This window comes from Stegodyphus dumicola, chromosome 4 (assembly GCF_044657685.1).
Source record: "Stegodyphus dumicola isolate Sdum_Otavi_A_Nest chromosome 4, ASM4465768v1".
Lineage (NCBI taxonomy): Eukaryota > Metazoa > Arthropoda > Arachnida > Araneae > Eresidae > Stegodyphus > Stegodyphus dumicola.
In genome coordinates, this window is record NC_140771.1 from 249,565,722 (window position 1) to 249,668,719 (window position 102,998).

The 102,998-nt window shown below is 32.0% G+C and overlaps 1 protein-coding gene across 5 annotated transcripts; it reads left to right on the forward strand.

The window, feature by feature from the left end:
- The first annotated feature begins 12,992 nt into the window (after window positions 1–12,992).
- Window positions 12,993–102,761, forward strand: LOC118193293 (ubiquitin-associated protein 2-like). 5 transcript variants are annotated; one of them, XM_035364350.2, is made up of 25 exons: window positions 12,993–13,120; window positions 24,741–24,914; window positions 27,467–27,553; window positions 33,185–33,295; window positions 35,986–36,196; window positions 41,662–41,748; window positions 42,917–43,069; window positions 46,240–46,298; window positions 47,890–47,984; window positions 48,103–48,322; window positions 51,769–52,107; window positions 52,525–52,848; window positions 53,914–54,019; window positions 55,558–55,911; window positions 58,632–58,837; window positions 62,214–62,397; window positions 62,653–62,738; window positions 67,261–67,326; window positions 67,639–67,704; window positions 80,333–80,411; window positions 85,507–85,703; window positions 88,089–88,176; window positions 92,513–92,596; window positions 95,004–95,068; window positions 100,318–102,761. In XM_035364350.2, exons 2-25 carry the CDS (start codon window positions 24,780–24,782, stop codon window positions 100,600–100,602), a joined length of 3,687 nt encoding a protein of 1,228 aa, XP_035220241.1. In that variant the 5' UTR covers window positions 12,993–13,120; window positions 24,741–24,779; the 3' UTR covers window positions 100,603–102,761. The 5 variants fall into 5 exon arrangements, with proteins under 5 accessions (XP_035220241.1, XP_035220243.1, XP_035220242.1 ...); XM_035364352.2 differs by having other exon boundaries at window positions 62,656–62,738; XM_035364351.2 differs by having other exon boundaries at window positions 48,106–48,322.
- The last annotated feature ends 237 nt before the right edge of the window (window positions 102,762–102,998 follow it).

Sequence of the window (102,998 nt, forward strand, 5' to 3'; positions counted from 1 at the left end):
GACTTTTGGACAATGCCAAATTCTTCATGAATGATGTTATATGAAAGATATTACTGGCGTAACGGTCGTAACGAGTAGGTGGCGTCATCTAGCAGCAAAAATATTAACGAAATTCAAAATTTAAGTTAATAGAATTTTTAAAGCGTTAGGAAGAACTGAATTGGACCTAAGTCATTAACTAAACAAGGTAAATCTTTGTGAATCTGAAAATCCTCAAGAAAATCCAATTCAGCAATTGAAAGAAGCTTTTTAAATGATTTTTTGGAGACACAAAAGTGAAATGTATGATTAAATTTCCAACAGTAATTAGCTATCGAAGATTTCTTAATTCCACGTTTTCGGACATTTTCTCTTCTGCTTTCATATTAATTTTTCATTTTTTAAAATTCCAACCAAACATCTATTTTCTTCATCTCTCTATTCAGCTTACGTGACACTGAATTCTTTCGCAGTATGGTATTATTGCAGAAGCTAAAAGCATGTATATAACTGTTTTTGAAACGTTCATAAATTTATAACCAACACTTTTTTAAATTATGTGCCGCTTAGTGCTTAATGTTTTGGATCTTGTAAAATATTCAGACTTTGAAAATAGTGTTATTTGGCAGGAGGGGAAGAATTTATATTACTTAAATCACACACATTTAAATCTAGCTTTTTCAGTTTTGATATTCAATAACTTTAAAAAAAATCTCTTGTATGTCGGAAATGAATTATTTAACAGATTTAGAAGTGACAATTTGTCAAATGTAGAATATTTATCAAAGCGTTCTTTAAATAAGTAATTGCTGAAAGAAGAAATAATTTAAAGTCACGTGATCTCTTGAGATTCTGCATTATCTATTTTTATTTCCTTGTACGAAGTAAAAAGGAAGTATTGTAATCGCGAAAAGTTTCAGGCAACATATTTCAACGAAAATATCCATTTTGACCGCTATCGAATGCAATTTAACAACGTTTTTGCGTGATATCTGTACGTAAGGACAGAATAAAAGACTCTTTTCCTTCAAAAAAATTTTGAAACTGCTTTAAAATGAATTCTGAAGAGAATTTTTCGTGGCGTCTCTACGAACGTATGTACGTTCGTGCGTACGTTCGTATCTCGCACAACTCAAAAACGAGTACCCTCAGAACGTTGAAATTTTGTATCTAGGGACTGCTATAACTTGTAGATTGCACCTCGTGTTTTGGTTGCAATCCGCCGCACCAAACGTATATAAATATATTTATATATATAATCCACTCTGTTACCCGTCTCAGTGATCTCAGTTTCTTTACTCTTATATGTTTGTAAATTGTACATTTTTTGCTTTAAAAATGATTGAATTATGTTGTTTTTATCTTCCGGTTAAGGTTTTTATGCCTTTCGTAATTCTGGAAGCAATATTTGTACAATTATCAACAATTTAAAAGCTGTTTAAGTGCGGTTAAGTTTTAAATAACATGGCGGACATATTTGTTTACATTTGAAACAGCAGAATTGTAGATTTGTTACCAATCTAGAGAGACTAAGCTTCGCAACATAAAAATAACGCTTTCATTTATTATTGCCAATTAAATCATGCTTAATCCTTTCTGGAATAATTTCGATGAAATAAGTGTTTAAGATTTACTTCGTAATTTTTAATGCAGATATTTTGAGTTTTTATGTATTTTTGCCTTGTCTCGAAGTGAGAACTGAGTTAATTGAATGAGAAGTACTAAATCGTCTGTGAAAAACTGTTTCTTTTCTGCTTTGTTTGCTTAATTCTTTCATACATCGTTTTAGCTTTATTATAGTATTTGAATAGAACATGTCGCAACGATAATTCTTCAAATGATATAAATTTTGTGCATTCAGAGTGTCGTTATTGTAAACAAATATAGTGAATTTTAAAGAGTGCATTTATTCTATTGTGGTTTATGCGCTGTCGACGAAGTAGATTTAATTCAATTCAATCAATTTAAATGAAATTCAAGAAAAAAATGCGTATAATTTAATATGCCGTACAAGGAAGTCATGTGGTGTACACATCATATTTTTTTTCCAAATGTTCATGAACATGAAAGCCAAAAATTTCATTGTCATGTCGAGATTTAAGTTTACCTCTTAAGTTGATCAAAACATTAAACACAACTCTACTAGACGTTTCATTCTACAGCTAAAATGAATACCATCATTAAATGTTGCGAGAACAGTAAATATTAACAAAGGAACAACTTTGTATTTGGGGTTCATTTAATCATGATCTCAATCGATTTCTAGGGCAAACAAGTACAGGTCCCTCTCAGTGGCGTAGCTAGGGTGGGGAAGACATCTGTTCCCGGGGCGCAGCATCCAAGGAGCGCCAAATTGATGACATAAATTTTAGAATGAAATGTTTTCCATTCTTGAAACACAAAAAGAGGCGCAAAATCTTTAGTTGTTTCCCGGGCGCTTAAAACTTTACCTACGCCTTTGGTCCCACTTCATCAGGAGCAAAGATTGGATTGTTCAATCATGGCAAAGCACATGAGGGCTATCTGCCTAAAGGGAGGGATGCCTACGTGGAGGACTTACTAAGAGAAACTGGCTCGTATACACGTTACACATGGGGAAAACCACGAAAACGCCCATGCAGCCAACCCGTTCGCGTGATTCGAACCTCTACCCGAACTACCAGTGTTCAGCGTCTTTACCTCTCGGCCGCTGGTGGGCTCTCAGGAGCAAAGAAATCTGCAAGACTGGAAAGCAACATGCGCAACGGTTGTATTGATACCTTAGGGCAGCAAAGCGAGCGAGAAGATAGCGCCGTCTGTCGGCAAAAATAGCAACGAAATTGAAAAATTTATTGAATAAAATTTTAAAAGGAAAGAAAGACTCGATTGGACTTAAAGTCATAAACTAAACAAGATAAATTATTGTGAATGCGTAAAGAACTTCAAGAAAATCCAATTTACCAATTGAAGAAGCTTTTTGAATATTTTTTTTTTTTTCACTTCAGCTTTCTTCTCTTTTGTTATAACAATAAATATCTTTTAATTATTGCTGTAATTTCTATAGAAACATCATCAGGTAAAACCAATTTAAATAAATGTTTGAAATAATTATTTGGTCTGATTAAGAAATAAGAACTTAAGAACTTTCCACGAAATTAAAAATTCTTTCAATGTAGGGCTTCAAAAAAAAAAAAAAAAAAAAAAAAAAAAAAACTATAGTAGACACATATTTAAGAATTTGAAAGAATTTTGTTTCTACAAATAAAGGAAATGCCTTTAGTGTTTCATATTTCTTTTCTGACTCGGAAAAATAGCCATAGACTTTTAAGACGATAATTTTATGTCCACATTTAAGTTTCACACAGTGCATTGCTGTTTTCTTTTTATGTGATTATGGAAAAGCTTCAAGGATTATCTGCCTAAGGGAATGGATGCCTTCGTGAAGGACTTTTTAAGGCAAACTGGCTTATATGCACGTTGCACATGGGGGAAACCACGAAAACACTCATCCAGCCAGCCCGTTCACGGGATTCAAACCTCGGACAGAACTACCAGTTTTCAGCGACTTTACCGCTTGGCCGCTGGTGGGCCTCACATTGTTGTATTATGTATAATGTGAGCACTGCAATTAGCTTTAACATCACCTTCATTTAATTAATGTAAGGCTGTCACTATAAAAGGAATGCCTTATTCCAAAATTACACTTTGTATTTATACTAAAACAAGAAATTAACTTTTATTCTAAGAGCAAACTTTTCACAATTTATTTGCCCATCAGTGGACGAGCGGTAAAGTCCCGGAACATGAGTAGTTCGGTGCGACGTTCGAATCCCGCGAACGGGCTGGCTTCATGGACATTTTCGTGTTTTCCTCATGTGTAACTTGTATATGAGCCTGTTTCCCTAAAAAAGGAAGCACCGAGTGGTTATTATTATTATTATTATTTATGTGTTGCGCGATAAGCACTACACGGAAGGGAGGGATATCTTTGTAGAGGACTTTCTAAGGGAAACACATTACACATTGGAAAAACCACGAAACCGCCCATGCAACCAGCCCGTTCGAATCTCGGATCGAACTACTAGTTGTCAGGAAATTTACCATTAGTCCGCTAGTGGACCTGGCAGAGTGGTTAAAACCGCTGAATATTGATAGTCCGACCTGGCTTTGGATTGATCCCAGGCGAACGGGCTGGCTGCATGGTTGGTTTTCGTGGTTTTTTCCATGTGTAATGTGAATACGAGCCAATTTCCATTAGAAAGTCTTCCACGAAAGCATCCCTCCTCTTAAGCAGACAGCCCTCGTGTCTTTGACATATTCAAATAACCTAATCCTCCCTTAAAACATTCTCCACGAAGACATTCCACCCCTTAGACAGATAGCCTTTTGAGTGCTTAGCCATAATCAAATTAACCAAACCTCACAATATTTTTAAACATAGGAATATTCTATCTGCGCTTTCATTTGGATACTCAAAACTGTCAATTATATATAATTTACTGAACAACCGAATTCCATATTAAAATAGCAAAGACACACTGGGAATATTTTCATTTTTGTTTGTTTGTTTGTTTGTTTGTTTGTTTTTGTTTACTTGAAGCCTCAATTTGAAGACAAAAATAGTGGATAATAATTTTTCAATGTGATCAAAACTATTTTTAACGCCTTTTTACCAATCACGTTTGTAAACCAGTGCCTTAAATTGTAATCTACCGCTTGACATTTTCTCGCTACTTTGGAATCTTAGTAAACTAGTTTAATTTCATTTCAAACTACAATCAAATGAGTTTATAGGAATGATTGTACTTAACTACATGGTATGTCGAGCTATGTCCGCATTATCTATTATATCTTCTTCTTTAGAATTTGCTTTTAAGATAAACTTATCTATTAAAGAACTGGACGACGATGAAATGCTTTTATTTTTATGATAATAAAAATGTTTGTGCTATTTTATTGCTGAAACCCTCCTATATCTACTTTTAAAAAACACTCTAGTACACAAATAGTACTCTTTACTTCTTGTAGTAAACTTCTTGTGCTGCTGCTAACCGTTCATAATCTTTTTCTCAATTTTGTTATACGGACATAATGGCTTCGTCTTCTTTTTTGTCAGTTTCTATTTATGGGAATAAAATAACTTAATGGGATATGATGAACACTGTGAAGTATATAACATAATATATATTAAAGGAATACGAATATATATGAAGAAACATTGGCAATTTTCTTCATTTCTTCATATACGAATACTAAATTGTCCCGCTATTGCTACACTGAAAAGTAATCAAAAAATCAAAACCCTTTACCTTTCTCGTGCTTCTAAATACAGAACTGATGGGTTGTGGTTTTCTGGATTGAAGAAACTAGAAGATATATTCTTGACTTCCCTCTATCCCTTTACCGTCACTCGCATTTGGTACCAGCTACTGTGAGTTATCACCAATAGATCAAGTATGCCTTCGGCCTTTCCCCGTTTGTATCAAAAATAAGATGTACTATTGGTACATCTAATCACCCAGAGGCGTAGAATGCATTCAAAAACTCTAAGGTTTGGAGTAATCTGGTCGTGGGGAAGCAAAAGTTTCCATATATCTTAAGTTCTGTGGAATCTGCAATCTTTACAAATGGTTGCATTCAGTCTCTGCTAGATATTAATTCGGAGTTATTTAAGGAGAAGCATTCTGAATTGAGAGCACTTTGTCACAAGATAGGAAAACAGTTTAAGTCTGCGTTCAATTATTCAGTAATGTCCTTAACATGCACCGAAACTTCAAAGTTCAATCAGACTTTGGTCAAAAACACAAAGTTCATAAAAATTAATTCTTGACAGCAGAAATTAACTCTCTTTTATTTACGCGCAGTTATGCACAATATTCGAATCGTCTGTTTTTAGCCGCTGCCAAAACCCCAGCTGCTCGAAATTTTGTTTTTCCGTTCATCTTTAGGTGGCGCTGTTTAGGGATGGAAAATACGGCAGTTTTTTTACCGTTTATTATTCTCTTGACTTTTTCCTACTTTTTTGGAGGGAATGGGCAACTGTTTCAATACTAAAAATTTTTAAAGCTACAGTTTTGATAAGTTTGATATTGTAACATTCTTTTAAGAAAATAAAATTCATAAATGTAGTATTAATTGAAGCCTAAATTTATGTAAACATAAAATAAAAGCTTTATGTAAATATGAAATATACAAAACTGCACTGGATTGTGTAAGCAGTGAGCTTGGAACAGAATTAAAATAAGAGCATGTTGGATCAATTTCTCAAGATGTTTACAATAAAAATCGGATCTAAGTTGTTGAAAGTTCAGTTTATGGGATCAAAAAAATAAAAATTATATAAAGCAGGCATTATTCTCTAGATTAAATGACGATGATAGTTACTGAAAGATAAGTTGCTGGGCAAAACATTAAATTAATATAATCGTCTGCTACAAATTAGATGGCGTCATACATTTATAAATGTCGGTTCACTTTTCAGATCGTTGCCACCAAATATTAGAGCCTTGTATTATGAGTAAAAAAATTAAATAATGAAGAATCTGCATAAATATATGTATGCTTCTCGCATTGTGGTAAAACAAGGGTACCTAGAGCCATCAAATTTTGAATAACGTACGTTTCTACCCGAATGTAGGCATCTGAAAGCCCAAATTCGGAATTTGTTTTATTATCTATTTCATACTTTGTAAAACTTTAACGAATTTTACATTAACAAACTCAATTATTTCAAAGCGAGCAATGGCAATACTGTACGGGGCAGGGGAATTTATCTTCTGCGCGCGAGCCTGTGTATCAGAAATTCTAAAGATGTGCTCATTTTAAAATTATTTTGCGGTATTGCTGTTGAACTGAATTTTATGGTTTAAATGGGAGGAACACCATATTTAATAAATAAAGGTAACACACAAATTGGTTTAAAAAAAACACTCTTTTGAACGTAATTTAAAATCTGAAACTTTCAGATTTTTTTATCTTTTTTTAATCTCTTAATATTAATTTTATCTTGCTTTAGCATTAAGTGAGATAACCCAGGCTTCACTAATAATGGCTAGCACAATTTTCCTAGTATTGCAATACTATAGTTTCTTCTTGAGTGAAAAAGTGATAATCCTACTGTTTCTGCATATATTGCCATTATCCATGAATTCCTGTGTTGTTCTGTATCATGTTATTTGGTTCTATGACATTAAAGAGAACCCCTTTTACAGTAATTTTGCTTTCCGCCGTACCTTTCATTAACCCTGTATACCTCGGATTTTATTCATAATCAAAAAAGTATTTATATGAAGTGAAATCAGCAAATATTAAATGTGAATTGAAATCAGCAAATAATAATCTCTAAATAAAATACCAATGAATTCGCTGGTTTTCAATGATTTTATTACCATGCAAAGCATAAATGATTTTATTACCATGCTAACTTTTGAATTACAAAGGCACAGGTCGCGAATTAAGGTTGCCAACCCTTAAGAAGATGAAATATCTGAGTTTCTGGAACAGTTTTAGATTTATGCTCAAGAGAAATGCAATCAAGTATCGAAGAATTAAAGATAAATAATTTTGAATTCATATGTATGTATGTCTAATCTAATAATTCTTATCGTTAAGTACTGGATTAGATTTTTAATAAAAATGTACATATTTATTTGTGGAAAACATTTATGTGTAGATCTTTAAATTAAAAGAGCTAAAGGAAAGAAAAGAGGAGGGATAAATGAACAGAAAGAAAAAATAAAATAATTTTTTTTTTTTAAAACCTGAAAGCTTTCAGATATTAACGTTTTGTGTGTTACATTTATTTATTAAATATCATGTTCTTCGCACTTAAACCATAAAATTCAGTTCAAGAGCAATATCGCAAAATAATTTTAAAATGAGCCTATCTTTAGAATTTTCGATACGCAGTCTCTCGCGCTGGAGATAAAAATGATTCCCCCTCCCTCTCCGTACAGTGTTGCCATTGCTCGTTTTGAAATCGTTGAGTTTCTTAATCAAAAACTCACAAATGCTTTACAAAATATGAAATAGATAATAAAACAAATTCCAAATTCGGGCTTCTAGATGCCCATATTCGGGTGGAACGTTATTCAAAACTGGATAGCTCTAGGTACCGTTGTTTTACCACAATGTAAGAAATATTCATACATTTATGCAGATTCTTCATTATTTAATTTCCTTAAATATAATACAGGGCGATAATATTTGGTGGCAACAATTTAAAAAGTGATTCGCTGTTTATACTGAATTAACGCAAAACGCCAACATGAAATTAATAGTCCTTCTGTGTAAATTGTCCCTTTGGGCTAAACATGTATTAGAATTTCATAATGTTGTTACAAAAGCATAAAATGTTTAAAATTCCCCGTATGTACGCTAGAACAATAGACAAATGGCGCTGTGTATCTCCGATGTTCTACGATAATTCTATTTGAGACAAGCAGCATCTAAAACTCTACAAGTAGTGGTTCAGTGATAAATATATGTTCAAAATACCCAATCTAGTTTAAAAACCGAATTTATTTGAATATCAAAAATTCTAATATCTTATCTAATACCTCATCAGCAGCATTCAAGCTGCGTCAAAACAAACTGAAAATCGATATTTCAAGTTCGGACTGTTGCCATTCCGAGGCAGAGAAAAGTTTCTATTCGAACCGGAACACTGTATAAGAGTTTAAATGTGGAATTCTATTTTAAAAAAAATTGTGTGAGGAGTTTACACATAAAATTTTTGCAATTTTATTTGAGCATGTAAAACTCCTCTGTACTTCGATGCTTTGCAACAATGCTACACAGAATGATTAGCCACCGCGTGTGGAAACTTCTAGGAAGGTTACGTTAGTCAAAGACGAATCCGTATCAGAGAGTAATGCAGCATCGGAAATGCAATCGTTAACGCGATAAATTGAGCTAGTGGGGAACCGGCAAAATGTCCACACAGGAGAACCTCCGTTGAATAAGCACCCGCCGAGAAGGAAGGATGAAAATTTTTCCAAGTGCAAAATTAAAATGAACTGCTGATTATAACTGCTTATGAAACTGTGCTCCTGTATGTGTGTGTGTGTGTGTGAGTATGGCAAAGCCTTGAGGGCTATCTGCTAAGAGGAGGGATGCCTTCGTGGAGGACTTTCTAAGGGAAACTGGCTCGTATACACGTTACACATGGGGAAAACCACGAAAACGCCCATGCAGCCAGCCCGTTCGCGGGATTCGAACCTCGGACCGAACTACCAGTGTTCAGCGACTTTACCGCTCGGCCGCTGGTGGGCTGTGCTCCTGTATGGGTGAGTCATTGTGCTCCTATGAGGGAAGCGTTATCCGATGGTCTTAAACCCCCGGTCGCTTGCATAGCTGCGTAAATTCCTCCGATATGGACGTGTCTTAAATCGGAGATGAACGCCACGGAGTCCACGTGCTTCATCATGGAGCAGGCACTCTCTAGTACACGAGCAACTGCTATTAGCTTCGGTCTTTTCTAAACGACCGTTTGGAAGATCCTGAACTCGAACCATTAGGATATATATTATATTTATATACAGCATCGTTCTAGCATTTTCACACAAAACCGGACTTTTTCTGAAATAACATACCCTTTTTTTTTTTTTTTTTCATATTTCGATTCTATGACTCAAATTATGCCCAATTGCCATGTTTTATAAAAATCGAAAAAGTAGTTTTTATTTTTTTTTTTAAATTAGCTCTCAAAATTTTAGCTCTTCCATGTTATTTGAATTTGGTATATATTTATTAATATCTCTTTTTTTATTAAACTTACTTGATTCTTCCTTTCACCTTTCGAAATTTAGGTTAATTCCAAATAAATTTCGCCCATTTTATATTATTTATTTTTTAAATTTGTGTTTTTAAATAATTTTTATAAATTTTTCGAAAATCTTGTTGAATATTCTATAAAATTTTTACCATCATCTTAATGTACATGTACTTCTAAGCATGCCTGAAAAAAAATCGAGTTTTTATTCAAAGATTTCAAAGATATACTAAAATTTCTATATTGGCGCGTTTTGAAATTTGTCATATCTTTATATACATAAGGCGGCTAAAGTGTGTGTCGCCGACAGTTTATTATTGCCATTCGGAAAAATGAGCGCGGAAATTACCGTTTCAGCAGTTTCTAATTAATATCTCGGCCGAGTAAAGTCGTACGAAGATGAGAACGGTATCGATGGATTCGGAGAATTTTTTAGAATCCGAGAATACGTGTCTCGAATTTCAACTCGGCGCCGTTCCGTAGATATTCGAGAAAAAAGAATTTGGCAGGTAGCCAAATCACTGTAATAGGGAAAACCCAAGAAAGAAAGTGGAAAATGTAGGGAAAAACGTAGGGGAAAATTAGTTTTTAATTAATATCTCGACTAATTAAAGTCTCAAGAAGACGCGAATGGTCAAAATGGTGTGCCACGGACCAGCGGAATCCAACGGTGTGCTTCGCTAAGCCCGTGAGCCAGTCGTTTCGGAGGAGATAATGTTAATTCACCCCATATATATATATATATATATATATATATGCGGCTTAAGTCTCTGTTTGTCGCCGATAGTTTATTTTTGCTTGCGTAACTGTACTAGCGAATGGGGTGAAGTTGCCACAGCACAGGGTTGTCGTTTCAATTGAGACGTAGACAATTTCCTGTAAAACTTGCCTTTGCTATGACTATCCATAAATTTCAGGGCCAAACGCTTAAGCGTGTTGGCATTTTTTTGCCTGAGCCTGCATTTGGACTCGGTCAACTTTATGTTGTCTGTTCAAGAATTCGTGAAAGAACGGACGTAAAATTAAAAATAATGGATGGTCCTCTGCAAGGCGAGCTTACAAGTGATGGAAAGATCTACACCAGAAATGTTGTGTGCAAAGAGATATTTGACATGTGAATTAAATTAACATTTCATTATTTAAATCACCTTTCTTGATTGAGCTAGCAGTGGGCTCTTAAGAAATGTACCGCCAGTGGTTTCCTTCATTTCACTCTACTTTAAGCAATTAAGCAAGTAGAAGGGGGGACCCCGTGGGACAGTAACCAAAGAGTCGTCCTCGCCGCCTGCCCTGGGTAATTCAGTTTAAATTAGCAGACACCTTTGCACAAATCATTTTAATTGCAATTCATAATATCTAGAACAGCGGTCATTTCGTATGAACTACAAGTTCTGCAGATGAATGAAACAACTATTTATTCAGTAAAAATGCAGCCTTAAATTAGCATTGCTAAAATCAACAGCATCAAAATAAGCCGAGAACATTGAGTTCTAAACATAAAAATTGCATCAAAACGAAAGCATATTTCACAATAACAATAATAATTGTTGCCATTCAGCAAAAAAGAAAAGTAATAGCAAAAACATAAGTTGGATACGTGAATTAGTAGTTAAGTTTAAATAACGATATTAATTATTGTACAATCTTTAACACTTGGTTTCAGTTCTGCACGTATCTGAAGTTTTATTTTCGTTAGCATTGATGACATAAACAACATCAAAAAAGGCTGAGAACAGCATTCTAAACATTATGTAAAAAAGAAAAAAAAAATTTTTTTTGTTAATAACAAATATACAGGCAATCCGACCCATAATTCTATATGCCGCTCCGGCGTGGGCAGCTACTGCACGTTCAAACCGAGCAAGGCTTCAAAGTTTTCAGAGTAAAACTCTCAGATTCCTCTCGAACTCTCCGTGGTTCGTTAGGAACACTGTCATCCATAATTCTTTAAAGATTTTACCATTAGATGCTGAATTACTAAAGATTACATTCAAATTCTACGAAAAATGTGATTCCTCCACTCACGAAGTTATTAAAAACATAGGGGAGTACGACTATCTAATCGAACAGCCGCATAAACGGCCCAGAACTATACATCATAATGTTAGATGGTAATTCTTGTATATATTTTATTATTTTCAACTATTTAATCTAGATTTTGTTTCATCTTTATCATCCTTTTCATCTTACTAATGTACGATACTGTGTCAAATATACGATAATGTGTAAAAGATATGCCAAAATTTAGTTGCTATTATAGCTTATCCAACGAAGACTTCATCTGTGGCCGATATAAGTCGCCACCCCTGATCAACTTCTTCACTACTCAAGACTTTGCACTTTTATTACAAGTGCACAGGACTTTTCCAGTTTATGGAATTTAACGAACTTTTACAGGTCCTTAGGGGATTGATAAACATGTAGTGGTAAAGGCCCTCGGGTCGAACACCACTTAACGAATGATGATCTCCGATCTCTCCGAATAACAAATAATAATCGTTGCCGTTCAATAATAAGAAAAGTAATAACAAAAACATAAGTTGAAAATCATAGGTGAAGTAGTAGTTAAGTTTAAATAACGATATTAATTACTGTACAGTATTTAACAAGTATACATGGCATTTTACGATGCTCTGACCGAATAGTAATGGAGCGAATCGCCCGGCATATGCTGTTCTCCCTCTATTACTATTAATCAATTTCTTAAATCACTATATTTAATGGCACGTAGCTTTTTCCAAAGAGGAAATGGAAATATGCGTCCTGGCTACGTCCCCGCTCTTTGACACTTTTTGTTCACTATATGCCATTTGAAAACTTTCTGAAGAACATAAATGCCAAATCAATAAAATATAACTTTTCTTTTTAATTTGCTTAAAGCATACAATTTTACTAGTGTTTTCTTTAAGAATTTGAAAGTAATACCAAAAGGAAAACCCAATTTACAATTTTAATTTTTCTAAAACTAAAACATGCCGCTCTAATTTAATCATTAATAATTATAACTTCTGGAGCCTCTATTTTATGTTACTTTTGTGGAATTTTTATGGTTTCTTTTTTTGTGTGTGGTTAGTATAGCGTATATCTTCGGAGCGAAAGTTTGATGATCCATACTCTTACAAGATTTTCTAGTTAAGAAATATTCAGAATCAATTGTATTGATATTTTTTCTTTTGTTGTCTACATGAATTTTCTGCACATAATTATATTTAAAAAATTGCTTTGAGAAAATTTATAAAATGATGGTCTTTCTTACTTCACTTAATTTCTTTTTATTTAGAAATCGTTTATTTGCTTTATGTGAATTCCGTGTGTAACCGCGATGTTGTAAGCGTTCAGATAAGCAAGGCTTTGTTAGTGACCTGCGGAAATTTGTAGGCTTAAGTGAGCGTAAGTCTGATTTTTGTTTTGTTTGATTTTTTAATTGCCGTTAAAAGATATATGTGCACTGTTTTTGTATTTAATGTTTTTTTGTTTTATAATTTGCATAATATGATGCCACTAAATGGCTAATATCAAGTAAATTGTCGCATGCGATGTGCATCAAACATACTGGCCGCCAACCACACGCTAACTAAGTATTGAGAAAACGTTATAGATATTAGATGAGAATTTATAGTGAATGACTTCATATTTCTTCCGATTACGCATTAGATAATTGCATGTATAAAGGAAAGCATGTATATTTTGTGTTTTTAGAAGCAGCATCCATTGTTTGGGTTTTTATAAATCTAAACATTCATATATATATGTGATCATTCTCACAGGAATGGATGAAAAGAAAAGTCATGTATTGCGTTGGGAAATGCAGCAATGTATCATTATTTGCAAAATTTTAATCTTTTGAAGAGTTAAGTTATTATTATTTGGGAATTGCGTTGGAAATTTATTACCTGAAAACTGCTGCAGTGTTTCATCATACGTTTATCAAGCGCAAATACACAAATGTTTCTTTTTTTTAAAAATTAATTGCTGTTTTATAGTTTTTAACTTTAAATATTGTACTAAATATTACATAGTTATGATTTACAAAATCTGAAATTTAATTAGTGTTTGCTTAGGAAGAAAATATGTTTCTGTTGACAAACGATGTCAAGGTTCCTAAAAAACATTAAATTTGATTCTAAAGCATGTTAATGTTTCTGTCATATTTTAAGGCGTTAAATATTTCTAAAACTCCCGAACTGCTTTTAATTCAACTTAATCATTATAATAACGTTTTTTTCTTGTATGTTGCTTGTTTGAAGCTTATGAAGAAAACAATACTAGTCTTCTAATAATATAAAAATTTTGACATAATGACATCAATCATTTTTACTTACTCATTTTATATGTAGTATCTAGTAGGAACTAAATTCTATATAAAAATTAAGTACATGTATAAAATGCAGATGTGTGAAAAGTATTAGAGTAAATGCAAATAACAATGATTAACATAGATTTGTTTTTATATTTTACAAAAATTAAAAGTTTAATATTTAGTAGCCTTGTTTTTACTCTTAATGAGTATATATATGCAATTTAACATATTTTCAATTATGTGTTTTATATTTATTTCTTTATTTCACTTTCACAATACCCAATTTCAGTGAGTTGCGTGTTAAAGTTCTATTTTTTGCTTCAGTTTTCTGTGGACAGTTTGTTATAAGTTCTCGATCTGCTTAATATCAAATCACTTTTGTAGCCTATTCATGTGTTTTGATATTGTTTTCATTCAAAAATTGAGTGATAAATTTTGCTTTGAGGTAAGGAGCTTTGTCATGCGTAAAAACTCAGTTGTTAGCAGGAAACTACAATAAATTGTGTCATTAAGCTGTATTTTGGGACTTTTTGTATTAATTTTAGTTCGTTATTCACTCTACAACATCAAGGTTCCCTGCAACTTCATGCATACTACTTTGCTTTGTAACTTTGTTGGATGCTTGAGCCACATATTGAGGTGAAATTTCAGTAATTTTATATGTATTGATTTTTTTATCTTTTGTACACACAAAATATTTATTTTACAAATGTTTGGGTTTTGGCACTCAAGCTGTTCCATCTTGCTTCAGCGTACTACATTACTGAATTAGAAGCATTAAGAGAAGAGCATGTTTACTTAAGAGGATGTCAAGCAGAAAAGAAAGTCCAGTAGTAATCAGTTTTCAAATGATACTCAGACTTTGATATTAGATTATTCTAAAAAAATTTCAAGTTTCTTATTTTGCTTTCCTGTTATTCTGTAAAAGTTAATAGACTTGTTTCCACTTTGGGGGGTGATTTTGCTTTCACACTTTCCAGTGCAGTTGAACAGTATAATATCTGTTATATTTCAAAAATAAATTCTCACTGATTTTTGAGATAATTTTTATCTATCTGTAATTTCTGGTTTGTGTGTACCTTTTTTTACTGCAATAGGCATTTAGAATGTATATTTTTTCTTTGAGAGATTCGCTTGTTTTATTTATGAATGTGAAAACAAATATAAAAAGTTAATAAAATGCCCGATTATTTACAAAGAAGTAAAAAACAAGTTTTAAATATCAAGATAGTTAATAAAGAACTAATGTAATGTGGAATTGTGGTTAGAAAGAAAACAGTTGAATGATTTATTTATTACGCATTTTAACCAGGAAGAATTTTTTTTTTCTTTTTTTTCTTGGCATTTTTATCTTACTAAATAAGATTTAGATTAATGATTTGAATAAAATAATTGGAATGTTTAAAAGGCTAAAGTGCAGAATCGCCCACTTCTTTATTTAACGCTTTTTGCAAGAGTAAGAAGAATTGGATTTTGTCAATTTTCTTTGACTTTTTAATTGAAAATAGGTCGATGTATACATGGATAAAGTTAAGGGAGTGTACAATGCCATTTTTGTGCAATTCTGGGATGATTTTTTTAAAGTGAAAATTGGTCGATGAGCACATGGATACCGAGTTAGTGCAATTATTCTTAGAAACGCGCCAAACAGTGGGCGATGCTGCACTTTCCCCATTTAAAATTAATTTTTAAAATAGTTAAAGTTTATTTATTTGTTTGATTTTCTCGTATCTCTTTTTCCTTAATTCATTTTTGAAGAATTTGTATAGTTATTTGATTATAACTAATGTTTGAGGTAAGCAGTGTTCTGTCATTAAGAAATATTTTTTGGTACTTTCTGTTCATTTTGGCACCAGGTTTTTAAACGCAGTATATATATATGTTTCATGTATACTTTACCAAGTTCATGTTTACTTTTCACATGCATTTTGTGGTTGCCATTTTTCCACGATTGCTTATAATATGGCATTTGAAGAATTTTCTTGTCCCCTAAGACTTTTGCCATAGGAACTATGCAGGGCTCACATTAATGGCATGTATTCGTGATATTTATAATGATGAGGAATTTGATTTAAATCATATCAAAGACGGAGTACATCAAAATGAAATACTACATTTAGTAAGGAATTATAAGCCAAATAAAATAAAAACATCTGCCCTGAAGATAAGGATAGTGCCGAAAGATCAACTTCCAGTTCATAGCGCAGCGCGGTGTTTCCCTCCTCCCCCCACAGAGCAGCGTGAAATTGATAAACAGATTTCGGAATGGTTAGAAAAACAAAGGATATGTATGCCTTTATACATTTTCTGCAGCAATTCCACTTTTTGTTTGATGGACATCGAAACATGATTTCGCTTTGTAGATAGATCCTTTGGCAGCTCCTTCAGAACGGAAATTCTAATTGACATAATCGAAAGTTCAAGCTTACTTTTATAAAATTGCTCTAACACTCTACAAAAAATAATAAGCCGGATCTAATTCGAAGATTAAGGAACAACGCAATCTGCAACATTAACTGAAATAGATAATTAGATAATTTTAGCTTAGCTTATACCGTCCGTTATACATTAAACACGCATGCACAGAAAGTTTGTAGCTTTGAGATCCGGATTAAAGACTTTTGACTGTATAACTTCGTGTATCCAGAAACCGGGGTTCATACGCAGATCATAGAAAGGCTGTGGTGATCCGCGAAATAAGAAGCATAGAGGAACTGCAAGACATCACTTGGACTCGTCTTTTGCAGAATTTACGTGGCGGAGTGTAGATGATAGTGATAAATTTGAAATTTTATTGCCAGTAACCTAGTTATCACCGTTATAAATTTGGATGAAACAATTATTTTTTTTTTATAAGTAATGTTCAACTCTACTGTAATTTTAATTTTTGGTAAGAATTTACAATTGGGTGCCTCTTGTTTTTTTTTTTTTTTTTTTTTTGTTTTGTGATTTTTTTTTGAAGCCAAGATCGGCGGCAGGAAGGCAGATTTTCAAGATGGCCACTACACAAAACCAAAATAAGAAGTGAAAGAATTGCACAACTTGGTGTTCATGTACACATCGATCTATTTTTAACTTAAAAAATCAGAGAATTGCACAAACTAGGCATTGTGCACTGCCTTAACTTTGTCCATTTACAAATCGATCTATTTTCACTTGAAAAAATTCAGAAAGCTAAAACAAAGTTAACTATCATGGTAACCAGAAATGGGGTTTAATCGCCAAAACTGAACAAACTATGTCGTTAATTGAAGGGCACCCAACTCTACACTAGAACTTAATTTTTATTACAAAGTTTGTATCGAATTTCTGTTATTCATTGTAACAGATGTAACAGATCACAATACTTTTGATTTTGTTAAGTAAAGCTTAAACCCATTACAATTCAAATATGTTTTTAATGAATTAAATGTATGATTTCATCATATTGGATATCGCCTATGTTCATGTTGACGATTACTTGGAAAAGCCGTTACCAACACATGGTCCTTATAACCGATAAGTGCAGTGGAGTGCCACAGCATTTCAGAATTTTGTGTAAGAGCAACTATTGTTGAATCAACAAAATGAAATTTATGGTTCACAGTAAAATGTCTCTAACTTGCTTTTTCTACTTCTTCCTGTTCTATTTTATATGCTTACCAATAACCTGAAGATTGATTTCTCTGATGATTTTTGCCATGAGTTATGTTTCCTCTTCATTGGGAACCTAAGCATGTCTAAGTTTTTTTGGTATTCTGTTAAGTACCTAGTATTGTCGAAAAACATTCCTGACTTTGTTTTTCCCTAAACTGAGTAGATTTTCATTAATGAGTTAATTTCGTTAATGTACCATAATTTTTTCAGGGTTCTATTTTTTTCATATTGGGTTCTCAGATTAGATTTAGAGAATACTCTTCTCATTAAACAAATATTATTCGATAGTTTTATTTTTGTGAATGCTGAGTTACTTATTCCATCACTTAATCAGCTTCAGTTCCTCTGTCCAACAGTAAATAAATTGCTCTTACAAACTGTGTATTCTAAATCAGATGTCAAAATGTATGCTTTTCCTTCACTTGTAATTTTCACTTTGCACGTTTAAGTTGCTCATTGATATGTAATTATATTATTGATATTAAAATTCAGTGGTATGTAGTTTTATTTAATGGTCATTTTCGCATATTCAAATGCAAGGTAAAATATGTCTTTCATGGAAAAAATTATAGTAGTATCCTAAAGCACTTCTAAAGTAAAAACATTTTGCGGTTGATCTTTACATTATGGTAACTTGACGATTTTTTGGCAAAAATTTGGTAACCAACTCTCCTACAGCAACCCTCTATTTTTTTTTCCCCGCCGCCATTTTGTCTTCACGAAGTAAAGACGTTTCTTTTCTTTTTATCTACTGAACACTTCTTCCAACAATCTACTAGCCGAATTACACTTACGCTAGAAATTTTATCTAACAAAACTGCTTAATCATGACAAATATTCACTGCAAAATTGGGAAAAAGTGCACAATACCATACTCCTTACGCGTTTTTCAAAATAACACATACACATAAACCATGTACACGCCAACTTATTTTTACTTAAAAAAACATCCCAGAATTGCACAAAAATGGCATTGCGCCACACTCTTCACTATATCCATGTACACTACTTTTTTCTCATAAATTAGAAAAATTTCACGAAAATACATGACAATTTTCTCAATCTTTAAACCTTGTAAAAAGAACATACATGAAATTACCTGATCGCGAAAAAGTATTTACCCTTTACAAATATGAACATTTCCACATATAAAATAAATAAAATATCCAAAAACTTTTACCTCTAAATCATTATACACGTCACCAATATTATAAATTACATTATACACGTCACCAACGAATTCATACCGCAAGCATTACAAATACTTAGTATCAAATATTTAAATTATTTTCCATGCATGTTTACTTCAACTTAAACGTATACCAAATTCCTACAAACATAAAATTCACAAAATGACTATCATTTAATTAAAATATCACTAAACCATGTACACATCGACTTATTTTTACTTAAAAAAACATCCCAGAATTGCACAAAAATGGCATTGCGCACACTCTTCACTATATCCATGTACACTGCTTTTTTCTCATAAATTAGAAAAATTTCACGAAAATACATGACAATTTTCTCAATCTTTAAACCCGGTAAAAAGAACATATATGAAATTACCTGATCGCAAAAAAGTATTTACCCTTTCCAAATATGAACATTTCCACATATAAAATAAATAAAATATCCAAAAACTTTTACCTCTTAAATCATCTATTATATTATAAACGTCACCAACGAATTCATACCGCAAGCATTACAAATACTTAGTGTCAGATATTTAAATTATTTCCATGCACGTTTACTTCAACTAAAACGTATACCAAATTCCTACAAACATAAAATTCACAAAATAACTATCATTTCATTAAAATATAATTAAATTCAAAAACACTACTTAAAATATAAATGAGCACATACATTAAATTAATAAAAATTACCTTACAATCCTAATTACTTTAAACTAAATCATTGCTAATAACAATTTTCCCAATAATACCAAATTCCTTTCCACCTTACATTTAGAACAATGCATAAAAATAAGATCCTCAAATAATTAAAAATACTAACGTACCTAATCTTCTTCAGAATCTTCATTACGTGGCGGATACACTTTTCTAATTCATTCAATAAAATTATTGAAAGATTTTTTCTGCGAATTTTTCCTCCATACTTCCTCTGCTAAATAAAAAGCAAACTTCTCTTTATCACAATACCTAAATACCCATTTCGAATTCACTTTAGTTAGGGCCATGGGATCCAAAAATTAACCAACACTGTTTCACACAACACAGAATAAAGCTAAATACAAAATTTCCAGATTTTTTCCCCAATTTCCCCCCTCTTCCGATTAAAGAACCATAATTCGTCCATTAATATCACATGACATATCCCATGATCTCTCATTTCCCTCACGCAAAATAATGCGTAATCGGAACTGAGTACTGCTCACATTATTAGTAAAGTCCCAGGTAGTAACCTTTATCGCCTCCAAAATGTCGCCAAACTACCAGTTACCATATTGTAAAGATCAACCCATTTTGCATATTTTTTTTTTAAAAGAAAGTACATTAACATGTGCAATACTTGGAGATGTTCTCGTAACAAGAGAATTATAAGTTATTGTAAATTTTGAACATTTAGTATATAGAAAAAAGAAAATATGATAACGTGTTTTACTTAGAGCTCTTTTCGTCATGAAATGATCGTTGTTAGGTCTTCCAAACATTTGAAGATGGTTTGCGTTGCTGATTTATTGATAATCTGATTCCAATTGCAAAATGAGGGCAAACCCACCTTCAGCTGAGTGGTAAAGTTACTGAACACTGATAGTTTGACCTGGGTTGTATTCAAAGCAAATGGGCTGACTGCATGGACTCATGGCTTGTCTCATGTAACATGGATAGGAGCCAGTCATCCCTTTCTTAGAGAGTTCTCGAATGCTTTGCCATAATCATATAAACCAAACTGGCCAAAATGAAGCATATAATAATAGGGAAGTTTATTTCTCCCTCCCCCCTTTTTTAACGGAATGGGAAACCTTAAATTTTCAGAGAATTTCCTCTTGAATTGGTAAAATACCATCTTGCATAATTCTATTAATGAAATCTTAATATCATTATATATATTCTTGTGATTATTTGCTGTTAGAAATGCAGTGTTGCTACTTAGGCATTGCGTTCTTATTATATTAGATATTAGATTATTATGTATATTTAGATTGGTGTTTGTGTGCTTTTGCACATATCTTCAGAGTATACTTGTGCATTAGATATGTAGCTTTTATCTGTGTATCAAAAGTTAATTTTGAAAAATGCTATATTAGAACGATTCAAGGATCTAAAGCAGTTGTAAACTATAACATGTTTCAAAACAAGATGTTAGAAAATTATTTCTTCAGTTTACACCGGTTATTTAAGTTTGCTGTTCTTTTTTAATTGTACTGTGTAGTTTTAATTCTGTATTATGTACAAATTGTAGGTAAGGAGATAATTTTTGATAGGTCACAAAATGTTTTGAAATGTCCCTCGTTTATTATATGCATTTGTAGGTCCTGTAGCGAAACAAAATTTGTAATTAATTAAATAGTTGTGCTTAATTTTGGATTACTTGTTTTCTGTGGTTTTCTTTTTATGTGCGATAAACTGCAGCTGTATTCATTTGAGTCATGACGGTGAAAAGTTTAGGAAACGCTACAGTAGCAGATAATTATATTTCTTCTATAAATTTGTGTTGCTATATATAGTCTGTAATACAGTCAAAAGTCGTTAATCCGGACTCGTTGGGACTTCGGTGATTAGGGATTATCGATTTTTACGAATTATCGATTTTTACGAATTATAGATCATCACTTTAAATCTGGTAAGATGGCATGCAGAAATTATAAAATTAAAAATATGAAACCGTAATTTATGAAATAAAGAACAATTATGATCTAAAGGGTATCAAAATTTACAAAAAAAAAAGCTTAATATTTATTTGTTTACTTTATTAAACATTTCTTTCAATGTAAGTTGTTTAAGTTGCTTCGTTTTATGTGATAATACTTTCTCTTTAATTCTATAAACAGACATACTTTCTTCTTCATTTACAAAGTTCTGTTGTTCAAGTCCTATAATTGCTGTGTCGAGAATACCGACTAATTTGTCAATCGAAATTTTTTCGTTTTCAGTCACCTCTGTGTCACTTTCTTCACTATCGGAAGCGAATTGTAATGACGAGGAATTTGATTTAAGTCATATCAAAGATGGAGTACATCGAGATGAAGTACTACATTTAGAGCACATTAAGGCAGTGATTTCTTATTTCTGTTTTGGGACGAACTTGTGAACAATTATGAGTAGATGATTAAGACGTCTGATGGTCTTAGATTCTAGGTTTAACCAGTACTAGAGTGACTTCACCTTACACATATCCAAATTTTGTTTGAGACTAGTCAAAAGGGTATATCCAGTAGATTTTTAAATTGATAAGTTTCTTGTGCTATGTGACATAAAAATCATGCCTTATCTGTTTTATCTAAAATGTCGGAAGCACTTCCGCAGAGAACCCGGTAAATGTAAACATCGCCAACTTTGGCGATAATAGTTCAAACCTGGTAACCCAGCAGATTTGTCCTATTCGAAGTTTGCAACCATTCCTCTTGCGTTCATTTTGTTGAATTATCACTGTCGTCGTTCGCATTTGCAGATTTATATTATTCTTCTCTTATTTATTATTTTTTCTGAATTTTTTAACAACGAATAGATAGAAATATTTTCGTAGATAGATGCCGGTTCTCGGTTCGGGATGAAAGGAAGAAAATACGGCGTGTGGAGTGAATAATAATTTGTAACACGGCTCTAAGAACCATGAGGTTTCCAACCTCTAAAATAATTTGTTTCCGTAGCCCTCTCAAAAATATGCATGTGCATTTTAAATAATTAAGTAATGCTTTTATTTTTATTATTGGTTATTGTCATCTAAAATTATGAGAATAAATCAATTTTTATGGTGTAAAATTTTAACAAGGTAATACATTGTTAATGCTTTTCTAACAATAGCCTTTCAGAGGATGGCAGGTGTGACATAAATAGATGATTAAATTGAAATAAAAAATATTATTGATTATCTAAGATGACAGAATAGTTTGATGCACCGCCATAGTCATCAAAATTAGCAAACCACTGCTGGTGTAAGGAATATAGGTACTTTTCCGTTTCGCCGGCGCAAATCCCGCCAAGCAGACTTTATTGGCGACAACATACATAAAAAATATTTTAAAAAAATGTTAGTTCTAAGAATTCCTTTTTTGAAGGCATAAACATTTTAATATCGCTTAAAATTTTATAAAAAGCCAATAAATAAAGACAATAAATTTGTAAAAAGACATTAATTTAAGAATTTACTATGCTTTCATGGTTCAACATCCTGATTCGCCGGTTCATATCACGAGACACCAAGCGATCTCATCTCACGTAAACTACTCTACAAAAATCTAATGCTCTCAGTAATTATCTACATTAATTTCAAATTAAATCTTAATTTGGAACACAAGTTTAAATGCAAGAAATATTTCAATTCGTACGAATAGCTTACTCAGAAATTATGTAAAACTGCAGTGCTTTACTTCGCTAATGCATTCTCGTTAGAATTGATGAATTTAACCCTTGACTTTACCTTTTCTATATTTTCGGCTTCGGGTTAAGCGCTGTGATTGCATCCTGATTGACTTAATTACCGAAAATGGCCTTAGACATAAAACTGAAATATCTGATAAAAATTCTATGTAATTATATGCCAGTATTGAAAGAAACAATCAATCTGATAAGAAAAAGCTGCGACTTGTTTTGAAAATGAGGCTTAAAAGTTTACCAGCGAGAATATTCCGTTTGGCATCGGTTGTACCATTATTGGCGACTTTATCGCTTGCACCGGCAAAACGGAAAAGTACCGGAGTATATTGTTTTCTGTGTTAAATGGAATTTAAGACAAATTTTTTTCTTTTATCACATTTAACCGGTTAATTTCAGTATATTAATACTAATTTATACTTTTTTAATGAATTTTGATTTCCGTTATAAATGCTTATATATTGTCTTATATTCTTTTCTCTGCTAACTTGAATTTAATACAAATTTATTTTCGTACATCACGTTTAACCGGTTAGTTTTACATCTACATGCTTATTATCTGTGAATTTTTACTACCATATGCTTAATATATTGTTTTGCCTGCTAACTTGAATTTACATGCACTAAAAATCACGTTTACAAAATATAACGTTTACGGCTCGGCTCATCGTCGCTGAACCGCGAGCTTGGCGAGTAAAAATGCAACGGGTTCTTTCCCGAAGCGCCAACGGGTTCTCTGCGGATGAAAACCCAAAATGTCTTATCTGATAATGGAATTCAGACCTGTAAGTACAGTAGCTGCTAAAATCCATATATTAATAATCAGCAACTGTGGAATGCTCTATTATTAAAGCATGTTACATAGCTAGTTATATTTGAACTCCAGAGAAATATTTCATGCTTCATTGTGGGGGGGGATCCAGTAGCTATATTATGTAATTAATTAACCATGAATAAATCCTTTAAAATTTTAATTTTATATTTTAATAATTGCTAGAATTTTAGCTATCCACCTTATATTAAATAGCAATAACTATATGATTAAGGGCCTTTAATAACAGGTTTAGTAATCTTTTTTAATGAAGGAATTGATATACAGTACAAAGTCTGTAATCCGGAGGTACATTATCCGGACCTCAAAGCCACAAACTTTACACATGCACGTAGAGAGTGCTTTACTCATGCGCGCGTTGAAAGTAAACAAATAAATATTAAGCTTTTTTTTTTGGTAAAATTTGATACCCTTTAGATCATAATTGCTCTTTATTTCATAAATTACAGTTTCATATTTTTAATTGTATAATTTCTGCATGCCATCTTACCAGATTTAAATTGAAGATCTATAATCCGGAATCGTCGAAGTCCCGACGAGTCCGGATTGCGGACTTTGTACTGTAGTACTCTTTTTTGGTATCCAAAAGTTATTCTTCTTTGGAATTCTCAAAGGAAAACTGTTCTGTATCTTTGTTTGAATGTCTCTTATTACTGATATCGGTTTCTTTCTCTTTTCTAGTTATTTTGTAAATACCCTATTTTGTATATAGTACTGTACATGATGAGTTCCGCCACATCACAGAGAGCAGGTAGAGCACCGAAAGATAAAAATAAACCACAACCATCCCATTCAACTACAAAAAGCACTTCTGAAGGGTCAAAGGCACCCGATGGCATTGTTTCAAAAATACAGGTAATTTCCCTATTATTGTCAGTTATTCTCATCATTATAATCTAAACAGCATTTTTAAGTAAGGAAGCTTATTTAGTAAATAACATTCTTCTTTGGTATTTTTGTTTTAAAAAATGAAATTAGATGTTATTTAGAATTAGATTGCAAATTTTCCTTTCTTTATAAATTTTTCATAATTTTAACCGAAACTGACGTTAACCTGAATGATCTATGGGATTTTGCATAATCCACTATAAATGGCAAATCGCTTTTGAAATTGTTGCCACTAAATACTGGAGCCCTGTATTATTTTTAAAGAAATTAAATAATGAAGTATGCATGTGTGTACGCATGTTCCTGGCACTGTGTAAAAACGACAGTACCTAGACCATCCAATTTTGAATACTGTTGTTCTGCTCTCAAACATGTGCACCTGTTTGAAATTTAAATTTCATATTTTGTAAAACTTTGATGAAATCTTGACTAACAACTCAATGATTTGAAAGCAAGCAGTGGCAACACTGTATAAAATAAAACATGTTTATCCTTAGTGTGTGAGACTGTCTGACTGTCTGTTTTTTAATATTTTATGATTTTCCTATTAAACTGAATTTTATATGATGTAAGTGTGAAGAACGTGATATGTAAAGGTTAATAATAAAAAGCAAGAAGAGTTTTGCACTAAGAAAACTGAATCTTTGATGTGATGAACTGAGGAAAGACTGAAAAAAAAAATGTATGTCAACACTTAACACTACATCGGGAATTCTAAACTTGTACTGTTGAATTGTATATGTCGTAAGTGCAAAGAAAATGATGCCTGATAATAAAGCTAAAAAGACAAAAAAAAGGGGTTAGCAGAAGTGAGTGCAACAGCAGACTGGTAGACTACAAACTTAGCGAGAGCTTAAAAAAAACCTTATTAAACCCTTTTGGCCTGCTGTTAAAATCTAAAACACTTCAAATTTTCCTATTTTTTGAATGATACTATTTTAGTTTTCTTGATTTTACTTGAAAAATTTAATTTTGTCAAGTTTTGCAATTTTTTTTAAAGGCACCAAAATTTGCTGCATTGGTAAAATGTCTTCAAACTTATATTTAAAGGGCATTTGACAGGCATTTAAATTCATCCTGTTTATTTAATTAAAACTTTCTTTTTTGAAATATGAATTTTATTTTACATCTACAAACATTTGAACACTTTCTCAACATTTTGGAAATTTCTTGATTCTGAAAGAAAATAAACGATAAATGTTTTTTTTAGCAAAAACAAAAAGATATATAATTATGATTGATGTATATGAAGTCACCAATGTTTACTTTTTAAATTGCTACAGTGTTTACAGTTTAAAAAAGTAAAAGAAAGCATTTGAAAATTTGCAACGAGAATACAAATTCTAAAGATGTAACGGTTGTTTTTGTTTTTATTATTTTTTATTTACTATGGAGTTGAAAATTTGGGATTTGGCTAATGATGAAACATCTTGCATACAATTTCCTCATGACATTTTTCAGTTTCTTCAAGGAGTCTTTCACTCTGGAAGAAACTGCACAAAAAACCATAAAATTAAAAAAGAAAATAAATGAGTGTTAATAATTATACTTACAAATTTAAATAAAGCTGATACTGTTCTGATATTGGGACTGGAGTTGTTGCCAGATGTTCTTCTAAACTCACCAAGAGATTGATTTATATGAAGTCACCAATGTTTACTTTTAAAATTGCTACGGTGTTTATATTTTAAAAAAGTAAAAGAATGCATTTGAAAATTTGCAACGAGAATACAAATTCTAAAGATGTAATGGTCGTTTTTATTTTTATTATTATTTTACTTTCTATGGAGTTGAAAATTTGGAACTTGGCTAATGACTAAACATCTTCCATACAATTTCCTGAGAACATTTTAAAAATTTCTTCAAGTAATCTTTCACTCTGGAAGAAACTGCACAAAAAGCCATAAAATAAAGTTCTGTTTCAGTTCGAAAGAACACTGGAATGGAGATCCAGATTTGAACATTTCTGCGTTAACTATAATTTTTTCGATCCCTGATACTAGTTATCGTATTCAAACTTTTAAAAGTATGGGACAGTGCAAAACAGACTTCAATGCGGCACTGGCGTAACTAATTAGATTCTTATTTAAGTTAATTTGGCGGCAGCAGCGTCTTAAAACGCAAATCTTTTATCACATTTTAAGTGATATTCGCAGTTTTATGCCTGCGCATTAATCTTAATTTGCTAAATGCTCTAACTGATTTCCCACCTTTGCTTCTAATTTCCTTAATTTACATTAAAGATTTCTAATTGTATGAATATCTGTTATGTTATTTTTTCCCTTGGATTTTTCTTCAACTATGTATCTTAAATATTTTGGTGATTATTTTTATGCTTGGAAAATTTTGCCAGGTTGTCAGCTTTTCGCAGTATCTGAATCCGATCCTGATAACAGAACAGTACCTAAAGCTTTTTATGTAATATTAAATTTTAAAATTGCTTTTTTTTAATGACCTTTTTTGCATAAAAACTGATTTAAATGTCATTTATTCTTTTTTGCTTTCATTTCATTTTAAAGCCTACTGCTGAACAGTTGCGAATAGCACAGATTATCAATGATGCCAACAAATCTGATTACCCGGATCTGAAAGATAAAGTGGAAAAAGTAAGTGTTAATCATGTTATTAATTTTTTTTGTGTGATATATCAGCTTTTAATTACATGTAATTTCAGACTGCACTGGTATAAGAAGTTGAAAAACTAATCTTGTAGGAAAGAAACTGAGAAACAGATACTTACTTTTTGTTTGCCCATAATTTGTAATATATCAGTCTAATTTAGTTTTGTGATGGATTTGGAATGTTTCTAGTTTTCTGCATATCATTATTATGTATTTGCATTATTTTCGACATCAGGTTTTTGCTAATGAAAATATTTAAGCTGTTCATTATTCTTGCATTATTAGAGAGTAAATACAGAGGCTTTTTGCACATTTTTTAAACAATTTTGGTAAGCGTTAATAAAAAATCGTTTACTGCAAAAGAAGTAATTGCAATTGTACTATGTTTTTAAAAGTCAAAATTGTCATCTGTGGCTTGAAAGTTTTGTTTTTATTTAAAATGGCGAATTTAACAAAGCAGTGATTCGAAGGCTACATTTACGCTCTTTCCGAAGAGAAATATGCATACTCCGTTATCCAAAACCAATGTGAGAGTCATGGTTTTGTGACATCTAAAGCGTCGATAGGTAATATCATCAACAAGAAAGGAAAAAATCAAATTGGAGCCTCAAGCGGGACAAAAATTCCAAGCAAGTATCTAAGGAAAAAACGGACATCTTCGACTATTGCAAAGGTACATTGTTTAATGTAAAAGAAAATCCCCCCAGTCAGAGGACAGTTGCAAAATCATTAAAATGCACGGTGTCCACTGTAAACAAAATGATAAACGTTGATTTAAATCTTAAGAAAGCGAAAAAACGCAATGTGCATCGTCTTCTTCCAAAGCATATCGCTCAACGCAGGACACACTGCAGAATTCTATATGAGAAACACTTATCCAAAGAAAAATGGAAAACGATTGTCACAATAGATGAAGCATGGGTGTATTTAAATGATTGTAAAAAAAAAGAGCCATTTATTATCATAAAAGGGAAGAAAAAAATTTAAGTACGTGGTTCAAAGAATCGAAAGAAAGTTTTTCTAAGAGATTCGTGATTGTTGCTGGTTTTTCTTATACTGGCAAGTTAAAAATAAAGAGAGTGCAAAAAAATGTCAAGATTAACTCCAAATATTATCAGGAACATATTTTATCGCCAATTTTTCTGAATGAAATACCATCGCTTTAACCACAGTGCCATCAATCTGTGAGACTCCATCAGGACAAAGCTAGCACTCACACATCAAAATTCACTGTAAATTTCCTAAAAGAAATGGAACAAAAAACTGGTATCAAGGCCATAACCTTCACTGATATCCCTACTAAATCTTCTGTTGTGTCACCTATGGATTTTTGTGCTTTCGGACTTTTAAAAACTGCATTATACAAACGTTGTCCCAAAATCCTAACAGGACTCCGGAAAGCTGTTTGAGAGGAATGGGATAGAATACCTCTGCCACTTCAAAAGGCATTATTATCCTGGAAATTGTGATGTTGAAAGATAGTTCATAATAAGGGATGTCAAATAGAGCATTTAAAACACAAGAATTTTAAGTAATTTAGTTTTGTAAATACAATATACATCATCTAAAAAATGTGTGAACAGCCTCTGTATAAGTGAAAATGCAAAGTTTAAAAGAGTCTGCATTTTAATCCCTCAGTGTTATGGACGGAAAATTCAGTACAGAAGGATGGTTTTTCATTTCACAACAAAAATTTGTGGCAGATTTTAATGTATTCAGTTTCGGGTTAGATGTACATTAGAAGAAAAGGGATCAAGGTACAAAGTGAGAAAGTCATTTTTTAATTATAATCAAGACAGTACCATTTATTCATGACATTGTGAGGAACTTTGAAATTTCGGAGCTAAACTCAAAATGCTGGGAGGGTTAAAAAACTCTTTGATTTTCAATAATTTTCTGGCTTCTTTTCGCAAGGGATTTTGCAAACAAAGGTAATCTGTTACTTTTTAAATACTCTTCTGCCATATATATCCTGAGGAATGTTTTTAAGTATTTCTTGAAAGCCTTGCAATACCTGGATTCAACTGCTGATTAAATTTTTATTCTAGAAGTAATTTTTGGGTGCTTCTTGCATACCATCTTTCATTTTACTATGATGCATGGTAGGGAATTAGTTTCTCAGATGTTTTAATCTTAGCATTTATATATAATGCTTCAATAAATTTTTTAAATTATATGAAAAGGAGGATTTTTTTTTTTCTTAATCTAAAGACATTTGGTGCGACAAGTAGAGGAAAATTTGGTTAACGTTTGTCTCTTATATTACTTTACAGACTCTCAAATCTGGCATAAATGGACATGCAGAGCATCAGATAAGCAAATGTGTTGTATAATAGGGAAGTGTTAAGAAAAAGTCTATTTAAACATCAAAATGCGGTGTAGTTTTACACACTGTTGTCCTAATAATTGTGTTTTACAACAAAACAGGAAAAATTAAGTGAAAATGTGAACTTACAGTCACAGAATTGACTGAAGTTAAATAAGTATGTACAGTAATTCAAAATTTCTGTCCTGTGATAATTGAAAGAAAGTTTTGTTCCTAGGTTGCTTTCTTTACAAATGTTGGTTTTTCACTGCCATTTCTTGCTGTCTGTATAGCATCATTATGTTGATTCCTGTTGCTTCTTGTTGCTCAGTATCTTTAATTGCAGTTTCTAGACCCTTAACTGTATTGTGAAATTCTACAAGGATTAATAGTTGGATCTTGATCTTCAGTTTTGTTTTTATCGTAGTTGATAAGAGTGATAATTTCACCTTTAGTTTTTTTTTTATACTGATCATCATCTTTCATTCAGTTTTTGGTTTCTTGCAAAGATCTAGTGATACTTTGCGTTAAAGGTACAGTGGTTTTATCAGTTTCATCTATGTTTTCCGTTCTTGTATTTTTATCATCGCCTAGCGGCTTCTTCAATTATTAAGCATTTGTAGGCCTCCATGTAACCCAATGAGCGACATCCTTTACATTGCTACTTTTCAATTTTTTATCACATCTTCTCCTTCACTTTCTTCATTCTCTGTGGATAGTAACTTCCTGCAATACTTCCTTTTTATTTTTTCCAAAACATTCTTATCCATATGTTGGCATATAGCAGAAACATCACCTTTTACGAATACGTCTTGGAACTTCTCTGCATCAGAATATTTTATAGCATTATGTAGCAACAAAACAACTTTATGGGTAAATTAATGTATTAGCGTATGTGCTGGGCAAGTGGTCAGCTTGTTGCAGGACCTCCTGTGTTTAGTCCCCAAGCAAACTTGGTACTCATTTTATCGACCTATTCAAAGGGTGAAAGGTTCAACGTTGCCCGGGATCGAACCCCGAACCTGTGGTGCAGTTGTGCGATGCGCTAGCCACTTTGCCACTGGGTGAGCTTTATTGTAAAATAGGCTCTGACATAAGGACACCCTCTATCTCTGAACTGTGTAAACCAAATATGCTAAGATTCACTAACTTTTTTATAATTTTTCTTTGCTTTAATACAGTCTGTAACTCTTGATGCACACCATTTTTCTATTTGTGTTCGTTTTACTGTTACCTGCTCAATGCCAAAGTTGTCTGCAGTTTCTCTCGTCTTTCATTATCTTGATTGCCTTAAATTTTTGTTCCATCAGTATAACTTTGTTTCTTTTCATCATCATTCTTATGCTACTTATGCAAATTTCAGCTTTTAAACACTTCAACAATGTTTGTCAAATCATACACTTGACACACAGATGCATGAACAGTATCAGACGATAAACCATTTCGCATACAATGATAGCTGCACTGCACTGAATGACATAAGATTGGATGATCAAGACATGCGATAGAGTCAGGAGCAACGAAACAAAAAATACTACATTCCACAATTTGCAGATCTTATTGCCATTTGATGCCTGTTTTATTTTTTGGTGGTATGTCAGATAATACAGAATGTCATATAAGCCAGAGTCTGTTATTGATTTCAAGTGGCTGAACAAATCTGATAAAAGTGTAAGAATTTATTGTATACGCTATTTGTAATATGTTAGAAGTTTTCATGAAATATGATTGACAAGTTTTTTAGAGGTTTAAAATTGACAAGTGTTTTTACTTCCTTGTACGAAGTAAAAAGGAAGTATTGTAATCGCAAAAAGTTTCAGGCAGCATATTTCAACGAAAATATCCATTTTGACCGCCATCGAATGCAATTTAACTATGTTTTTGCGTGATATCTGTACGTAAGGACAGAATAAAATACTCTTTTCCTTCCCTCCAAAAAATATATATATATAAAAATGCTTTAAAATTAATTCTGAAGAGAATTTTTCATGGCGTACGTACGTATCTCGCATAACTCAAAAACGAGTAGCCTCAGAACATTGAAATTTTGTATACAGGACTGCTATAACATGTAGATGTGCACCTCGTATTTTGGTTGCAATCGGCCGCACCATACGTATGTAAAAATATATATATATATATCCACTCTATTACCCGGCTCAGTGATCTCAGTTTCTTTACTCTTATATGTTTGTAAATCATACATTTTTTGCTTTAAAAATGATTGAATTACGTTGTTTTTATCTTCTGGTTAAGGATTTTATGCCTTTAGTAAATCTGTGTGCAATATTTTTAGAATTATCAGCAATTTTAAAGTTGTTTAATTGCCGCTAAGCCTGTTTTTAATGGCGGCCATTGATGTTTACATTTGAAACAGGAGACTAGTGGATTTGTTGCCAATCCAGAGAAATTTAGCTTCGCAACAACAAAGATAACACATTCATTTATTATTGCCAATTAAATCATGCTTAATTCTTTCTGGAATTTTTTCGAGGAAATAAGCGTTTGAGATTTACTTCGTAATTTTTAATATAGATATTTTGAGTTTTTATGTATTTTTGCCTTCTCGCGAAGTGAGAACTGAATTAATTAAATAAGAAATACTCAATTGTCTGTGAAAAACTGTTTCTTTTGTTTGCTTAATCTCTTTCATACATAGTTCTAGCTTTATTATAGTATTTGAATAGAACATGTGGCAACGATTAGATAATTTTTTAAATGATATACATTTTGTGCATTCTGAGTTATAATATGAACGAAATATAATACTGTTAAGTAAACCTAGCGCCAGAGTGTCGCTACGGTAAACAAAGTGAATTTTAAAGAATGCATTTATTCTATTGTGGTTTATGCGCTGTCGACGAAGTAGGTTTAATTCTATCTAATAAGTTTAAATAAAATGCAAGAAAAAATGCGTATAATTTAATATTCCTTACAAGGAAGTCGTGGTGTACACATCAGATTTTTTTACTTTTAGGTTTAAAATCATTTTGTATGTTTCATTAGACTATTTTGTTTTTGAAATTATATTCAGTGTTATGTCACATGTAATTATTTCATTATAATAAATGTATTTATTTGTGTCTTAGTTATACTCATTGTTTCATTGTGTCTTAGTTATACTCATGAGATTTTTGCTTGAAGGGTATTCTTGAAGCAAATTCAGTTTTAAATAGTGTATTTGTAGCTCATTTTATTGTTTTAACAACTTAAGTGCTGTGTAATTTTATATTTATTGATTTCATTTGCCATCTAATAATTTTATTATATATTTGGAAATGTTGAAATTAAAGTTAAAACTATATTTTTAGATAATAGAAATAACAGGAAGGACATCTGATGCAGCCCTTGTAGCTCTTCATGACTGTGACAATGACTCCAATAGAGCTGCAATTATGTTGTTAGAAGGGAATCAAGATGAGGTAATTTTAAATATCTAAAGCAAATTTCTTAGATGTGTACCATGTGTATTTAATTAATTACATTCATTTATAACAAAATTGTGTGGGATTTCGTGTTCATAATTATTCTTATATTTCTTTTACTTTCTGGTCTTTTGCCTAGCAAAAATAAGATATAAAATCTGCTAATTTTACTGTTTTTTTTAAATTGTATATTTTTAATATTTTGATACAGCTGTGTGCTTCATAGCACTTTAATGGCGTGTATATGGAACCGTTGTGGTCTTGAAGTAATGACAGATAGGCCAGAAAAGCCATATTTTAAACACCTTTTCTTTAAGAATGCACAATTTGGTTACATATATGTTAACACAACCGCCTTAATGCGATCTGGTGTTTTTTGTTGCTGATGAAAAGCTGCAAATTACTTAATGCAAGTTGATAATTTTCAAAACTTTTTTTAAAAACAGTCCCAGCTATCAATATTTATCGTAAGTCAGCAAACATTATCATCATATCAAAAGAAAACACACTTTAAAAATACAAAATGTTATTGTTAAATAAAGATTATATGATACATCAGAAAAATAAAGCATATTCTTCATGAAATCCTTTTGTAATTTTTTGGCACTGCTCTTCACCCCATGTACAAAGTGAAAGTGATCTGTTTTCACTTATAAAAGAATATCGGAGATTCACACAAACTTGGTATTTCACAGCAGTTATTTACCGAACGCATCACATCATTGTTCCCTTTCGTGATTTAGTGGCAAAATACTACATTCCCAGAAATTTTACCATACTTTCTGCTGTTTGCTAGCAGATTTCTCAAGCAATATTTTAAAATTGAGTTTCAGCAAAAAAAAAAAAAAAAAAAAAAAAAAACATAATGCCTTAATCTATAAAAACCAGTGTAACTTGGAATTAAAAAAAAAGAATAGCGTACGAAAATGACAGTGTTACTTGACTGTTATGAGCGTAGCTGCCCAAAGAATGGTTATCACATTCTGAAAAATCTGGCAACGTCCATTAAGGTGTTTGCGATCAAAATTTGTTTTGTAGATTGGTGTCTTTTATAAAGTTACGGAAAATAAGTCTTTTTAAGTATTCATTTTTGCCTCGCATTTTTGATGTGATTTCTTCAAAAATAGTTTTTAAGGAGTTTATTTCAGCTAAATGTGTGAAAATAATTTAAAATATGATCAAATCTATGTCCCCCCCCCCAAAAAAATATATTTGTAGCTTAAAAACATACTTAGAAATTAGCTTGCCTTGAAAATTGCTTTACAGTTCCTAACATGCAATCGTTTGAGGGGTAATTCCCCCCCCTAGTAATGGGATTCTGAATCATGAGTATATTAAAATGAAATATTTGCTTTCTGCCTTTGTAGTTATAAGAGCTATTTATTGTTTGAACTTACTTTCAGTTTACTGAATACTATATTGGAAAGTGTATTTTTTTATTATTATTATTTTGCAGTAAATAAATTAAGATAGAATAGTAGGTATCTCATAGCAGGTGACCTATTCTGTATTTGCCTTTAAATCACATGATTCGCTAACAGCAGTAATCACTGGACAAATTTTGTTGATCTGGTATGCTGCCAACATTCGGACAGTAGAGTGTCTCTGGGGTCATCTTAAACAAATAATTATATGGAATATAAGAAAACAACATCTGCAGTGCTGCTCCATTAGCATGATGAGAGACATCAGGACAGTATTTGCATGAATGAAAAATAGGCATAGCTATTAGTGTTGTTTTTATATCTAATTAATAGTGGTAATGGCACATGTGAAATAGGACTGCCAAATAAGAAAGCTTGTATTTCATTTTTTAATGCGTTTGAAGTACATTGACGGACATCAAGGAATGTGATAGGTCCTCTTCAAGATCATATCATTGCATTTTTCTGGTAATATAATAGACATAAGCATGTATAATTCCTTTGTATTTACATATGTAGTGCTGCTTTTTGTATCGTTTATAAAAAGGCAGTGTTATCAGTTTCTTTGGTTTTAGTCATGGTTCACAGGCAGTAGGTAATCTGTTTCGAGAAAACCAAATAGTTTTTTTACCTCAGAATTTAAGTTCTTTAATTTCATATCTTTTGAGCAAACTGTGCATTTGAGATTTTTAAATTATTTGAAATGTAACCGAAAAGCACATGTTTAAACTTTGTGTTGCAAATCTAGAATATTGTAAATTATTGAACGCTTTGCATACTTAAGCTGTAAGTTCCTAAGATTTCACTGTCTTACGTTTAACACATTTGCTTTCTTTTTTATATAAATGAACTTCTAAGAGGTCAATTTCTTTCTTATTAAAGGTATTTTTGTGATGATTTTGAACAAAGGAATTTAAAAGTTATCAGACAAATTTTAAAACTATAAAAATAGCCCCAAATAAATTAAAGATTTTAAAATATTGTTGATGACTGTTTAGTACAATGCTTGTTAAAAATAATTAGGTAAAAACCAGCAAATAAAAATTATTTGTTTTTCCCGTATAAAATAATTTAACATTCCATTGAAATCAAAATGTTTGTAAGATTTCAGTATTACAATATATTACGTAAGAAAGTTGGACTGCAGAAAGCATATAATTAATTTTTATGGTTTTAATCTGTGAACTGCATAATGATACGAAACTTGCATTAAAATTTTTTTATGCAAAGTATTTCTAAGATTTTTGTTATTTTGTTTATTAGGGTAAGTGGGAAACATCTGGAAAAAAGAAGAAAAACAGGCAAGCACAAAAGAAAGCACCTGAAGTGAATGGCCATGAACCAGCTTCTGCTGAGAAAGAAGAGAAAGAACCCGTTGAAAATACCAACAGGAGAAGAGAACCTAAACAGAGAGAAGGCTACCGATACCGCGGTCCTCCTCGTATGAATCGTGGAGGCAATCAAGGACGTAACTGTAAGTCAGTTTTCATAATTTATTTCATTTATTTATAGTTACCTAGCACTGGTTGCATTAGCAGATGCAGTTGAAATGAATTGCATTTGAAGAAAATGCTTTAACTATGATGAAAACAGGGTTCGTAGCGGTCCTTACAAGTGCTTATAAGTCCTTATATTTGAAAATAAAATATAAAGGCCCTTATAGGTGCTTACTTTTTCTTTAAAGCCCTTTTTTTTTATTTTTAGTGCTTTTTTTTAATGAATGCGCATTTTTTCCCTGTACCAAAACCGAAACTATACAAACAACTTTTATTCCTTATATGCAGTGTCAGATGGTGAATCATACTCCCGGAAATTGCTTTCCCCCCTTTCTCTGCATTAACGTAACCTATGGTGTGCGCAAGAGTACAGACAGGTGCACGTTGTTCTATTGATCAAAGAATTGCGAAAACGGTAGAAAATTCCAGTACATTCGGTATTCTTTTCCTCCCACCCAAATACTACACACGTTTGAATTTCTATCAAGATTTTAATAATTTGCATTCTCGTTCCGCGTGGTCAGTTCATATTCGTGTTTATTATGATCGTTATGCTTATATTATGAGCATATGAATGAATATTTATAATAATATACACTCTTGTCCATAAATTAAGGATAATGCAAAATCAGGCAAAGGAAGAGTTAGAAGTAAAACAAATTTGACTTATTTGTAAAGCTTATTTATTAAACAAAAGGTAAAGAGCAAAAAAAGATGCTATATGTTTGATATTATTAAAAAAATTAGCGATTTCTTCTCCCTGGAGCAAATTACAAAAAAAAAAAAACCTATTTACAAAAAACCAATATTACATGGTTGGTATGATTGTTAATACAGTGTATGTCTCCCAGACGATGCAATACAGTCTGTACAACGCCTACGCGTGCTGAGTATCAAATTATCGATCTGATCTTCGGGGACATTACACCACTGGAAAAGTAATGCTCTCCGAAGTTCCGGTAGACATGTAAGAAGAGGTTGACGGGCTGCAACTCGTCGGCCAAGCATGTCCCACACGTGCTCTACTGGATTCAAGTCCGGTGAGAATGCTGGCCAGTCCATACGGGTGATATTCTCCGATTGAAATCATTCGCTTACGATGTTTGCACAGTGAGGACGGGCGTTGTCATCCATAAACACAAGTTGTGTGTCCGTGGCGCCCCGAAACAAATTTACATGTTGTTCCAGAATGACGTCCCAAAACAAATGTACATGTTGTTCCAGAATGACGTCCCGATAGATTTGGCTTGTCATGGTTCCACTTTGAACATGCAGGTCAGTTCTGGAACCCAGAATAATTCCACCCCAAACGAGCACTTCTGCACCACCGTAACGGTGTTGTTCAATGATGTTTTCTTGGTGGTAACAGGTACCTGGAAGCTCTCCACATGAAAGTCCTGCGAGAATCAGACTGCAAGCTAAACCTGGACTCGTCGGAAAACATCACACAAGTCCACTGTTGTGGTGTCCACAATGCATGCTCTCTACTCCAGGCTAACCGCAGACGATAGTGAGTTGCAGTAAGTGGAATGCATCTGACAGTTCTACGAGCATATAGACCAGTCTGCCCTAAGCGTCTGTACACGGTCTGCCTTGAAATTGTCGTACCAGTGGCTGAAGAGAGCTGACAAGACTGGTCTGAGGCTGTGCTCCACCTGTTTCCTTTGGCAGTAACTGCCAAACACCAGTCCTCTTTCGGCATTGTAGGCCCACCAGTGGCCGAGCGGTAAAGTCGCTGAATGCTGGTAGTTCGGTCCGAGGTTCGAATCCTGCGAACGGGCTGGCTGCATGGGTGTTTTCGTGGTTTTCCCCATGTGTAACGTGTATACAAGCCAGTTTCCCTTAGAAAGTCCTCCACGAAGGCATTCCTCCCTTTAGGCAAATAGCCCTAGTGTGCTTTGCCATAATTAAAATACACCATTCGGCGTTGTAACTCTGGGGTGACCTGTGCTGTAACGTCTACTCACATTACCATCATCTTGGAATCATTGCCAAAGCCTGGAGATGAAACTCTGGGTAATTCTAAGTTCGTTTGATACTTCCAATTGGGTATGCCCACATTCCAGACGGCCGATAATTCTACCACGTAAAAAATCATCCAAATGCGTTGTTTGTGTCATAACTATTCGGTTGTTGCACTGAAATGCTTATAAAGCGCCTGCGAACAATTTTACTTCTTTGCCTGTATTCCTTATATATCATTCTCTTATACTCTCATCATTAAGACGTACCATCGGTGTCATCTGGTTACTTCCTGAAATTTGCATATGATTTTTAAAGATGTGTATAGTGATTTTACAGGTGATATAATTATTTTAGAGTTTGATTTCCGCGTGAGTCCGAATTATTCTTAATTTATGGACATGAGTGTAGTTGCAGTAACTGAAGTATAGATAAAACATCTGCAGTGTGCCAAAAATGGGTGTGTTTTTACACAGATTAGCTTTCTAAGGAATAATATTCGGAATGGCTTAAATAAAAGGAAAGTAATCGAATAGTCAAAATAATATTTTTTTTTTTTTTTTTTTTTTTTTTTGGGCCAATACATTGGTACAGTACGGAGGTTGGGAGGTTCTCCCCTTTCTCCGCTAAATGTCTAATATTGAAACAGCGATCTTTTTTTTTTTTTTTTTTTTTTTTTTTTGTCACTGTCCAATCTGGATTGAATAGGACTAAAAGTTTTTGCAGTCTATCCAGCCTAAGTGAAGATTCATTCTATTCTGGAAATTTACCACAGTCTGTTGAAAATTAGAATCAGAAACACCCCAGATTAGCAAGTCTCTTTCTTTTCCTTTATTTAGTTCTTTATTCTCCGAATACTGGCAGCTGTTGATTCCGATTGCGTAATATCGCATGTGGAAGAATTACACCACACGTATTGCGCAATAACGTTTGCAGTATTTTGCAGAGATAATTAATTTTGATGTTGAGTCCGAGATTTGTTTATGAACACTTAAAAGAGTTTTACTGTGCTTTCTAAGCCGAATATTTCTCAGTTCCGTCGGTCTATTTTTATATGATGCACATATCGAAATGTCAAAATCATTTATTTAGCCGAGAAATCTAAAGAACGGCTACAATCTCCCCCCACTCCTCTTTTTCCAGTTACTATCCGGAACATTCGGCAATTTCCGAGTATGCGGGTTAGTTAAGCTTTTACTGTTAAAGGATGACAGCATGAAGCAATTTCCTGTCTTCTGATTTCAGAAATGTCCTCTTTTTTACTTAATTTACTTTGCTTGGAATATATGTTAAGGGAAAACTGTTATGCAATGAAAATTTATAAAATTTTCAGAATTTTGATTTAAGTTAAATTATTTAAATATTAATATGAGTGGGAAAATAAGTTGTATTTATTATTAGGTGCCAAATGAATATAATTAATATGGCTTATTATTATTTATTTTCTATATTTTGAACTGAAATTCAGTGTTCATTCTCTTAATAAATATTGCACTCCTCATATTTTAAATTACAAGTCTAATTTTTTATGCAGTTATATATAATGTAATTAGACAGGTGCTTATTTTTTCCTTAAAATGTGCTTGAAAAGTGCTTATTTTTTTAACTAAACTGTGGCTACGAACCCTGTGAAAATTTGATGCCATGCCACCTGGAAAAGCGGGAAATGTCAGGGAATTCAAAAACTAGACCAAAAATGTCAAGGAATTTTAGTCAGAGAATTTCATACTGCAATCCCCCAAAAAGTTATTTTTGCGCAAATGTTGGAAGGCACATTCTTGGCAAATTATGTATTGCGTGAGCATCATTTGGGCAGGTGGCATAGAGCCAATTTTTGCACTCCAATTAGATTGTTTTTTAGAAAGGAAAAACCAGTTTCGAGCCATTGGTTTCCATTAACTTTAAGAACCTAGAGGCTCATGTGTGCATGTTGAGTGAAAGAAAATACCTTCCCATTCTCCTATAAACAAAATCGGTTTCAACCTAGTTTACTGTGCACATGTGATTTGGAGGCGTTATGATGAGCAGTAAATGGTTATGATGAGCAGTAATATCATCTTGGTGTTGGTGACAATTTTCAAAATCGTTCCAAGGCCTTACCATATACTAGGATTTTTACCACAAAATATTTTAAACTTTTTTTTTTCTTTTTAATAAATCTCTTATAAATCTTTTGCAGTAAAATAAAAAAAATATTAATTAGTCATCTAGGCTAACTATTTAATATAACTATATTTGCCAAAATATCATCGATTATTGCAATTCAATTTTTAATCTTTAAGTAATTAACTTAATTTTAATGTTATTCGTATCATTTAATGTGACTTCTTCCTTCTAAGTTTATTTATTATTAGTTAATGATACATTCAGATATCAGGCAATTTTCTTTTGCATACTCTTGAAACTAATTCTAGCAGTATGATGACATACCATCACGAAATATTATGCGCATATTTTTTGCTTATGTATGCTGCTAAATAAATAAAATACCTGAATTTATTTAAAAATATCATTATATAGATTTCTTTCTTATGTTTCTTTTGTTTACTGCAAAATGTCTGAAAAAAAATAATCCAGATTGTGCAGATTCTAATCTCAATCTTCTGTGGAGAAAACAACTCCTATTATAGTTATAATAGTATTGTTTTGGGGATTATATATATATGTATACGGCAAATTTTTGTGTTTTCAAATAGTACTATAATTAATTTGCCTCTCTGCACAGCCAGCATGTAATACTCAGATAGACTGGAATTTCCTTAAAACATACCTAGGAAACCTGGAAAAGTCTTTTCTCTTAGTATAATTATCTTAGTACATGTGTATATATATATATATATATATATATATATATATATATATATACCTATAATAAATTAGAAGTGCATTATGTAAACTTTCCAAATGAAGTTTTGTTTTCAACTAGTTTTTCATTCATTTTAAAAAGAAAAAATTTATTACTAAATGGATTATACTTTCTGCTTATATCTCATGCTACTGTTAAACTGAATTATGAACATTTATAGATACTGTTTCATTTAATGCTTTTCATTTCATTCTGTTTATAAAATTAACCTCTTAGTGCACTCAGCCAAATTACCTTGGGTACACCCAACTAAATTATTTCTGTGCACTCAAGTTAATCATTTCAAGAATTTTTTCCTGATACGAATATAACAAAATATATTTGCTACTGTTTTGAGTTAAAAAATAAAATAACTGGTAGTAAAGAAGGGGCATTAAGATGTTAATTACAAAGCATGATTAACCTGTCATTACCACATATAGTGATATTAACTTATACTATGCATTTATAATTCATTCTCAAGTATGAGGGTAAGAAATCAATTATATGTCAGGTATAAGGCAGTGAAAAATGTATTATGCTTATACTACTGAGTAAAAATAATTATTTTTATCCATTTAATATCTTAACAAAAAGTAAACTTCATTAGCTTTATTTCGATATCTTTCATTTTAGGGCGTAACAAAGAAAATGAGAAAAATGAAAGAAATCTGCAAGAAGGTCGAAGAGAAAGAAATAACGAGGGAAGATCGAGAGGTCCTCGTAAGTAGTTTTATGATTTATTAAATGTAAGCCTAATCTGAAAGAAGTCTGAAATCTGTATGTATTATTTCAGACATTATAATGGAATTCTTTTCTATGTATATATAGTATGAAATCATCATCATAAATGCAGGACTGAAGCTAATATTATATATCTTATATGTATTTTAATAAGTAATTCAATTTTAAAGAAAAGCAAATAATAACCAGATAGAACATAAGGAGACGAACTTTTCTATACTGTAAAAGTAATTGGAGTTATGAAAGTCAAGTTCAACAATTGCTGTTGTGCTGTATGTTTTCCAAATAAAATTTAAAACCTGCGCTACATACCTGAATGATAAAGCCCACAGTGTGTTAAATGGTTAAACTATGAAAAGCTTTGATAGGTGCAAGTAAAATATTTTGGCACTGAAAAATAAGTCTTTTTGTCAATTTGAGTATAATAAATGACTATTTTTTATTAGTGTATATTTGTTTTGGTTCCTGAAAATATGAACATAATAATAACCTGTGAGTTAAATAAGTGGCAGGTCATTGTCAGAACTGTCAGAGTCTTATCTTGCAGAGCTTGTGTGGGAAAAGTGCTAGGAACGAGAAAAAGTTTCTGATGCCATAATAAAAGCAATTGTAGGAACAAAGGAGCTATGGTAACTTCAACTTGGAATTTCAAAAACGAGAGCTAAATGGAATATTAGCCTCTGAAAGTTATCATGAGTGCTGCTAGCAATGATTTAAAACTTAAAAAAAATAAGCGGTATTTTATTAGCTGCTAATTTTTATTGTTTTATTGCATTTATTATGTTTTTTAAACTTAATTTATGATGCGTGCTCTAATGAAGTCTGGGAGAATAAATGTTATTTTCCTATTATCTTATTTAAATCACTATTATTCTCATAAAATGTTTTCTCTAAGTAATGTGACGTACCTGTTTCTAAGTTGTGAAATTCATGAAGATGAGTAGTTTGACTCATCTTCATGAATTAAAGTCCTGGTGAAGAGTTTGGCTACATCACAGTTTTCATGATTTTTGTCACGTTTAATGTGAATGCAAGCCAGTCTCCCTTAAAAATTTCCTCCGTGAAACTATTTTTCCCATTAGGCAGATAGCCATCACGTGCTTTGCCATAATCCTAATCCACCCTTTAAGTAATACAAATATTTCAGGCCGCGGTAGAGGAAGAGGAGGTCGAAGCAGGACTTTTCAGAACAGAGGACTGCAGAATAATGATGGTTTTCCAGAATCTATTGATACCTGGACAAATAGTACAGCAGAGAAGGTTAATATGTCAAATACAGCAGATGCTACTATGACTGTAGGTAAGAAAAATCTCTGTCTATATTGTAACTTTCCGAGTTACTCAATTTGATATTTAGCTTAAACATTTCTTTTCTAGTGGATAGAATCTATAATCATTGATTTATTTCTTGTTCAAATTGGTGGCGGTTTGGTGGGTGAATGGTTTTGTTTCTAACTTTTCCCATTTATTTGACATTATACAGTGGCTTTTTTATTCCCCCCCCATTTAAAGGCATATGTACATATACTTTTATTGTTTTTAGATATATAGGTAAGAGAGATATTATTGAATGTTTCCATGGAACTTTATTTTATTGTGTTCCGAATGTAAAATGTGCATTATTTTGGAGCACGATTTGCATGCATGTTACACTTTGTATTCTGTGGATAAAACAAACAAATTTAAATTCAGCTAATAATATGTCCAATTAATTTATAAGCTGTTAAGTATTATTCATTTCTTAATGGTATTTGTGCTAATAACTAAAGTGTGTTTTCCTGTATGTGCAGGGTTTTGGGTATTTTTTTAAAATTATATTTGTACTGTTATTTTAGAAAATAAATAAATAAAAAAATTCTTGTAACAAGTTAAAAAAAACAAACAATTGATAATATTAAATATGCAACTTATTAACAGGTTTGGAATGAGATATGCAATTTTTATATTTTTATCATCTATGGTATCAGAACTTCTTTGATTGATTCTAAGAGCTACGGAAATTCTTTTTGGTAATGATTCTTAGAAAGAAAAAATTTTTTTTAAGATGGTGAGCTTAACAAAACATGTTTATGGAACTAAATTGATTGATTCTGCATTTCTACAACTTACCCTTTTTACTGCCAGCAATTCCTCTGAATGTTAAATTGAGTGGTGGAGATTATTTATTTGATTTTATCCATCTACAAAGGAACCAAAATGTTAGAGGAAATGTTCAAAATTTGAAATTATCTTGTAATTTAGAAATAGGAACCACTATCAAAAGATGAATGAAAAACGGAATTTAAAAAAAAAAAAAAAAAAAAAAAATTGTTGCCCAGACTATGCAATACATTTTGCACCAGACTAGGCCAGCGGTTCTGAATTGGTGGTATGCAAGAGAAAAATAGGTAGTACGCAAAGAAGCAAAGTATTTTTAACTACTAAGTTAAAAAATCTCTTTAAAAAAAAGAATTGATAGAAAATTCCTGTGATTGAACTGTAACTGAATATTTCGAAAATGGCACACTTGTTAACTTTTGGCTGAACCAAAAAAAGAACTTAAACACATTTCAAATAAAGTTATCAAATTTGAAATGCCTTTTTGCACAACCTGTTTGTGTGAACAAGGAATTTTTTCTATGTTATATTTGAAATATAAATACGGACCAAAATTAAAAGTGGATCCTAATTTACTGTTAAATCTGAATGAAATGAGACCAGACATAAAGAAATTGATCTGTCTTAAACAGGCGCAAATTTCACATTAAATTTTAGAAATAAAGTATTATAACTGAAATTTTGAAAATTAAAATAACCAATTTTTAATCTAATAGTTTTTTATATGTACATATTTAATACAAAGAGCAAATAGGTTGTTCAAATGGCAATATATATATATATATATATATATATATATATATATATATTAATATTTCTATTGAGAAATTGAAAAATAATCATTGTAAGATGTAGTGGTGGTACTAAAGTTTTCAGTATTTGTTTAGATGGTACGCAGTAGTGAAAATATTGAGAACCGCTCGAGTATGCAATGTAATAATTAATCTTTGAAAATAAAAGAAGGTATTAATTTTTTGAAAAGAAAGATGATGTGTGCAAGTAAAAAATTGTAACTTTTTTTTTTTTTTTTTTTTTTTTTAAAGCCCAAAGTGTTGTTAGACTCAAACAGCTGTTAATCTCAAAATGGCATTTTATGTTGTTTTGTTTTCTGCATTTGTTCACTTTTCAAATTGTTGCCACTAAATATTAATGCCATGTATTATATTTAAAGAAACTGAATGATAAAGAATTTACTTGAATGTATATATGTTTCCTGGAATGTGAGAAAAGAACAGTACCTACAGTTATCAGATTTTGAATAACTTAGTCCTCCACCTAAACATGGGCACCTGGAAGTCCAAATTTGAAATTTTGAATTTGTTTTATTGTGTATTTTAGATTTTTTAAAACTTTAATAAACTTCATGATTTAAAAGCAAGCAGTGGCAACACTGAACGGAAAAAATATTTTTATCTCCAGCGTGCAAGATTGTCTTCTAAAGATATGCTGTTTTTAAATATTTTGTGATATTGCTATTGAATTGAATTTTATATAGTTTAAGTGCGAAGAACATGATATTTAATAAATGAAGGCAAGCACAAAATATTTAAAAAAATGTCCTTTTGGATGTAATATAAAACCTGAAAGTTTTAAGATTGACTTTTCTTTTCTCCCCCCCCCCAGTATCTCTGTAAAATGGGTTCCACAGCACATTAAAAAACCTAACTAACTATAAAGGAAAATATCATTATTTCATTCTAAATAAAAATTTGCTTTAATTATTCAAATTTCTGCAGCATAAAAATTCTAATTATGTAATTGAAAATAAGGAGAAACTGCCATAAAAAATTGACATTTAAAGCTGTCTTTAGAAGGAAGAAAATCAAAAACGGAACACTTATGTAGTTAATGTACAGAAAATATTCAGTAGTTTCTTCAAATGTGAGCTGTCACTTATCCTGATTAGAATTAAAAACTATTTATAAGTTACAAAGAAAAAAGTCAACTTCCTCTTCCAGAAGGGTTAAAGCTATAAAAGAATGCTCTATCAGAGTAAGTTATCTGGTAAGCAAATCTGCTCTGGCAAAATATTTTTATTGTTATGAAGTAGGTTTTCTAAGTAGGTCTTACAGTGTTTTTTCACATCTTTTCTTTTCAATGGGAGTAGTTTTGCTAACTTAAAGGGAGAGATGTAATGTTTTTAACAATGTTCAAATATATTATATAAAAGTTTGCCATCTTTTACTTAAACTTAAGCAGATATTTAGTAGTATAATTTTTATTCTTTAAATTGTGAGAGCAGTTTCTAAAAAACTCTGTATTTTATTTCACATTGTGCCAATTGAGTGAAAAATATTATTAAAAAAAAAGAAAGATAACCATTTGCTTTCATTTATTTATATATTTAAAATTTTTAATATATATTTTAAATAGGAAATTGGTCAGATGTTGCTGTGACTGAAGAATGGAGTGAGGAAGATTGGACTGAAAATGTAAGCATTCATAAAACAGATTATTGCATATTTGATTAAATCAATGAATTGTGCAGCCTAAAATAAATTTTTTGTATTGATTTAAATGCCTAATAAATGCTTTATTTTCTGTATTTTTAACCTAGTGCAGAACTTTCCTTAGGATATAAGCTTTGATTAAGCAACCCTTAAGAAAATCGTGGCGAGTTTTCCGTAAACTTACCTTCCATCCAGTATTGTGAGGTTTATGTGCATCACATCACCTAAACTAGGACGTGTAATTTCCTTGTACAAAGTAAAGGAAGTTATTGTATTTACGAAAAGTTCTGGGTATCATATTTCGATGAAAATATCCACTTTGACCCACTATCAAGCACAATTAGATGATGTTATTGCATGACATCTATCTCCTTTTCCCCAAACGGATTATAAAATTGATTTAAAATGGATTCAGAAGAGATTTCCTCGTGACGTATGTACGTATCTCGCTTAACTCAAAAACGAGTAGCCTAAGAACGTTGAAATTTTGTATATAGGACTGCTGTAAATGTAGTTGTGCAGCTTCTTTTTTGGTTGCAATCAGCCACACCAAAAGTATATATACCCCCACTCTGTTACTCGGCTCGGTAAGCTCAGTTTTTTAAAAAAAATCTTATAGGTTGGTAAATGTTTTGCTTTAAAAATGATTGAATTATGTTATCTTCAGATAAGGATGTTAAGGTTTTCATGCCATTAGTTAATCTGCGTGTAATAGTTGTAGAATTATCAACAATTACCATAGAAGCCATATTTGTGTACATTTGAAACTTGGCAGAATAGTGAATTAAGTCAGTTTCTGCACCTCCAGTGTTTTTTTTTTTTTTTCCTGAGTGGGACCAAAAGTAAACTTTATTAAATAAAGTAAGTCTGTCCTTCATTAAATGATAATTTTAATCAGTTGGTCAATGTTTGTTAATTGAAAGTTTGACTATATTTTTTAATAAAATTTCATTAAACTAATGGGTAGATAGATGATTAGAGAGTAAACACATAATTAAATTCTTTATGAAAAAATTTAAATCTGTGCAGATTTTATAAAAATGAATTGCTTATGTATGCTTATTTACTTAAATTTAATTGTGGAAGATAATAATTTCATTGAAAATATGAAAATTATGAAATCTGTAGCCCGTTGATTAATCTATAAAATTCTGTGTATAGTTTTTGAAAGCTGCTTAATAGTCGTTTCTTTGTACCTTTTAACCAAGATTTGAAATTTTTGTTTGATTTTTGAGAATTAATCCTTTTAAAGAAGTAAAATTTAGCGGAGAATGTATGGGAACGTGGGTGATTATAACGAGGACTAGGATGTGTGTAGTTAAATGAATTTCAAAAAAGCTTTGTTTTGGCAAATTAAATGCTTTCATTTTTTATATTAAACTAAATCAGATATATACCTGATTATGTGATGCCTGCAATTACTTTTGATGTAACCTGTTAATTATTTCTCCTAAAAAAGTTGTCTTTAAGAAGCTAGTGTGTAATATTTCTGGTAAGTAGCAGTATACGTTTATTTGATGTAAATGTATGAAAATTAATGCTGTTATTTAAAATTAACTAATTTTACTTTTAGCTCACTGAAACTAAAGTATTTACTCCCAGTGCTGGCACTCAGTCATCAGCTGTATCTGGGCTTGACATTCCTACTGCAACTGCTCTTGGACAAAAGTATGGATACTTTTTTCATCAGTGTTTTATTTGTATTGGCTGTTTTGTATATTTTTGTGACAGCTAATTTGTTAATACCAAGTTAATGAGTTAAAGTTTTTTTCCCCTTCTGTTCCAGCAGTCTTGATTTGGCAAGTTTTCTACAAAAAGCCACAAATTCAGAGCAAGGTGCAAACTCTATTCCGGGAAATAGTGTTAATCAACAAGGCCAGTCATCTTTAATGTCCCAACAGATGGTGCCTCAAATACAACAGAATGTCACACCTCAGTCCCAGTCTCATTTTGATTTCAATCAGTTTGCCAAGCAAGCTGCTGAGAGTATCAAAGCAGCAGTTGGTGTAAGTGTTTTACAGTTTGTTATGTTCCAAAATTTCAATAATTAAACGTAACAAAATATCCCTTAGCTGTATCTTTTATTTAAGGATTTTACTGTCTTGGCATCCTAAATTATTTTCTCCATACTGTAAGAAAATCGTAAAAATTGGTCTTTTACACATTTTCACGTTTGTCTCAAGTGATACAGATTTTTTTTTCTTTTTTAAGCACAGAATTATGATTAAAGAACTCTGTTTCTTTTCTTTTTATAGTTATTACTAAAATAATATATAAATATAAATTCTTAATTTATAGTTATTACTAAAGTAATTTTTGTGAAATTTTGTTGATGTATTTTTTTGGCAGTAAGACTTTCCAGTATTCATTGCTATTTGTATTAACATACCTCATCCTTATTAAGTTAAATCCCAGAATGCTAGCAGTTAAGAATTATCAGTTTACACATGCAGAGTTGTTATGAAAAAACTTCCCTGCCTATCGACGCAAACAATCAAAATTAAATTTCAGGGGTTGTTATTTGATGCTATGTGCTTGAGATTTTGTTGATTTAAAACAGTAGATTTCTCACTGTTACATTTCAATTTAAAAAAATTTGGTTTTCCTATAGCATTTACCCACTTTTTTCCTGTGCAAATTGATTAATGCATTGAATAACCATAAATGTCAATGGAATGATGCTTGTATGATGAAAGTTGCCTGCGTGAAAAATTTGCAAAGAAAAGTATTGTAATTGATGGATGAGGTGCATTTTTTTTTTGTAACTGAGAATGTAAACTCATCACAGGGCTAATGAAAATCCACACGATGTGGAACATTTACACGAAGTGACTGTGTGATCTGGCATCACAAGTACATTCATTCTCGGTCATTACCTCTTTGAAGAAGTCAGTTCCATAGGTATGAAAACATGCTCCATCACAAGTATAGAACAATGTTATAGAATTGCAAATTACAAAATGTTGCTGATGACATTATATGAATGCAAGATGACACGGCTCCACACGTTACCACGTTTGTTTGGCAAGTGCTGCAATAGCGCTTTGGAGATAGTCTTCCATAACTTTGCAGTTTCATGGCCACCGTAGTCCATGACCTCAGTCTGATGGGTTTCTGATTCTGGGGTTACCTTGGCACTAACTGAAATTTTTGTTAGAAAATAAGTGAATATCATTAAAATTAGTATTGGAAAAATTGAACTAGGCTTCTTTCTCTGTGTTGGGAAAAAAAGATGACTGTTTAAAATTGTTAACATTTTGTTATATTAATTTTTTTAAACTGTTCATTCAATAATATAAAGAGATTTTATTATGAATGTATGTATCTACGAGGGCCATCCAGGAAGTAGATTACGTTTCCGTCTGTGTCCGCTAGGGGCGGGGCTAGCGCGGCCATCTTGGGGTCAGAGCGTTGCGCAGCTCAGTCTGCATCTAGCCGTGCTAGTGAGAGGTTCGTGCTGTGCTCCGTTCAGATACTGTGACGGTTTGAAATGTCTGCGTTAATTGAAAATCCTGCGAGGTGCGCTCAGTAATAAGGTTTCTGACTGCAAAAAACTGTAAACCGATAGAAATCTATCGGCAGCTTCGTGAAGTGTATGGGGACAACATTATCACTGAAGGTGGAGTGCGTCAGTGGGTCATAAGATTTCAAAATGGCCGAACCAATGTTCACGACGAAGATCGAAGTGGGAGACCCAGCATAGTGACCGCCGAACTTCTTGAAAAAGTCGATGCTAAAGTCCGTGAAAATCGAAATTTCACAATAACGGAACTTTCTTTGAGTTTTTCACAAATTTCGCGAAGTTTGTTGCACGAAATCATCAGCGAAAAGTTTTGATGACGACGCACAGCTGCAAGAAGAGGTAACGAAGTGGTTGAAGGCACATGCGGCCGAATTTTTCGACGAAGGAATTTCCAAGCTCGTACATCGCTACGATAAATGCCTTAATTTGTATGGTGACTATGTAGAAAAGTAGTATTTGAGTGTGGCTTTCATCTGTATATAATAAAATTTGTTTCCTATACTTTGTTTATTTTTTTATTCCAAAACGTAATCTACTTTCTAGATAGCCCTCGTATATGTGTTTGTGTGTGTACAGTAAACAGTCATTGCATTATAAACCACCTGTGTAATATGATGTAGGATCACCTTTCATCCTCAAAAACTGCCTAATCCATTGAGACATTGACTCGACAGTATGCTGATAGGTAGTCTGAGATATCTGCTACTAGGCATTCGCCAGCTGGTTCCACATTGCACATTGTGAAGTAGTAGCGTGGAAGCACAAGTTTGGTTTTCCAGGTGGAACCACAACTGCTTGATTGGATTCATGTCAAGGAAATTTGGAGGCCAAGACATGACTTGAAATTCAATGGTGTGTTCCTTGAACCATTCTCTAGTGATTCAGCCCTTATAACATGGTGCATTTATCTTGTTGGTAAATGCCATCACCCACCGAGAACACTGTTGCCATGAAAGGGTACATCTGATCTGCAATGATGTTTACAAAGCGCACAGATGTCAAAGATTGTTCTATGGTAATGATTGGTCCTAATGTGCCTTATGAAATCATCACCCACAATACTACCGTACCGCCTTGTGTCTGGCTAACTACGCCAGGGCACCAGGTTTTGTGGAAATCAGTGCATTAACATTCACCCATCTATGCGACTGACCAAGAAACATGATTCATCAGACCAGGTGACGTTTTGTGGTCCATTGCTTATGTTTCTAGGCTCACTGTAGTCACTGTTGGTGTTGACGTGCCATCAGCGGAAGGGTACGATTTGGATATGCAGCAGCGTACGCTACACTGTATGTTGAGGCACACCGTATGGGTCATTTCTGTTGTAGCTGGTGGTGATTTCAGATGTGTTACGCACAGTTCGGTCATGGCGAACACTGCATAATAGTTTTTTGTTTCCTCTAGAATTAGTATGCTGTGGCTGACAAACAGCTGTCTGGTATGTGTTGTGTCCTGAACCATGCACCACTTTCGGTAAGTACTCATACAGTGGCTGCATGTGGGCTGTCCACCAAATGCACCATTTCTGAAATCAACTTTTCCATGTGCCGAGCCTAAATGATTTGCCCTTTATCAAAATCTGATAAATCAGTTGTTTTTCCATTATGTTGCTAAACATTCTGCGTGTGGGGAAAAAGTGCATGAACACTTCATGTACTCCAGCATCAGCCATGTGTATGCTGCGATATTGCCTCCTGGCGAGCTGATTGCTCTGGGTGAGAGGTGGTTATAATGTAATGGCTCTATATAATATTATATCAGTGTACAATGTATTAAATATTCTCTACATGATAATAATTATACAATGATTAATTTAGCTGTGTATGTATTAAAAGTTTTACTTCAGTCAAGTTTTTAAGTATTTTAAAATTATAAAGTAAAGTTTCTGATTGTCTTATATTATTCATTTTTAATATGATCAAATAGGTTGTAACTGTTCAAAATACCCCATCCGCTCCTTCCATGAATGCCAGTTCATTTCAGTCAAATAGTGGGACCTATCAATCTAATTACAGTGTAAGCAACAACAATAACCAGCACCATGTCCAAATTCCTCACGAACTGCAGCAAGTCATTGTGTCTCAGTCCAGTTTCTCATCAGGGTCTCCATCTGGAGTCCATATGTCCAGAGATTTGCATTCACCTGTAGTTTCACAGCAGTCTGCGAGTGTTTCTACAGCTAAAACGACCACAACTTCACAACACCAAGCACCTCTGCCTCAAAGGGTAAAGCCTCCAAAAGCACGATTGCCTCCTCCTTCAAAAGTAAGTTGTGAGAAATAAATTTGTTTTTTAGCTATCATATTTCTAATATGATATATGCATATATGGAAGCAAAAAATATTTCATTATTTCATTTAATATATCTTACTATTGTACTTAATTCTTGGTCTCTTTTAACATATTAAATGAATGAAACATTTTTGTCTCCAGCATGCGAGACTGAGTATCGGAATTCCAAAGATTTGCTGTTGTTAAATAGTTTGTAATAATGCTGTAATAAGCTTTCAGATTTCTTTTTTCATTTTCTCTCTCTTTTTTTTTATATATATAATTATTTTTGAGCAAAGTTATAAGTGTGAAATTTTTAGATTTCAAAAACAAGTCTTATATTTTAAGATATAACTTTATGTCTTGTATGTGCGTCTGTTGCTTCTTATAATTTGGACTAAATTTTTACAGATACCAGAGTCAGCAGTTGTAATGCCAGATGATGCTGTCACTTCTCTAGATGTCCAGTTTGGTGCTCTTCAGTTTGGTGCTGATTCGTCTCCCTTTGATTTTGCTGCTGGTGATAATGGTAATAATTACCAAGATCTGGGACAGAATTCAAGTGCATCCAGCCACGTCAATAATCAAGCACTGCCGTCAAGCATTGCTTCGCAATCCTATTCGAATGCTTTGCCATCTCCTGTGACTATGAGCAAAGAATCTACATATAATATTGGTTCTCATACGAACTCAAACCAGAGTACAATTTCTAATGATCTTAGTCAGTCACAGAAGGTAATTAATTCCGTTAAATAATTATATGATTTAAGCTGGGAGACTCCTGTGTTTCATCAGGTCTCCTGTTAAAACATTGAATCTTCCATCTTTTGTGTTTCCCAGCAATAAGTGAAATCGAGCTAATGAAATTTAATTGGTATAAATTCCTATCCCCACCCTCTAATGATTTCCAGTATAATTTTTCTCATTTTATTTGATCTGAATTATTCTAATGTACTGAAAACATTTGGAGAACTTCTTATGAAGATTCAGTTAAATGTTCATTCACTTTCTATTTAATTTTGTTTTATGTCTGTGTATGGATGGGTACATGACTAAATTTTATGCAGTAGTATGTACATTAATTATTAATTTTATATCCATCATATTTAAAAGTACGTTGATAAATAAAAGCTTTTCTAAAGAAATTTAAAAATGAAATAAGCCAAATGAGTATGAAACTTTATATATCTAATGTTAATATATTTTATGTAAGAATGGCATTATAGATGGTTCAAGAATCTGAATCTTGTATTAGAAAGTGAATGTTAATCAGTTTGCAGTTCTTTTAAAATATTAATGAAACTCCAGATTTTGCGATGAGAATCTTTGTTTTTAATATTTACAAGATTGATAGTTATGTAATGATGATTAGCTGTTTTTATGGCTTTAGATAATCATAACCTTCTTAACTGTTTAAAAGTTATCTGTTTTTATTCTTTAAAATGATTGAAACTGTACATATTAATGATGGCTTGTATTTTTAAGACATGACCAAAATTTTTCTAACATTTATGTTTGCATTATATGAGCCAGTTTATTAGCTTTTGTATTTGCTTATTGTTACTAGAGTATACACTCATGGTTTTCTAAATATTTCCATTCTTTTAAATAAAATGAATTTTAGGAGTGAAATTTAAATGTTTTGAACTAAGCACTTATTGTATCATTATGTTATAAATTATTTCTAGTTTGCCTCCTTTTGTGTGTGTGGGAGAGACTTTAAGAGTATGATTTTTGTGTAGAGCATTGTCCAGGATCTGTTAATATGTAAAGTGAATAATATAACTTTTCTTGTTGCAGGTTGCAAGCCAAGATGGAATGCTTCTTTCCCAGAATGAGCACAAAAATGTGGAAAATGTTTCTTCCTATGTAAATCATCGAACAAATCAACCTGGAAGTTTAGATGGTAATATTATACTTTTAATCTTTATCTGTTTTAATAACTGAATAGTTAAGTAACCCATAAAAGAGAGAAAATGTCTCCGAGAGTTCTGAATTTGTCAGTTTTTAAAAATTAATCTGTGGCCTTTTTTTTCAAGAGGGGGGGGGATATCAGTTTTATGAAAATGTTTATCGTCAATTCCAGATCTTTTGTCTGATCAAATTGTAACATACTAAACTATTTTATCATAAAATTGAATTGCAGGGCATTTGAAACTATTGCCTTGGGAACATCTGATTGACTTTCTTATTCTTATTACTCTGCATTACTAGTGCAAATTTACATTCGTCATCAAACAATGATTATAAGTTACTAGCAGGCTGCAGCCAAATTTATAAGTTCTATGTGCCTCTGAAAAGCAAATGTATAAAATATTTCAATATGAATGAAATCAGTTCATTCTTTCCAAGCAACAACCAATTTGTGAATAATTTTTTAGTGCCAAACCAGGAAACAAAAACTTTTGACACCTCAGGTTAATACGTATGATGTCATGACTGAAATTTAGTGTAATGTAACATTTTCTCAATATTAATAAAAGAACTAACATGGCAATAATATAATTATGTCAATTATCCTAATCTGAACCAAAAATGTTGCCATCAGCAGGTATTTATTTAAAATGCTGAAACTAACAAACAATTTTCGACATACAGTGACGTCACATGCAATTGCGAGCTTTCGTCAATGTCAGAATATGATCTTATATAATAATAATGTGCTTGAAGTTTGGCAATGCTATTTTTATTTCATATTTTTTAAAACTTACAAATTTTTTATTAATAAACTCTACGATTTGAAAGCAAGCAGCAGTGGCAGCACTTTTGAAAATAATGTAGATTTTTATCTCCAGTGTGTGAGATTGTTGCCATTCGAAAAAATGAGGGCCAAAATTGGCTGATTTTTTTTTCTGAGTTTTTAATTAATATCTCTGCTGATTTAAAGTCGTTCGAAGATAATAATGGGCGAAATGGCTTTCCAGGAATTTTTAGTACTGGGAATAATATATTTAATGTTTGACAATGCTACTTTTATTTCATATTTTGTAAAACTTCGAAATTTTTTATTAAGAAACTCTACAATTTGAAAGAGAGCAGTGGCAACACTTTTCGAAATAAAGCAGATTTTTATCTCCAGCATGTAAGACTGTTGCCACTTGGAAAAATGAGGGCAAAAATTAACATTTTCAGAGTTTTTAATTAATATCTTCTCTAATTAAAGTCGTACAAAGATGGGAATGGTCGAAATTGCTTCCCATGAATTTCTGGAATCTGGGTGTACCTCTCTCAAAGCTCAACTCTCCGTTGTTCTGGAAGAGATAATGCCACAAACAGACAGACAGATGCACACAGATTTTAATAGTACAGACCAGCAAATTTCATTTATGATGTGTTTAAAAATTTCAAAATAATTGATTATGGATTTTATAAAATGTAAGTAATTTTTTTTTAATTTGGCATTTTTTTTTTTAAAGTAACATTAATGAACATATTTTTAAATAGGCTCCATGATGAGCAACAAATCAGACCAGAGTGCAATGAACTCATTTAGCAGTTCCTCTCATGATACTGGATCAGCTTATTCAAGTAGCCCTTACTCCAGTCAGAAGTCTGCCTTGAACTCGTCCAATCTTGTGCCATCTACTGTTAGCTATACCCATACGTCTGCATCCTTAAATAATGGTTCTAACGATTTAACAGCCAGCCAGCCACAACAGCCAAAATATCAGAGTCAAGTGGTATCACAGAGCCAGAATACGCCATCTTATGTATCTGGTTCATCGTCTTACAGCTTGCAAGCAACACAATATTCTGGATCTGTTACAACTAGTGGAAGTACCTATCCTTCCCAAACTGGTGAGTAATCTAAATAAATGTGCTTTAAATTATAAAATATTTACTGTATGAAGCACTGAATGCATTAGGCTTATTTTTGCCGAAATCTGTAATTTTGCCATTCATTTTAGGTGTTTTTAATCTGTTGTCTGGCCCTTCTTCTTCTTCTTCTTTTTTTTTTTTTTAAGTGCTGAAGGTGCTAATGGTTTCAAACCCCACTTTATTGTCCATGTCACTTTTCAAATATCGTCAGTATTTCAAATATTGTCAAATATTGGTATTACGTATATTATTTTTAAAGTAATATTGCCAGTTTAAAAAAAGTATGGCAACACAAAAAAAATTGCCACTAAATGTTAATGCCATATATTTATTTTAAAGAAATAATACAGACTGGAAATTGAAAAGATATTTGATAAAAAAATATTTTAACCTTCCACGCACATAATTTTGTTGCCATTAGATGAAGTGTAAGAGATTTATTTTCCCTTTTAAATGTAATCTACTTGTTATTGATTAAACCACAATAAATGCAGTTCTTTATTTCTTTAATTAATTACTAGCTGGACCCATGAAATTACACTAGCTGAATTTCTTAAAGGCATTTCATACTTCTTTTTCTTTCTCTCTCTTTTTTTTAAAAAATACTAACTATTTTAAGTGGCTGGTTATTAAGAATTCTAAAGATTTGCTGTTTTTTTAAAAAAATTACTGTGCAGTTGAATTTTATGTGGCATAAATGTTAAGAAAGTGATGTTTAATAATAAAGTTATAAAAAAAGTGGTGAAAGCAGAGATTCCAAGAGCAAGATAAACTGCAAGCTCAACTAGAATATAAAAAGCTTTTGACAAAATCTTCTGTTGCGAAGTTGAAATCTGAATTCTTTCAGATTTTTCTTTCTTTTTTGCCCCCAAAAATTTATGTGCATTTTTTTTTTTTTAAATTATTATTTAGTCTTATTTTTAGTAAGTTATTCTCTTAAAATCCTGTGGAGTAACGTCATCCTTCAACCGAACATGTGGGCACTTGGAAGCCTGAATTTTGAATTTGTTTTATTATCTATTTAAAGTTTCGTAAAACTTTAACGAGTTTGTAATTGACAAACTCAACGATTTCAAAGTGAGCAATCCAGCACTATATGGGAAAAACATTTCTATCTTGGGCATGCAAGACTGTTTGTCGGAAATTCTGAAGATGTGCTGCTTTTAAATATTTTGTGATATTGATGTTGAATTGAATTTTATGTATTGTAAATGCAAAGAACATGATATTTAATCAATAAAGATAACACACAAAAAGTTTAAAAACATCGTTTTGGGTGTAATATATGTACTTTTTAAAATGTTTACGTATTCATTTTGTTTTTCATATGAACTGAAATTTAGTTTTAGGATTGTAAGTTAATGGATATGAAAGCAGATCTTATAGGATGAATGCAAATATATATATTACCCCCAAAAATTATTACTGCAAGTATTTAAATTAGTTTAATAATATAAAAAATTTAAAAATTTAAATCATTAATACAATAGTGTGACATATGAATAAAATATAATAATCTAAATAAATCTGTGTTAAGCCTTAACTATAGTTTCTTCTGTTTTGTTTGCCAATTTTTTCTATGGTTTTTCCCACTGTGGAAGTCTTAGCAAACCTGATGGCAGTTGACATCTTGTACCCAGTAACATCCGAATATTTTTTGTGGCAAAATGCTGTTGATCTGTTGAGATTTGTTGCTTGTGTTAGTTCTTCAGCTTTGGTAAATGATGTCAAAATCACTAAGATATAGGTTTATTGAATGTGGTTGCTATCTGAATGGGAATGAGTAACTAATTGTTCTAGCATCGGGAAAGTTATTGAAGTAGCAGCTGTGCCATTTCTTGACCAACATGGGTTGTATTCTATCTTGTATGAATGCGATTGTGATTGCATCGAGACATAATGCATCTGTGGATTTAAAATAATGCTTTCTAGATGCTGTAACAAACTGATTACCATATAGGTTATCTCTGAATTTATGTTTTTCAAAATAAGACTGTTGTAGAAGCTAATAAAATTCTATGCAGACTATTATTTTTTATGACATTTGGGGACTACATAGGCAAGATGACAGGGTAGTTTTTAGTAGTTTCAAGATACTACAGTTATGTTTCTCTATGCAGGAAAACGTACACCTCATTTCTGTGACCTTTTCTCGTCCATCTGTTAGAAATGATTTGTTGGTTTGGAGAATCAGTTTTTAAATCAATTAATTTGAGATAGAAATTAAAACATTGTATAACTTGTAACTGTTAAAATGTCTGTAAAGGATAATGTGTGAGAATTATATATCTTAAAACTAGTACCCAAATATTTACAAAACCTAAAGTATTATTATCTGGTTAATTGAATGATTGCTGTTATAGCTTATTCACTATAATTTCGATTTGTTGAATAGATATTGGTTAAACAATTAGGGTGTGTATATCTTGAAAACAATAGACAATATGTTGCTGTAACTTGAATTCTCTGATGCCACTTCAAAAATTTTTTTAGTATCAAATTCTTTAGCTCATTGGTGGGTTTTTATTTAAATAAAGAAATTTAAATTCAGAGTGATATTAAATTTTTTGAGACTGTAGCTTTGAATAATGAATTTAGAAAAGTGCTATTGAGGGCAGATCATTAAAATTTTAAATAAGCAGTAAATTGTATTTTACAGTTTTTATGAGCTATAATTATGTATATGTAATGTTTTCTAGGTTACAATTCGCATGCGTCTGGGTCTTATGGAGCTAATAACAGTGGTTACAGCAGTCAGCAAAGTGTGTATAGTGGATCTGTTGCAACCACTACACAATCAGGAACAATGATGTCAACATCAGTTTCAAGCTCAAAGCTCACCAATTCCCTTTCTCATGGAGTAAAGGATTCTTCGCTTTTAGAACCACAACACAATTCATCACAAGTAAGCAATTTTACTATGTGTTCTTTTCTCCAGTGCGATTTCTTATAATTTTTTTTTTCATGTAAGTAGAGCGAGTTTTAGGTATTAATCATTGAAAATTTATTAAAGTATTATTTATTATTTATTAAAGCCTTTGGAGTGTTGATACAAGTCAAGAAGGTAGTTTAAAATTTTTATTGTTGAAACTTGAATTCAGAAGTATTAAACTGCATGTGTTATTTTACAAAATAAAAAATTCTGCAACTTCTCCAAAGTCTGTATGCCCACTAGTGGCTGAGTGGTTATATTGTTGATTGCTGATAGTTTGACCTCTGTTCAAATTATAGCAGACACTTGGCTGCACAGGTTTTATGGTTTTTCTCTGTGTGTGGCACGAATATGACTATATGAATCATGGCACAAATCTGAATTTCTTTTAGAAAGCCATCCATAAAAATATTCCTCCTTTTAGAGAATATCCGAGTGTGCTGTGTCGTAATCCTATTCGGTTCAATCAAAAGTTGCTGTTAGCATTTTTGTACTGTTATCTACACACATTTATTAATATAATATACTTACTGAGTATTGGTTAGGAACAGTACTCTTAACACTTTATTGCAGAATATTACCCCTTCACTATGCGTACAGAATTCATAAAAATGGAGAATTTGATTCTAATTAAATTATAAAGGAAATCATAAATTGCTGAATACCACATTAATGTACTACAAGATCTAAGTGCCGATGTGATAAGAACATGCCAGAATAATTCAAGATAAATGGTGTTGCATTATGCAAATGATCCTTCTGTCTGAGGGTTAAAAAATGAAGGCAAACAGTACTCTGAAATCAGTTGCAGAAGTCCTTTTTGTAGGCAAATTATAATTGGAATCTATAGCTTAGTGATTAGCTGTTGTTTAATAAACAGAAGTTGAAAATTTTTGTTGATTTTATTTTTTGGGGGGACTAAGTTTTTAAGTAGATATTATTTGATAATACTTATTAGAAGACAACACATCTAAATGAATAGGACTGAGTATTTTCTTAATATTGCTGTTGGAATAAATAGTCACTTGGCAATAAACTAGAAAATATGATGAAATTCAACGTAGATAAATGAATGTAGGAAGATAATCAGTGATTTTGATATCTGTTTAGAGGAGAAAGATAAGTGCAAGAAAAGTTGATTTTCAAATAACTGCTTTTACTCATTTAGGTAATTAGTAACTGAAACCCTTATAATGTTGTATAGGCATGATATTATAGAAAATATTAAATTTTTAATAGGTTTGAGGTGATGAATCTTGCCAGCTTCTCAATTTTGTCCGCCATATATATTTTTGGCAAGTTGCGAGTGTAACTTATATAGTGCAACCTGCAAATTTTAGAAATGCTGCTGTGATCATTAACATAGACATTAAATAAATAGGAATTGGTTGCTGTTTCTTTTGCTAAACAAACTACAATTGTTCATGATTAAGTATGGAATTATCAAATCATACATTCATGTGCATCTTTAAAAAATTCTGCTGCAAAAATATTTTTTAGGTAATCCAGGATTGTGAGCAGTGAAAATATGCTCTTTTAACACCTCTAAATGAAGTCATTGAATAACTAGTGATTGTAAACATTGATTCATTTCAGTTATCAATGAAGGAACATTTTGATGAGATTGTACTTATCTGAATGCCAATCTGTAGTTATCTAAATACATACTGTAGTGTAAAATATGAAAGCCTATCAAAGATCTAATTCTTGTAACATTCCGTCAGAATGAGGAATTTTTCCTATAGAGATATCTAGGTTATTATCTTCAGTTAGTAGTTTAATCATGTAAGCAGCCAAATCATATATATATATACATAAAAGAATATTAGTCCTGGTGTTTGTAAGTACACAGACTCGCATCTTGAAATAATTCCAGACAATTAAATATATGTATAGGAGGAAAAAGAGTCGAGGGACAAATTGGGAAAGTTATTTTGTAATTATAATCAAGAAAATGTGTTTAACTCATAGTCTTTTTTGGAAATTAAATTTGGTGCCCAAACCTTGGTTGTTTGGGTTAAGTCCACCTAATAGGGACCTGTATTATTGTTTTAGTAATGGAAGATGTCGTATCATCCTGTATTGAATGGATAGGCCGTCTACTATTATAATGGTTAATGATGCTAGCTGACATACCAATGGGCCCAGCTTCGAATCCTGGAGAAAGCATGAATGTTTGTGTGTACTGTCTGTGCAGCAAGGGGCACTCTAATTAAATACGCAGTAACCTGAAAGTCTTCGCGAAAGGTTGATGGTAGGGGAAGATGGGTGGAAGAATCCCAGAGTGCCCTCTGGGGTATTCTCCCTCAAAATTAAGGCAGAACTGAGTAGTTAGTGCGGCAGTACTCTACTTGTATAGCAAATGGTGAACTTCTGACGTCACACTCAATTCTACCTGTGTCTGTAGTGAATGTATAAGCAATATTTTGAGTCTCAAATTCCATTCAGTCAATTAAATTATTCTAGGAAAGTGTTGATAATGCTTCATTCATCCTTTGGTGTGTTAAGGCTTTGAGGTAAATTAAAGAGAAATAACCCCATCAGCCTATCCCATATCATTGTAAAATGACCACTTAACATTTTTTCGTAAAAAGGCATGTGTCATTAATTTTACCCGTGAAAGAAGATGGAAGAGATTAACTTGGTTCGAGGGATGCGTTGTGTATGCTTAGTTAATGCTTGCGAGTTTTACATATTTAATTATTGAATTTATGATGTTTTCACCTTGCCACTTAAATAAACAGTTGGTTTCATCAGTAAGATGTCAAGTAAGGAACAAAATTATTTCTATGAGAAGGGATGATCATAATTTTTATCTTATATCCTAGCCTTATTGATTTTTGCATTACAAATGTAAACATGTAAAGTAGAACTTTGGCTTCTCCATGAGAAGTTTTATTCTCTAAGAGTTTTACCCTTTAATGTATAGATGAGGTAATGCACAGAAGGAAATAGCAATTTGGTGGGGGGAAGCAAGTAAAACAGTCAAGCAAATGCAGCAATGTAAATGTTTTAATTAATAATTAACAAAGTGTAGCAATACAAATTGTATTTGATTGATGCAAATAGTAAATATTTGTCAGAAGTTAATTTTAAACTAGAGAAGCTCCAGAAACAGCCATTTACTTTTGAAAATTCTATGTTGGATTATCTATCCATTATCGCATGTGCCTTATATTTTGGTCTGCTTTTATTTCAAGAAGGTAGAAATTAAGATTGGTTTCTTTTGTTATGAAACAGACACCTGTCTTTGGTAGTATTTTAATTTTAAAGTGAATTTAAAGGTTTTTTTCTTTTATAAATGATAATATGAAAATCTTTTTCTTTAATATATGTTAATTTCTTTCAGCACACTTATGAAGTAGCGAGTACAACTAGTAGTTCAAGTGTCTTAACTGCCAGTAGTTTGGCACCGACATCATCAGTTAATCATTCAGCACAAAATTCTTCAAATATGAACTCTGTATTAGGTCTTGTATCTACTTCATCTTCAACTACTACTACTTCTGTGCTCAAAAACTCCCTTTCTGCAAGTAAGTAATTGTCGATTATTACAAATAAGTCTCATTTTTTAAAATGTTGAGTTTTTATTATATACTAAAACAACATTCCTAACATGAGCAATGTAAGGAAATTTAAAGGTATAGTATTTTGTATCGTTACATTAATTTAATAGTAGACTTTTTCCATTAATCGAACAACAGTATGTAAAACTCAATTTTTGAAATTTCCCAAACTGCATGATGCAGTGAAAATTTTATAATTTTGACTGAGTGGTGTTTTCTTAGCAGGTAAAGCAGTACCAAATATCCCACAAAATATGCCTATGTTGAGTCATCAATATATCATGGGACAAGCAAGTTTGCCATTTTATGTAAGTTGAAGACATTTATTTTATATGCATTATTTATCTTGATATTTTTATATTCACTTAGAAAACAGTTCAGATTGATATGATTTTGTAAATAAATAATTGCAGACCGAAAGAGCTTACTATATTGCAAATGTTAAGCTTAACTTACTTCTAATGTTCAAATTTATTATTTGAAAAGTTTTCTTTTTAATTAGATATTTTTAATTAAATTTCATATTTTCATTACCTTATAAGATAAAATAAAATTTTACTTAAAAAAAAAAATATGGTGTTAGTCCTTTCTGTTAAAGGAGGAAGTTTTCATTTCTCTCTTATTATCCAAGAATGTCTTTTATATATACAGTGGATGGACAAAAATATGGAAACACCTTGTGAAATGCATGTTTGAAAAGAAAGATTGATTTTAATGAAATATGTAGGTGGCGCTGGCATTTTTGACTACTGACGCCACCTATACAACTTCGTAAATGTGCTAAACAGTTCAGTTGTTGTCGGAGTACTGTTATGTGATGTTGTCATTGCATTATGTCAGTTAACAGACTTCGAACGTGCGCAAATTGTTGGAGCACGTATGGTAGGTGCTTCTGTAAGCAAGGTAGCCGAGGTGTTTAGTGTTTCAAGAGGTACTGTATCGAAGATTTATTCCGCATATTTGAAAAGCGAAAAAACGTCATCCGCTAAATCACAGCGCGGATGAAAGTGTGTCCTCAGTGATCGTGACAGACGATCATTAAGGGCAATTGTGACGAAAAATAAGAAGACCACAGCTGCAAAAGTTACTACTGAAATGAATGTTGTGTTACCGAACCCTGTGAGTACCAAAACAATTAGAAGGGAGCTTCATAAACAGGGAATTGCTGGCCGTGCTGCAATTGAGAAGCCACTCATCAGTGATGCTAATGCCAGTAACAGGAAAAGGTGGTGTTTAAGTCATAAAGCCTGGACTATAGAGCAGTGGAAGCGAGTAATATGGTCTGACGAGTCTTCTTTCACATTGTTTCCCACTTCTGGCCGAGTTTACGTCTGGAGAACGCCATCTCAAGCCTATGATACAGACTGCTTGTTGCCAAGAGTGAAACATGGCGGGGGTTCTGTTATGGTTTGGGCAGCCATATCGTGGTTCTCTGCTAGCCCCATGATAACTGTGTCAAGGCACATGACTGCCAAGACTTATGTGAACATTTTGGCCGATCAAGTTCATCCCATGGTACAAACTTTGTTCCCCGATGGTGACGGTGTCTTCCAAGACGACAAAGCCCCTGTTCACACAGCTTACATTGTCCAGGACTGGTTTTCTGAGCACGAGGATGAGTTGTCCCATCTCCCCTGGCCACCACAGTCACCAGACCTGAATATTATCGAACCTTTGTGGTCTACATTATAACGGAAAGTGCGTTCTCGTTATCCACCGCCAACATCGTTATTTGAACTTGCCACCGTTTTGCAGGAAGAATGGTATAATATTCCCTTGGCAAACATACAGGAACTGTATTTATCAATTCCGAGAAGACTGCAAGCTGTTTTGGATGTCAACGGGTTTCCTACACCATATTAAGCAAAAAAACATGTTTTTTAAAGGTGTTTCCATATTTTTGTCCAACCCCTGTATATAAACAATAAATATCTGATATATATATATATGTCAGTAGGTCACTCTGAATCATATTGAATGTACAGTTGGACACTGTAAAGGCAAAACTAAATAGGGCCGGAGAGGATTTATTTATTTAAGTGTTTGTGTAGTCTTTAACTTCAGCGAAAGCTTACAATTTAATTTAGCTCATCTGACATTTCTGCCCCCCTGACTGTCAGTTTGAGTGTGAATTAAAATTTTAGACAAATATGGTCATTTTTAAGTGAAAGCATTTAAATTGCATGGAATTTAAACTTGGTGGCTGGGCCCACCAGTGATTGAACGGTTAAGCATATTATATTGCTATTAATAGGTTCCTAGAGCTAGGGAAAAAGTGAATAACAGTTTCCTTTTTAGCTAATATTTCTTAAAACTGTGTGCACAAAGTCACTGAACGCTGGTAGTTCGACTTGGAATCTAATCCCAGCGATTAGGGCTGGCTGCATGGTTGATTTTTATGGTTTTCCCCATGTGTAATGTTTATACAAGCTAGTTTCCCTTAAAAATTCTCTTATGAAAGCATCCCTTCCTTATAGGCCTTGAGTTGCTTTGCCTTAACCAGTTAATTTAACCAAAATATGTGGCTAATATGGAGCCATTGTTATGTGGCTATTCTTATTTTATTCCACTCAAGTTTCATTCGTCTCTGTTTAGCTAAAATTTAAATTTCAGCACTTCACCTTTTCCTAAGAGAAAGACTCATCGATTTCAAAATTACCGTCCGGAATCAAAATTTTGCTCAACTGTTAGGGGTTAAATGTGGCATGTTAGCCCCCAAAAGACGCCCCTTGCTTCATGCTTTCCAAAATCCTAGAATTCAACAAAAATGAAAAGAGGTGATTGACAACTGATTTGTCATTCCGGAGTCACGCCTTCTACCCTTTGTGTGGTGTGATAATATCACAAAGAGAAAATTCACCTAAGAGTACAGGAAATGGAAGTGCACTTAAGGTCCATCTCTTAGTGTAATCACAAAAACTGCTGAATTGAAAGCATACTTTTATTTTTACGGTCTTTGTTAATTTCAGACGAAAGATTAGGGCACTTTTTGAAATAAATATAACTGTTGGTGAAAGGAAGGAAAATATTTCTAAGGCCCTTTTAGATGCAAACTAGAATTTATCCAAAAGTTTGAAAGGAGCCCATAGGAAGCCAAAGGGGTTGAAAATCGAAATAAGAGCTTTGAGGTGTATCAGATAATAAAATTGTATAATAGTGTTTCTTCCTGGACAAAAAGATATATTACAGCCTATATTTACAAAAAATAAAAAAAGGGGGCCCTTATGGTCCTCGATAATATAAAGTGTAGGTACGTGGGGGGGATTGTTGGTATAGCATAGCATGAAATATGTTTTTTTTACGAGTACATATTATTTAAAGCATAAAATAGAACTTCAAAAATACAAAATACTTTCTCATCTGAGCATTACATTTTACAGTTTTTTTAATTCGCCTGAGTTATATCTCCTTGTAATATTATATTAGTTCAGTTACAGCATGATACGGTTTATGCATGCAGTGTTATATTTGCTACATTTTTTTTTATAAAATAATAATATTGAATTTAAATCAAGTTCAAAAGCTTTTTAATCATATTTTACATTAGTGTGTTCAGGTGGTGCATCATCAAAGTGCATAAATTTTAAAAGTTTTTGTCTTCAGACTTAATAACTATATTCAAGCACCCATCTCTACAGATGCACATCAAAAGTATTCAAAATTAATTTTAAAAACAAAAATTAACAATTTGCAGCAACCTGTAAAAAAATGTCTTAGAGGGGCGCCGGTAAAAAATATATAGCAGCTCCCGAAATTTAGGATTTCGCTGTAGATTTTTTTCAAGTCTTAATTTTGTGTCCTTAGGGTCTGTAAGTTATATTTCATGCAGAATTTTACTACAATTTAAATTATTTCGTATACTGCCCCTCAAAGGGTTAACTCAAAAACCAGTAGCCTCAGAATGTTGAAATTTTGTATATAGGAGTGCTGCAACGTTTAGTTTTACATCTCCCATTTTGGTCGCAAATGGCCGTACCAAAGTATATTTTAAATATATAGATATTTATAATATACTTTGGTACCCACTTTGTTACCTGGCTCGGTGAGCTCAGTTTATTTAAAAAAATTCTTATATGTTGGTAAATTGTGCATTTTTTCCTTTCAAAATGATTGAATTATGTTTTTCTTACATTCCAGTTAAGGTTTTTTGGTCTTTAATTGATCTGCATGCAATAGTTGTAGAATTATCAATAATTTAAATGTTGTTTAAGTGCAGGTAAATCTAACTTAGCACCTGTATTTGTTAGCAGAATAATGAATTAAGTCAATTTCTGCACCTTCATTGTCTTTTTGCAGATTAGGACCAAAAGGAAACTTTCAGTTTTGTGCACCGAAAAATTTGCCTTCTTGCGTGCTTGCCGAATTGCATGTTTTTGCATAGAAACTCTAATTTTAATTTAAAAATTGTTTTAACTGTATTTAATGTTTTATGTTTTTCTATATTTTTCACTTTTTAATTTTTATCTTGCTGCAAAGTAAGAACTGGCTTAATTGAATGAGAAGTGTATCTCTAATCAAATTTGGCAAATAAGTTTGATGAAATGCATATAATTTAATAGGCCATGCAAAGAAGTCATGGTGTCCGCATCAGATTTTTAAAAAATAAATTTTTTTATGTATACTTTGTTCTACTCCGTGTGCACACAGTTTTAAGAAATATTAGCTAAAAAGGATAATGTTATTTACTTGTTTCCTAGCTATAGGAACCTATTAATAACAATATAATATGCTTGACACAGTTGGAATTTATATTTCTGAATTAAATGCATTTTAATTTATTAGTAATATGAAGGGAAATAAAATTTTTCTTGTAATTTTCTATTTTTCCAGGGTTTACAGCAACCTGTTTATAGTTATGAAGATATGCAAGTGTTACAGTCTAAGCTTTCTACCATGGTGAGTATTCGTCTCTGTATTTATAATATCCTAATCAATCTTTTGCATTAAATTAATAGTGGGATTTGGGTCTTTAATGTGCTATAATGCTAATTGATTTTACTGTGGCTGACCTTTGTCTGCTCTATAAGTAGGTTCCTTCTACATTTTGGCTTAGTGCTTCTGATCTCCCTATTCTGTCTCAAATGCTTTTGGGATTTTTCACAACTGCCAAATACAGATAGTTTAGTGAGAAAGCAACCATAGAAGTGAATATGAGTTGTTATTTATCCCTGTTTACAGCCATGCTTTATGTTTTATTTCTTTTTGAAGGGATTACAGTCTCCTGTATATAGTTACGAAGACATGCAGATGTTGCAGTCGAAGCTGTCTACTTTGGTATGTGAAACGTAGTCTGTTTATGTTTGTTTCTGGATTTTTTTTGGCTTCCCATCATTTGCTATCACCAACATCTTTTTTTAGCCACTTTTCACTGAAGGCTCACTCCCATTTTGTTCTGTCGCTTCTGAAACTTTGTCTTGAAGTAACATGTTTGAATTTTTAAAAAGAAGATTGCCATGCCTTGCATTTTAAATCATCTGTGTTATTGTGTGGCATATAATTTTTAAAATTAGAATTTTTCTTTGCTTATTTATCATCTGCACCACCATCACATTTGCTTTGGGAATGATTGTTTAAGTGATTATTTCTTGATGTGTGGTGTGCTTTATATGTATATATTGTGTGTATGGATTTTAATTTTAACTTCAGGTTGGGAAATGAAGTGTTTGTATATGATTGAATTAATGCTATTTTCTACAGTGAATTTCTTTTTGTGTACATATTAATATAATTTTCATGTGAATCTAATCATTTACCGCCTCATTTTCGCATGGCTAATTATTAAATTGAATAAATACAAAGGTGCTGCATTTTAATGTGTTTAAAATATTGTAACTGTCTGTTTAAATTTTGATTTTTCGTTCAAATCAAAACCCAAAATATGATAAAAGGATTACTATTAACAGTTTTGTTTATTATACCAGTGCATTCTCTGATTTGTTTCTTAATTGTATGAAGCAGATTTTCAAATTAAATGCCTAATTATCTGACTTTACTAAATAATGTTGTAAAAGTCTATATATAATTTAAAATAAAATATGAACAGATGTTCTAGAAGGATAGTTGTATGGGCACTTATCAGTTGATTAAAAGTTGTTAAAATAATGGTGTAAAATATGTATCTATAAACTAATAGGTATAAGAAGTGCCTAAATTGAAGAAAAATACTGCAATGAGGAAAATATAAATTTTGACATTCAAAAGAGTGTCTGCCTTCAGAATTAAAGATGAATTTTCAGTTGATATAACCTCTCTTGAATTTGTATGTCAAAGTAAATGACAACTGCTATTCATATGGCAGAGGAGGATTTAATATTCCTATTTACCGTTCTTCAAGGGAAAAAAGTTGACAACCTATATTTGATCTCCTTTTTTTATAGCACTGCGATCCAAATTAATTGCTGTTTTTATCTTATCGATTGTTTCATGCATTTTCTTATTTTTCACCAGCACTGATAAACACTTAATCTTTTACATAGTTAAATTACATTTGTGCAGTTCCTTTGGAATTTTAATACTGTCAGCTGTTGTAAATCACTGCGATGAATGATTTCAGAGGCATTGAAAGTGATAATTTCATTTTTAAGTTAGAAATAGTAGTAGTTCTTTTCGAAAAGCATGCAAGCATAATTTAGCTTCCTTGGAAATATTTCGAAAAGCATGCAAGCATAATTTAACTTCCTTGGAAATATTCATTAATTGATCTCATTTTTGGTAAATTTAACCTAATTGTGATATCATTAGATATCTTACTATTGAATATTTTTATGTTGATCAAAATTTAAGAAAAGATTTTATTCCTGAGAGTTTAATCAGTGTGGATCTTCTTTGCTTTTTTAGTATCATGTCTGCTGTAGCTCTTTTATTATTAGCTTTTTATTAACTTGAAACTTTTATTAATTCTTTGTCCTTAGAAATATGTGAATGTTGCAATGTGTTCGAATATGGTGTATTTGGTAAGTTCTTTTAGGCTAAATTAATAATGACATGAGTTGGCATAGTTCAACTATAATAAGTGATTAAAATAATTCTTTATTGCTGACAGTTCTGATATTTGCTTTCTTTTGTAGTATAATTATTTTATCTATTTTCCTGATAACTAACAACTTGATTCTGTCATGTGTGAGCATAAATTTTGTGTGTTCTAAAATGCATCATAATCAAAAGATTATTTTTGAAGGTGTTAAATTGGTTGGTTACATTTTAGTTTGATGTTTAAAGCTCTTTGTAGTATATTTTCTGAATTCTCAGTCGAATCCACATTAGAGATTATTTAAATTAATAACTATCACTTTCAGTATTAATATTCTGTAGGGAAAATGCCACGTTCGATGGTAGCCACCAGTCTGTCTGCCTCAGTAGATGCCGCTTAATAAAATTATGGTTAATATTATCATTTGACTGTTGTTATCAATTTACCGAAGTCCTGACAGTTTATATATGAAAATATGGAAGACATATTGCTTATGATAATCAAAAATTTGATTAATATGGTCAAACTATTATAGAATAATTTTTTTTAAACTAATATTGTCAAATAAAAGGTGAACTTGCCAAGTGGAAAAGGGGTTAAATCGTCAAATTGTATATGGTTAACTGAAATTGCGTGTTGATTTCAGTTAACCATGTACAATTAAACAAAGCAATAACTTAGTTTCAGTAGACTTTGGACAGCTGTGTCGATTTTGATGATGATAGACATAGATTTTTCATCAGAAGCCCCCGCCTCGAAAAAAAAAAAAAAAACTGCAGATTCCCCCTCCTCCCAAGGAAAAAAAAAAAAAAAAATTTCAACAATAATAAAACATCATAACTAAACAGCAAACTAATGTTGCTAATTTGAAATTCTATGTTGATCTATTATTTTCCAATGAGAGATGCCTTCTGAATATTAAGATTAAGGGTACAGCATCCATTAAATAATTTCTAGAAATATTATGAACAATTTGTTAATGCATTTTTATGTTTAAGACGTTAGGAACAGTTCATAAACAAACCTTTTGCATTTTCCTGTTTAAAATGGTGGGAAAATACCTGTTTATATGTTTCTTCATATTTTCTTATTTTTGCTGTTTTGAAGGGTATTTTTTTCCATCATTTAGTGTTTATCATTTCATTCATGTGATCAAAATAACGGTACACAAATGTGATCACATTAAACAGTGCCTGCTATATGAATTTATAAATTGCAGGTCAGTAATAACTTCAGTGTACTAATATGGAAAGTAAAACTTTTTATTTGTCATATTAATTTTTCTGATTCATTGTATGTGGAAAAAAAAGTGCTATAAAATTAAAAAGATTGAAGATTTTTTCCTTCAAGGGGAAAAGAGAGAATTGTTTATCTAAAACTTTAATTCTGCATGGCTATGCTCAAAAGTTTTTTAATTGCTTTTATTTGAGATTTGACTGTGTGCTGCTTAATTTAAAAAATACTTATAGTTTTGCCCATACGTAATCGTCCTCAATGACGAATTCCAATTCAGTCTAACCACTGGTTCTCAAAGTACCTTTTTCTGGAGAGAAGCAAAGACGCACTATTTATTTTACATCTGAGAAGGGACCAACGTGGCAGCTGCAGGGTTGTATAGGTAGATGCAGAGATCTTTGTGTCTTTCATGGAGGCTCTGTGATTACTGTGAGTTATAGGGAAAAGACGTTAGAGCTGTCTGTCCACCTTTCTAAGGATGCAGTTGAACCTCTGGTAATTTTTTTTTAGGGACAGTAATGCTCATTGACATGCGACTAAGCTGGTGTATGATTTCTTGCAAAGTGATAGGTTAGATTATTTAATTACAGTAAAGCCTCGGGGGATATCTGTCTAAGGGGAGGGATGCCTTTGTGGAGGACTTTGTAAGGAAACTGGCTCGTATACACATTACATATGGAAAACCATGAAAACACCCATGCAGCCAGCCCGTTCGCAGGCCTGCAAAGTGATAATCCAGAGAATTGAAAGCAGTGTTGCTGCAGGAATGTGAACAAGTGCCACAGGGTTTTGTAAACTCTGATTTTTTCAGTGTATAGTCATGTTGCTGGAGCTGTGTGACTGCTAAAAGGGACCACACACCCACTGTAGGCCTCTCTCTTTTTTTTTTTTTTTCAATCTTGCAAACTTTCCTACTTCCATGATCCTACAATTATACCTTGATTGCTGTATAGTAAATTTATATTGTGTCCATTCCATATTTTATTAAAATTGGTTTATCAAGTCTTAAGATAAATCAACCAAACATAAAAATTTCTCTTAATTTTGAAAACCAATATGTATTGTGAGAAAGCTTGAACATAATCATGAAAATTTTATACTGTTTATGTTTTTAATATTAGCAGTGTTCCTACTGTTTGCAAGGGGGCAAATACATTAAGTGTTAGTCCATATACTAATTCAGTATTACAGTACAAAGTCTGAAATCAGGAATTGTCAGGACTTCTGGTCTGCAAGTTCTAGTTTTTAAATTACCAGTTTAAATCTAGTATGATGAATTGTAGACATGACAACACTCGGGCTTCACTTATCAGATCGAAACAAATGGCTGTCTATACACTCAAAGTGGATGCCAGAGTAGATGCAACCAGTTCAATTGCACCGGGTGTCAGAATTTAGGGGCAGCAAAAATTTTAAAACTGAGGAGAGTCACTGGACAGTAAAAATAAAGGGCGGCAAAATTTTTGGAATTCAGGGAGCTGCTGGGCAGCAGAATTTAGGGCTTCCTGAGATTGACTTGTTGGAGCATATGATATCATTTTTGATTGAGGAGTGGAGTTTTTAAGTGGATCTTCATTCAACAGGAAGAGGCCCTTTTAAGCACATTTCAAGGCAGAAAGAATGATGCAAACTATTTTTTTATGTATTTGTAATCTGTTTTTAGTTATGCTACACTGGACAATAATCTAAAAATTATTCGGTACAACAGTTATAGTTGAAAAAAATAAAGTCGGCTGATCCTAAAGCGAATTAGAATAATATTTTTCTAAAATCTGCTTTTGAATGTTTCTACTTTTTAGCTTGACATGAAATATTCAATGTTTTATGCTTTTAATGGATTTTTAAAATAAATAAGCTTTTGATTTTTGTTCTTGAAAGAATTTTGAATTCCATAATTAAAATGTTTATCTGCTTTAACTCGGCTTGTTTTAAAAAATTTTGGAAAATGCAAATGTTTAATGTGATCACATTTGAACTGTTAGCTCAAGTATTTATTTATAAATTCTGTTAAAGAAATGAATTTCTAGATTTTAAAATTAAATAATATCTAAATAAATATAATTATGTTTGAAAAACTACTTTTTGCATAACCTATATTGGAGATTAAAAAAAAAAAATTTTTTTTTAACATGTTATTTCTTTTTTTACTTTTTTCAAATTATTATTTATAATGTTTATTTACATTCTTACCCTTTGGATGCCATTTAAAGTACATTTAACTGGCTAATTTAAAATTTTTAGTTATATACTATTAACATACTGCTTATATAATTGCTTTGCTGATTTAACATGATTATTCTAGGAAGGCAATAATCTTGCACACTTGTTAATTAATAAAACTGGTATAAATGGCCAAATAGAGTAAGAAAAATGGCTAGGGAGTGTTAATAGTTTGGAGAGGGAAAAAATAAACTGGAATTTATTACTAAATGAATACTTTATATGGTAATTCACCAAGGTTTTAATCTTTTTACGTTACAGTTAAAGCATTTTGTTTGTGTTTCTTATTTTGAATTTTGAAATTATGTATACGTTTAAAAGTTTTTATTGTATGAGAGAAAGTTATGTTTGATTGTGTAGCAGCAGGTTTTTTTTTAATGCATAAGAATACCTTTCATCTTCATCTTTATTTGTTTGTGTCTAATATTAAAATTTATTGCATGATAAATTAACTTTTGCATGTTCAAAATGAAAACTTACTAAATTTTTTTTTTAAAAAATGCTGCTTAAAAATTTATTTTGTTTAATAACAAACTGCTTTTGGATATATTTCTTTGTAAACCACATTCATATATGTTCTTGAAAATTGAGATAGTTGATGTGTTTAAATATTATTTGTATAGGAATTATATAATATGCATCTCAGGCAAAGATAAAGTTGGAATTCTGAGTTCTGTGTTCTTTCCCTAAATAATATAATCCAATTACATATGCCTTAAGATTAAATAATTTACTGTACCCTAAAATAAACAGTATTTCAGTGTAAAATGCATAAATAACAGTATTTCTAAAAGATGTATATTTTATTTAAAAGGTTCAGTGTTCAAAAGCACTCATATGTCATTCTTTTAATCCCTTAAAAATATTTAATGTTTTGAACATTTTGTGCAAAACTAAAGCATTTCTTATGTCTAAAATATAAGATTTATTTATTTCTCATCTTTATTTGGTGTTATTTGCGTAATTGGAAGCTTAATTTTTTTTTATTGGCTATACATGGAAAGAATAATAAAACTGAGAAGAACAGGAAAATTAGTGTCACACAAATAAAAATTTAATTTTGACATTATTTGTGTTGAATTTAAATATATGATTTAATTTTCATATTGTACATATGCTATTATTAGAAGTAGGGTTTCTCAGCTGAAAATATTTTTGAGGGTCAGTGTAAAGTTAATATATCCATATTCTAATCAGTAGCATATAATTTGTATCTCATGACCCAAAGGACATTTCGAAAATTGGTTTCCATGGCTGCAGTTATCTGCTGTTTTCTATTTTTGAAAGTCTTTTTTCAGTGTATTTTTACATAAAGCTCTTGCCTATAAGTATTATGTTTTGAAAAGTTTTTCCTTCTCTTTCTTTCTTTTTTTGAACTCCCCTCAAAAAAAAAAAAAAAAAAAAAAAAAAAAAAAAAAAAAAATGGATATTTTTTCAGATATATTGTATAGTTTTACTTACATATGTTTTATCATCTAAAATGGAATTTGTGAAGTCAATTCTTCAAGAGATAATAGTTTAATTACTTGAATCAGGTAAGCTGATCACAAATAGACTATGCATTCACTCTTTTTGAATCGAATCAGAATTTTTCAAAAGTTCAGAATTAAAATTTGGCATACATCAGCTTATTCGATATGTTGTTTCTAACGAACGTAACTTCATTCAGGATGCTCTGCCAATGTATAACAACAATTTATTTTTCTTATTTCTGTGTTTCTTGTTTTTCTGGAAGTTCCAAAATTGACTTCCTTTTGTGCTGTGAACTATGACATATTTGTATTCTTCTTGCCTTTAATCAAACTTGCCGTCGTTCTCTTGCACTGACCAATACTGCGTTTTATTGTTACCTACATGAAACCTTTATGTTCTTTACTTAGCAAACCTAAGTTTTAAGAAAATAAAAAACAGTAAATGAATCTTCAGGCTTATTGAACAGTTTATATTCTCTCTGAAGCGTATCATACATAATATGGTTGCAATTTTCCTGTTTTCTATTCTCCAGGAAATTTTGACTAAATTTCTGAATGCAAGCCAAGTTTATGTCTCGTTTTCCCATTGTCTATTTTTGTCTAAGAGGTGGTCGTAAATAAGGCTTTCATTTAATCCTCAACTAAAACTGGGATGGTTTTAGTTAACTGGTGAGATAGCGAATGCACAAGGCAAAAGCTTTAACTGATTCCATGACGGGCTCTAATTCCATGTGCTATGAGTAAGGTTGGGATCTTTAACTCTTTGACTACTAACAGGGCATATATGCCCCATTAAAAGTTTAAAAATTAATGCTGCATTGGAATGTTGGGGGTCATCTTCCACTAATTGGAAAATCCAGACGCTGCCATGCTTGTTGTACAGAAATGAACACAGAAAAAAGAATAAATATGAGTTGTCCTGTAATGTAGGGTTACGCAAAGAATGCTTTACCCTGTACCATACAATGTAAAATCTATTAGCTACAATAAAGTTTTCCAGAATAATAGGGGTGTGCTTATAGTAAGTCGATTGCTACGTGTGGGACGTACGTATTGCACCATTAACTATGCCTGGGAGATGTGTCCCAGCCTTTGGCTTGGAAACTGTTTGTCAAAGAAATCTCAAATGCTAAATTTACCTTATTTATGACATATTTTGTTCACTTGGATAGAAAACGGGGTAAATTTTTTTAAATTCGTAGTCAAAGGGTTAAATGAGACTGACTAGTTAGTCGGCTTTGTCACTAAATTCTTCAACTGTAGTACAAAAGACTTTTTCAACAGTAAAGAAATTTTAAACTTGGTGGAATTAATTCAGGGTTCGTAGTGGTCTTTATAAGTGCTTATAAGTCCTTATATTTGAAAATAAAATATAAAGGCCCTTATAGGTGCTTACTTTTTCTTTAAAGCCCTTATTTTTTCGTTTTTAGTGCTTATTTTTTCCTTTTAGTGCTTTTTTTTTTAAATGAACACGCTATTTTTCGGCGTACTAAAGCCGAAACTAAATAAACAACTTTTCTTCCTAATATGAAATGTCAGACGGTGAATCATACTCCCGGCCCGGAAATAGCTTTTCCCCCTTTCTCTGCATTAACATAACCTTTGGCATTCACGAAGAGTACAGACAGGTGCCCATCGTTCCATTGGTCAAAGAATTGCGAAAGCAGTAGAAAATTCCGGTTCATTCGGCATTCTTTTACTTCCACCCGAATACTACACACGTTTGAATTTCTATCAAGATCTTAATAATTTGCATTCTCGTTCCGCTTGGTCAGTTCATATTCATGTTTATTATGATCATTATGCTTATATTATGAGCATATGTATGAATGTTTATAATAACATAGTTGCAGTAACTGCTGAAGTATAGTAAACTTCCAAATATCGTTGTGTTTTGACACAGATTAGCTTTCTAAGGAATAATATTTGGAATGGCTTAAATAAAGGGAAAGTAATCGAATAGTCAAAATGATTTCATTTTTTTGGCCAATACATTATACAGTACAAAGATTGGGAGGTTCTCCCCTTTATCTGCAAAATCTCGAATATTAAAACTCTTTACAGTTCGCTGCAAAACAAGCAACAGACTTTTTTTTTTTTTTTTTTTTTTGGTCATTTTCCAATCTGGATTGAATAGGACTAAAAGTTCTGCGATCTACCAACCCAAGCGAAGAATGGTTCTATTCCGGAAATTTAATGCCACCTGTTGAAAATTAGAATGAAAAACACCCCAGTTATTTATTCTCCCAATACCGGCAGCTATTGATTCCGATTGCGTAATATCACGTAAGGAAGAATTACGGCACACATATTGCACAATAACATTCGCGATATTTTGCAGAGATAATTAATTTTTATGTTTTGTCCGAGATTTGTTTATGAACACTTAAAAGAGTTTTACTGTGCTTGCTAAGCAGAATATTTTTCAGTTCCATTAATTAATTTTTATATGATGCACATATCGAAATGTCAAAAGCATTTATTTAGCGGAACACTTTAAAGAGCAGCAACTGCCTACACCCCTTCCGCTCCTCTTTTTCAAGTTACGATCGACTGTCCGAATATTCGCCAATTTCCAAGTATGCATGTTAGTTAAGCTTTTACTGTTAAAGGATGACTGCATTAAGCAAATTTCTGTCTTCTGATTTCAGAAATGTTCCTCTTTTTTACCTAAATTACTTTGCTTGCAATATTTGTTAAGGGAAAACTGATATACAATGAAAATTTAGAAAATGTTCAGAATTTAGATTTAAATTATTTAAATATCAATATGAGTAGAAAAATAAATACAATTTATTATTAAGTTCCAAGCGAATACAATAAATATGCTTTATTATTATTTATTTTCTTTATTTTGAACTGAAATTTCATCATCAAATCTTGTGTTAGTTCTGCATAGTTTTTTTTTCTCTCATTGTAAACTAGTTCTGTAAATTGAACTTTTATTTAAAATTAAAAAAAAGTAATTATTTTCCATGGTTGAGATTTATTCTCTGTTAATAAATACTGCATTTCTCATATTTTAAATTACAAGTCTAATTTTTAAGGTTACGCAGTTGTGTATAATGTAATTATACAGGTGCTTATTTTTTTCTTAAAATGTGCTTGAAAAGTGCTTATAAGTGCTTATTTTTTTAACTAAAATGTGGCTATGAACCCCGTAATTGTAAATGTTCACATACTTATTTTTATGAACATGTGAAATTCAATTAAGAGTTTCCAAAGAAAGTCTTAGATAATCAAAGGTATGCAATAGTGGTACAAAAACAAGAATCCCAGCCTTCCTCATCAGTTCCAGAACATAAATAAATGCTGCAAAAAATGTGCAATCTACTTTTGAATACTTTGTTGTGAACTCTATATACTTTCCTTTTAATTCGTGTATATCAGTTTTTCTTTGTTGTACAGGCTTGTGTAACATGCATATAGTAAGCTATCTAATCACCGAAGTCAGTTTTTCAAGTTTCCTGGGCATGAGCATTTTTTACTGCTTTCCATTGGGCTTTCATGTGTCATCCATCAGTAAACACACATGGTGTGGGGTTCTCATTCTTAAAATACTGTAACCCTGAATAAGAGGACAATGTAATCTTTGCTATGTGTTGTGAGAGATATTTTTTAAACTTTTGGTCATTTGTGTAGAAGTTACAACCGGTACTGAGAGATGTCTGTTGTTATGAAGAAGTAGAGCCTTCAAAAATCTGTTATGTGAAGCTACTGTAACCTCTATTCGTATGTGGAATCATCATTGGATATAATTTTCTTTATGAGATTACTTAACATCATTACAATAAACTGACTCTTTCTAAAATGGAAAGTATTTATTTTACAAATGCCAAACATTAGCGCTTAGGGTTCACAGGCTCTTCAGTTCTTTTTAACAATATCCTCATACTGCAAAAGTGTAATACAGTTATTTAAATGTTAAAAAATCATAGACTGATTGGAGTCCCACAAAATAAGTCCAGTGAATCCACCTCTTCAGTTCTGTAGATGCGGTCTCGCAAACGGTCATGTCCGGTCAGACATCGCTGTCTTTCCTAGAAAACTGGGAATGAAAGTTGTCTCCTCCCCCAAAATATTCTATCTCTTATCCATAGCACGTTGAATCATATCCTGCTTAAGAAGGTTAACAAACAGTTTAGTGATATGGAGGGGAAAAAAAAAAAAAAAAAGTTGATTAATGCATTATCAAAAGTTTCTTTTTTAGCCAGTGTATCAGGCTTTTTCGTTTCACATAATTCCACATGGGCTGGTATCCATTGGAAATAATAAGGTTCTTTGGGAAGTATTTTGATTATTCAGTAGAGCTTGAAGTGCACTTTTGAAATCTGACAGTATGCCTTTACAAAAGAGTAGCTACGAATTGATAATTGTTGAATAGCCACAGCTCGAAGACAGTAGTAGTAAGAGGGCCAATTTTTAAATGGAAAGTATGGAATTAATTTCTGCTCATAACTGTTGTTGCTTATGCTCACGTGTCTGACATATTCAGCCCAAGCTCATGAAATTCCTCATGACAAGGAGCGCTAGATTACGCCTGTCATTAGCATCAGCCTTGAGCACTTAACAGGTGACAGTGCGATTCTAGCTCGGTTCCATCCCCAATTTTGATGGAGAGCACCCTGGGGGGACGAATTTTCCACCAAACCATACAAGAAGACTTTCAGCTCACCATATATTTAAGTGCAGTGGTGCCCTGCTGCACCGACTATACATTTACAAACACCGACGCTAACCACTATACTGGTTGGCTGGCTCTGCTCATAACTGATAATGTTAAATATTGTCTAAACATTTCAAAGCTGGTTTCAAAAGATCACCTGTCATCAAATTGGTTAATTTTGTTTGTGTAAATAACTGGCTTCCCCCTTCTCTTTTGTAATAAAGCCTGTATAATGGGCTCTAACATATCAAGATCATAATGTTCAACAGATTTTATTGTATATTAAGATAATTGAAAACTTTTGTTCTCTTATTGTGTATCTAATTTCATTGTAATGAATATGATAAATGGAAAGTATTTATTTTGCAAATGCCAAACATTAGCGCTTAGGGTTCACAGGCTCTTCAGTTCTTTTTAACAATATCCTCATACTGCAAAAGTGGAATAAAATTTTTATGGTCTTCTGTTTCTCACCATACTAGAGATATTCCAAAAAGCATAGTTTTTTTTTTTTTTTTTTTTTTTTTTTTTTAACAGGCATCCTTTTCAGAATACTTAGAGCAAATACCTTTCCACTTAGCCTAACTGTTAACTAAGCATATAATAACTCATCTTTCACAAATGTTATTGCTTAAAACACGTGATTATGGTCATTCTAACTCTATAAACCCTTGTCATATCTAAAGTTTTTCTAACCCTTTTGGATCATGGGCATGTAGTCCAACAAGTGATATTGTTAAATGCTATGAAACCTTCACTAATTGAGTAAGTGAAACATTTCTTGCCTACATTTGGTGTGATTCATCCTGATGCCATCTGGTATGAATTACATCTTGGAAAATATTAAATTTTTGACATCGTAAGTTACTCTGGAAGCTGTGCAGTGACAAGACATCTTAGCATTGAGTATTTAAATTAACATATGATCTTAAAAGGGGTTGAAGAAGGAAAGCAGAATTCCCACCATTTATATGTGATTATGATTTATAAAAATTATTTTTTAATTGTTTAAGTAAATAAATACCATTAAGAAAATGTTAGCATTTCCAAAACAATAGAATTTCTGTAGGACAGTATAATTTGACCTTCTGTTTCATTATGATAGCACTCAAATGTAACCAGTAAAAGTGCATAAATATTTAGTGTATCTATATTTCAGCTTCGTTAGTACTGGGATATCAATCAGTACTTAACATATCATAGTTCTCAAATACCAATAATAAGTGTACCAAAACTATAAGTTAGCTATTTTAGGTTGTTTTATTATGGTTTCTTTTCCAAATGCACTTGGAAAGAGCAATGCCAATTGGAGATTTATTGCTCGTAATTTTTTTATAGGGATACTATGATATGCAATTCCAAGCTCCTACTAGCATGACTGGTCGGGACCCAGGCATGGGAAGTGTAGCTTATACTAGTAAGTATTGCTTTATTAGATGTATTTGATTTATTTATATGTTTAAAGTACCAGTTTTGTCAAATATTAAGAGAAGATGGGACTTCTGTCCTTATTATGATTAAGTAATGGGAGAAGAATACTGTGCTCATGGAACTGTTAACAGCTAAGGTCTGTTCAGGGAGTCAGATGTTTATAAGCCTTTGTGTGCAACAATAGAGGTTCTTCTTGCTGTTGTATGTGAGGCCAAAGAGAACCTGAAAATTCAGATTTCGTGCACATAAGTCCACAATGAAGAACTTCTTGGCCATCCGTCCTTTGTTGCAGATGAATTTATTTCAGTGTGATGTGTATGAAGTCATGCTTTGTAGTTAATATTCAGAAACTCCTTGTACGAATTTCAAATGGAGCATTAGCCAAATTCTGTTTATCAGGAAACCAGACCTTCCTGTGTCATTGAAACTATAAGGATTTTGTGTAAATTCTAACTGTTTAACCAAATGCCAGTGTGGTATCTGACTAGTAAGCAAAAGACTTAGACAGCAGAAAGTGACATTCGGTTGAAATCTTCGCGAATGAGCTGCAGTTTCACATATGTGCAACTTTATTGGTTTCTAAATCTTTTTACACAGTGGAAGCAGAGTCATACACCTTAGGACTATGACAGTTGGACCATTGCATTAATGCTTCCTTCAAATTGGATTGTTCAGATGACACCATTACGTGGGCTTAGTTTGCATCCATACTCGAATAAAAATAATTGTACTAGATGGCTGATCTAAAGTTCATAAGCATTTATTAGATCATCTATTGCATTTATAATTAGCAGAAAATCTCTTTTGGCCTTTTGTTTTATGCTTCTAAACATTCCAGTCCATTTGGATCATGCCTCCTGTATCTTTAGTATTTAGTTAAAAATTTTGACAACTAAAATTTCATGCTCAGAATCAAATTAATAGTTGTACTCACCATGTTCCCCCTTTCTTTGTTGTTTGCTGCTGGACGGTTGTTGCCTTGAGTTGTTCCAATTGCTTTCATTTCAAGCTTTTTCAAATAATCTAGGAAGTTGAAATTCATAAAGGAGTTATCAAAATACAATTTGTGATCTGTCAAGGATTGGGATAATACTTATTAATTCGTTCTGACTAGTAAGTATTGTTTTATTAGATGCATTTGATATATGTATACTTTTTAATTAGCAGTTTAGTCGAATATTAAGAGAATATATGATGATTCTTCTGCCTAGGATAGAGGTTTTATCTCTTGTACACAATCATTTGAAACCAGAGCTTTATTGGAAATGGAAATGAAGCTTTATTGGAAATGAAGTCCATTGTTTAAATCCAAATCTGACCAGCTTTTCACTTATAACTTTTTTTTTGGAGGTAATAATGAGTGTAATAATGGATCATTTGATCATTGATATTAAATTGTTTTGAAAATACACTGTGCTATTCCTAAAGATTAATGCTTGCTGTGCTCTCCACTTGCAAGGAAAATGTTGCTGAAATCGCTTACACCAGAGAATGCTGATGACTTTATCAGTGTGGTGACCAGGCTATGGCTCCAAAGTTCACAAGTTCTGCCCTCAGTTAAAAGGAACAGCAACCTGCACAGGTTCCTCTATTGCATATTCTTCTCCTCTGCCATTAAAAAAATAGTTAGTGGCCAAGGATGATTGGTTCACAGTACCAATTACAAATGATTCTGTAAGATCTGCAAGGTCTTGGCAGTGACGAGACCAACCAGACTTTTGGTGAGGAGGCAAGCTGATTGTCTGCAGAAATCTCTGTTTCTAGGAATATGTAAGGATTTGTATGTTTCCTTATGTCTCCATCTTTGTTTTTTCCTGTGGCATAGAATGGTGCCTATTAATAATTACCAGGGAATATTTTTAGTCGCATTAGCACAAATTGTCACATGTAGCTCTTTGGCTGATTGAAGAATTCTTCAAATCATTGAACTGCAATGTTTAGTCAATTAAATTTTATTATTTATAAAACTTGAGTTGCAGTACATAAAAGAAAAGTTTGCATCCATCTTTTGCTGCCTTTAACCTTCTAGCATTTGCGTATGCACAAAATTTACAACTTCAGTTTTTAATGCACTACATATCGAAACAGATGTCTGAATGTCATTTCTATTCCACCTTTCTACCCTTCACCACATCATGGAATGTGCCAACAGAAAGTAATTTTTTTTTTTTTTTTTGTGAAAGTTACAACATGCGCATGGTCATGGGTGAAAATTAGGAAAATATTTTTTCTGTCGAATATTTTGTAATTTTGTCTTATTAATTGCCATGTATTATTTTAATTTGAAAACATTTGGCTCTGTAAATTTTATATCGGTTTTCATGGCAAAAAATATGTGCAACCAGCTAATTTTCCTCGCATTCTTGAAGAATTATCTGATGAAGAAAAGGAAGACAAGGAAACCTTTCGATGGGAGAAGAATAGTGATTTCCATTCCTTATTTTCTTTTATTTCTGTTTTTTTAGAAATAAATAATATTAAAGTTAGTTTAAAGTGCATTTTTATAACCATTAAGAAGTAACTTTCCTTGCAGAAGTAAGTAATGCTAAACTTACTTTTTTTCGTATTAAGGCGTTTTCCTTTTTTATTTGTCTATACTTGCCTTTGATGAATATTAAAATTAGCTTCGATTTTAAAATGTAATTATTAAATAATAAATTTAAAATTTTCTGTAATGAAATACATTATTGCATTTCTATCTAACTAACATAAGAACTTAAAAATAATTATATTTGAATGTGATATCAGTCGTATTTTGCAATAATAAGATTAATATTTTATTTCTTAACAAATTTATTATTAATATTCACTCATTTCTGTCGATTTTCGTGCCAAAAACGGTAAAATAACGGATGTTGTAAAAAAAATACGACGCGCGCGTGCTGGAAGGTTAAGTGGGCTTGAGAGGCTTCTTTTTGTTGAATGAAGATCCATTTAAAAACTCGACAGGTACTTCTTTACAGACCTGTGAACAATTGGATCGAGTAAATTAACCTTTAATTGAAAAGTGTCCAGTGCTTGTCAGCAAAAAAGGCATTATTCTGCAACATAATGCATGACAAAGCCTGGAAAAAATTAATTAATTGGAATGGAACATATTGTTTCTCCCACTGTACTTGCCCGACATTGCACTGTTGGATTCCCATGTATTCTGAGTGTTACAGCACTTACTATATGATCCCCCCCTCCAAAAAAAGGAAAATTTAGATGATATTCAAAATTCCATCTCTAGATATTTTGCTCAAATTCCAATTGATTTTTATTGATCTAGCATTGAAAATTTGCACTGTCAGATGGCAAAAATATTTTTGATGATGAGGGTGATTACATTATTGATTAAAAAGTTTACTTTTTTTATTTAATGTAAAAAGATAGCATTACTTTCTGGTTTCCCATATATATCTATATAATATGCAATTTTTTTGTAAAATAAGTGAATAATGTAATTGCAAATATAGGAATGAATTTTCAGTTTTAATTTCAGAATTTCTGTTTCACCTAGAGAAAAAGCAACACCATAAATTACAAATTACAAATGGTTATCATAAATTAAGGAAAAATCACAAAAATAGGGATAACTCCCTCAAAAATAAGCCAAACCGTATTAAATTTGAATATGTTGCCAATTAAGAGTAGCTGAGTAAAACTGCGATATGCAAATTAGTGGCGCTCCTTTCGGAATACGTCATCTGCGAGAAGTGTAAAAGTCCATGTTTGAGAGCAAGCCCACATATTTCACTGTGACAGTGACATCAGAAATCTGAGATAGCCAATTCGTAACAATGACCTCCAGGCATCATTTGCCTGCAGAACTGTGATGGAGAGCCATTGGGAGACTAGAGGCAGGACAGTCAAACAGAAGTGGCCAGATGGCTAAATGTGAGCCCTTCTGTGGTTCATAGACTTTGGAGGCAATTTCAAACCACAGATTCAGCTAAGGACGGCCAACTGCTACGACGAGCGCCGATGACCGATATTTGACATTATGTGCACGCAGGAATAGAACCGCTACTCCAACTCTTCTTAGATCCTCTCTTGCTGCAGCCACCTGAAGGTTCGTGTCAACGTCAACTGTGCGTAAAAGGCTTCACGAAGGTGGTCTGTATGCGAGGCGACCACCCATTTGTGTGCGGTAACGGCACGCCATAGGAGGGACCGTTTTCAGTGGGCACAACAACATGGACGCACAGACCTCCATGTCTTTCCAAGGGGAAACGTGAATGCTCAGATTTATGGAGATGACATCCTTGATGTTTATGTGTGCCCATATTCCGGGGCAATAGGCGATGCTTTCCTGTTACAGGACAACAACGCAAGATCACACAGGGCTCGCATCGTAGATGATTATCTTCAACAGGAAACAGTTATGCGCATGGTGTGGCCATCTCGACCCCCTGACTTGAATCCTATCGAGCATGTTTGGGATGCTTTATGGAGACGTCTAGCTGCTCTCAATCCGCCCCCTCATATCCTAGTCGTGCTTGCAACTGCTTTGCAAGAGCAATGGCTCTCACTTCCTATGGAACTGATAGACCGCATAATTGAAAACATCACACATTGCTGATGTGTATTACTTCTAGAGGCGATCATATTCCATATTGAAGGTACTTTTCCTATAGCAAACTGACACCTTCAATTTGTTCATTTTATACATGTGCTAATTTCTATACTATCATATTTGTCTGGTAATTTCTTTTTATATGTTATTTGATACCTTACTCTGTGTTGTATATTGTGGGTAAGTTTCATTAAATTATACATGTAACGTTTTCAGTAATTGTGATTTTTGCTTAATTTATGATAACCAGTGTACTAGAATAGAGGGAAAATAAGTTCATGTAAATGTAAATGTATTGCACTATATCAACTGTAAACTTACTTCATTCAGTAGGACATGTGCACAAAATCCTCAAATGGGAAACCTGGCAAACAATGCATCAATGACTTTAATGTGATGCATAAATTTTTATATATCTTATCTAAAACAATTTTTTGGTACCACATTTTAATCCTTTCATAATTTTAATAATGCTATGTTTTGATACCACATAAAAATTCAGCATATTTTATTATTTTTATAGCGGATGGCAAGTACAGTAGAGCTGATACTGATGCCTCCACAGTTGCTACTACATTATCGCAAGGGCAAGCTAGCACACAAGCTCATGGCCAAGCATTATTCAACCCTGCTGCTCTTCCTCCAGGGTATGGCTATTATTTTGCTGGTGGCATGATGCCAGGTGGCATTCCACATTATGCTGCTCCACCTATTTTCCCGGTAAGAGAAGTGCTATTTGTACTCAAATTATGTTTGTCCTTTTTTTGGTATATTTTTTAAAGTTTTCTATCACTTTTTCTTTGAATTTCTGTAGCTATTTTTTTTATAAGAAACACTTTGTAATTTTTATTAGAATTGAAAATTATACATTCATTCAACTAATAATTAATAATAATAACTGACAATTTCTTTGTATCCATGCGAACGTGCATACCACATGCATACACACAAAATAGAAAAGGTAAAAACACCATGATATGTAAAAATTTTATTATTGGAAACACTAATTATGATAACTATAATAGTATTAACCAGTAAACTGAAATGTAAAAGTTATAAAAAGGTTTTGCTAAGTACACAGAACTTTGAAACTGGCAGTAAGTTTCCTGACTATATTTCTCAAAGTGATCGCTATTTTTTAGCACATAATTGGTAACATCCCTATATAAACATCTCTACTGAAGACCCAGGTCATTTGAAATTATGTTTTCTTAAAGTGGGTTCATTATACTTGTAAAATGTATGAATATACTACTATTTCTAAATTAACACGTTGAGCGCGGCGCCGAGTTTGCTGTCCTTTCCATTCAGCCGGCAGCGAGATAAGCCGTATTTTTGTTTAGAATGTTTCAATACATTTCATTAAAACTATATTTGATCACATTTTATTGAGACTATACTTATTTTTTAACTTTAATACTCTGCTCGGATGCCAGCCAAACGAAAATTCCAGTGCCTGTCCCCAGGGACCGATGCCGGCCACACGGAAAGTTCACTGCCGCTCCCCAGGGACCGGCGCCGCGCTCAACGTGTTAAGCATTATGGTGTGCATATGTGGACCTGTGTATTATTTCCAGTAGTTTTATTTTATTTATTTTTTATTTCTGTTTTATTATGGATTAACTTTTTACTATCGAGACCTTAAGTTTTTGTAAAATTGTTTAAATTATAATTCAATTTAGCTATGTTTTTATGCATTCCAAAATACTGATATTTTTTAATACTAATAATATCAGTATTTCTTGATGCTGTTTTGATATCATGATATTAATGCTGATATTCATATTCTATAAAATACTGATATTTCATGCCAAATTTTAGATAGTTGGTGCAATTGAATTCATGGTGAAGCATATTCACATATATTTACTGTGAGGACAAAATTAAAAATTTCATAATATAAGTTTAGAAGCATTTGAATCGAGGTCCATTCATTGCTGTGTTCGAAAGATTTTCAAAAAAATGTTTATTATTGAGTAGATCTGTTTGAAATATCTATTATTTGAATGCAAAAAATTAATGTTTCTTCATCACCTCTGGAAAGACCATGGTCCCACCGAATTTTGAATGTACATATTCCTTCACCTAAAAGCACAAATGTGAATTCTTTTATTAACAAATAAGAGCAGTGTTTTGCTATTGCTGAAAATAAAATAATATCCTTTTTTACTTCCTTATATGAAGTAAAGGAAGTATTATATTTGCTGCTAAAAATTTCGGGTGTCATATTTCAATGAAATTATCCATTTAAACAATGTTTTTGCATGACATCTGTATGTACAGACTGAAAGTAGATTATAAAATGGATTCAGAAGAGATTTGTATGTATCTCGCATAACTCAAAAACCAAAAGTCACCAAAAGCCGCCAGACTTGATGACATTGTGGTCTTATTCCTGTATGACTAATTAATATTGTGGTTGAATAAATGTAATTGATCCCTATATGTAAGTAGCCATACAACATTGAAATTTTGTATATGGGACTGCTAGTCCTTAATTTTTTCTGTTGTGGTCTTTAGAAGTTTTTTTTATTTTTTTGCAAAGAAATATGCATAAGCCCTGGGGAGAGTAAAGTATTTTAAATTAACAGTGCAACAAATTGCATGACCAGATAAAAGCAGCTTAAAGGGTTAATTTTTTTTTAATATTTGGTTGTGTTAAATCATAAATAATAAACATGTAATAGAGTGTATCTATCTGTCTATGCATTTTAATATTATTGAAATGATTTTTAAAATGACGCAGTTTGCTTTCCAATCTAATGTGTTTAAAATTTCTTTTGTGGTTACAAAAATATATTAATGCTGCACAGTGTCATGAAGAATGTAGCTTATATTGCATGACTAATAATTATTTTTGAAATTAACTTTTAAAGTTATATGGTATAGTTAAAATGTTTTCTTCTTTATTAATCAACTTTTTGCCCCTTCTAATTCACCTTTTTAAAATATGTATGGCTGATTATATACTATCGTCAAAATCGTTGTTATCCTTTGTAATATCTGAAAGGGAGTCTCATGGGGGGTAAATCTGCCATTTCCTTTGTTATCCTCAACAGTGTTAGTAGTTCGAACATGTTGCTTACGTTAGCACTTCTTTTACAGGTTCCTCCTGCAACTAACACTCATGGTGCGACTACAAATACTCAGTTCCAGAAAGCTAATGCATATGGCTCCCACTCTTATAACTCAGGTAATTATTTAGAATTTCAGGTGTGTGTGTTTGCACGCAAGTTAATATGCAGCCTTTATTTTCACTTCATTGAACAGATTTTATGTATATATAAATACTTTTAGTGAAATTATAGTATTTTTTGCATAATGTATTAACAAGAAATGCTTGGAAGTGGTGAAGTTTGCGAGAAAAATAAAAGTACAGGGCAAGTCTCTTTAACATTGAGGTGAATGGATATCTCACAGCGAGATATTGCCAAGCTGGTGATAGTTTTGGCAAGAAGTCACCAAAAGCCGCCAGACATGATGACATTGTGGTCTTATTTCTGTATGACTAATTAATATTGTGGTTGAATAAATGTAATTGATCCCTATATGTAAGTGTAACCATATCCGGTCCTCATACGTTCATAGTAATTTCGAGAAGTGGAAGGTGCTAGAGATTTCTTGGTTGAGGTACTATAAAGAGCTGCTCGAGTATTTTTGTAGAAAGTTCCAAAACTTATTGTAACGTACAAGATTCATTTCCCAATGCCGTGGTTTTTCACACAGGTGCGTGTAGTTATGCGATGTATTGGGGGAAAATAAGTGCAGGTTTTACTTTCTAAAAACTGTTTACTTTCACAAAATAAAGAATAAAGGAAAAATGAATGCACAAAATTTTCATGTTTTGAGTAAAAGTATAATAAAAAGATGTAAGTTTCGATCGACATTTTTAGACCAGTAAAGTGTAATATCAGGTTTCAGTGTTATACCATGTGAAATCAGTATGCCTAAGAAAACATATATTTCTTCTGAACTGGTTGAATGTCATGATTTTGTTCTTGATTTTTCATTTGCAAGGTGTTGGTTCATATACTCGTCTACAAAATGGTTAGTTTCAGTAACAATATGAAACATGAGCAGTTCATCAAACTATAATTCAAAAAAGATAAATGGGTTTGAAACATCCTTTATATCTTTTTTTATTCCTGGAACCTCCTACAAAAAGTAAACGAAAACGGAGGACACAGAATAAAAAAAAAAATGTTTTACTCAAACAACACCAGCCAATATCACGCAGTCATTACATTCATCGCTTTAGACACATCGCTTTAGCTCTCTCCAATTTCTCTCCACACTTCTCTGAAATAGTATCCTCCTTCGCATAATCTGTCAAGGTTATTGTGGTGTTGCATTCCAAAGCTTTGTGAATAATTTTACGGGTAGCAGCGCAAAGCAAATGATAGTAGTTTGAAAGGGTGTATACGTCCGCGGCAGTTAAGGGTTTAAATCTATTACAAACTTATATGTGTGCAACAGTATATTTTTCCAATTACAGAAAAGCTTTAAATGATCTAGAATTTTTTTTGGGTGGGGGCATTTTTAAATTCTTAACACAAACCAGTTTACAAAAGTTACAAAATCAAACTTTTTATGGGGCCACTTGGTCCTTTTTATTTTTAGTGACGGTTTACAATTGAGATTGAAATTGATAATGATATTTTTAGTTGTAGTGTGAAATTATATTCGGAAGCCAACCGCTAATTGAAGAGTGAAATATTTGCATTTCTACATAACTAAAGATGAAATATCAATTTAGGAAAAACGTTTCTGATTTTAAGATATAGGATCTCTTTTGGGGCTTTTGTTTTGTGCTTCTAAACATTCCAGTCCATTTTGATCATGCCTCCTGTATCTTTAGTATTTAGTTAAAGATTTTGGCAACTAAAATTTCATGCTCAGAATCAAATTAATAGTCGTTACTCACCATGTTCCCCCCTTTCTTCGTGCATTTCTTTGTTGTTCACTGCTGGACAGTTGTTGCATTGAGCTGTTCCAATTGCTCTCATTTCTAGCTTTTTCAAATACTCTAGGAAGTTGAAACTCATAAAGGAGTTATCAAAATGCAATTTCTGTCAAGGGTTGGCATAATACTTATTAATTCCTTCTGATTAGTAAGTATTGTTTTATTAAATGTATTTGATTTATGTATACTTTTTAATTAGCAGTTTCGTCAAATATTAAGAGAATATATGATGATGCTTCGGCCTAGGATAAGTCGTCCGATAAAGGTTTTAGTACTTGGGTTGCAGTACATAAAAAAATAGTTTGCATCCGTCTTTTAACATATAAGGATGCCATCTGGTATGGATGTAACAATAATTGCTATCATAAGTGCCAAATTGCAATCGTATGAGTGTTCTGCGTGAAAGAGTAAAAGTGAAAAATCTACACGTACAATTGTGCTTATACCACATTTGATATATCATATCGACTCAACTTTGTGTTGACATTATATGTACACATGAGCTATGTCAAATTTTAGTAGGTTGCCTGTTGAAGTTCTGATAAATGTACTTATTACTATGTACAGAGGCAAAGTTCAAAGAGGCAAAATGTTCTTAGAAAATGTAGACAAAGTTACAGTGAAGAGGGTCAGGTACGGTGGTCATCAAGGTTGTGACAACTATAGGTGGTAGCACATACAGGCTGATAAATGAATAATGACTGCATAAAATTAAAGGCTTTTTCTTTTTAATTGCAACAATATGGACGACTCGAAGTTTCTATTCTCATCATGTCTGGTGAAATTTAGTGTACTAATTATTTACACTGATCATGCAAATTATTTGTTTCGATCAGCGTTTCTTGATTCTGGCAGAGCGAAAGAAATTGTGAGGGGAAAGGCTTAGTGGTTGATGGATTCTCTGAGAAAAGAAATTGTGGAACTGTTGCAAAATGTGCTGTTTGCATTAGGTACTAATGGTATTCAGATTACAGTACAAGTTCTGTAAATGTGTACTCCTATGTTGTTTCATATTGCAGTTGAAATGCCCAAGAAAATGCACATCAATAGTGAGTTTCTGAAGCATGCAGAAGTAGTGAATGTTTCTTTGAGAAAGGAAGTTTTATTTTCTTCTGTTCAGTGCATTATTTACAGAAATCTGTCTGTCGATGCTGACCAATTGGAAACTGAATTTACTGCTTATCAATTCACCAGTTTGGCTGAGAAAGTTCTTGCTACTTTTCAAATAACACAATATTTCAAGATTGCAGGATCGTAATAGTGGGATTGAAAAATTTAGAAAGTTTAGCAGGGTAATGTTGACTACTTTATTAGTACCTTACAGCATTGCACTGACTGAAAGGATTTTCAGAATCATGTAGAAGAATCAAGCTGAGTTTAGATCTAGCTTATCCACTAACATACTGAACGCTTTCCTTGTGCAGAGAGTAAAATCTCTTAGTCACAACATTGTTTGTTACCAGAATAGATTTATTTAGTCAAGAACTGGTTGCAGCAAAATGCACCACAAAGTTAATCATGCACAGTATGTAATACACAGAAGGTATCACATTTTTTAAGCCCAAAGAGTTAGTCTCAAAATGGCATTTTATATCATTTTACGTTCTATGTTGATTCGCTTAACTGTTGCCATCAAATATTATCATCATGTATTATATATAAAAAAACTAAATAATGAAGAATCTGCATGAATGTTTCTCGCACTGTGGAAAAACAACTGTACCTAAAGCCATCTAATTTGGAATAACGTAGTCTTTCAACCGAACGTGCACAGTATATGTATTCAAGCACAATGTTGGATGGCTAACATCAATTGAAAATGAATAAAGTCAGAAGGTTGGCATCATTCGTCCCTCAGTATTGACCAAGGGTAGCCTGTTTCCCCATACAACCTGCAATATCAAACCATGTAATGTCTTCTCAACCAAGGGGCAGACAAGACAGTATGGTTACCAGTATGGTCCCTACCGAGCCGGAACCTACCAAATGAGCAATGGTTTTAGTGCTGGAAGACAGATTATTTACACCAGTAGTCGAGGCTATCTAGATTATTGATCTAGCCAATACACTGGGCTGGTTGTTCGAACATGGTCAGCTAAGGGGAAACTGGTTACCAGCAGGGCCACGAGGAAGCCTATGTCGGACTAGGACAGGAAAGTCTATGTGATGCACGTCGCTGCCCTGTAACTATACTCACTCTCTATACTCACTCTCAGAAGGTTCATATCAAACCCTGGGACTCCTATTAAATGGCTGGTTCTGGAAATCCAATCCTTCCCAACCTCGAGAGATCACAACTGCTCCCGCTACTAGTGCTGTAGAGAGCAAATAGTAATATATTAATAAAAACAAGTAACACATATATTAATATATCTTTATTACATCATGCAGTGTTGAAGTTGTCTTTGGTTTAATGTTGATATTGCTGTTTAGCAGATTTTAGTTTATTTGACCTCTGCTGCATGAGAGCAAGTAGAACTTGTAATTTTCTTTTAAAATGTTTTGTTAGTTACGTTTTGTGCATATTGGTGTCACCCAATTTATTTTCGTTTGTTTATTTTTTCAGGCTATGAAAGTCTAACTCAAGCGCAGGATTATACTAAAGGTACTTACGGTGCTGCTTCTCAGAACCAAGTTAAAGGAGTTTCAGGTAGGATTTAGACATATTCTTAAGAAGATGCTTTGAAAAGCATAAAATCTTTTGTCTCATAACTTTTTAATTATGCATAAGAATAAAATATTCATTTTTTAAAAGAGCTATATGAAAACCATTATTTTATTCATTTTTAAAGTGTCTCCCTTGTTTGTGTAGAGGGGGGTTAGTAGACAACTAGATTAGTTTCAGGGTAGTTATAATACTTGTAATTTCTATTACAATTGGATTTTACACAAAATATATTGATATTAAACATTTTTCATTGTTTTTTCCAAATAGTACTAGGGAAAGGCAAAATATATTCTATCTTCTGCTTTAATATACATTATTTAAAATAATACATTGTATTTGATATCTGTATAATAAACTGAATGGTAAGAATTCTTTAATAAATGCAAATATTCAGGTTTTTTTTGGGAGGGCTTACCATTAATTGAGAAGTAATTACTTTAACTCTTTTAATTTAAGGATAATGTTAAAAATTTTTAATGCTGAAGGCTCACTGTCCTATACTAGGGTATGCACATTAATGAAAAGGCCTGAGGGGAGAGAAATAAAGTTTTAATAAGATTTTTCTGGAAAATTCTGTAACATGTCTCTTAATGTGAAGTTTTGCAAAACTGACTACATTTTCAAGAACCCTCTGAAAGTTGCCAAGCTTATAACAACCAAACTTATTTCTCTTTTTTACTCTTAACTAATCAAGCAATTTTCAAGCAACATATAGAGTTTGTGTGAAATGTGCCATAACATAACATTAGTAACTTCTATTGAACTATTTGGTATTATCACTATCAAAGATATGATTTATATAATCAGTATAAATTTTGAAAATCTTAACTGAAATATAAATGATATAATCGTAATGGAAAAGAATTTGTAGGGGTGGAGATACGTATTTTTATATTATTTATGGTGATTTGCATGTCTAAAATAGATATAATGGAATTCATCCGCTGTTGTAAAACACTGAAAAATGTGCATGCACAGTGTATTTCTTCATAATTAAAGACAAGCAAATACAGTTTCAAATACAACCAAATCTTTTTAATTAATTTTTTGTGCTAGATTTTTGAGATTTTTCATAAATTTTTTAAGATTTTATGTACATTATGAAATTGTGTAAAATATGGTACAAATGCATAGAAATATGCAGAGTAAACTGAGGATGAATGCAATCTTTAAAAACCCTAAAAGTAAAATTTTGTTTAAAAATTTAAATACTCTTCTTTCTATATTCAGTGGATGTTTATCAATTTCTGTAAAAGACTGATGCAAGTATTAAAAAGGATGCTAGTAAACTGCTCTCTTTCTTTTTTTTTATAGAATCATGCCTTATTTCTGGCTATTCAAAACATTTTGTGGCTCATAATATTATGTACAGAACCTAGCTTGACTAATGTGTCAAAATTTTTATAATTTATATTATTTTATATGGGTTTTAAGATAATACATTTTGGATTTTTTTTAAATTTAAGTGTATAACTGTTGGCATTTACATATTAACACAACCATCTTGGCACAATTTAGTCATTTTTTGCAGACAAAAAGGCAGAAGTTACATATCGGGTGCAAGTTGGTGATTTTCATTCTCACCTTTTTCTAAGAAAGGTTCCCAAACTATCCATATTTATCCTAAATCTGTAAACATTATCAACATACAAAAAGAAAACATACTTTAGCAATTTAAAGTAAAAATTTGAATTATTAAATAAGGATTACATGATACATTAAAAAAATAAAACAATTATATTCTTCTTCAGATCTTTCTGTAATTGTTTTGTGCTGTTTAGAGTGATCTGTTTTCGCTTAATAAAAATAACCGAATTGGAAAACTTGGCTTCATGTAAACCTCGGCAGCAGCAGCTATCTAGGAAACACATTTCCTTGTTGTTCCATTTAGAAGAATTTCAGCAAAATTCTGTATTCCTGCAGAAATTTTATCAGAATTTCTTTCATTGCTGACAAATTGCACAAGTTCATATTTTAAAACTAAGTTTAATGCAAAAATATATATATATCATGATTTTTGTTATAAAAACTCTTGGAATGTGAATATAACAAAAAAGAATGCATACAAAAGTGGCGGCGTTGCTTTACGGAAGGATTGTTATGAGTGTCGTTGCCAGATTTTGGCATTCCCGGAAACTTGGTGAGTTCTGCTAAGGTTCTTGTGTTTATATGTAAGTACCCTTGTGTATTTAATTAATATGTATTTTAAAATTAATATTTAGCTTAATATAGCAAACAGAATTGCTTCCAAAATGTATCCATTATCTTGGTTGATCACTGATAAAGGTGTATACACATTGATTAGTTAATTGATTCTTTTGTATCAATGATTAGTTATTAAGTAGCATAGTTTAACCTTTTTTTTTTTTTTTTTTATTTTTATATATAGGATCTGGAGCAGTTCCTGACCTTTCAGGCTCAGTGTATAGCAAAACACATGCCCAGCTAGCCAAAGTATGAACATGTTTTATTTTTGTAACTTTAACTTAAAATGTAATATTTAGCCCTTATGTTTACAACTTGATTTAAAAAAAAAAGAAGATAATTTATTTAGAAGAAGATAATTATTAGAATCCATGGTGTGGAAAAAAAATAAAGGGACTGCTTTCATTGCACAGGAAGGACAAATTTCCATCTCTGTGTATCATGTTAGGTAGCATTGTTTTTACCTTCAGATTGAACTTTCACTCTCTGCTCTGAGCATGTACATTCACTCTCTGCTCTGAACATGTACACCGTGCACAAACAAACAAAAATCTCATGTTCTACTGGGCCGATTGACAAAATTTAACTTGCAGTTATGTCTCGAAAGCACGACTTAGGATTTATATTGGACTCATGTAAAGCATTGTTCTAACATGGGTATTCTGACTATACCAATGTGTCAAGTTTTGTAAAAATCGCATGAGTAGTTTTTAAAAAATTAGATCTCAATATTTTAGCTCATTAGAGTTAATTGAATTTAGTATATATTTATTAATATATCTTCTTTTTTTTTATTAAATTACTTGATTTTATTCTTTCACAGTTCAAAATTTAAACTCAAGCAAAAAAATTCTCAGTTATTTTCAGATTAGATTTCAAAATTTATATTAAAAAATTACCCAATTGTTTACAATTTCAGCCCTTACTGTAATGCTCGTAATGATTGAATGAACGCAGGTCCGATGATAGATTGATAAAATTTATTTTATCAAACGAAACACTTTAAAGTTCTTATTACACAGAAAGTTCTTATTACACAGAAAGTTCTTATTCCACAGAAATACTTGTACAGGTATTCACAGTATCACAGAGTATACAGTAGTTACATTTCAAACTCCTAAGAGCATTAAACCTGGGTTTGTACGGTCCTTAAGTTTTTTGGAATCGATTTTTGGTTCTTAAAAGTCCTTAATTTCGGCCAAAATCATCAAAAGGTCCTTAATTTTAATCATCAGAAATTTCTGTTTGTTTTTATGACTGCCATTTTGAGTGTGAATTAACATTTTAGAGTAATATTTTTGGCAATGTGCTGGCAAATATGGTTATCTTTTAAATGGGTTCATGGATTATAATATGTTTCTGTTTCTAATATTAAATGGTGGGATACTCGAAGTGAAATATGAGCATATCAAAATTATTTAATTTTTTCTAATGAAAAGCTCTTTTCGCTTTTTGGGATGTGAATTCTTTTATTAAACCCTTCTAAATTTGGCGACTTATCAAAGTTTTGGCGATTTTAAGATCTGTTTCTATAGAAAATTTTTAATTCTGAGTCTAGGATATTTTCGGCATTTTTTTTTTAACATTGTAACATTGATAAATTTCATTTAAATAATGGTAATATTTTTTAATTATATTTCTGAAATAAGATTAAAGTAAAGCATTTTTATTTTTTCCTGTGATATTATAAAGTTCTGTTTCAGCCATTTATTATATGTGGAAAATAAGCAAGGTATAATGCTATAAAGCACCATTTACAAAACAGTTCTTAGCAAAAGCAAACTAGCTATGTAATTAATTTAAAATGTATTTTTAATATTTTCATGGTAAGGGTTTTTCTCATGTAATTGTCTCAGAATTCTCAAAACATACATCAATTTTCTCCTTAAAGCTTAAATTGTTCTGGAAGAACAATGAAAACATTACAGTTGAATGTTTTACTTCTGATACTAGAATCTTTTCCTTAACATTTTAGTCTTCCCTTTATTTTCTCTACTTTTCAGTAGACACAAAAATGGAAAATATCAAAAATGCTTCTAATATTATCATATGGACAGGCATTATAGAAAGGAATTCTTTTATTAATAAAGATATTGAGAACTGACAATTTAAAAGATTCATCTAATATATCTTAATGCATCACACACAGGGCTGGCACTAGGCATTTTCCCATCTGATGCAGTTTCTGTGGATCGTAAATTCTGCTTGCAATGCCTGTTCTAAATTCTAAACGTTTTGCCATTTCTAGACTTTGCTCAGTGTGTCACTAAATTCTAAAAATTATGCCATATCAGCCCTCTAATCGAAGCTTATCATATATATTTAATATTTCTTCTGAATGTTCATATTACTAAAAAAATAAAACGAGCAGCTTTTTCTATACATTCTAAATGCATTTAGTTTATTTAGAATATCAGTAATCTTTAATTAAATCCAAAAATTCTAAAATGAAGAGGAAACGTGGAAGAAAGAAACTGAGTACAAAAAAACAAATTTATTCTTCAAAGATATGTACAGTTATTATTATGTAAATTACCTAGTTGTTTACAATTTCAGTCCTTACTATAATTTCCGTTTTCTATTTTCTCACCAGAATGCAAATAACTTAGACAGTTTTTAAACCGAGATTTTTGGAGTGCAAGACAAGAGTGTGTTTCTGACCTTCACTTGCTCACTGCATTAGTTCCTGCCCGCTCTGATAATTTGTAATTATTCATCTTGGATTACCATTGGCGACATTTGAGTTTGTTATGATGATAGAGTTATTGAGCCAGACTAAAATGAAATTAAATTGTGTAGTCTTTGACCACTAATCCATATTTTTAGTTTGAATTTGACTCTTCTTGTTTCATTACATCACTATGAGCTGTAATTGATTTTGTTAGCATAAGAACTTGCCTTCATTTTTTAAGTTCTTTTTAAATAAGAATCTTATTTAAACCTTTGTCGGACATTGTAGTTACTTTCAGATATAGCGATAATTTGCTTCATATCTGTGAATGTGTTTTGGACTATCTAACTTTTACCAGATCAAATAAACCTTCATAGGTACATTGTGGACAGGTTAGGAGATAAAACATGCAAAAATTAGTGAGAACATTCTTTTGTGTATTGAGACAAATTCCTAATTGTTAAAAAAGGTGCTTGAAGAGAAGGAAATCGATATAAATTAGCCAAAATGTCTGGGATGGTTTAAAATTAAAAAGACGCATAAATATTTTGTTGAGTATTGTTAAAAACATAAATGTTTCATGTGTAATTATCCAAATATCGTTTAAGAATCAATGTCATAAATTACATGTATTTTAAACTGTGAAATTTTATTAGATTGGGATTTTAATAGGGCTTAAAATAAATAAAATTTTATAGTGACCAAGTAAATCCATAATGACTAAGGTTATCTTATACCTAATTTAATTATTTATAATTGCTTACTGCTGGCCCTTAAAAATTATCTCTGCATATTAAAGCGAGTTATTTCCTTTCATTAACCCTTACCGTAGTCACAAGATAAAACACAAAAATATAAAAATTCATGTATTTATATTCGCATCTAGTGAGACTTAAAATAATGCAAAACAACTTATCACCTCTGGTGCTTTAGTGGCGTATTAGAACCTTAAAGTATATTAATTGAGTCACAACCTTTGCAGGTAAGCAGCAGCAGTGACAACAGCCAGTCTTTTGTTGTTCATCATGCTGATTATGATTTTACTTCTCATTTTAACCTATGTCGCTTGACATAAAATCTGCTTACTATTTAGTAAAGCTCTAGACTGAGCAAGTATGTGACAAAATGAGGTGTAAAATAAAATCAACATAAAACTGTTAGTAAAACGTAAATAAAATATCACTTATCTCCTTTCAAATATGTTCAGTTCTTATAAGTGTAAAATATATAATGCCCCTTGATAAATTTCATAAATTTAATTCTCAAACTTAATAATAATTATGTTAATTAAGTCATATTTAATAATAATGCATCCTACTTACGGATCTATTTTGTTTTTAGGATGGTATTATAAAAGTGAAGTTCAGGCATAGATAATATTTTTAATTGAATTTATTCAGTTCCCATTCGCTCGTAGGTCCTTAATTTTTTTCATCAGTGGTCCTTAAAAGTACTTAATTTCCGTGGGCAGAAATGTGTACGAACCCTGTTAAACACAATGGAATGCAAAGCGCAGCTAAAAGGCAAAGCTTCCAATACTCCAAAGTCTCTCTGAAGTAACAACAACTGAGAGCAGAAGCTCTGCCTTCTGTGACTCAAATTATGTCAAAGTGCCAAGTTTAAAAAAAGCTGGGATTACTCACGTGTGGCTTAGAATTCAAGGCATTAGCATACTGCACCATAATAATCTTTATTATTAGATAGTACTCTCCATTGCTAAATTTTAAAGTGTATTTCAGTATTACCTTACTCTGCTTATTTTTGAGAGTCCATGTAACGTTTCTCCCAAATAAAAAATACGTTTATAAAATAATATTAGTTTCTACGTTTATAAAATACGTTTATAAAATAATTTAGTTTATAAAATAATAATTAGTTTCTCATCAAGGAAGATCACATTCAGAAAAATGTGATAGGCTACTTTAACCCTTCAAGTGGTAGAGATTTGGTCTTAAAATTTCAAAGTTCTCCAAAATATTATGAATAAATTGTCTTGTCTTGTATATAATTCCGAAATGACCCTCTCACTTCATACCTTTTCTTCCAATGTACCGTCTTATCTGACATTGGATAGATCAGTAGCTGGCAGAAATGTTCATGTGTAATGAATTGAAAAGCCATCAATCTATATGAAATTTTACATCCATAAACCTTCCAGGGTTGGGATTCCACTTCAAGCCTTCCAGTTCTATCAAGACTGAGACAACATTATGGCTATTACATTAAAGTTACTTTAACTCTTTTAAAATCAAAGCCTACTAACTGGGAAAAACTAAAGTGCTTAAAATGCCTTTCTAGATTCACAGGAGTTTCCTCCTCTTTATTAACACATTGTTAACACACATCCATTATTAACACATAAAGAGGTCTGAAGATTTAAAATGCCATCCTTCCTCCTGTCTAACAAATAAAGATAAAATCACAAATAAATCCTTTTAGAACAAGCTGTCTGCAACAAACTGATACAATGCATTTGGAGAAATTGCACCTGTTACTGCATACCTTAGGAGGAAGGAAAGAAAAGAACATACCAGTTTTGGGCAGTTGTGGTCCTTTGAATGAAGGGCTGTTTGGGGCATTTGGGAGTTGAAGGAGATACTACTTATGTGTAATTTATGAATTTGTGCTTCTTCATAAAACTAACCTCATTGCTTTTATACTATACTTTGTATTTTAATTTTTAAAGATTAGAATTTTAATATTAGTATGTTTGTTCGTTATCACAAATTATGAATATTTATATAAGTATGAAATATAAAATATATTGTTCACTGTAGTTCATATTTTTGTGTAAATTTAATGAGTATTTTTCATTTATTTTTAATAGTCTTACGATAAGCCTGGTTTCCATACCGGCACCCCACCTCCTTTCAACTTGGCTGGCAGTCAGGCAGCTGGTCCATTGGGTGCTTCTTCAGGCCCATATGCTACTCAGTTCATACCAGTCTTGACTCATGGCCAACACCATTCAACGGCATTACTTCACCATCATATGCAGCAAGATACAACTCAAACTGGTGGCACACCAGCTGCAGGACAGAGGGGACCACAAGGACTAGGGCAGCAAAAGAACAGCAGTAAACAAAGTTATGCCTACTGGACCAGTAACTAAAATTTCACTCGAAGAGAATATCGAAAATAACGGTTGCAGATTGCTCTGACATATGGTAGGAAAAAAAAGTGATTTCGATGTAGGCGGCACTCTTTCGAGAAGTTTTGTGTATCTCATAAACAGGTTTTTTAGATCCCATCTGATGGCGGAACTCGTCAAGCCCTTTCTTTTCATCATTGCTTTTCTGTTTTGGCATACCTGTAAAGTAGCAGAAATGTATTGCCTGAGTATTTTCTCTTAACTTTGCTGTTGCATCACACAGTCCTTATCAGTATCTTCTATCAGAAGAAAAGTGTTTTTAGATTTTCTGTATTATTTAGTTTATTAAGAGTTTGCCCAAAGGTTAAATGTATGAGGGCAATGACTAAGAATTTTAGATTTTTCATACATTTGCCTTATTTATTAAAATCTTCTGATCATGTATGTATTATAACTTCAGACTTGTTCCAGAAGTATGATATAGGTCTTGTGTGGCAGTTGCTTCACTGTTAGGTTTGGTGTGTTTTATGGTCACTGGTTATTGCTATGTATGTAATAAAGCACACTTTTTGTCATTTTGTAACCCTTGTTGTTTTCATAAAGTACCCACATATGTATAATGGAACTTAGATATTTTTGTGTGGCTGATGTGCATAGAAGCTGTAAATTGTGTTGTTAACTATGAAATTAAAATATGGAGAGAATATACACTTATCAAGGCAATTGAAATGATTATTGCAATAATGGTAATCTCAATCAAAATTTATCAAAGCTTATTTAATAATTTATTTTGCACGTAATTTCCTGCCTGGTTCATTTTGTATTTTAATAAGGGAAGAAAAATTCAGTTGTCTTGTGCAGTGTTCGAATTATCCACACTTTTAATTAATATGATGTAATCTTGAGAATCAGTCTGCTGTTACATTTAGATGTGCAAGAACTTCTGACATAATTGTTGTAAAGTCACATTAGTATTTCATGGGCCATGTACAGTACAGAAACGATCATTCCTCATGCATATAGCATCTTTTTCAAATTCAGTAAAAATATAGGTACCTAAAAAAATTTGATTTTATTCTTATTTCTCCCACCACATGAGATTCTTCTTCCATTGTTTCTGGAGTCGTGTTTGGAAAAGCACCAGATGCTGTTCTTTGAGTAATCTTTCTACACATTTATCTCTCGTGTTGTTCTGTGATTTTCAGTGGTTGCTGTGTATATATTCTAAAGATGGTATTTGCAAAAACCCAATTTGTATGTATGGGAGAAATTTGTATTAGATTTGATTGTAATTTCAATACTATTTTGCCGATTTGTGATAAATCAGCAAAAAGAAAATTAAACTTGATATCTTGAAAAAAAGTGTATGTATTATTTTGAAGTGAAAGGTGCATTTTCAGTATTCATTTTTGGAATAACAAGTGCAATTGATTTTTCATGAATATTATATACTAGTGAATAAGGTTTAGATTTATGTGAACTTTCTGGAAAATAGACAATTAAGTGAACAGTATAACTATAAAATGGCTAATATTTTAGAATAATAAATGCAAAATTTTAAATTAAATAAATGGGAATGGGAATTTTTATAGCAAAATACCAGTCTAAAGACATGCTAATTAATTAAATATAGCACTGCCGTCACTTGACTTGTTTTGTAAAATTTGATTTGATCAGTATTTTGATCTAAAGCAATACTAAATACTCAGAAAGTTATTTCATACATGTGTACATATCACAAGAAATTGTGGGTCTACTGCATATTTAAATTAATTTTAGGAATTTTAAGTATCAACTAAATTTCCTTTTAAAAAATTTATTTACAAAAATTATTCCCACATTTTACTACACAGGTTTTAATATTTTAATTGTTTTGTAAAGCTAATAAATAGAGTATTACAATTTGACAGAATCTGAAGCGTTATTATTAACAAACAGAAAAGTTTGATGTTATTTAGAAATGCATTTCTTCAATGTGTACTTCAAGCATAACATTTTGCTTATGTCTAGAGAAGAACATTTTGATTTTTTGTGTGTTTTCTGCAGGTTCAGAGAGAAAAATGTAGCAATTTGCTCTTGGTTGCGTGTCCGCATATTCTATTTTAATTTTTACCATTCAGATTTTATTTTGCAATTTAAATATTCATGCATGTAATAAAGCTATAAATTTTATTTCAAAATTTTTGTTTTTCATGACTTGCATGCTGATATCAACATGAATTAGATGCCTTTTAATCAATTTACTATGTTAGTTTTATCAAAATTTAAGTACAGTCAATGTTTCAATTGTTATATTACATAATGCTTCTGTAAATGATATTCTGAGATTTTAAAGCTCTCTTTGTATTTGACAATTCATTAGTGCAGAAAAGAGAAACGTTATCGTTGGTTTCATTTACCAAGTAAATTTATCATAG

What these genes read in the sequence shown, in the direction of transcription:
- LOC118193293 (XM_035364350.2), top strand. Translation starts at nt 24,780, where the DNA reads ATGATGAGTTCCGCCACATCACAGAGAGCAGGTAGAGCACCGAAAGAT. An exon ending in TACCTATCCTTCCCAAACTG is followed by an intron (nt 55,912 to 58,631) that starts GTGAGTAATCTA and finishes AATGTTTTCTAG; the next exon opens with GTTACAATTCGCATGCGTCT. An exon ending in CACATGCCCAGCTAGCCAAA is followed by an intron (nt 95,069 to 100,317) that starts GTATGAACATGT and finishes TATTTTTAATAG; the next exon opens with TCTTACGATAAGCCTGGTTT.